Genomic DNA, 144179 nt, shown 5'->3' on the forward strand with positions numbered 1-144179 from the left:
GTGAATCCAGCCCAAACTCGGGGCAGGTGACAGGCTTCTCCCCAGTGTGAATGCGTCGATGGGGTGCCAGGTCAGATGGGTAATTGAACGCCTTGCCACAGTCCCCACATTTCTATGGTTTCTCCCGGCTGTGACTGCGCTTGTGTTTTGACAGGCCAGATAATCGGCTGAAGCTTTGTCCACACACAGAACATGTGTAGTTTCTCTCCACTGTGAACTGTGCTTTTTCCTTCCATGTTCAAAATCTGATGATATTTAGGTTATGATCAGTTACACGACTGTCAGATTTTGAGGTGGTGCTTGGTTGGAGTTTCCCAATTGCACATCCTTCCCTGCTGATATCCTGTGAAATTGATTTGAACCAGAAAAAAGGGAGTGAGAGAGATCCCACAAAACACAAAGGCAGGTTGTGAAATTGAGCTGAATCAATCTGGTAACTTGTGGGGCCGGCACTGGGAAAAAGTGACCACGAAAACTGTTGAACCTTTTGTGAAAAGTGAACTAGTTTGTTAATGTCCTTCAGCGAAGGGAACCTGCCACCCGGCCTGAGCCCACACAAGATTCAGGCCTCTGCAAGAACACAATAAATAGGAGCAGCAGTAGACCATTCGGCCCGTCGAACCTGCTCTGCCATTGAACACGATTGTGGCTGATCTCAGTCTTCAATTCCACTTTCCCGTGAGCTCTCTGCGTCCTTTGACTTCCTGAGAGATCAAAAATCTCACCATCTCAGCCTTATATATATTCACTGATGGTCACAGTAACTTCATTGCAGTGTTAATGTAAGCCTACTTGTGACAATAATGATTATTAACATCCACAACCCTCTGGCCTAGAGAATTTAATATGAGAAACAGAGTGAGAGAGAAAGAGAGCGAGTAGTGGGGGAGAGAGAAAATCAAATAGATTGATAGAAAGGGAGAGAGTGAGAAAGGAGGGTAACAGCAAGCAATGGACCAACAACTGAATCACAATTTGACAGAATCTCCTGAACCCTTAACCTCCACCACCTGGATGGAGCAGGACAGCAGATGTATGTGAACATCACCACCTGCAAGTTCCTTTCCAAGACACACACTGTTGAACTTGTCTGACATCCAGTGCCGGATGAGCAGAACTTTCTCGATTTAAATATTGACAAGACTGAACCCATTCTCTTTCATCCCTGCTACAAACTCCACTCCCTTGCCACCAATTCCATCCCTGTCAAATGTCTGAGGCAGAAGCTGACTGTTCACAACCATAGTGAAATATTTCAACCCTAGATGAGCTCTTGACCACAGATCCACATTGTCACCAAGATTGCCGATTTCCACCTCAGGAACACAGCTCGACTCCACCTTTGTCTCTGTTCATCTGCTGCAGAAACCATCATCCATTCTTCTGTTACCACTTAACCAGATTATTCCAACGCACTCGCAGCCAGACTCCAACATTAAACAACCCCCTCCATCCCATCCCAAACTCTGCTACCCATGTGCTTACTCACATCAGCCCCTGTGCCCACTGATCTGCAAATGCTTCCTTTAAAAAGGCACAAAGAAGTTTAAATTTCTCCTTCTTTTCCTCCATGATAATGATCATCCTGATCTCTGTAATCTCCTCCACACACACCCCTTTGAGATCGCTGCACTCATTTTAATTCCAGCCACTTGAGAATTCCTGATTTTAATCTCTCCACCATTACTGAGTTGCCAAGGCCTCAATTTCAGGAATTTCCTCCTTAAAACTCTCCGACTCTCTGACTCAATTTCCTCCATTAAGATTCTCCTTAAAATCTAATATCTCCTCATGTGGCTCAGTGTCAATTGTTATTTTGTAACGTTTCCCCGAGTTTTATTCTGTTCAAGTCACAATATAAATTCGAATTATTGTCACTGCCCTGGACATATATTCTGCCCCATAAATAGGAATTTGTAACTCAGAGTGAAGCAGTTTGCTGGACATTCTGTCATGAAGACACATTTGAAAAATGTTGCCCCCAACAATGATGGCGACTGAGCCTGCGCTCTGCTGCTCGTGCCCCAATAAAGATGGTGGGTGCGCGTGCGCACTACTGCCAGTGAGCCAAATAACGAGGGCGCATGCGCACCGGTACCAGTACCAAATAAAGATGGCGGGTGCATAGTCTCGTCTGTAACAAAGCTGCAGCCTCCGCTCAGATCCCCAGGTACTGGTGGTTTATTTGGTCAGATGTTCAGTTTATATAACATGTTTACGAAGCGTGCCTAACAACCCGCATGATCCAGCTCTCCCTCCGCCCCGCCATTCCCACCTTCACGGATTGTGGATCCGAGAAAACCTTTTCGCGTCGCCATTAATCACACTGCGCATGCTTCACTCGGCCCAGTCCCGCCCTGATTCACTCCGATTGGCTGGAGGACCAGTCACTTCCAACCCCCCCAGCCGGACACGTCCACTCTTCTCCTATTGGTCGCGCGATGCCGTCAATCATTATCCGGGCATTCTGAGGCGTCAGGTGTGAGGTCAATGTCGAGGGGCGGGGTTTACAAATCCCGAGTGCGGCCCCAGTGCCGAACAATGAACATTCTCCACTTCCGGCTTCTCTCCACAAACAACCTCATGGAGACCAGGGGGGAGACACTGGCCCAGTGACAATGTCACTGCATTAGTCACCCAGAGAGACAGGAGAATGTTCTGGGGACATTATATTAATAAAATCTGGAATTTAAAGTTCGTTTCAGTGATGGTGACTGAGGGTCACTGAGAAAATCTCCAATGTCACTGGATTAGGTCAAAAAGGCAGAAAGTAGGAAACTAGTTAGTTTAAAGCCTGTTATTGGGAAACTGTTGGAATCCATTATTGAGGAAGCAGTATCTGGACATTTGGAAAGTCGAACTGCAATCCATCAGAGTCAGCGTGGTTTTGTGAAGGGTATATCGTGTTTGACTCATTTCTTGCAGTTCTTGGAAGATGTAACAAGCCAAGTGGATAATGGGGTCCTATAGATGTATTTGGACTCCCAGAATACATTTGACAAGGTGTCACACAAAAGGTAATAAGGTAAAATCCCACGGGGTTAAGAGATAATATATTAGCTTGGATAGAGGATTGGCTAACCAACAGACAACAGAGAGTGGGGATTAGATTTATTGACACATATACTGAAGAAAAATGTTTTTACCCAGAGGGTGGTGAGGGTCTGGAATGCACTGCCGAGGAGGGTGGTGGAGACGGCTGTCTCACATCCTCTAAAAAAAGTACCTGGATGAAGACTGGCACGTCATAACATTGAAGGCCATGAGCCAAGTGCTGGCAAATGGGATTAGGTAGGTGGGTCAGGTTTATCATGTGTTCGTGCAAACTCGATGGACCGAAGGGCCTCTCCTGCACTGTGAAATAAATGAAATGAAAATTGCTTATTGTCACAATAATGGGCAGCACGGTAGCATTGTGGATAGCACAATTGCTTCACAGCTCCAGGGTCCCAGGTTCGATTCCAGCTTGGGTCACTGTCTGTGCGGAGTCTGCACATCCTCCCCGTGTGTGCGTGGGTTTCCTCCGGGTGCTCCAGTTTCCTCCCACAGTCCAAAGATGTGCAGGTTATGTGGATTGGCCATTATAAATTGCCCTTAGTGCCCAAAATTGCCCTTAGTGTTGGGTGGGGCTACTGGGTTATGAGGATAGGGTGGGGGTGTTGACCTTGGGTAGATTGCTCTTTCCAAGAGCCGGTGCAGACTCGATGGGCCGAATGGCCACCTTCGGCACTGTAAATTCTATGATAATCTATGAAAAGTAGGCTTCAAATGAAGTTACTGTGAAAAGCCCCTAGTCGCCACATTCTGGCGCTTGTTCGGGGAGGCTGGTACGGGAATTGAACCGTGCTGCTGGCCCGCCCAGTGTGCTGAACCAGTCCCTCTGTGTTGCTGATGATACAAAGTTCGGTGGCATCATAGACAGCAGAGATGATTGCATTAAATTGCAAGAAGATATTGACAGACAAGGTGAATGGGCAAGATTGTGGCAATGTAAACAAGTGTGAGGTTATCTGTTTGGAACCAAAAAAGGTTAGAACTGAGTACTTTCTAAATGGAAAGAGGTTAAGTACAGTGGATGTCCAAAGAGACTTGGGGTTCATAGAATCTATGGTACGGAGACTGGCCCTTCGGCCCAAACTGGTCCATGCCAACCAAAAAGCTCATCTAAGTCAATCCCATTGGCCTGCATTTGGCCCACATCCCTCTGAACCTTTCCTATTCATGTATCTGTCCAAATGCCTTTTCAATGTTGTCAATGTCCCTGCCTCAACTACTTCCTCCAGCAGCTCATTCCATACTATCCTCTGTGTAAAACCGTTGCTCCTTAGGTTCCCATTAATTCTTTCCCCTCTTAACATAAACCTGTGCCCTCTAGTTCTCGATTCCCCAACCCTGTCCATGCCTCTCATGATCTTATACATCTCAATAAGATCACCCCTCAGTCTCCTACGCTCCAAAGATAAAGGTCCTGGCCTGTCGAATCTCTCCCTTTCACTCAGTCTCTTGAGTCCTGGCAACATCCTTGTAAATCCCTTCTGCGCTCTCTCCAGTTTAATAACATCTTTCCCATAGCAAGGCGACCAAAACTGAACACAATACTCCAGGTGCGACCTCACCAACGTCCTGTACAACTGCAACATAACTTCCCAACTTGTATACCAGTGCCCTGACTGATGAAGGCCAGCATGCCAAAAGCCGCCTTCAGAGAATTTATAGTGCAGAAGGAGGGTATTCGGCCCATCGAGTCTGCACCGGCCCTTACAAAGAGCACCCTACTCAAGCCCACTTATCTACCCTATCCCCGTAACCCAGTAACTCCCACTTAACCTTTTTTTTGGACACTATGGGCAATTTAGCAAGGCCAGTCCACCGAACCCGCACATCTTTAGACTGTGGGAGGAAACTAGAGAACACACGCAGACACGGGGAGAACGTGCATACTCTGCACAGACAGTGACCCAGCTGGGAATCGAACGTGGGGCCCTGGAGCTGTGAAGCAACTGTGATAACCACTATGCTACCGTGCTGTCCTATCTACCTGTGACTCCACCTTTAGAGAACCGTGCACCTGAACTCAAGATCCCTCTATTCCATGATACACCCTCGGGTCTTACCATTCACTGTGAAAGTCCTACCTTGATTTGACTTTCTGAAATGCAATTCCTCACACTTATCTGTATTGAACTCCATTTGCCATTTCTCGGCCCACTTTCCCAGCTGATCAAGAGCCTGCTGCAATTTTTGATAACCTTCCTCACTGCCGACAATACCACCTATTTTAGTGTCATCTGCAAACTTACTGATCATGCCTTGTACATTCTCATCCAAATCGTTGATTATAGATATAAACAGCAATCTCCTAGTTACTGATCTCCGAGTTACTCCCTATTTAGTTAATTACTCCAGTTTCTCAAATTTAGAACAGATTCCCAACAAGCCAATCAGCATTACTGTGAGGTAAGTTATTTATATTTACTGTTCAAAGCTCCTCCTCCCCGGATTCGGGCCAAATCCGCTCCCTGCCGAATAGGCCGTGAATCCCTGAGGTAAGTTATTTATATTTACTGTTCAGAAGCTCCTCCTGCCTGAGTTGGCACCAACTCCACTCCCTGCGTTGGCGAGGTTCATAGCTGGGTGTCTGGAAAATCGTTAGGACAATAACTGACCTGTAAGGTAATGAGTCATTTTGCTTCCCAATTGGCCGAGGAAGGCAGTGTGTCACAAGGATGGATGTGTTGACCGATTAATGGCTGGAGGATGGGGCAGGTCATGTGATCAAACCTCCAGGAATACATTTAATCAAAGTTGGCGAGGAGAGAATGTTGTGAATTTCTATCCGAAACTGACAGTGAGGTTTAACAGACGGGAAATGCAAACCAAACGTCACATCGCGATCTGACAGAGTCGCTTGATGCATTAGAAACTGAATTTCAGCAGCATCTGGGTGTGGAAGGTAAAAGGTTTGTCTGTTCTGTCTGTGAGGGAAGATTTCAGGTCTCAGTGTGACTGCAAAAGCCCCGAGATTGACAAACCCTGGTTAGACCAAACCTGGAGAACTGTGTTCAGTTCTGGGCAACAAACCTGAGGAAGGAGAGAATGGCCTCGGAGGGAGTGGAGCACAGATTTACCCGAGTGATATCTGAACCCGCTGGGGTTAAATTACAAAACTAGATTACACAAAGGAGTCAGAGAAATGTTGGCACAAGGAAGGTCATTCGGCCCATTGAGACCATGCTAGCTCTCTGGAGCAATCCAGTCAGTCCCATTCTCCTGCTCTATCCCTGTATCCTCGCAGGTTTATTTCCCTCAAATGTCTATCCAATTTCCTTTTGAAATCAAATCATTCATTGTGTCTATTTTCAAACTCTCTCCAAGGCAGCATGTTTCAGATCATTGCCGCTCGCTGTGTAAAAATATACATCTCATATCACCTCATATCTCCTGTACCTTTTACATAAAAACTAGGAACAGGCCACTCGGCCCCTCGAGCCTGCTCAGCATTCAATAAGATTGCAGCTGATCTCATTCTAACCTTAACTCCCACGTTCCTGCCTACCCCTGATGACCTTTCACCCCCTTGCTCATCAAGAATCTATCCAGCTCTGCCTTAAAAATATTCAAGGTCCCTGCTTCCGCTGCCTTTTAAGGACGTGAGTTCCTAAGTCTTACAGCCCTCAAGAGAATTAAAAATCCTCATCTCCATCTGAAATGGGTGACCCCTTATTTTGAAACAGTGATGCCCTCGTTCCAGATTCGCCCACAAGAGGAAACATCCTCTCCACATCCACCCTGTCAAGACCCCTCGGGATGTTGTGTAGACCAATCCAGGTTTTACCCAAAACTTTAAATCTGTGTCCCTAGTTCTTGGACGATTAGTGAATGGAAACAGTTTCTTTGTCCACCCGATGGAAATCCGGCATAATCTTGAGTTCCTGAATCAAATCTCCCCTCAACTTCCTTTGCTGGACCCATTATGGTAAATCTCCTCTGCACCTTCTCAAGAACCTTCACATCCTTCCTGAAGAGTGGTGACCAGAGCTTTATAAAGATTCATAGAATAGAATTAGAACCATAGAATTCCTACAGTGCAGAAGGGGGCCATTTGGCCCATCAAGTCTGCACTGATTCTCTGAAAGGGCACCCTGCCAGGCCCACACCCCTACCCTGTCCCTGTAACCCCATAGCCCCACCTAACCTGCACATCCCTGGACACTAAGGGGCAATTTATCAAGGCCAATCCACCTAACTTTCTCTTCTTTGGACTGTTGGAGGAAACCTGAGCACCGGGTGGAAACCCACGCAGACACGGGGAGACGGTGCAAACTCCACAGACAGTCATCAAGGCCAGAATTGAACCCGAGTCCCTGGCACTGTGAGGCAGCAGTGCTAATCACCGTGCCACCAGAAGCATAGTTTTGGTATCGGTATTACTGTTTATGAAGCTCAAGGTTGAATTTGCCTTGCCATCTATTCTCTTTAGTATGACTTGTAGATATTCAAAATCCCTCTTCACCTCTTTCTCCCTCTTCCCGAAGAGGCCAGTTGTGTATTTACAGCAATCCAGCAGTTTTCATGGTCACTTTTTCCCAGTGCCGGCCCCACAAATGACCAGATTCATTCAGCTCAATTTCACAACCTGCCTTTGTGTTTTTGTGGGTTCTCTCTCACTCCTTATTTTCTGTTTTCAATCAGTTTCACAGGGTGTTCGAAGGGGAGGCTTCAAAGTCCGGAAACCCAAACCAAGCATCACATCAGGATCTGACAGAGTCCTCAATTTATCATATCCTGAATATCATCGTACTTTAAACATGGAAGGAAAAAGCATCGTCCACAGTGGGGAGAAACCGTACACGTGTTGTGTGTGTGGACGAGGATTCAGTCGATCCCCAGGCGTCACAAACCATAAATGCAGTCACACTGAGGAGAAACCGTGGAAATGTGCGGACTGTGGGAAAGGATTCACTTCCCCATCCAAGCTGGAAACTCACCGACGCAGTCACACTGGGGAGAGACCATTCACCTGCTCCCAAGTGTGGGAAAGGATTTACTATTTCAGGCCACTTGCTGAGTCACCAGCGAATTCACACTGATGAGAGACCGTTTAAATGTCCAGACTGCGGGAAGTGCTATAAAAGTTCTGGGAATCTGATGAGCCATCAACGTATTCACACTGACGAGAGACCGTTCAGGTGCTCTCACTGCGGGACTGGGTTCAGACGATCATGTGACCTCACTGTACATCAGCGAATTCACACTGAGGAGAGGCCATTCACCTGCTCCAAGTGTGGGAAGGGATTCACCACTTCACCCAACCTGCTGTGACACCAACGAGGCCACAAGTAACCACAGTGATTAGATTTTGCTGTTCCTCACATTCAGGACTGAACCATGTTCATTTGGGTCTCTTTCTGCTGATAACAATTCCAGCCCATTTACAGGGGCTAATATTCTGGCTGAAAGTCAAATAAATTGACTTCCGGTGGCGTTCGCGAGCGGAGCGGCCGCGATGAGGAGAAGCTCCTGCTGGTCCACGATATTTTTCGTATATTGGTCCGCGGTCTTTTTCGGGGGGCTCCCCGCTGTTTTTAAAAATAAAAAATTAAACTTCTCCGGGATCGGCCCTGCCTCCCTCGCCCAAGCGTCAAAGCTCCGTTTCAGGGAGCCGGAGGGTTGGAAGGATGAGGAGGGGGGGGGGGGGGGGGGGGGGACTGGTCCCGGTGGGTTCGGTGGAGCGGCTGCACGTGGAGGAGGAGCGGGACAACCTGAAAGCCGGACCTGAAAATTTGAAAGGAGCAGCGGGGGCGGAGCCAAACAGGCCGAGGCGGCAGGCCCAAAGCCAGGGCGTGATGTAGGTGAGATGTCCCACATCGGATGTCCCGCCTAGAATGTGGTAAGAAGACTGAAGCCCGGTCCCAGGGAATTTCTGGAGGAATACAAAAAAGAAGAGAAAGATGTTTTAAAGAAATTTGGTGAAAAAAAATTTTCCCCCCCTTTTTTATTTTTGAAGGAAGAAAATCTTTGTTTTTTCTATTAAAAAAAAAAAGGATTGAAGAAGGAAAGAAGGTGGGGGAAAAAAAAGGAAAAATAATAAGCCGTTAAAGGATGTGAAAAGCAGCGTTGAGAAAGGTTGGAAACACGGGCTCGCCGTTGAATGAGAAGACGAGCAAAAGTGCTGACAAGATGGCGGATGCCGGACCGCATGGTGGGTCAGCACTACTTACGGTGGAGAAGATGACCGAGGTGATGGTGGTGGAGCTGGAAAAGCAGTTTTGTGAGGCACATGGAGGCGTTGAGGAAGGAGACGGCGGATGCATTGAAGTAATTGGTGGAGGAGGCAATCGCCCCGGTGAGGATAGCTGTGGCAAAGACATCGACCGAGGTGAGAGAGCAGGGCGAGAAGATGAAGGAAGTGGAGGAGGCCGTGTCGCAGCACAACAACCAGCTCAGCTCGATGAGGGACGAGCTGCGGAGGGTGGTGGAGGCCAACAGAGCACTCCGAGCAAAGCTCGAGGACTTGGAGAACCGCTCGAGGCGGCGCAATCTGAGAATTGTGGGCTTTCCCGAAGGGACAGAGGGTGCAAGGCCAAAAGAGTACTTCGCTAAGAAGCTGTGGGAGTTGATGGGGGTGGGTGAGAACCCCTCCCGGTACGAGCTGGACCGAGCTCAAAGTGAATGAGCCGCCAAGAGCAGTAATTATCTGCTTTCATAAGTACTGCATGAAGGAGAAGGGGGTAAGCTGGGCGAAGGAGAAGCGCAAGGTGCAGTGGGATGCTGCTGGAGTTTGGATCTACCAGGACGTGACCGTCGAGTTGGCCAAAAGACGAGCGGTGTTCTGGCGAGTGAAAGCGGCACCGTACAAAAAGGGGGGGCGAAGCTGAGGGTGACGTATGATGCCAAAGACTTTTATTTCGAGACAGAGGAGGCGGTTGATGCGTTCGTGAGGGCAGAAGGCTTGGGACAGACGTGAGGAGCGGAGCTGGAAGAGGGACTGGGCTGTGATTGGGGAGCTGGAAAATGTATAAATGCTATAACTTTCTTTTTACTGACGTGTATTGTAATTTATTTCTCTTTACATTGTTGCAAAGTTCCAGTTATTGGTTGAGTTGATTGGCACTCTGTGTTGCGATGGTTATATCTTATTTTAGTGAATTGTATGGGTTTGATTGTTTTTTCTTTCTCTGGGACTGGGTGGGAGGGGACGGTATATCTTGGCGAAGGGAGCCACCTGCGCTAGCTAACTAAAGTCGGATAGTGAACGGAGGTGAGGTGAGAGGAGGGCTGCGGACATTGGAGCCTGGTTAGCAGGTTTCGATGGGCCTACGAGGCGGGGGGGAGGGGGGAGGGATTGATGCTGGGAGATGTTTTTTCGAGAGGAAATGTGGGGGGGGGTGTTGGGGGGGTGGGGGGGTGGGAAGGGGTTCGATGCTAATATTGGATAGGGGCAGGTCAGGCTCATGGGGCAGGGACCGGGTGGTTTGATGATGGTGGATAAGAAGGGTGGGGAGGTGAGAGACCCCCAGTTAGGATAGTCACGTGGAATGTGAGGGGTTAGGAGGTCTGGTCATGGGTGCTTGTGCATCTTAAAAGTTTGAAAGCCGATGTAGCAATGCTGCACGAGACTCACTTGAGGGTGAAGGATCAGGTGAGACTGAAAAAGGACTGGGTGAGTCAGGTTTTTCACTCTGGATTTGACGGAAGGGCTTGAGGGGTAGCGGTAATGGTCAGCAAAAGAGTACGCTTCCAGATGGAGAAGGTGGTGGCAGATCAGGGGGGTAGATATGTGATTCTGACAGGGGCGCTGGAGAGGAGGTTTGTGGTGCTGTTAAGTGTATACGGTCCCAATTGGGAGGATGTGGGATTCGCAAAGAAGATGTTTGGGGCCATCCCCGACTTGGAGACACACAAACTGTTAGTGGGGGGGGGGACTGGAACTTGGTGCAGGAGCCAAGGTGGACAGGTCATGGCCGCGCTCGCTGGTCCCATCAGGGGGGGCGAAGGCGCTGGCTGGGCTAATGGGAGGGGTGGACCCTTGGAGGTTCCTGCACCCAAGGGAACGGGAGTACTTGTTTTTCTCAGCAGTCCATAAGGTATACTCGCGGATCGACTTTTTTGTGGTGGGAAAGGCTTTGCTGGCTGGGGTTAAGGGGTTGGAATACTCGCCAATTGCAGTGTCAGATCATGCTCCGCATTGGGTGGATATGGTACTGGAGAAGGGGGTAGCGCAGAGGCCGGGGTGGAAATTAGATGTGGAAATTTTGGGGGACCAAGTGTTCTGTGACAAAATTGAAAAAAGGTAATTAAGGAATATGTAGGTTTCAACTGTACGGGTGAGGTGTCGAAGGCAGTCGTCTGGGAGGCTCTAAAGGCGGTGGTGAGGGGGGAGGTGATTTTGTTTAAGGCCAGTGTGGACAAAGAGGAGAGGTTGGAGTGGCAGAGGGTTATAGATGAGATGTTGGAGGTAGATAGGAAGTATGCAGAAGATGGGGACCCAGTAAAGCTGGAAAAGAGGAAGGAACTCCAGGCAAGCTTCGACCGACTGTCCACCAGGAAGGCGGTGCACCAACTGAGATGAGCATGGGGTGCAATTTACGAACATGGAGATAAGGATATGTTAGCAGGTCAGCTCCGGAGGGATGCAGCGGCAAGGGAAATTATTCAGGTGAGGGTTAGGGCAGGGAAGTTGGTGGTGGCTCTGGATCTGATTAACAAGGTTTTTGAGGAATTTTATGAGAGGTTGTACAGGTCTGAGCCACCTGGGCGAGACCGTGAGATGCAGTAATTTCTAGATGGGTTGGAGTACCCGAGGTTAGGGGAGGGGGACAGGACTACATTAGAAGGAGCGATAGTGGAGCAGGAGATAAAGGAAGGTGGCAGGGCCGGATGGGTTTCCGGTGGAATATTATAAAAACTTCACTGATAAGCTGGCACCCCTGATGGTGGGGATGTTTGAAGAGGCGACAGGGAAGGGGGTGTTGCCACAAACTTTGGGGCAGGCGTCGATGTCCCTGTTGCTAAAAAAAGAAAAGCATCCAACGGAGTGTGGGTCGTACAGACCCATATCGCTTCTGAATGTGGACGCAAAAGTATTGGCGAAGGTACTGGCCGGTAGGCTGGAGGGGTGCCTCCCGAAGGTGATAGGTGAAGATCAGACGGGGTTCGTGATAGGGAGGCAGCTCTTTTCAAACGTTAGAAGGGTATTGAACGTTGTTATGGTACCGGCAGAGGGGAAGGAAACAGAGGTGGTTGTGGCATTGGACGCTGAGAAGGTGTTGGACCGGGTAGAATGGGGGTACTTGATGGCAGTTCTGGAGCGGTTTGGGATTGGACCAAGATTTGTGAACTGGGTAAAGCTACTGTATAAGGAGCCGAGGACGAGTGTCCGCACAAACAACATCAGCTCGAGATACTTTTCTCTCCACCGTGGGACGAGGCAGGGATGTCCTATGTCCCCCCTGCTGTTCGCACTTGCAATTGAGCCATTGGTCATCGCATTAAGAGGTTTGAGGGTATAGAAAGGAATAGTGCAGGGGGGGGATAGAGCATAGGGTGTCCTTATATGCCGATGGCTTGCTGTTATACGTGTCGGATCCGAGTGTGTCGATCGGGAGAATATTGGAGCTGCTTCGAGTGTTTGGGTCTTTCTCGGGGTACAAACTAAATCTAGACAAGAGTGAGTATTTTGTGGTGTCTGGGGGTGCAGGTTGCCCGGGAGTGGTGGGGAGAGTGAAAGCTGATCTGGGAAGTTGGGATGCTCTCACTCTGTCACTGGCGGGTCAGGTACAGGAGGTTAAAATGAACGTGTTGCCGCGATTTCTGTTTATTTTTCAATGCCTGCCGATTTTCCTGTCAAAGGCTTTTTTCAGAGAGATTGAGGGAAGGATTACCTCATTCATATGGGGAGGGAAGGTGGCCAGAGTTAGAAAGGTGCTGCTACAGAGGGGAAGGCAGGCAGGGGGTTTGGGTCTTCCGAACCTGATGTATTACTACTGGGCGGCGAATGTGGAGAAGGTGCGGAGCTGGGTCAGAGGGTTTGATTCCCAGTGGGTCAGAATGGAGGAAAGTTTGTGCAGGGGGTCGGGATTGAAAGCACTGGCAACAGCGCCACTCCCGATGGCCCCTGGGAAATACTCAAGGTGTCCAGTAATAATAGCTTCATTGAGAATTTGGAGACAGTTTCGCCAACACTTCGGGCTGGGGGCAGGGTCAAGGGAGATGCTGATTTGGGGGAACCTGAGATTTGAGCCAGGTAAGTGGGATGGAAATTTTCGGAAATGGGAGGACAAGGGGATTAAGACACTAAAAGATTTGTTTCTTCGGGGTCGGTTTGCAGGATTGAAGGAGCTGGAAGCGAAGCATGGGTTGGAGCAGGGGGAAATGTTTTGATACATGCAGGTTCGAGATTTTGCCAGAAAGGAGATACAGAGTTTCCCGGTGGAGCCGGCCTCCACATTGCTGGAGGAGGTGCTGATGACAGGGGGACTGGAGAAGGGGGTAGTGTCGGCAGTTTACGGAGCTATTTTGGAAGAGGAAAAGGCAGCACTGGAAGGGATCAAAGCAAAGTGGGAGGAAGAGTTGGGAGAGGATATGGAGGAGGGGTTCTGGTGTGAGGTGCTCCGGAGAGTGAATGCCTCCATTTTGTGTCCAAGGTTGGGGCTGATACAGCTGAAGGTGGTATACAGAGCACACCTCACGACGCTGAGGATGAGCCGATTCTTTGAAGGAGTAGAAGATGTGTGTGAACGTTGGGAGGGGGGGGGGGGGGGCGCTAATGACATTCATATGTTTTGGTCCTGTCCAAAGCTAGAGGATTACTGGAAGGAGGTTTTTAGGATAATTTCTAAAGTGGTGCACGTGAAACTGGACCCGGGCCCCCGGGAGGCCATATTCGGGGTGTCGGACCAGCCAGGGTTGGAAACTGGTGCGGAGGCAGATGTTGTAGCGTTCGCCTCGTTGATCGCCCGAAGGCGGATCCTGATAGGTTGGAGAGCAACCTCTCCACCCTGTGCCCTGGCGTGGTGGGGGGACCTGTTGGAATTCTTGACTCTTGAGAAGGTTAAGTTTGAACTGAGGGGAAGGATGGAAGGGTTCTACAATTCATGGGCATTATTCATTATGCACTTTCAAGAACTGGATAACATCGAATATTAGTTCGGGCGGGTGGGTGGGAAGATTGGGGGAGGGGGGCTGTGTGGGATAATGGCGACTATGGGTGATTCCTGATTCCTTTTTGTCATTTGTGTGAACATGTGGGCTTTGGTGGTTTGGGGTTTGGTGGGAGGATGGGATCGTTGTTATTGATATGGGGATTGACATATTTGTTACTGATTATTGTTTATTGTTGGTGGGTGTAAATTTAGGAGAAAATGTGAAAAAGGAGAATAAAAAAAATATATTTTTTAAAAAACTGCCAGTTACTGTGAAAAGCCCCTAGTTGCCACATTCCGGTGCCTGTTTGGGTACACAGAGGGAGAATTCAGAATGTCCATATGACCTAACAGCACGTTTCAGGACTCGTGGGAGGAAACCGGAGCACCCGGAGGAAACTCACGCAGACACGGGGAGAACGTGCAAACTACACACAGACAGTGACTCAATCTGGGAATTGAACCTGGGACCTGGAGCTGTGAAGCAACAGTGCTATACACTATGTTACCGTGCCACCCATCCCACCCAGCTACAATGCACTGTTTTATCCAGACCCAAGAGTAGATTCAAGATGTCACACTCAGCATAAGGGTACTAGATACTATAGACTGTAAGATCCACAAACTCTGCCAAACTGATTGTAACTTAACAGATTATTATGGACATTAAACTGTGGGTAATATTCAATCCTGTGACCAATATTTAGTTAAACACGGATCTGAATAAGGAAACTTTGAAGCCACCTGTGAAGTTTAAATGTCTCTTTGTGTCAGGATGAACCAGCATTTGAGGAATATGAAATCTCTGGACTGTTGATCTCCAAGTGTCATATTGAACACTGGAGAATGAGCTCGAATTGAGGCAGAGATAAGCATGAGTGAGCATCGTAAACTGCTATTCTATCGGGGTGTTCTGGGTCTCAGAGTTTTAATCCTGCAGTTAATTGTCAGGGATGCAGTATAATAAACCCTGAACAAAGCAAATGTGTGGGAGAGAAGCATCTGAAGCACCAGGAACCAGCTGAACGAGCAGAGCTGAATGTCTCCCAGTGCAGCCACAGTGCTGAACTTATTCCAGCTTCCAAGGCCACCTGAGAACCAACCTCCTGGCTATTCATCTACAAGAAGCTTCAGAGCCTCATGAGAATTATCTGTTTCTAAAAACCCTTCACTCCAACTAAAGGACCAGCTCAGCAAGAAGACAACAGACCTGCAGCGATATAAAGATTGCAGTCTATATTCCATTTTCATCATTACAGCTTCAACTTGATCTGTACCTAATTTCTGTGTATGTGTCAGTGAGTATGAAAGAGACGAGAGACTGAGATGTTCAAACATCCAGGGAAATAGTGTGATAATAAATAAACTTTATTCCTTTAAAAATCACCAGTAAGCCTGCTGCTGAAATGTATTTTAAATAAAGAAAGATCACCCAGAGGTTAAGAAAATATCACACAAACATCCTGATAATGGACTGGAAAGGACCACGAATTGTAATCAAAGCTGTCTCACCCTCTTCAGGTTGCTATATAGAGGCTGCGTAATCAAGAGACACCTCCAGGCCACAAACATCAGCTTCAGCCCAGGCGTGGGTGGAACCTTTTAAAAACCTGTTGCCCAGAAGATGAGCTGACCGGCACTAGGACCCGGCTGGGAACAGAAACCTTCAGGTCCCGCCCACTAGCTGTTGCGTCACCAAGACGCCAGCGCATGCGCTCTGCTTCCCCAAGATGGCGGCTGTGAACCAGGGCCTGGTCCCGGGAGAGAGCTGACCGGCGGTGATGTGACCTGAGGATCACCGCACCTCAGGCAAGGGGCCAGGTTGGGAAGGCGGTGCCTTCAGGAATAACTGGGAAGGTGATGTTTGGTCAGTTGCTGCAGTCTGTGTAGTGAAGGTGCTGTCACAGTGGTGTGAGGTGAGGAAGTACAGGATTATCACCCAGCAATGATCAATTAAGGGGAATGTAAATCCAGCTCAGGCTGCTTTCAGATTGGAAAGGGAGCTAAGGTGTGTCCTCCGAGCTGGTGAATGTTGAGGCTTTGGCAGTTTCTCTATAAATTCATTCCCTCCCTCCCTCTACCACCTCTATCTTTAGAATCATAGGGTTTTACAGCACGGAAAGAGGCCCTTCGGCCCATTCATAATAATCTTTATTATTGTCACAAGTAGGCTGACATAAACACTGCCAGTTATTGTGAAAATCCCGTAGTCGCCACACTCCGGCGCTGTTCGGGTACTCAGGGAGAATTCAGAATGTCCAATTCGCGAACAAGCTCGTCTTTCGGGACTTGTGGGAGGAAACCGGCGCAGCCGGAAGAAACCCATGCAGACACGGGGAGAACGTGCAGACTCCGCACAGACAGTGACCTAAGCTGGGAATCGAACCCAGGTCCTTGCTGCTGTGAAGCAGAAGTGCGAACCACTGTGCTACCGTGCCACCCATAAGATTATTAGATTACTAGGTCTGGATGAATTGTTTCCCAGAATGCTGTGGGAGGTGAGGGAGGAGATTGCAGGGGCTCTGACCCAAAGTTTTAATTCCTCTCTGGCCACGAGGGGAGTTTCCAGGGGACTTGAGAACAGCTAATGTGGTCCCACTGTTTAAGAAGGTTGTAGAGATAAGCCAGGGAACTGCAGACCAGTGAGTCTCACGTCACTGGTAGGGAAACTATTGGAGAAAATTTTGATGGACTCTATCTCCACTTGGAGAGGTTTGATCAGGAATAGTCTGCATGACTTTGTCAGAGGGAGGTCATGCCTAACAAATTTGATTGAATTTTTTGAGCATGTGACCAGGTGTGTCGATGGAGGTAGTGCAGTTGATGTAGTTTACATGGATTTCAGCAAAGCCTTTGACACGATCCCACATGAGACTTGAAATTGATCAGGTGGATTCAAAATTGACTTAAATGTAGGAGACAGAGGGTGACGACTGCTTTAGTGACTGGAAGCCAGTGACCAGTGGCATACCACAGGGATCTGTGCTGGGTCCCCTATTATTCAGCATTGATACAAACAACATGGACGACTATGTGGGGGGTAGGGATCAGTGCTTTGTGGATGACACAAAGATTAGCCGGGTGGTTAACAGTGAGGTTGAGTGTCTTGTGTTACAGGACGATGTTGATGGGTTGGTCAAATGGGCGGATAAGTGGCAAATTAAATTTAACCCTAAAAAGTGTGAGGTGACACATTTTGGAACGGATAATGTGAGAGCAAAATATTCAATGGACAGCGTGACACTGGGATGTTCTGAGGAACATAGGGACCTTGATGTGTTTGTCCAAAGATCTGTGAACGTGGAAGGGTAGGTTAATAGGGTTGAGAAAATTACATATGAGACATTACTGTGAGCAGTTCTGGTCACCACATTAGAGGAAGGATATGATTGAACTGGTGGTGCAGAGGAGATTCACCAGGATGTTGCCTGGGATGGAACATTTGAGTTATGAAGAGAGGTTGGATAGAACAAACAAGGTACAAAGAAATGTACAGCACAGGAACAGGCCCTTCGGCCTTCCCACGCCTGTGCTAGAAATGCTGCCCATCTAACTTAAAACCTTCTACTCTTCCGGGGTCCATATTACTTTATTCCCATCCTATTCATGTATTTATCGAGATGCCCCTTAAACGTCACTATCGTACCTGCTTCCACCACCACCTCCGGCAGTGAGTTCCAGGCACCCACTACCCTCTGTGTCAAAAAGCTTCCCTTGCACATCTCCTCTAAACTTTGCCCCTCACAATTAAAGGTCTGCTTCCTAGTAATTGACTCTTCCACCCCTGGGAAAAAGCTTCTGACTGTCCACTCTGTCTATGCCCCTCATAATTTTGTAGACATCTGTCAGGTCGCCCCTCAACCCCTGTCGTTCCAGTGAGAACAAACTGAGTTTATCCAACCCCTCCTCATAGTTAATGTCCTCCATAAAAGGCTAATAGGCAACATCCTGGTAAACCTCTTCTGTACCCTCTCCACATCCTTTTGGAAGTATGTGTGGCGACCAGAATTGAACACTATATTCCAAGTGTGGCCTAACTAAGGTTCTATGCAGCTACTACATGAATTGGCAATTTTTATACTCAATGCCCCGGCCAATGAAGGCAAGCATGCCGTATGGCTTCTTGACTACCTTCTCCACCTGCGTTGTCACTTTCAATGACCTGTGGACCTGTACACCCAGATCTCTCTGCCTGTCAATACTCAAAAGGGTTCTGCCATTTGTTGTATATTTCTACCTGCATTAGACCTTCCAAAATGCATTACCTCACATTGTCTGGTTTAAACTCAATCTGCCATCTCTCCGCCCAAGTCTCCAACCAATCTATGTCCTGCAGTATCCTCTGACAGTCCTCATCGCTATCCGCAATTCCACCAACAATTGTGTGATCCGCAAACTTGCTAATCAGACCGGTTCCATTTTGCTCCAATAATTTATATATGCTACAAACAGCAATGATCCCAGCACTGATCCCTGCAGAACATCACAAATCACAACCATCCATTCAGAAAAGCACCCTTCCACTGCTACCCTCTGTCTTCAGCCAGTCCTGTATCCATCTTGCCAGCTCATCTCTGATCCTGTACAACTTCACCTTCTCTCCCAGTCTGCCATGATGGATCTTGTCAAAGGCCTCACTGAAGTCCATGTAGACAACATCCACTGCCCTATCTTCATCAATCATCTTCGTCACTTCCTCGGAAAACCCGATCAAGTTAGTGACACACGTCCTCCCCTTCACAAACCATGCTGCCTCTCGCTAATACATCCACTTGCTTCCAAATGGGAGCAAATCCTGTCTCGAAGAATTCTCTCCAATAATTTCCCTACCACTGACGTAAGGCTCACCGGCTTGTAATTTTCTGGATTATCCTTTAGGCTTGGGTTGTTTCCATTGGAGCTGAGAAGATTGGGGGTGGGGGGAGGGAAATGTGATGGAGGTGTACAAGATTATTAGGGGCTTGGACAGGGTGGATAGGGAGCAGCTGTTCCCCTCGGTTGAAGGTCAATCAGAAGGGGAGATGAGCTCATGGTGAAGGGAAGAAGGTTTTGGGGGGGTTCTGAGTTAAAAGCCTTTTTACCCAGAGGGTGGTGATGGTTTGGAACACACTGCCTGGGAGGATGGTAGAAGCGGGTTGCCTCACATTTTTAAAAAAAGTACCTGGATGAACACCTGGCACGTCAAAACATTCAAGGCTGTGGGCAAATGCCGGCAAATGGGATTAGGTAGGTAGGTCAGGTGCTTTTCATGTGTCGGTGGCCATTCAGACTCAATGGGCCGAAGGGCCGATTCACTGTTGCTGTTGATACAAAGTTTGGTGGCATCGCAGACAGACTAGATGATGGCATAAAATTGTAAGAAGATATTGACAGACTCGGTGAATGGGCAAATTTGTGGCAAATGGAATTCAATGTAAGCAAGTGTGAGGTTATACATTTTGGACCAAAAACGAATGGAACAGAGCACTTTCTAAGTGGAAAGAGGTTTGGTACAGTGGATGTCGAAGAGACTGGGGGGTGCAGGTGCATAGATCTGTTGTGGGAAAAATAACCCGTAGAAACTAGACTGTAGACTATTCAGTGAGAGAAAGTCTTTATTAAATGAGAGAGCTCTGGGAGAAGCCCTATACCCTCAGACAGGGAGTCGCCGACTTCTCCTCGATTGTGTTTGGGACTTAGCCTTTATACACATGAGTAAACAAAGTTGACAGTTGATCATGAGTCAGTTCGTTAGGCAGAAGCGTTAGTCATTTTGCAATAAGAAACAGCAAGAAATCGAGGCCAACTTCTGCTAATTTACTTAGCAGATACTATGACAGACACTGCGGTTGCAACATCAGGTTCGGGCAGTTGCCTTTTTGCTGAACATCTGCCTTCATCGTGGTTTGTGGTTGGAACTCTTTGTGTGTGAGCAGTTGAACAATGGAGAAGTGTGATAATAGCTTATAACTGAAAGGTCAGTTTGTTGTGCAAATGTCTTGTGCGTAAGTCAGCACATTTAATGTCTTCAAACAGAATCCATTTTATATCAGGCGGCATCCATTTTGTATCTTCTGAAGTCTTCGGAATTCTACCTCTTCAGATCCTTAAAATGCCACAAACAAGTGCAGAAATTAATCAAAAGAGCTAATGAAGTGCTGGCATTTATATCTGGAGGATTGGAGATTGGACAAGTTATGCTGCAGTTATACAAAACCCTGGGAAGACCCCACTTGGCAGATGTAAACAGTTCTGGGCACCACACCTTTGGAAGGATATTTTGTATTTGGAGGGAATGCAACACCGGTTCAATCAAACAATACCCCACAATACCTGCATTACAGGGGTTAAATTACTAGGAGAGATGACACAAATTAGGCCTGTTTTCGCAAGAATTTAGAAGGTTAAATATCTCTTAAGATATTAACAGGGAAAGACCGGGTCGATGAAGATAAACTATTTCCACTGGTTGGCGATTCTAAAACTAGGGATCATTGTCTAAAAATCAGGACTAGACCGTTCAGGAGAGATGTTGGGAAGAACTTCTTCACACACAGGATGGGAGAGGTTTGGAACTCTCTCCCACAAACAGCAGGTGAAGCTGGATCAGTTGTTAACATAGATACATAGAAGATAGGAGCAGGAGGAGGCCTTTTGGCCCTTCGAGCCTGCTCCGCCATTCATCACAATCATGGCTGATCATCCAACATAAGTTTAAATCTGAGGTAGAGTTTTGTTCAGCGAAGATATTCAGGGATATGGAGTTAGGTCACAGATCAGCCATGCTCTCACTAAATGGCAGGACAGACTCGAGGGGCTGAATGGCCTACTCCTGTCCCTATGTGTATTTCTCTGATTCTGAAATTCAGACAACCGCATCACTGGGAAAGAGTCCGGATTAGAACCTGAGTTAGTCCGAGCTGCAAACCATCCCTCCAGATCCTTGCCCTTCATGGATTTAATGAAGGTCAAGGCAATAGTTGGATTATTGAAAGACTTGACGGAGTTGTTGGAAACCATTTTTCGGGTCTCAGGACAAAGCCTGACGTAATTCACTCCTCACAGGCTTGAGCTGCCGTTGAACTTCATCGAAGTCTCAGCGCTTTGTTTGTGTTGCTGCCGAAAAGTCCTGAAACCTCACTCCCTCCTGGAGCCAGACGCCACCTCCCCGTAACCGTCTCCAGGACCATCTGGCGATCTTTCAAGTTGTGGAAGTGAATGATAACAGGCCTGGAATGAAAACTATCCCTCAGCCTCAGAGACAGGATACGATGCACCCTTTCTAATTTGAAACACCCAGGCTTCACATCCAGCTGAGAAAACGTGGCAGCCAGTCCTTGAAGAACCTACCGGGGGCCTTACCCTCCACACCTTCTGACAGGCCGATGATTCGGATGTTCTTTCTCCGACCCTCGGTCCTCCAAGTCCTCCAGGACCTCCGCCAGCCACTCGGCTGGTTTTCAAAGGATTGAATTCTTGCCTCCATCGAGGAGGCGTCTTGCTGAATGTTCAGGATTCTCTCCTCCGGATCATCGACCCTCTTCATGGTGTTTTGCAGCTGGGCCGTGTGAGCTCACAGATATTGAGTCAGCACACTCAGCCTCTGGTCAGTAACACGGATAATGTCGGCAGTCATAATTTTCCCCGCCTCTTGAGAGAGCCCCAAAGAGGGCGGGATCGAGAGATCTCCTGAGGATCAGGCCGCCATGTTGAAAAGGCGGCTCCATTCCCGCTGAATCCACCTGCACTGTTTTATCAATGATTCCTTCACTTTTTCCAGCATAATCCTACCATACTGAACCCTGATGTCCTCCAGGAACATGATAACAAATATTAATTCAAGGAATAGGGAGACGAGTGGTGGGCTATCAGGATAATCGACAGATTATAGGTGAGCGGCACCAGACCCTGCGGAAAACCAGTTACTCCGACGCCTGTATCACAAACCGCCCCCCCCCCCAGAGTTATGGGGAACTGGCAGGAAAATGAAGAGAAAGCCGAGATGAGGAGGAATTTCTTTACTCGAGGATGTGGTGAAGCTTTGGAATTCTCTACCCCCGAGAATTCTAGCGCCTCAGTCATCAAGTATTTTCAAGATACAGATTGATAGGTTTCTAGATATTGAAATTGTCGAGGGATATGGGGGATAGTGTGGGACATTGGTGCTGTGGTAGATCGGCCAATGATCCCATTGGATGGTTCAGGCTCGATTGGCCGACTGCAGCTCATATTTGTTGTGATCTCCTGGACAGGAAGCTGTGAGCTTGGATCTGTCAATCAGCCTGAATCAGCACCTTCAGGAAAATTGGGAGGGTGAATATTAGATACAGCAGAGTGAGAATGGAGGGAGTGTGTGGGATGGAGATTTACAGCTTTCGGGGAATAAGAGAGGAAATAATGTTCCATAGAAACGAGAATTGTCTGTTCTGGGTTTCTATCCTGTACTGTCAGTGATGAATTTTGTAAAGTGCTTTTACAGGATATTCGACGAGGAGGAATTACAGACAGAAATCTCAAACGTCACAACTCAATCTGACAGTCACCCGATTCCTTGGAACCTGAATATCATCAGCCTTTGAATCAAGAAGGAGAAATGTTTACCCGAACTGTCATCTAAACATTTCAACCATCAGTGTGACTGGAAAAGCACCGAGACCCACACAACACACACCCGAGTGAGAGTGTTCCAGTGAACTGACTGGAAACATCAGTGTGACTGGAAAAGCACCGAGACCCACACAACACACACCTGAGTGAGAGAGTTCCAGTGAACTGACTGTGGAAAGAGCTTTAACCAGTTACACAGCCTGAAAAACATCACAATATTCAGAGCGGGGAGGAACCGTACCTGTGTTGTGGACAAGACTTCAACTGATTGTCCAACCTGGAGAGACGTGAGGAGACCCAAAACATGGAGAAACCGTGGAAATGTGGGGACTGTGGGAAGGGATACTCAGTTCCATCTCAGCTGGAGATTCATCGACGCAGTCACACTGGAGAGAGGCCATTCACCTGCTCTGTGTGAGAAGGGATTTACTCGGTTATCTCACCTGCAGAGACACCAGCGAGTTCACACTGGGCAGAGGCCGTTCACCTGCTCTCTGTGTGGGAAAGGATTTACTCAGTTATCTCACCTGCGGACACACCAGCGAGTTCACACTGGGGAGAGACCGTCCACCTCTCAACGTGAGACAGGATTATCTGTTTCATCGTACCTGCTGTGACACCAACAATTTTACAATTGATTACAGGGTTTGGATTCTGCTGTTATTGTTTCTGCTCTACACCCAGGACTGCATTTTGTTCATTCTGACAGGTGGTCAGTGGGGATGGTCGGAGGGTTTCTTTCTGCTGGACTGGCCGGTCTCACCACTTTGCCTCCAGTGGGCTGATGCTCTTTGAGCCTTGTTGCTAATACCTGGCTTCAAATTGCACAAGGATCACAGAGTGAAAGGGTGTTTGGAAGTTTGAAGATATTTAGTTGCCATTTCTGTTTGGAACCCTGCAAAGCATGCCACACTACCATGGAGATGGGCCCGGGTGGTTACATGGTTCTTTTGTTTAAATAATCTGGGTGTTCCTCACAGAAGAAAACTATCAGGGTGTGAGGGGCAAGTTGTCTGAGGTGGAGTGGGAAACTGATTGGTACAGGGAATACCTAATATTGAAGGAATTATTACATATTTATCAGGTCGGTTTGCTCAGTTGGCCGGACGACTCTTTGTGATGCAGAGCAAGGCCAACAGTGAGGATTCAACTCCCGTACAGGCTGAGTTTATTCATGAAGGCCCCACCTTCTCAACCAGGCCCCTCACCTGAGGTGTGCTGACCTTCGGGTTAAATCACCTCCAGTCAGCTCTCTCTCTGTCAAAGGAGAGAGCAGCCTACGGTCCTCTGGGATTTTTGCAACTTTTATTTCACATATATACAACAAATATAGATTCCTTTAAGAAACAAAAATCCAACAGGAAAAGTGATGTAACCGGGGTGAACAAGAAAAGTTAAAGATTCCACGAGATCCATTCGAATTCAGCAAAGGAGGACCAAGAAACTGATGAGAGCAAACTGGCGAGAAACACAAAAACTGACTAGAAAAGCTTCGACAGGAATGTGAAAAGGAAAAGATTCGCAAAGACCAATGTGGGTCCATTCCAGGCAGAGACAGGAGAGTTTATAATGGGGAGTAAGGAAATGGCAGAGAAACTGAACAATGTGTGTCTGACTTCACAGAGGAAGATCCAGAAATTGTCCCCAAAACACCAGAGAACCAAGGGACTGGCAGAGATTAGTATTGGTAAAAAAGTCGTACTGGAGAAATTAATGGGGCTGAAAGTGAATAAAACTCCAAAAGCTGATGATCTACATCCCAGAGTGTTGAACGAGGTGGCTGTAGAGATCTCTATTCCTCATTCTAAATTCTCCTGACTCTATCTGGAATGGACAAAACTTTTTTTCATTTTGTCCATTTTACACAGCGACAGAAGCTTTAACAGTCCATTTTTATGTATTTTGCCAGTTCGCCTTCTATTCTATTCTCCCTTTTTCTCCTCGGTGTCTTAGTCGAAGAACGGAAGTAAATCCTCGGGAATGAATCATCACTTTGGACAGGTTCTGAGACAATTCAGTTTCAACTTCCAGGACAGAGTAACTATAATCTTGGAGTGTGATTTTAGATTGTGTAACAGGACAAAGTTCTATTTTGTAGTTTACTGTGTAGGTTTCCGAGTTGAAGTAGCTTCTAGTTTGTTTGTTTGTGGCATTAAAAGTCATATAACTTGGGACTTCCGGTTGCGGTGATGCCTTGCTAGCCGCACGTTTCGGCGGCTCCAGCTCCGACGGACCTTCGGGCTCTTTTAATAGCCCCAACGGGAAATTTTTGGGCGACGCAACCCGGTGTGGAGTGAGTGAGAAGGGAGTGTCGTCCCCCCCCCCCCCAACGAAGGAGGAAAAAACCGGCGGCGGCGGCTGCAGCGCGAGGAATCGTCGACCAAAGAGACAGAAAGGGAGAAGCACAAGATGGCGGCGGAGAAAGCGCAGGCGACATGGGGGCCCGAGCAAGACGAATTTCTGAGACGGTGTGTGGAGCTACTAAAGAAGGAGGTGCTGACCCCGATGCTACAGGCAATTGAGGGGCTCAAGGAGACACAAAAGACCCAGGAGACAGAGCTCCGCGTGGTGGAGCAGAAGGTGACGGATAATGAGGACGAGATCCTGGGCCTGGCGGTCAAAACACAGACGCACGAGGCACTTCATAAAAAGTGTACTGAAAGGATCGAGGCCCTAGAAAACGGAGCGCGAAGGAAGAACTTTCGGATACTGGGTCTCCCTGAGGGTGTGGAAGGAGTGGACTGTGGAGCTTATGCAAGTACGATGCTGAGCTCACTGATGGGTGCTGAGGCCCCTACGGGCCCCTTGGAGGTGGAGTGGGCACATCGGATCCCGGCGAGAAGACCAAAAGCGGGAGAACCACCCAGGGCGATAATCGTGCGATTTCACCGCCTTAAGGATAGAGAAGAGGTCCTGAGATGGGCTAAAAAGGTGCGGAGTAGCAGATGGGAGAATGCAGTGGTACGGGTGTACCAGGATTGGAGTGCGGAGGTGGCGAGAAGGAGGGCGAGTTTTAACCGAGCCAAGGAGGTGTTGCATAAAAAGGTGAAGTTCGGGATGCTGCAGCCGGCAAGACTATGGGTCACTTATCAGGAGAGACACCATTATTTTGAGACGGCGGAGGAAGCATGGACCTTTATTAAAGAGGAGAAATTGGATCGGAACTGAGGGACTGATGCTGCAGGAAATGTTATTGTTAATGTTATGGTTGATGTTAATAGAGAAGTAAATTGGGATGGGGGGAGACATTGGGAAATGTGGGCGCCGGTGAGGGGGGAAAGACGGGACATAGATGGAGAATGAGGAAGGGGAGGGGAGGGGAAAGGGAGCTGCGCCACAAGAGGCGGGTCAGGTAAAGGGATGTTCCCGCGCCAGAAAGAATATGGCGGGAAGACCGGCGCAAGGCGGATGGGAGTTCCCCACACGGGGGGGTCAAGGAGTAGCCGGGGTCAGTTGAAGTCAGCTAACTTACGGAAGTAATATGGGGGGAGCAATCACGCTAGAAAGAGATCTAGCGGGGGGAGGGGAAGGACAACTGGGTTGCTGCTGCGGAAATCCAAAAGGAAATGGCTAAAGAGTGGGTGGACGGGGCTGGTATGCGACGCTGGGGGAGCGAGTGGGAGCGCGGAGGCGGGATATGGGACTGGCCTAGAGAAGGTAATGGCTAGTCGACACGGGAGGGGGGCAGGTAGCCCCCTAGTGAGGCTGATCACGCGGAACGTGAGAGGCCTGAACGGACTGATAAAAAGGGCCCGAGTGCTCGCGCATTTGAAAGGACTAAGGGCAGACGTGGTTATGCTCCAAGAGACGTACCTGAAGGTGGCGGACCAAGATAGGTTAAGGAAAGGATGGGTGGGACAGGTGTTCCACTCAGGACTAGACGCAAAGAACAGAGGGGTGGCCATATTGGTGGGGAAACGGGTAGCATTTGAAGCAAAGAACATCGCAGCAGATAGCGGAGGTAGATATGTAATGGTGAGTGGCAGGCTGGAGGGAATGGAGGTAGTGTTGGTTAATGTATATGCCCCGAACTGGGACGATGCGGGATTTATGAGACGGATGCTGGGGCGTATACCGGACCTGGAGGTAGGAAACTTGATTTTAGGAGGTGACTTTAATACTGTGCTGGACCGGGGGCTAAATAGATCCAGCTCAAGGACCGGAAGAAGGCCGGCAGCGGCCAAAGTGCTTAAGGGGTTTATGGACCAAATGGGGGGAGTGGATCCATGGCGATTTCTTAGACCTAGGGCTAGGGAGTTCTCCTTCTCCCATGTCCATAAAGTGTACTCCCGGATAGATTTTTTTTGTTTTGGGAAGGTCGTTGATCTCTAGGGTGGAAGAAGCTGAATATTCAGCCATAGCGGTTTCGGACCATGCCCCACATTGGGTGGACCTGGAATTAAGAGAGGAAAGGGAGCAGAGAACACTCTGGCGATTAGATGTGGGATTGATGGCGGATGAGGGAGTGTGTGCAACAGTGCGGGGGTGTATCGAGAGATACCTGGAGGTCAATGACGACGGCGAGGTCCCTGTGGGAGTGGTATGGGAAGCACTAAAAGCGGTGGTCAGAGGAGAGCTGATCTCCATTGGGGCCCACAAAAGGAAAACAGAGGCCAAGGAAAGGGAAAGATTACTGGGGGAGATTTTAAGGATGGATAGGGAATTTGCAGAGACCCCGGAGGAGGGACTGTACAGGGAGAGGAGACGACTCCAGACGGAGTTTGACCTTCTGACCACCAGAAAGGCGGAGGTGCTGTGGAGGAAGGCACAGGGGAGGAGGTATGAATATGGGGAAAAGGCTAGTCGCCTGCTGGCTCATCAATTGCGAAAGAGGACAGCAGCGAGGGAGATAGGAGGAATTAGAGACGAAAAGGGAGACACGGTGCGAAGAGCAGGAAAGATAAATGAGGTGTTCAAGACCTTTTTATGAGGGACTGTATAGGTCTCAACCCCCAGAGGGAGAGGAGGGGATGCGGCAGTTCCTGGATCAATTGAGGTTCCCGAGGGTGGAGGAGCAGGAGGTGGAAGGCCTGGGGGCACCGATTGGGGTGGACGAGGTTATGAAGGGAGCGGGGAGCATGCAAGCAGGGAAGGCTCCGGGACTGGACGGGTTCCCGGTGGAATTTTACAGAAAATATGTGGACTTGTTGCCCCGTTGATGGTGAGGACGTTCAATGAGGCCAGGGAAGGAGGGACTTTACCCCCGACAATGTCGGAGGCGACGATATCGTTAATTTTGAAGAGGGATAAAGATCCGTTGCAGTGCGGGTCCTATAGACCTATTTCATTATTGAACGTGGACGCCAAATTGCTGGCAAAGGTACTGGCATCGAGGATAGAGGACTGTGTCCCGGGGGTGGTGCACGAAGACCAGACAGGGTTCGTAAAAGGGAGACAACTGAATGTTAACGTGCGACGACTATTAGGGGTGATGATGATGCCCCCAGTGGAGGGGGAGGCAGAGATAGTGGCGGCAATGGATGCAGAGAAGGCATTTGATAGGGTGGAGTGGGAGTATTTATGGGAAGTGTTAAGGATGTTTGGGTTCGGGAACGGGTTTATTAGCTGGGTCAAACTTCTTTATGGGGCCCCAACGGCAAGTGTAGTTACGGGTCGACAAAGATCGGAGTATTTCCGACTATATAGGGGAACAAGACCGGGATGCCCGCTGTCTCCATTGTTGTTCGCGTTGGCAATTGAACCTCTGGCCATGGCGTTGAGAGACTCCAGGAAATGGAGAGGGGTGATTAGAGGGTGAGAGGAACACCGAGTCTCGCTATACGCAGATGACCTATTGTTATACGTGTCGGACCCAGCGGGGGGGATGATGGAGGTTATGCGAATGTTGAGGGAGTTCGGGGATTTCTCGGGGTATAGGCTAAACATGGGGAAGAGTGAATTATTTGTGATACATCCAGGGGACCAGAGTAGAGAGATAGAAGGCCTGCCTCTAAGGAAAGTGGAAAGAAACTTCCGATACCTGGGATTCAGATCGCTAGGAGCTGGGGAACCTTGCACAAACTTAATCTGACACGGCTGGTAGAACAAATGGAGGAGGACTTCAAGAGGTGGGACATGCAGCCTCTGTCGCTGGCGGGCAGGGTGCAGGCAATTAAGATGATGGTCCTCCCGAGGTTCTTATTTGTATTTCAATGTCTCCCTGTACTAATCACCAAGACCTTTTTCAATAAAATAGACAGGAGCATCACGATCTTCGTGTGGGCAGGGAAAGTTCCGAGAGTAAGGAGGGGGTTCCTTCAGCGTAGCAGGGACAGAGGAGGATTGGCACTACCGAACTTGGGCGATTACTATTGGGCCGCCAATGTGGCAATGATACGTAAATGGATGATGGAGGGTGAGGGAGCGGCGTGGAAAAGACTGGAGAGAAAGTCCTGTAAAGTGACGAGTTTAGAGGCGCTGGTGACGGCGCCGCTACAGTTCTCGCCAAAAATGTTTACCACGAACCCGGTGGTGGCGGCAACATTGAATATCTGGGGACAGTGGAGGCGACAGAGAGGGGTGCGGGGAGCCCTGGTGGGGTCCCCAATTAGGAACAACCATAGGTTCGCCCCAGGAAGAATGGATGGAGGATTTCAGAGCTGGCACCAGTTGGGAATTAGGAGGGTGGGAGATTTTTTTATAGATGGGACCTTTGCGAGCTTGGGAGCATTGGAGGAAAAGTGTAAGTTGCCCCGGGGAAACTTCCTGAGATATATGCAGGTGAGGGCGTTTACTAGACAACAGGTGAGGGAATTTCCGCTGCTCCCGACACAGGGGACTCAGGGCAGAGTGCTTTCAGGGGTGTGGGTCGGAGAGGGCAAGGTGTCGGAGATAAACCGAGAGATGAGGGAAGAGGGGGAGGAGTCGGTGGGCGAACTAAAAGGAAAGTGGGAAGAGGAGCTAGGGGAGGAGATTGAGGAAAGTATGTGGGCTGATGCCTTAAGCAGGGTAAACTCCTCTTCCTCATGCGCCAGGCTTAGCCTGATTCAATTCCAGGTGCTACATAGAGCACACATAACGGGAGCAAGATTGAGCAGGTTCTTTGGAGTGGAGGACAAATGTGGGAGGTGTGGCGGAAGCCCGGCAAACCACGCACATATGTTTTGGGCATGCCCGGCACTGGAGGGGTATTGGAAGGGAGTGACGGGAGTGATTTCGAAGGTGGTGAAGGCCCGGGTCAAACCAGGCTGGGGGCTAGCTCTATTTGGAGTTGCGGATGAGCCGGGAGTGCAGGAGGCGAAAGAGGCCGACGTTGTGGCCTTTGCGTCCCTCGTAGCCCTGCGTAGGATCCTACTCGTGTGGAAGGAGGCGAAACCCACCGGACTGGAGGCCTGGGTAAACGATATGGCGGGGTTCATTAAACTGGAGCAGATAAAGTTTGCCCTGAGAGGATCGGCTCAAGGGTTCACCAGGCGGTGGCAGCCATTTCTCGACTACCTAGGGGAACGTTAGAGGGAAGACAGATGACCAGCAGCAGCAACCCAGGGGGGTGGGGGTGGGGTTTAGTTTAGTTTATGTCAAACGATTATGGGGTTTAGTTATTTATGCATTGTTAAAATTTCTTTACTGTTACGTTTGCTTTGTAAGAGGGAAAAAATTGTTGTTTGGGGAAAAAAATTTCAATAAAATATATATTTTTAAAAAAAGTCATAAAACTTGAAGTCCCGTCGTGTGATCCTTTAATTTGTTGACTGGGAATTTGATTTTTTCGAAGAAGTTGCTGACTTTTATGGGGGTCCTAATCCACAAGTTTTGACTTCCTATTTGAGCTCGGGCACCTTCCTGTCTCTATTGCTCATGCCAATGACAGCCAGGTGATGGAGCTGGGGGCTGAATTTAGCTGAGAAGAACGGGGCCTGTTCCCCAGCTGGGAAACTGCCATGGGCGTCGCTAATAGAGACAGGAAGGTGCTGGAAGACTGACTGGGAACTGCACCTCCAACCAATCAGGGTTCAGGGGCGAGGGTGACCAGGGCTGACAGTGATGCAACCCCCAGGGTTCAGTGCCTCCGTCTCCAAAGCGGGGAGTCACTGGAACAGGGTACAGAGGAGCCGAAGGGAAACCATTTGGGACCAGAACATTGTGAACATCCTGTTACTCTGGTTGTCTTTGATTCTCAAGTAATTTTCTGTTAGATTTTTTAACCACGTTCTGTTTCGTTAATAAACTTTTAACAGGAAAATATTTGAATTTGTTGGACTTTTCCTGATTAAATTTGTTCACTTTCGGGAAAGTGGGTGAGAGGGGTTGACAGGCTCTTTAACAGAAAGTGAGTCCCTCTAAGGTAATTGGTAAAGGAGCCAGAGGGGTAGAGGAGATTTCAATTTTCTTTTGACAGTGTTTGAAAATGGGTTCAGGGAATCCGTCTGACTGACTAATTTATCAAGGTTCTCTGAGAAGTAACAAGGGATGTCAATAAAGGGGAACCTGTAGATGTGCTTTATCTGGATTTCCAGAAGGTATTTCCCAAGGTGCCACATCAAAGGTTATTACACAAAATAAGAGCTCATGGTTTGGGGGCAACATATCAGCATGGATAGAGGATTGGTTAGCGAGCAGGAAGCAGCCAGTAGGTATAAATGGGTCATTTCTGGGTGGGTAAGATGTGACAAGTGGAATGTCACCAGGATCAGTGCTGGGCTCCCAACCATTTACAATCTGTATGAATGTGTTGGATGACGGGATTGAATGCCTGGCGGCTAAATTTTCTGATGCCTCAAAGACCGGTAGGAAAGTAATTTGTGAAGTGGATTTAAGGACTCTGCAAAGTACTACAAATAGGTTAAATGAGCAGGCAAAAAACTGATAGATGGAGCATAACTTGGGAAAATGTCCACTTTGTCAGGAAGTGTTAAATAAAACCATATTATTTAAATGGAGAGAGATTGCAGAACTCTGAGCTACAGAGGGATCGGGGTGCCCGATCCCAAGTTAGTCTGCAGGTACAGCAAGTGATCAGGAAGGTCAATGGAATATTATTGTTTATTGCAAAGGAAATCTAACATAAATGTCGGGATGTTTTGCTGCAGTTGTATAGAGTCATAGAGGTTTACAGCATGAAAACAGGTCCTTCGGCCCAACTTGTCCATGCCGCCCAGTTTTTACCACTGAGCTAGTCCCAATTGCCCACATTTGGCCCATAGCCCTCTATTGCCAGCTTTCTCATATAACTGTCTGATACTCGCAACCCTCTGTGTGAAAAAAAAATACCCCTCTGTACCCTTTTGTATCTCTTACCTTAAACCTATGCTCTCTAGTTTTAGACTCCCCTACATTTGGGAAAATATGTTGACTACCTTATCTGCGCCCCTCATTATTTTACAGACCTCTATAAGTTCACCCCTAAGCCTCCTATGCTCCAGGACATTAAGTCCTAGTCTATCCAGCCTCTCATAACTCAAAACCATCAAGTCCTGGACGCATCCGAGTAAATCTTTTCTGCACTCTTTCGAGTTTAATAATATCCTTTCTATAATAGGACCAGAACTATACACAGTGCTCCAAATGGGCCATACCAATGTCTTGTACAAGTTTAGCAAGACGTCCCAACTCCTGTATTCAATGTTCTGACTAATGAAACCAAGTATGCCGAATGCCTTCTTCACCACTCTGTCCACCTGTGACTCCAATTTCAAGGAGCTATGAACCTGTCCTCCTTGATCGCTTTGTTCTATAACTCTCCCCAACTCCCTACCATTAACTGAGTAGGTCCTGCCCCAATTCGATCGACCAAAATGTATCACCTCGCATTTATCTAAATTACACTCCCATCTGCCATTCATCGGCCCACTGGCCCAATTGTCAAGTTCCGCTGCAGTCCTAGATAACCTTCTTCACTGGTTATTATGCCTGGAGAGACACAAGGACCACTGGCACCATGGAGAAAGTATGGACATGTGAGGCCTGCGGTAAACGGTTCAAATGTTCATCTCAGCTGGAAAATCAACGCAGTCACACTGGGGAGAAGCCAATCATCTGCTGTGTGTGGGAAGGGATTCAGTAGGTCAGCCTGCCTCATGTCACACCAGCAAATTCACACTGAGGAAAGCCCATTCAGCTGCACTCACTGTGAAAAGAGGGGACTCTATAGTCAGGGGCACAGATAGGCGCTTCTGTGGACGTGAAAGAGACTCCAGGATGGTATGTTGCCTCCCTGGTGCCAGGGTCCAGGATGTCTCCGAACGGGTAGAGGGCATCCTGAAGGGGGAGGGCAAACAGGCAGAGGTCGTTGTACATATTGGTACTAACGACATAGGCAGGAAGGGGCATGAGGTCCTGCAGCAGGAGTTCAGGGAGCTAGGCAGAAAGTTAAAAGACAGGACCTCTAGGGTTGTAATCTCGGGATTACTCCCTGTGCCACGTGCCAGTGAGACTAGAAATAGGAAGATAGAGCAGCTAAACACGTGGCTAAACAGCTGGTGTAGGAGGGAGGGTTTCCATTATCTGGACCACTGGGGGCTCTTCCGGGGCAGGTGTGACCTGTATAAGAAGGACGGGTTGCATCTAAACCGGAGAGGCATAAATATCCTGGCCGCGAGGTTTGCTAGTGGCACACGGGCGGGTTTAAACTAGTATGGCAGGGGGGTGGGCACGGGAGCAATAGGTCAGAAGGTGAGAGCATTGAGGGAGAACTAGGGAATAGGGACAGTGTGGCTCTGAGGCAGAGCAGACAGGGAGAAGTTGCTGAACACAGCGGGTCTGGTGGCCTGAAGTGCATATGTTTTAATGCAAGAAGTATTACGGGTAAGGCAGATGAATTTAGAGCCTGGATTAGTACTTGGAACTATGATGTTGTTGCCATTACAGAGACCTAGTTGAGGGAAGGGCAGGATTGGCAGCTAAACGTTCCAGGATTTAGATGTTTCAGGCGGGATAGAGGGGGATGTAAAAGGGGAGGCGGAGTTGCGCTACTGGTTTGGGAGAACATCACAGCTGTACTGCGAGAGGACACCTCAGAGGGCAGTAAGGCTATATGGGTAGAGATCAGGAATAAGAAGGGTGCAGCCACAATGTTGGGGGTTTACTACAGGCCTCCCAACAGCCAGCGGGAGATAGAGGAGCAGATAGGTAGACAGATTTTGGAAAAGAGTAAAAACAACAGGGTTGTGGTGATGGGAGACTTCAACTTCCCCAATATTGACTGGGACTCACTTAGTGCCAGGGGCTTAGACGGGGCGGAGTTTGTAAGGAGCATCCAGGAGGGCTTCTTAAAACAATATGTAGACAGCCCAACTAGGGAAGGGGCGGTACTGGACCTGGTATTGGGGAATGAGCCCGGCCAGGTGGTAGATGTTTCAGTAGGGGAGCATTTCGGTAACAGTGACCACAATTCAGTAAGTTTTAAAGTACTGGTGGACAAGGATAAGAGTGATCCTAGGATGAATGTGCTAAGTTGGGGGAAGGCTAATTATAACAATATTAGGCGGGAACTGAAGAACATAGATTGGGGGCGGATGTTTGAGGGCAAATCAACATCTGACATGTGGGAGGCTTTCAAGTGGCAGTTGAAAGGAATACAGGACCGGCATGTTCCTGTGAGGAAGAAAGATAAATATGGCAATTTTCGGGAACCTTGGATGACGAGTGATATTGTAGGCCTCGTCAAAAAGAAAAAGGAGGCATTTGTCAGGGCTAAAAGGCTGGGAACAGACGAAGCCTGCGTGGAATATAAGGAATGTAGGAAGGAACTTAAGCAAGGAGTCAGGAGGGCTAGAAGGGGTCACGAAAAGTCATTGGCAAATAGGGTTAAGGAAAATCTCAAGGCTTTTTACACGTACATAAAAAGCAAGAGGGTAGCCAGGGAAAGGGTTGGCCCACTGAAGGATAGGCAAGGGAATCTATGTGTGGAGCCAGAGGAAATGGGCGAGGTACTAAATGAATACTTTGCATCAGTATTCACCAAAGAGAAGAAATTGGTAAATGTTGAGTCTGGAGAAGGGTGTGTAGATAGCCTGGGTCACATTGAGATCCAAAAAGACGAGGTGTTGGGTGTCTTAAAAAATATTAAGGTAGATAAGTCCCCAGGGCCTGATGGAATCTACCCCAGAATACTGAAGGAGGCTGGAGAGGAAATTGCTGAGGCCTTGACAGAAATCTTTGGATCCTCGCTGTCTTCAGGGGATGTCCCGGAGGACTGGAGAATAGCCAATGTTGTTCCTCTGTTTAAGAAGGGTAGCAAGGATAATCCCGGGAACTACAGGTCGGTGAGCCTTACTTCAGTGGTAGGGAAATTACTGGAGAGAATTCTTCGAGACAGGATCTACTCCCATTTGGAAGCAAATGGACGTGAGAGGCAGCACGGTTTTGTGAAGGGGAGGTCGTGTCTCACTAACTTGATAAGAGTTTTTCGAGGAGGTCACTAAGATGATTGATGCAGGTAGGGCAGTGGATGTTGTCTATATGGACTTCAGTAAGGCCCTTGACAAGGTCCCTCATGGTAGACTAGTACAAAAGGTGAAGTCACACAGGATCAGGGGTGAGCTGGCAAGGTGGATACAGAACTGGCTAGGCCATAGAAGGCAGAGAGTAGCAATGGAAGGATGCTTTTGTCATTGGAGGGCTGTGACCAGTGGTGTTCCACAGGGATCAGTGCTGGGAGCTTTGCTCTTTGTAGTATATATAAATGATTTGGAGGAAAATGTAACTGGTCTGATTAGTAAGTTTGCAGACGACACAAAGGTTGGTGGAATTGCGGATAGCGATGAGGACTGTCGGAGGTTACAGCAGGATTTAGATTGTTTGGAGACTTGGTCTGAGAGATGGCAGGTGGAGTTTAATCCGGACAAATGTGAGGTAATGCATTTTGGAAGGTCTAATGCAGGCAGGGAATATACAGTGAATGGTAGAACCCTCAAGAGTATTGAAAGTCAAAGAGATCTAGGAGTACAGGTCCACAGGTCATTGAAAGGGGCAACACAGGTGGAGAAGGTAGTCAAGAAGGCATACGGCATGCTTGCCTTCATTGGCCGGGGCATTGAGTATAAGAATTGGCAAGTCATGTTGCAGCTGTATAGAACCTTAGTTAGGCCACACTTGGAGTATAGTGTTCAATTCTGGTCGCCACACTACCAGAAGGATGTGGAGGCTTTAGAGAGGGTGCAGAAGAGATTTACCAGAATGTTGCCTGGTATGGAGGGCATTAGCTATGAGGAGCGGTTGAATAAACTCGGTTTGTTCTCACTGGAACGAAGGAGGTTGAGGGGAGACCTGATAGAGGTCTACAAAATTATGAGGGGAATAGACAGAGTGGATAGTCAGAGGCTTTTCCCCAGGGTAGAGGGGTCAATTACTAGGGGGCATAGGTTTAAGGTGAGAGGGGGGGTTTAGAGTAGATGTACGAGGCAAGTTTTTTACGCAGAGGGTAGTGGGTGCCTGGAACTCGCTGCCGGAGGAGGTGGTGGAAGCAGGGACGATAGTGACATTTAAGGGGCATCTTGACAAATACATGAATAGGATGGGAATAGAGGGATACGGACCCAGGAAGTGTAGAAGATTGTAGTTTAGTCGGGCAGCATGGTCGGCACGGGCTTGGAGGGCCGAAGGGCCTGTTCCTGTGCTGTACATTTCTTTGTTCTTTGTTCAGGTGGTCATCTAACCTCAATGTACACCAGCATGTTCATACTGGGGAAAGACCGTTCAGTTGCTCCGTGTGTGGGAAGGGATTCATTTATTCATCCAGTTTTCTGATACACAAGCAAATACACCCGAGGAGAATCCACTTACTTGTACTCTGTGTGGGAAGAATTTCAGGCAGTCATCCACTCTCATTGCACACCAACATATTCTGGGGAAATGACCGTTCAACTCCTCTGTATGTGAGTAGAGATACTCTCAGTCCAGCGGCCTGCTGTTTGTTTCATACACATACTCATACAGGGGGGAAGCCGTTCATCTGCTCTGTGTGTGGAAAGGGATTCACTCAGTCATTTAACCTCTTGACACATCAACAGCTTCATGAATGACTGAAGAGACTGGATTCTGCTATTATTGCTGCTGTTAATCACAGACAAGATCGACAGTCTTACAATATTTGGTTTATTTCTGCTGATGTCAACAACCCCTATAACTGGCTGCAGTTTAATATTCTGGATTTGTCACTGATTTTTGGGGCTGCAGTGTCTCTTTTTAAAAACATCTTTCCTCTTTAATCAAGATCTCTCCCAGGAACACGCTTGCTATAACATTATGAACTTTTACTTTAATCCAACATAGTTTTTGGTGCAAAATCTATAACTCAGTTTCTGAAACATTCTACTGATTTCCAATTGGAAAATGCTGATGAATCCTTGCTGACAATTCTTTCTGACTTACACATTCTTCACTGTGACACCACCATTATGAAATTAAATTATCAACATGAAATAAAACCGTAAAATATTTCACAGGCTCATGAATAGACTGTTTTGAGACTCACTCAGCAGAGATGACATCTGTCGTTAAAACAAAAAGCAAAGCCTACCCGATGCCCAACATAAACTCAAGAGCTGGAACAGTGCATCACTTGGGACTTGAACGTTGCCAAGACCATTGTGTAAAAGATGGAGATGCTGTGCAAATAAACACTGGAGCAGCCTACATCAAGGAATCTGAAACAAAAGATGGTTTCAGATTTCTTTTGGTTTCAGATTCCCACATTCGCAGTAATTTACTTTTATCAAGGAATCTGAAATGCCTTTGATTATGGATTATTATTTTTTTAAATTTAGAGTACCCAATTCATTTTTTCCAATTAAGGGGCAATTCAGCCTAGCCAATCCACCTACCCTGCACATTTTTGGGTTGTGGGAGTGAAACCCACGCAAATACGGGGAGAATGTGCAAACTCCACACGGAGATTGACCTGGGGCCAGGATCGAACCAGGGACCATGGTGCCGTGTGGCAGCAGTGCTAACCACTGTGCCACCATGCCACCCTGATTATGGTAAAGTTCTCACCAACAGATGTAAATATGTCCTGCTGGATTGAACACTACTGTGAGCTGTACCCCTGTGAGACAGACACCTCCCAGTCTCTTTCACTCTCCTGCAGCTTCCTGTCATGGTTGAGTTGGACAAGGAATCCTCATCACTTGAACTGGGAAAGGCGATTGATTGCTGAGTAAGCAGAAAGGTGCCCGGCAAGAATGGGATTCCAGCTGAACTGCTCAAACGCAAAACGTTCCATTGACTGTCACACCTTCATGACCTGTTCCTCCTCTGTTGTTAGGTTGTCAGCTGTTCCTCATTTCGAGGATGAGATCTACTCAGAGTCATGTGTTTTCTCTTGTGGTCTTTCTGCGATTGGAGAAGGTATTTCTCGACCCGCAGATCTTTGGCAGAGATCCCTCTCTGCCACTCTGCCTCTTCATTGAGGTGTTTGAATTCAAAAGTAATAATAATAATCTTTATTATTGTCACAAGTAGGCTTACATTATCACTGCAATGAGGTTACTGTGAATATCCCCTAGTCGCCATACTCCGGCGCCTGTTCGTGTGAATTCTGAATGATCAATTCACCTAACCAGCAAGTCTTTCGGGGAGAATGTGCAGACTATGCACAGACAGTAACCCAAGCGGGAATCGAACAAGGGGCCCTGGCACTGTGAAGCAACAGTGCTAACAATGTGCTACCATGCCGTCCTAATGATGCAGTTTGATGGTGATTGGCAGCAAACTTGCCAGTCATTACGGTCAATGCTTATTACATAAGTGGGGAGTGAACAAGAGTGGAGTAAATTCAGAGACAGAGTAGGCAGCACCCAGTTATTGGCCTTGACCCGAACACCAGCTTTTTCAGCATTGTTTCTCCAGAGTTCTTAAAGCTCTCCATTATCTCACAGGAAAGAAACACAGGTTGAGGTGCTGATGGAGATCCTGGTGCATCCTCAGTCACCAATAGTCATTATATATAAAATCGAGGACTTGAAATATGTGAAGATATGATCGATAAGTTTGCAGATAAGTTTGCAAATGGAAAATTGTTGGCCTGGTAACTAGCGAGGACAAAAGCCTTAAATTACGGGATGATACAGATGGGCTGGTCATGTGGGCAGTACAGTGGCAAATGGAATTTAACCAGGAAAAGTGGTAGCTCCTGTCCAGAGACAGTGCAGACATGATGGGCCGAGTGACTTCCATTTGTGCTGGATCATTCTAGAAAACACTGAACATTCAGTATCACGAGCAAGAGGGGAGAAGGTGGACGAATTACTGATTCTGGCATTGAACCCAGCAAGTGTTTGCAGCTTCTGGGGAGGAGAGAGGAAGGACCCATTGGGGGAAAAAAAACTTAAGTTCTGCATTGTTCCACGGGAGAGCAGCATTGAATCATCTTGAGAAATGGAGAATAGCAGAATACCCATTGACAATAATTTGCTTGATTGTTTTTATTAATTGGTAACCAAGTTATTTTGTATTTACTGTTTGCAGTTTCAATGGTGCGGACATTACCCACCATTCCATGCGGCTGTGAATGTGCCCGATTCATTCCACAGGAGCCCAGTGCGCAGACGCAATGTTGGGATGTATCTGGAGCATGCGCAAGTGTCACTTTACTCGGAGGTCTGCGAGTGCGAGAGCGGCTGTTTCGGGCGGTGAGAGTCGGTGAGGCAGAGGGAGGACTGGAGCCGGGAGTCGGGGTGGGGAGGGAGTGAAAGCTTCATAAACACCCCCTGCTGGTCACAAGGCCGGAATAAGACCCTGCAAATCCCGCGTTTGTAGCTGCGGAGCTTTTATCCGGCATTAGGCCCAGTTCCACGGCCGCCATCTTTGTTTAGCGGCGCGGCTGAGGGGCCATCTTGATGACGTAACAGAGGCGGTGCTTCAGGATCCCGGTGACCAGGAGAGAAAATCATTGTCTCGATGATTGACAGGCCCCTCCAGAGGGGGGAGGTGCTACTTCCATGTGTGGCAATCCGAAGTACAGAAGAATAATAATATCAGAATTAGCAGCAGGAGTAATAGAGAGAGAGAGACATTGACCCTGCTCTGCCATTCATTAAAGGCATAGCTGATCCGAATGAAATATGAAAATCGCTTATTGTCACAAGTAGGCTTCAAATGAAGTTATTGTGAAAAGCCCCTGGTCACCACATTCCGGCATCTGTTCGGGGAGGCTGGTACGGGAATTGAACTGTGCTGCTGGCCTGCCTTGGTCTGCTTTCAAAGCCAGCGATTTAGCCCTGTGCTAAACAGCCTCGGTGTGTGCCCTTAATTACATTTTTCTGCCTTCCCCAAAAAACTTTTGACTCCCCAGTGGATTAAAAAAAGACGAACTCAGCTTTGAGTATATTCAGTGACCCAGTGCCACTGCTCTCTGGGAAAGAGAATTCCACAAACTCAACTTTCACAAAGCGTCATCCAGACTCAAAACGTTAGCTCCCTTTTCTCTCCACAGATACTGTCAAACCTGCTGAGATTGTCCAGTATTTTCTGTTTTTGTTTCAGATTCTAGCAGCTGCAGTAATTTGCTTTTATCCACAGACTGATGACCCTCTGAGGGGGAGACATTTCTCCTCATCTCAGTGTCAAATTGGAGAACTTTTATCTTTAAACTGCCCCCCTTAGTTCTTGAATCCCCATGTGGGAAAATATTCTTTCATCAAAACCCCTCAGAATCTTAGATGTTTCAATAAGATCACCTCTCATTCTTCTAAACTCCATCGGGTACAGACCAATCAGGCTCAATCTTGCTCCATAAAGCAAACTCTCCCATCCCAGAAATCAGACTAGTGAAACTTCACTGAACTGCCTCCAAAGCAAGTATAACCCACATTAAATAATCCTGGAACTGGCAACAAGGGGGGAGAATGTTTGGAACTTCTATCCTGGACTCGAAGAGTGATGGATTTTGGAAACTCCTTTTACCGGGGGTTAGAAGGGGAGGATTTACACCCAGCAAACTCAAACCAAGATAAATGTTTGTCTGACCTTAATTTCTAATCTCGACTAACATTTCTGACCATTGTAATTTCCTTTTACAGCTGCTTCCAAAGCTTCTGATATCTTTCCAGCCGAAGGTTGCAGCAGGAGATTGTAAACTTGAAAACACCAAAATTGTGACAGAGGGGAGTATTATTATTATTATTTTTATGATAAATTTAGAGTACCCAATTATTTGTTTCCAATTAAGGGGCAGTTTAGCATGGCCAATCCGAAGCCGGCACTCCCAGTGCAGACTTTGGTGTTGTGAGGTTGTTGCTGTGGTGGAGAGTTGCTGCTGCTGTTGCTGCTCTCTCTCTCTCTCTCTATTGCTGCTGCTGTTGCTGCTCTCTCTCTGTTGCTGCTCTCTCTCTCTATTGCTGCTGCTGTTGCTCAGTTTGCTACCTCTTTCCAGTGCTGGTTGCTGCTGAGCTGTCTGGAGGAAGGAGAGGTGAGAGAAGGAAGGAGAGGTGAGAGAAGAAAGGAGAGATGAGGGAAGGAAGGAGAAAAGGAGAGGAGAGAAGGACAACAACAAGGAGGCGACTTCAACAACAAGAGAGTAAAGCCCTTTGGACTGATGTTTTCTGGACCCTCCCGGGCTCGAGTCCCGGTCCAGTCCTGCCAACTGACAACATCTGCCTTCCCTTCTCTTCCTTATTCGATCCGGTGTGCTTGTTCCGGGACAGGGGGATCGAGTGGGCAGTGTGTTTGCTGAGGCTCCTCCAGCAGAGAGGAGCTGGATTCCATTGGGTGGTCATTCCAGGGTGGGAGCACGGACTGTGTTTTTGCTGAGCCCTACTTGGGCCGAAGACCTCGCAAACCAGAGCCAAGTACATCGGTGTGGTCGACCTAGGGTGGGTGCAAGGACTGTGTTTTTTGCTGGGCCCCCTCCTGGGCTGAAGGTCCGCCTTTACTCCGCAATCCAGTCGCCCTCCAGCTTCACCGGGTTCTCAGGAGACCCCCATCTCAGGCATCCTTCAAACTCCGGTGCCCCATCCTCCTGTGTTGCTAACCTCTTCAGTGTGCCCCTTGCTCTCTCTTCCCTTCCTTGACTCATTCCTTCCGTATCACTTCCTCGGGTGAGAGTACATTGTTCCACCTCACGCTCCCCCTCCCCTCCCCTCCTCCACTGTCTATTTCTCCTCAAATTCTATACGGAAAAGCCCACATTGGGGTGAGCGTGGCACTTGCTCCGATAACCACTCCACCTACGCCAGTGGCGGGGCCGTTCAGACCCATCTCTGCGGGGATGGTGGCCTCTGCAGCCTCCACTGCTCCCACAGCCCCGCCACCTTTCCGGTTGCTGAACCAAATACTGGGTGTGAAGTGCTCCTCTCACATCACCATCACCATAGAGGTGTGCGCACGCGCAATGGCTGGGCCGTCGGCCATTATGTCCGCCTCTCGTATGTACGGGAAGATCATGTTCTCCCTGAGGGCCGAGAGGGCGCTCCACCTCGCTGTTGAAAAGAGGCTCACGGTGGGCAGGACCTACGTGGTGGTGGACCCTCTTGAGGCCACGGCCGAGAGGGTCATAGTCTCCAATGTCCCGCCCTACCTCCCTACAGAGCTCCTCCTCCCCCACCTCCAACTACTGGGAGAGGTTCGTTCCGAGGTGGCGCCGCTCCCTCTCGGCCTGAAGTACGCCCCCCTCAGGCACGTCTACTCCTTCAGTTGCCAGGCTTTAGTCCGCCTGACCCAGATGAGGGGGATTTGAAGTCTCCCATTAAGGGAAGAATGTGGAGCGTGTGAGGAAGATCTATTCCACCTCCAAGGCCATCACGGACACCAAGGCGGCCGCGACTGGCACTGCCGCCCCTCTCCCTCCACTGATGTTAACCCCCCCCCCCCCCCCGAGGGGACACCATGCCGGCACTGACCAACCAATCGGCAGCCATTATGGAGGAGAGAGGACATCCGCAAGGCCTATAAGAAGACGAGGGGAGGGATCGGCCCCCGACACCCCCAACCCAGTGGCCGAGAGAACTCTGTGCCCCGGAACCCCGGCTCTGGGGCTATGAAAAATCTTGCTCCGCGGACACTCCATCTCATCCGGGGCCCATTGATGCCTCCGCATCGGGCACTGGGTCTGGCGTCGCTACAGAGCGGGTCAATAAGGCGGGTGGCACGTGAGCCCAAGATGGCATGCAGGACAGAGGAGTCGCGGGGCGATGAGAGGATGGGGGTTTCTTCGGCGCAGGCCATCCCCCCGTAAGCGACGTCACGCCTTGGGGCGGGGGAGAGAAGCATCATGACACCCCCCCGCCTCCCCGAGAGTTGCATCCCGACCTCTGGCCCTCGAAATTACATCACGCCCCTGGGAGAAAACAGAGATATCAAAGCATATTTCAACCTGAGCAGTCACAGCCCCCCCGAGCAGTCACAGCCCCCCGAGCAGTCACAGCCCCCCGAGCAGTCACAGCCCTCCCGAGCAGTCACAGCCCCCCGAGCAGTCACAGCCCCCCCGAGCAGTCACAGCCCCCCGAGCAGTCACAGCCCCCCCGAGCTGTCACAGCCCTCCGAGCAGTCACAGCCCCCCCGAGCAGTCACAGCCCCCCCGAGCAGTCACAGCCCACCGAGCAGTCACAGCCCCCCCGAGCAGTCACAGCCCCCCGAGCAGTCACAGCCCCCCGAGCAGTCACAGCCCCCCGAGCAGTCACAGCCCTCCGAGCAGTCACAGCGTTCCGAGCAGTCACAGCGTTCCGAGCAGTCACAGCCTTCCGAGCAGTCACAGCCTTCCGAGCAGTCACAGCCTTCCGGCAGTCACAGCCTTCCGAGCAGTCACAGCACCCTGAGCAGTCACAGCCCCCCCGAGCAGTCACAGCCCCCCCGAGCAGTCACAGCCCCCCCCGAGCAGTCACAGCCCCCCCCCGAGCAGTCACAGCCCCCCGAGCAGTCACAGCCACCCCCGAGCAGTCACAGCCTCCCGAGCAGTCACAGCCCCCCGAGCAGTCACAGCCCCCCGAGCAGTCACAGCCCCCCGAGCAGTCACAGCCCCCCGAGCAGTCACAGCCCCCCGAGCAGTCACAGCCCCCCGAGCAGTCACAGCCCCCCGAGCAGTCACAGCCCCCCGAGCAGTCACAGCCCCCCGAGCAGTCACAGTCCCCCGAGCAGTCACAGCCTTCCGAACAGTCACAGCCCCCCGAGCAGTCACAGCCCTTCGAGCAGTCACAGCCCCCCCGAGCAGCCACAGCCCTCCGAGCAGTCACAGCCCCCCCGAGCAGTCACAGCCTTCCGAGCAGTCACAGCCCTCCGAGCAGTCACAGCCCCCCGAGCAGTCACAGCCTCCCGAGCAGTCTTAGCTCCCCGAGCAGTCACCAGCCCCCCGAGCAGTCACAGCCCCCCCGAGCAGTCACAGCCCCCCCGAGCAGTCACAGCCCCCCCGAGCAGTCACAGCCCCCCCGAGCAGTCACAGCCCCCCCGAGCAGTCACAGCCCCCCCGAGCAGTCACAGCCCCCCCGAGCAGTCACAGCCCCCCCGAGCAGTCACAGCCCCCCCGAGCAGTCACAGCCCCCCCGAGCAGTCACAGCCCACCGAGCAGTCACAGTCCCCCCGAGCAGTCACAGCCCCCCGAGCAGTCACAGCCCCCGAGCAGTCACAGCCCCCCGAGCAGTCACAGCCCCCCGAGCAGTCACAGCCCCCCGAGCAGTCACAGCCCCCCGAGCAGTCACAGCCTTCCGAGCAGTCACAGCCCCCCGAGCAATCACAGCCTCCCGAGCAGTCTTAGTTCCCCGAGCATCACAAGAGGAGCGGGGTCTGAACCACTGCCTTCCTCTGGCCCAGTTTCCTGAGAGGAGCCCGGGAGGAACCTGTCTGTCGACGTTCCGGGGGTTGGGATCGAGGCAGACCCAGGGCTGGTTGATAGGACCCAGCCATCCATCACACTCAATGTGGCGGAGGACTCGGTCCCAGACAGCGACTGCCCGGTGGGGGCACGGGGTTGATTTTGAGTCCAATTGTAGCGAGGCGGTGGAATCCCTCGTGCCCGACACCGAGTCGCCCCATATCCCCCAAGGGGAGCTCCGGGTATTTTATATGTCTCAACCATAGTCACCTAAACCGAATGCAGCTTGCCCTCGACCGATGGTCGGACGTGGGGCTGCTCATTAAGTCTTCCCGCATCTACGTTAAAGAGGCGGGAGACGCGGACGTGACTGAGCAGCGCTGGCTGGAATCTTTCCTCACCGGACTCCAGAGGAAGCGGTAGGGCCCGCGCTCCTCTGCTCCCTCCAAACACTCAAAAGGTGACAGTGCAGGTGGCACTTTACTGCTGATATGGAGGTGACCACAGCCCGCCACAACATTCCGCAGCATGGACACGCTCCGCCGGTTTCAGAACTTCTCGGTCCTCCAGGACGGGAAGTATGTGGCGTGCTGCCTGAAAGAAACCCACACCGCTCTGGGAGATGAACCCCATGGCTCCTGGAGTGGTGAGGGGTGGGTCTACATGAGTCACCTAACTTCACGTTTAGGTAGGTTGGCTATCTTGTTGGCCCCACATTTTCAGCCGGAGATCTTGGGGGTCAAGGAGCCAGTGCCAGGCCGGTTGCTGCACCTGACGGTCCGCGAGGGGGTCAAGGTACTTCACTTTGTAAATGTCTACGCTCCCCAGGCTGGCCAGCAGCAGACGACTGTCTTCAAGCAAGTGTGCACTCATCTTGGCACCATCGCCGCGGGCGAGTGCATCGTCCCGGGGGAGGTGGGAGGGATTTTACTTGCACCCTTGGGACAAAGGACCGCCTCGGTACCCAGTGCAGCTCTTGTGCGGTTGTGAAGTTAAGGAACCTGGTCGGGTTCTTTGACTTGGTGGACGTTTGGCGGACTCGCCACCCTGATTTCAGAATCTTCACCTTTGTGAGGCCTGGGGTTCGAGTGTCCAGAATCGACCGCCTCTACATTTCATTGCCCTGTGTCCCGACGGCTTCTGCGCAGCAGATGCCCTCTGGTGTGGGCGGGGCTCGCCCTGTCTCACGCTCAGTCACGTTCCGCATACTGGCATTTTCACAACCTGCTGCTGGAGGACGAGCTGTTCCTGGGCTCATTTCATCACGCTTGGACCGGCTGGAGTAGGAAGCAGGAGGCTTCCCCTCTTTGAGGCTATGCTGGGACGTCGGCAAGACTCATGTGCGTACCTTCTGTCAGGAGTATGCAAGGGGGTTGGCAAAGAGGCTAAAATCCAGGGTCAAGGAGTTGGAGAAAGAGCTGCTCGACCTGGAGTCACGTATAGGTCAGCCCGATGAGGATCTGGCCCTGCAGCTGGTGTACAGGGAGAAGAAGGGTGAGCTGCGGGAACTGCAACTTGTCAGGTCCGTGAGGTCGTAGGTCCAGATTCTCACGGACATGGACTGTGACTGCCTCTTCTTCTACTTCTGTAAAAAAGGTATGGGATCCGATAGCAGCTCCTTATGCTGCTGGCCAACGATGGGTCCCTCATCTCGGATCCGGAGGAGGTCAGGGCTCAAATTCAAAACTTCTACAGTGCCCTTTTCTCCCTGGATCTGTCCAGCGAAGATTTGCAGAGTTTTGTTGGAGGGCCTGCCGCAGGTTGGCCCGGAGGGCGCCGAGAGGCTTGATGTCCCTCTCAGCCTGGGGGAGCTGACTGGCACGCTCGAAATCCTGCCCAGGGGCAAAACCCTAGGGCTGGATGGGCTGATTGTGGAGTTCTTCAAGATGTTGAGGGACATCCTAGGGAGCAACTACGCGGGGGTCCTGGGGGAAAGTTTCGCGACCGGGGAGATGCCCCTCTCATGGCGCAGGGCTATCTGCTGCCAAAGAGTGGGGATCTCCACCAGCTTAAAAAACGGTCTCCAACCTCAGCACGGATTACAAGATCTTCGCCAAGGCGATGTGTTTGTGCCTTGGCACCGTGCTGGACCATATGATCCAACTTGACCAGTTCTACACGGTCCCAGGCCGCACAATCCACAACATCATCCATCTCGTCTGGGATATGGGTCATCATTCCCAGAGATCTCTGTAATCTCTCCTAGCCACACACTCCCTCAAGACCTCTGCACTCATTTAATTCCAGCTACTTCAGCATTCCTGATTTTAATTTCTCTACCATGACTGAGTTCCCAAGGCCTCAATCTCTGAAATTTCAGAAATCCTCTTTGACTCACTTTCCTCCGTTAAGATTCTCCTTAAAATCTAATATCTCCTCATGTGGCTCAGTGTCAATTGTTATTTTGTAACGTTTCTCTGAAAAGTTTTAAAGTATTATTTTGTTCAAAGCACAATATAAATACAAATTATTGTTGCTGCTCTGGACATATATTCATAAATAAAAATTTGTAACTCAGAGTGAAACAGTTTGATGGACATTCTGTCATAAAGAAATACTTCACAAATTTTGCCCCCAACAATAATGGCGACTGAGCCTGCGCTCCGCTGCTAGTTCCCCAATCAAGATGGTGGGAGAACCTGCGCTCTGCTGCTACTGCCCAATAACGATGGTGGATGCGCATACGCACCACCGCTCGTACCCAATGAAGATGGCGGCTGCTTAGTCCCGTCTGTGAGAAAGCTGCCGCCCCCGCTCAGGTCCCGGGTACTGGTAGGTTATTTTTCCGCGTTTTCGGTTTATATAACATTTGGTTTAACAATCCTCCTGATCCATCTTTCCCTCCATACCGCCATTTCCTTCACGGATTGTGGATCCGAGAAAGAACCTTCTCTGCGACGCCATTAATCACACTGCGCATGCTTCTTTCAGCCCAGTCGCGCCCCCTCATTCACTCCGATTGGCTGTAGGACCAGTCGCTCCTGCTTGGTCCTCCGGACCCGTCGCTCCTGCTTGGTCCTCCGGACCCGTCCACTCTTCTCCTATTGGTGCAGAGCTGCCGTCAATCATTGCCCGGGCATTGTGAGGTGGCAGGTGAGAGGTCAGTGTCGGAGGACGGGGTTTACAAATCCCCAGTGCGGCCCCAGAGCCGAATGTGAAGCAATGAACATTCTCCACTCTCACTATCCGCCGCTTCCAGTTTCTCTCCCCAAACAACCTCATAGAGACCATGGGGGAGACACTGACCCAGTGACAATGTCACTGCATTAGTCACCCAGAGAGACAGGAGAATGTTCTGGGGACATGGGCTCCAATCCATTAAATCAATAAAATCTGGAATTTAAGGTTAGTCTCTGATGGTGACAAAGGTTATGCTTCAGTTGTACAAAACCCTGGTAAGACCCTACTTGGAGAACTGTGAGGAAATCTGGGCGCCACACCTTCGGGAGGATATTTTGGCCTTGGAGGGTGTGCAATATAGATTTACTAAAACGACACCTGGACTACGACCTTAAATTATGAGGAGAGATTATACAAATTATGCCTGTTTGCACGAGAATTTAGATGTTTAAGGTGTGATCTGTTTGAAGTATTTAAGATATTAACAGGGAAATAGATAAAGATAAACAATTTCCACTGGTTGGAGATTCTAAAACTAGGGATCATTGTCTAAAAATCAGGGCTGCACCATTCAGGAGCGATGTTAGGAAGAACTTCTTCACACAGGGTGGTGGAGATTTGGAACTCTCTCCCACAAACGGCAAATAAATCTGAGCGAGATAGATTTTGTTCAGCAAAGGTATTAAAGCATATGGAGTTAGGCCACAGATGAGCCATGATCTCATTAAATGATGGGAAAGGCTCAAGCGGCTGAATGGCCTACTCCAGTTCCTATGTTGCTATGTTTCTATTTGTATTGGATTCTGTGAAATTCAGACAGCAACGCCATGACAGGGAAACAGTCCAGATTAGAACCTGAGTTAGTCCGAGCTGCAAACCATCCCTCCAGATCCTTGCCCTTCGTGGATTTAATGAAGGCCAAGGCAATAGTTGGAATATTGAAAGACTTGACGGAGTTGTTGGATACCATTTTTCGGGTCTCAGGATAAAGCCTGACGTAATTCACTCCCCACAGGCTTGAGCTGCCTTTGAACTTCATCGAAGTCTTGACGCTTCATTTGTGTTGCTGCCGAAAAGTCCTGAATCCTCACTCCCGCCTGGAGCCGGACGCCACCTCACCGTAACCGTCTCCAGGACCTTCTGGCGATCTTTCAAGTTGTGGAAGTGAATGATTACAGGCCTGGGATGAAAACTATCCCTCAGCCTCAGAGACAGGATACGATGCACCCTTTCTAATTTGAAACACCCAGGCTTCACATCCAGCTGAGAAAACGTGGCAGTCGGTCCTCGAAGAACCTAACGGGAGCCTTACCCTCCACACCTTCTGACAGGCCGACGACTCGGATGTTCTTTCTCTGACCCTCGGTTCTCCAGGACCTCCGCCAGCCACTCGGCTGGTTTTCAAAGGGTTGAATTCTTGCCTCTGTCGAGGAGGCATCTTGCTGAATGTTCAGGATTCTCTCCTCCGGATCATCGAGCCTCTTCATGGAGTTTTGCAGCTGGTCCTCAGGAGCTCACAGATATTGAGTCAGCACACTCCGCCTTTGGTTGATAACACCGACATTGTCGGCATCATTTTCGCTGCCCCCAGAGCCGAGAGCGCGGGGTCGAGAGACCTCCTGAGGGTCAGGCCGCCATGTTGAAAAGGCGGCTCCATTCCCGCTGAATCCACCTGCGCTGTTTTATCGACCGATTTCTTGACTTTTTTTGGCATAATCCTACCAATCTGAATCCTGAAGTCTTCCAGGGACATGATAAATATTAATTCAAGGATTAGGTAGATGAGTGGCGGGCAATCAGGATAAGTGACAGATTATAGGTGAGTGGCACCGGAACCTGCGGAAAAGCAGCTCCCGCACCCATATCAAATATCAGACAGCTCAGCCACAGGCAGATTTCTGATTGATGAGGGTGTCGAGGGTTATGGGGAACTGGCAGGTAAATGGAGAGAAAGGAGGGATTTATTTACTCAAAGATGTGGTGAAGCTTTGGAATTCTCTATCCTAGAGGATTCTAGAGATTCAGTCATCAAGTAGTTTCAAGACACAGATTGATAGGTTTCTAGATATTGAAGATGTCGAGGGATATGGGGGATAGTGTGGGAAAACGGTGCTGAGGTAGATCGGCCAATGATCCCATTGAATGGTTCAGGCTCAATGGGTCGAATGGCCAATTGCAGCTCATATTTGTTGTGATCTCCTGGACAGGAAGCTGTCAATCAACCTGAATCAGCACCTTCAGGAGAATAGAGAGGGTGAATATTAGACACAGCAGAGTGAGAATGGAGGGAGAGTGTTTACAACTTTTGGGGAATGAGAGAGGAAAAAATGTGCCACCAAAACGAGAATTGTCTGTTCTGAGTTTCTATCCTGTACTGACAGCGATGAATTTTGTAAATTGTTTTTACAGGATATTAGATGAAGAGGAATTACAGACAGAAATCTCGATCTGACAAAGTCACTCGATTCCTTGGAACCTGAATATAATTGACCTTTGAATCTAGAAGAAGAAACATTTACCCGAACTGTCTTCTTAAGATTTGGAACATCAGTTTCACTGGAAAAGCACCGAGACCCACACAACCCGAGTGAGTGTGTTCCGGTGAACTAACTGTGGAAAGAGCTTCAACCAGACACACAGCCTGAGAAATATAACAACATTCACAGCGGGTAGAGACTGTACACGTGTTGTCTGTGTAGACAAGGGTTCAACTGAGCATCCGACCTGAGAGACAAGAGGAGACCCAAAACATGGAGAAACCGTGGAAATGTGGAGACTGTGCGAAGGGATTCAGAGCCCCATCTGAGCTGGAGACTCATCGACGCATTCACACTGGGGAGAGGCCGTTCACCTGCTCTCAGTGTGGGAACGGATTCACTCAGTTATCTCACCTGCAGACACACCAGCGAGTTCACACTGGGGAGAAGCCATTCACCTGCCCTCAGTGTGGTAAAAGATTCAGTGATTCATCCACCCTGCGGAACCACCAGCGAGTTCACACTGGGGAGAAGCCATTCACCTGCCCTCAGTGTGGTAAAAGATTCAGTGATTCATCCACCCTGCGGAACCACCAGCGAGTTCACACAGGGGAGAGGCCATTCACCTGCCCTCAGTGTGGTAAAAGATTCAGTGATTCATCCACCCTGCGGAAACACCAGCGAATTCACACTGGGGAGAGGCCATTCACCTGCTCAAAGTGTGGGAAAGGATTCAGTGATTCTTCCCGCCTATTGAGACACGTGCAAATTCACACTGGAGAAAGGCCATTCACCTGCTCTCAGTGTGGGAATGGATTCACTCAGTTATCTCACCTGCGGACACACCAGCGAGTTCACACTGGAGAGAGGCCGTCCACCTCTCGATGTGAGACGGGATTGCATGTTTCATCACACCTGCTGTGACCAACAATTTCACAATTGATTACAGGGGTTGGATTCTGCTGTTATTGTTTCTGCTCTACATCCAGGACTGCATTTTGTTCATTCTGACAGGTGGTCAGTGGGGATGGTCGGAGGGTTTCTTTCTGCTGGATTGACCGGTCTCAGTGGGCTGATGCTCTTTGAGCCTTGTTGCTCATACCTGGCTTCAAATTGCACAAGGATCACAGAGTGAAGGGATGTTTGGAAGTTTGAAGATATTTAGTTTCTGTTTCTGTTTGAAACCCCCCTCCCCCCCCCCCAAAAAAAAGATATGCCACATTGCCATGGAGATGGGCCCTGGTGGTTACAAGGTTATTTTGTTTAATTTATCTGGGTGTTCCTCACAGTAGAAAACTATGAGGGGCAAGTTGTCTAAGGTGGACTGGGAAACTGATTGGTACAGGGAATACCTAATATTTAAGGAATTATTACATATTTACCAGAGGGTCGGTTAGCTCAGTTGGCCGGATGACTGGTTCGTGATGCAGAGCAAGGCCAACAGTGAGGATTCAACTCCCGTACAGGCTGAGTTTATTCATGAAGGCCCCGCCTTCTCAACTAGGCCCCTCGCCTGAGGTGTGCTGACCCTCAGGTTAAATCACCACCAGTCAGCTCTCTCTCTGTCAAAGGGGAGAGCAGCCTATGGTCCTCTGGGATTTTAAGACTTTTATTTCACATATATACAACAAATATAGATTCCTTTAAGGAACAAAATTCATTCCAACCGGAAAAGTAATGTAACCGTGACTAACAAGAAAAGTTAAAGATCCCATTAGATCAATGGAAGAGGCCATTACATGTCACAATAGTGGTAAACCTGCTGATTAGGAACTTACATAGATACATAGAAGATAGGAGTAGGAGGAGGCCTATTGGCCCTTCGAGCCTGCTCCGCCATTCATCATGATCATGGCTGATCATCCAACTCAATAGCCTAATCCTGCTTTCTCCCCATAGCCTTTGATCCCATTCTCCCCATAGCGCTGTATCCAGCCGCCTCTTGAATGTATTCAAAGTTTTAGCATCAACTACTTCCTGTGGTAGTGAATTCCACAAGCTCATCACTCTTTGTGTGAAAAAATGTGCATAAATTTTTATGTATTTTGCTGGTTCACATTCATATTCTGTTCTTCCTCGCTTTCTCAATGTCTTGGTCCTTTGCTGTATTATAAAATCCTCCCAATCCTCAGGTTTATTCCTACTTCTGATAACTTTATCGGCCTTTTCTTTCAATCTTATCCAATACTTCACTTCCTCTGGTAGTCACGGTTCTCTGACCTTTTGGGGTTCTTGTGCCTTGAAGGAATGTAAACTGTAATAATTATTGAAAGTCTATCCGTTGCCTGTGGACTGTCACACCTTTTAATGTATTTACCCCAATCCACCTCAGCTAATTTGTCCCTTCTACCTTCAAAATTTCCTTCAAACTTAATACCCTGGCTTCAGATTGGAATACCTCGTATTCAATATTCTGGTCACTCATCCCTAAAGGTTGTTTTCAGCGTGATTATCAATTAGCCCTTTATTGTTGCAAAATATTAGATCTACAAGAGCCTGTTCTCTAGTCGGTTCCTCAACTTACTGCTGTAGATAACTGTCCCTAACACACTCCAGAAACTTGTCCTCCACAGCATCAGTGCCCATTAGGTTTACCCAGTCTATATGCAGATTGAAGTCACCCGTTACTGTTTTACCCATGCTGCATGCTTCTCTAATCTCCTGCTTAATACCATGTCCCACACAACCCCTGCTGTTTGGTGACCTGTAACAACTCTTACCAATGTTTCCTGCCCCATGCTGTTTCTTGGCTCCACCCAAACATATTCCACATTTTGTATTCCTGATCTGAGATCCACTGTTACTAATGTTCTGATGCCGTCCCTTATTATCCGAGCAACATCACCTCCTTTTCCGTTTCGCCTGCATCATCAGCAAACTAAGTGACCATACCTTTGGTCCCATCATCAAAGTCATTGATATGAATTGTGAAACGTTGATGCTCCAGCACTGATCCCTGTGACACACCGCTCATTACATCTTGCCAACCAGAAAATGGCCTATTTGTGCCTACACTCGGTTTTCTGGCAGCTGGCTAATCTTTCCCTGTGAAAGACAGTTCCGGGATTAAAGGCTGCCAGACGGCGAAATGAAAAGAACGGAAGTAAATCCTCGGGAATGAATCATCACTTTGGACTGGTTCTGAGATAATTCAGTATCGACTTCCAGGGCAGAGTAACTATAATCGTGGAGTGCAACTTTAGATTGTGTAACTTTGGTACGGTTTCCTCTGGGTGTTCCGGTTGCCTCCCATAAAGGTGTGCTCGTTAGGTGAATTAGACATCCTGAATTCTCCCTCCGGGTACCCGAATAGGCGCCGGAGTGTGGCGATTAGGGGATTTTCACAGTAACTTCATTGCAATGTTAATGCCAGCCCAGTTGTGACAATAATAAAGATTATTATTATAAAAGAGCAAAGTTCTATGTGTAGGTTAAAGTAGCTTCTAGTTTGTTTGTTTGTTTGTTGCATTCAAAGTCATAAAACTTGAAGTCCCGCCATGTGATTCTTTAATTTGTTGACTGGGAATTTGATTTGTTTTCTAAGAAGTTGCTGATCTTTATGGGGATCCTAATCCACAAATTTTGACTTCCCATTTGAGCCTCGGGCACCTTTCTGTCTCTATTGCTCGTGTCAATGACAGCCAGGTGATGGAGCGGAGGGTTGAATTTAGCTGAGAATCAAGGAGCCTGTGCACGAATAGAGACAGGAAGGTGCTGGAAGCCTGCCTGGTAAATTGACCTCCAACTAATCAGGGGTGGGGGTGTGACCGGGGCTGATGGTGGTGCGACCCCAGGGTTCAGTGCCCCTGTGTCCAAAGTGGGGAGTCATGGGAACAGGGTACAGAGGAGCCAAGGGAAACTATTTGGGACCAGAACATTGTGAACATCCTGTTACTCTGGTTATCTTTGATCCTCAAGTAATTTTCTGTTAGTTTTTTTAACCATGTTCTGTTTCGTCAATAAACTTTTAACCAGAAAATATTTTAATTTGGTGGACTTTTCCTGATTAAATTTGTTCACTTTCCGGAAAGTGGGTGAGAGGGGTTAACGAGCTCTTTCACAGAAAGTGAGTCCCTCTAAGGTAACTGGTAAAGGAGCCAGAGGGGTAGAGGAGATTTAATTTTTCTTTTGATACATTGTTTAAAAATGAAAATTAGGTTCAGGGAATCAATCATGATTAATTTATCAAGATTCTTTGAGGAAGTAACAAGGGGTGTCAATAAAGGGGAACCTGTGGATGTGCTTTATCTGGATTTCCAGAATGTATTTCCCAAGGTGTCACATCAAAGGTTATTACACAAAATAAGTGCTCATGGTTTGGGGGCAACATATCAGCATGGATAGAGGATTGGTTAGCGAGCAGGAAGCAGCCAGTAGGTATATATGGGTCATTTCTGGGTGGGTTAGATGTGACAAGTGGAATGTCACCAGGATCAGTGCTCGGAACCATTTACAATCTATATGAATGTGTTGGATGACGGGATTGAATGTATGGCGGCTACATTTTCTGATGACTCCGATAGGTAGGAAAGTAATTTGTGAAGTGGATTTAAGGACTCTGCAAAGTGAGTGGCAAAAACCTGACAGATGGAGCATAACTTTAGAAAATGTGAATTGTCCACTTTGTCAGGAAGTATTAAATAAAACAATATTTTTTAAATGGAGAGAGATTGCAGAACAGGGATCGGCGTGCCCTGGAATCGCAAGTTAGTCTGCAGGTACAGCAAGTGATTAGGAAGGTCCATGGAATATTGTTGTTTATTGCAAAGGAAATGGAATATAAAAGTAGGGATGTTTTGCTGCAGTTTTACAGGGCCTTCGTGAGACCATATTTAGAGCACTGTGTATAGTTTGGGTCTCCTTATTTCAGAAATGAGATAAGTGCATTAGAAGCAGTAGAAATGAAAATCGCTTATTGTCACAAGTAGGTTTCAATGAAGTTACTGTGAAAAGCCCCTAGTCGCCACATTCCGGCGCCTGTTCGGGGAGGCTGGTATGGGAATTGAACCCGTGCTGCTGGCCTGCCTTGGTCTGCTTTAAAAGCCAGCGATTTAGCCGTGTGCTAAACCAGCCCCTGGTTTGGAGAGAAGGTTGACTGCCCGGATTCCTGGAATGAGGGGGGTTAGCCTTTGAGGAAAGGTTTCACAGGTTGGGCCTGGATCCATTGCAATTTAGAAGAATGAGTGATGGTCTTATTTAAACACATGAGACCCTGGAAGGAATTGATAGAGAGAATGCTGAGAGGATGTTTCCCCTTGTGGCAGAGATTAGAACTAGGGAGACACCATTTACAAATAAGGGGTCTCCCATTTAAGATGCTGATAATTTTGCCCCCTGATGGCTGTGGGTCTGTGAATCTTTCTTCCCCACAGAGGGCGGGAGGCAGGGCATTGAATCTGCTTTGAGGCTGAATTTGATAGATTTTTGATTGACAAGGGAGTGAAAGGGTGGAGGAAGGAAAGGAGTTGAGACCACAATCCGATTAGCCCTGATTTAATTGAATGGAGGAGCAGGATCGAGGGGCCGAATGGCCGACTCCTGCTCCTAATTTGTATTGACCATTAACACCCCCACTTTCCCAAACTCTGAACTGATTCACCGTTAGAACCCTTATTGGTGGCAGTGGTTAGATTTTATTCAGTCTAAATACGAGCTGACACAGTCTAATGTCTGAGCAGTAGTATCAAAGTGCAGCAGCATTACCATTGCATTCTGGGTAGAAGCACCATCTCCATTGATTGTTTTAAAGTCAGTTTCTCTCTGGAGTGTGTGTCACTGCCTTGATGATGTCACAATGTTGTCTCAATCCCTTGGACACATTCACCATTTCATCTCCTGCTGGGTCTCAAGTAGCTGTGCGTTTGGGACCCGGTCTTCAGTCCGTTTCAACATGAATTTACACTTGCTGTTCTTCACGTGTAACAAATCACATCTGCACTCACACCGGTATCCCAAAATCATGTCACACATTCTTAACTCTCAGATGTGCTGATGAAAAGACCAAAGTGAGTCTGTCTTTCTGATCTCCCCCTGTTAAGGTGCTGATATTTTATGTAGTGGCTGGACTTCTTTAAAACAAAGTTCATGGGCAAGGATGTAAACATTTCCAAGAGAAAGTGATCAACTCATTCATCCCATCTACACATTCCAGACTTTCACTGGAATTTAGGTGGATACCAAATTCAAATATCCCATTCAGACACACCCAAGGGAAAGTATTCCAATTCATTTATTGTCCAGGACAATATATTCACAAGATCTTTAAAACAGAAATTAAACATTCCCAATTGATTTCAGATATTAACATATTCTGTTTGTTCTTTATCGTCGATGTCAGGCTGGGGTTGTTCACCTTGTAGCAAAGGAGGTTGAGGGAGAGTTGATAGAGGTGGACAAGATTACAACAGGTTTCGATAAGGTGGATAAAGAAAAGCTGTTCCCATTTGCTGAAGGGACGAGGACGAGGGGGGACACAGATTTTAGGTTTTGGGTAAGAGATGCAGGGGGAATGTGAGGGAGAATATTTTGGTGCAGCGAATGGTAATGACTTGGAACTCACTGCCTGTGAGGAGGGTGGAAATTAAGACAATGTGAGATTTCAAACAGAAACTGAATGGGCATTTAGGGATCTGAACTTGCAGGGCTACACGGATAGAACAGGGCAATGGGACTGACTGATTTGCAACAGGGAATCGATGCGCTGAATAGCCTCCTTCTCTGACCTCATGACCATAAGACATAGGAGCAGAATTAGGCCGCTCGGCCCATCGAGTCTGCTCTGCCATTCAATCATGGCTGATATTTTTCTCAACCTCATTCTCCTGCCTTTTCCCCATAACCCTTGATCCCCTTATTAATCAAGGACCTATCTATCTCTGCCTTAAAGGTATTCAGTGACTTGACCTCCACAGCCTTCTGCAGCAGAGTTCTGCAGATTCACCACCTTAGGAAATTCCTCCTCATCTCTGTTTTGAAGGATCGTCCCTTTAGTCTGACGCTGTGCCCTTGGGTTCTAGTTATTCCTCCCAGTGGAACCATCCTCTCCACGTACTCTGATCTAAAAAGTACAATTTCAGCAGCTCCTGTCTCTCCAATTCACTGAAGTCTCATCCCTGCTCCCATTCTCGGAAATCTCCTCTGCACCCTCTCCGAGAACTTCACATCTTTCCTAACATGTGGGGCCTTTTATAGGGTTCCTTTCTAGAGGGATAGAATCGAAAAGCAGGGAGCTTATGTTCAACTTGTTTGGAATCAGGGTTCGACTACACTGGGAGCAGTCAACATTCTGATCTCCATTTAGAAAAAGGAAATAGGGGCACTGGAGAAGGAGCAACAAAGATTCACAAAAATACCAGGCCCGAGATCATTTAAACCTCAGAAAAAGCTGGGACTGCTTTTCTCTAGAAAAGAGAAGACTGAAGGGTGACCTGGTGGGAGTCTTTAAGATTGTGCAGTGGTTCAATAATCCAGTAGGAATTTCAATGGGAAACCTCTTACCGAGCGAGTGGTGAGTATGTGGAACTCACGACCACAGCGAGTGGTTGAGGTGAACAGCATGAATACATTGAAGGGGAAACTAGATACAGACATGAGGGAGAAAGGAATAGAAGGAAATGCTGATGGCAGAGATGTAGAGGAGCGGGTGGAACATAAATACTGACACAGACCAATTGATCCGACTGGCCTGGCCCTGTGCTGTAGGCTAAATGGAACAGATACAAATATATTTATGAGAGATTTACCTGTAGTGGTAGAAATAACAGTATTTACTACTCAGGATAAAATAAGTGTCCTTCATCAGTTTGTGGATCATTCCAGTGGAAATGTGCTCTGGAAGCAAAGTCAGGAGACCGGCTAGTCCAGCAGAAAGAAACCCTCCGACCCTCCCACTTCACTAACTGTCAGAATGTCAGTCCTGGACGTGATGAACAGCAGCAACAACAGCAGAATCCAACCCTTGTAATCGCTTGTGAACTCACTGATGTGTCTGCAGGTTGGCTGACTGTGTGAATCCCTTCCCACAAACAGAACAGGTGAATGGCCTCTCCCCGGTGTGAACTCTCTGATGTGTCAGCAGGCTAGATGACCGAGTGAATCCTTTCCCACACTGAGAGCAGAGGTGAATTCACTGTTGAGAGAGCAGGGTGGAGGACTGAGTGAATCCCTTCCCACATTCGGAGCAAGTGAACGGCCTCTCCCCAGTGTGAAAACGCTGGTGTATCAGCAGCTTGGACAACGGAATGAATCCCCTCCCACACTGAGAGCAGGTGAATGGCCTCTCACCCGTGTGAACCCGTTGGTGTTTCTGTAGATTGGATGAATTAGTAAATCCTTTGTCACACTGGGAGCAGGTGAATGGCTTCTCCCCAGTGTGAACTCTGTGGTGTGCCTGCAAATGGGATAACAGAGTGATCGCCTTCCACATTCAGAGCAGGTGAATGGCCTCTCACCAGTGTGAACTCGCTGGTGGGACTGCATTGTTGGATGATCGACTGAATCCCTTCCCACAATCACAGCAGGTGTATGGCCTCTCCCCGGTGTGAACTCGCTGGTGCATCAGAAGGTTGGATGAATCATGAACCCCTTCCCACACTCCGAGCAGGTGAACGGCCTCTCTCCAGTGTGGGTGCATCGATGGATTTCCACCTCAGACGGAGCTTTGAATTCCTTCCCACAGTCCTCACATTTCCGCGGTTTCTCCATTGTGCGGGTCACCTTGTGTCTCTCCAGGTTCGTTGATCAGTTGAAGCCTCGTCCACACAGAGCACGGGTGCAGTCTCTCCTCGCTGTGTAACTGGTGAAAGATCTTTCCACAGTCAGTTCACTGGAACACTCTCACTCGGGTGTGTGTTGTGTGGGTCTCGGTGCTTTTCCAGTCACACTGATGTTTGAAACCTGTAGCTGACAATTCGGGCAAACATTTCTCCTAGATTCAAAGCCCGATGATATTCAGGCTCCAGGGAATCGAGTGACTGTCAGATTGAGACGTGACATTTGAGATTTCTGTCTGTCATTCCTCCTCATCTAATAACCTGTAAAAACAATTTACAAAAGTCATCAGTCAGTACAGGATAGAAACTCAGAACAGACAATTCTAGTTCCTATGGAACATTTTTTTTCCTCTCTTATTCCCCGAAAGCTGCAAATCTCCATCCCACACACTCCCTCCATTCTCACTCTGCTGGATCCTTGTGGTACGCCACTGGACACTGGCTTCCAGTCACTAAAGCAGCTGTCCGTCATCACCCTCTGTCTCCTACAGCTGAGCTGATTTTGAATCCACCTTGTGTTACCTCAATCCCATGTGCTTTTGCCTTCTTTGTAAAGTCTCCTGTGTGGGATCTTGTCAAAGGCTTTGCTGAAATCCATGTAAATCACATCAACTGCACTACCCTCATCTACACAGCTGGTCACATAAAAAAATCAATTCAAATTTGTTAGGCATAACCTCCCTCTAACAATGCCATCCGGACTACACCTGATCAAATATTGCCTGTTCAAGTGAAGATAAGTCTTGCTCCTGAATTTTCTCCAATATTTTCCCTACCACTGACATGAAATTAAAATGAGACTCATTAGTCTGTAGTTCTCTAATTTATCTCTACCTTTCTTAAATAGTGGGACCACATTAGGTGTTCTCCAGTCCTCTGGTGCCTCTCCGTGTGCAGAGAAGAATTAGAAATTTGGGTCAGAGCTCCTGTAATCTCCTCCCTCGTCTCTCTCAGCATCCTGGTACACAGTTCATCCAGACTTGGAGATTCGTCCACTTTTAAGCCAGCCAATAACTCCAATACCATGTCACTCCCTATCTCAATTTTCTCGGAAACGTCAGTCTCTCTGTCTCAGTTCCATATCTACCTCCTCATTCTCTTGGGTGAAGACAGATGTGAAGTATTTGTTCAACATCCAACCAATGCCCTCTGCCTCCACCCACAGATTGCCCCTTTGTCCCTAATGGGAACACTGTTCTGGATCTGATGAAAGATCATGCTGACCTGAAACATTAACTCTGTTTCTCTCCACAGACGCTGCCCGATATGCTGAAGATTTCCAGCTTTTGTGGGGTTTTTTTTTTGAAATCACAGCAGTCCAGATGGTGTCTAACCAGGGTTTTATATATCTCAGTTCTTCTCCAGTCACACAGATACTGGAAATCTTTACCTACAAACAGAACAGACCAGAAGAAATAGGAACAGGAGTCACTCATTCAGCCCTTTGAGCTGCTCCACCATTTAATAAGATCATGGCTGATCTCACACTCACTAAGTCCACTTTCCGACCTTCCCGCAGTAATCCTCAATTCCCCTACTGATTAAAAACAGATCGATCTCAGCCTTGCAACTGATCACGGACTCGGCCTCCACATTTCCTGGGGTAAATAATTCCAAGATTTACCATTTTGGGAGAAGAAATTCTTTCCTCATTTGGCAGTCCCTCATCTTTCCTTAAAGAAGGTGATCAAAAGACTGTGCAGTTCTAAATGTGGCCTCACTGGCTGCTTGTGCAGTTGCAGCAACACCACTTTGCTATTAGACTCCACCCTCCTTGAAATAAACATAATAATAATCTTTATTAGTGGCAGAAGTAGGTTTTACACTGCAATAATAATAATCGCTTATTGTCACAAGTAGGCTTCAATGAAGTTACTGTGAAAAGCCCCTAGTCGCCACATTCTGGCGCCTGTTCAGGGAGGCCGGTATGGGAATTGAACCCGCACTGCTGGCCTTGTTCTGTATTACAAGCCAGCTGTTTAGCCCACTGTGCTAAACCAGCCCCTATGAAGTTACTGTGAAAATCCCCTAGTCGCCACATTCTGGTGCCTGTTCGGAGAATTCAGAATGTTCAATTCACCTAACAAGCACGTCTTTCGGGACTTGTGGGAGGAAAACCGGAACACCTGAAAGAAACCCACGCAGACACGGGGACAACGTGCAGACACTGCACAGACAGTGACCCAAGCTGGGAATCGAACCCAGGTCCCTGGCGCCGTGAAGCAACATTGCTAACCATTGTGTTACTGTGCCACCCGATAACTCGGGTGGGAGGGGGCTTTGAATATTCTGCCCACTTTCCCAAGGCAGCAGGAGGTGAATATAGAGTCAGTGGATGGAAGGGGGTTGGGAAGTGGAGGAGAAGAATGGATGGGATGACACCAAGATCCCGCTGTACAAAAGCATTTTGAAGTTTCTCTTCATTTAGATAATATGTTGCCTTTTTATTCAATTTTGGCCCACTCCCAACCTATGCATATCATTAGTTTATTTCATATTTCCCCACTGCAACTTGTTTTCCCACCCATTTCAGTGTTATCTACAAATTTGGATATTGTATGTTCCATCTGTCCCATAATAATTAATATAGGTTGTAAATAACTGGGCCCCGAGGGCCAAACCCCGAGGCACACCACTGGTTACAGCTTGCCGACCAGAAAAAGACAGATTAATCCTCACTCTACTGTCGGTTGGTTAGCCAATCCTCTATCCAAGCGATATCACTATTGGTTAAAGCGCCTGACTAGTAAACAGGAGATCCTGGGTTCGAAATCCCTAGTTTAAGGACGGCACAATAGCACAGTGGTTAGCACTGTTGCTTCTCAGCACGAGGGACCCGGGTTCGATTCCCGGCTTGGGTCACTGTGGGAGTCCGTACGTTCTCACCGTGTCTGTGTGGGTTTCCTCTGGGCGCTCTGGCTTCCTCCTACAAGTCCCAAAAGACGTACTGTTAGGCGAATTGGACATTCTGAATTCTCCCTCTGTGTACCCAAACAGGCGCCGGAATGTGGCGACTAGGGGGTTTTCACAGTAACTTCATTGCAGTGTTAATGTCAGCCTACTTGTGACACTAAAAAAAATTATATATTACATTACCTGTCAACCCCATGGGATCTTACCTTGTTTATTACCTTTTGTACGGCACCTTATCAAATGTACTCTGGAAGTCCAAATACATCTACAGGACCCCATTATCCACTTGGCTTGTTACATCTTCGAAGAACTTCTACAAATGATTCAAACACGATTTACCCTTCGCAAAACCATGCTGACTCTGATGGACCTCTCACCTGATACCTCACAATGCCGGGGAATGATTAACGGCATCTGCGAACCAATCGAAGCAGACGGTCGGGACCGGAGGCCCGAGCGGGAGCAGCTGGTCCTCCAACCAATCACAGTGAATGGGGGGGGGGGCGGGACTGGGCTGAGTGAAGCATCCGCAGTGTGATTAATGGCGACCTGAAGAAGATTCGTCAATTCACAATCCGGAAAGGTGGGAATGGCAGGTCAGTGAGATCAGCCCGGTCGTTAAGCACACTTCGTAAACATATTATAGAAACAGGAAACCCAGAAAAAGAACCTACCGGTACCCGGTGACCTGAGCGGAGTCTGCAGCCATGGCTAAGCAGTCGCCATCTTTGTTGCTCAGTAGCAGCAATGCGCATGCGCACACCTTTTTAATTGCGTACCCACAGCAGTGCGCACGTGCACTCAATATATCTTTATTGGAGCAGAGCGCAGGCTCAGTCGGCATCATTGTTGGGGGCAACATTTTAAAAAATGTTTCTTCATGTCAGAATGTCCATCAAATTTTTTCACTGAGTTACAAATTGTTATTTATGGGGAAGAACAATGATACGTATCCAGAGCTGTGACAATAATTTGTATTTATATTGTGCCTTGAACAGAATAAAACATTAAGACTTTTCAGAGAAATGTTACAAAATAGGTGATCTTGATGATGATGTGTTATGTGTTTGGGAGCTCATCTGGGGTGCAATATTTCACCATTGTTGTGAACAGTTTGCTTCAGCCTCAGACATTCGGCAGGGACAGACAGGGATGCAGTTTGTCGAGGGGAGGGAAGAGAATGGCTTTAATCTTCTCAATATTTAAATAGAGGAAATTTCTGCTCCTCCAGTACTGGATGTCAGACAAGATCGGACATGTGTGTCTTGGAAAGGAACTTGCAGGTGGTGATGTTCACATACATCTGCTGTCCTGCTCCATCCAGGTGGTGGAGGTTAAGGGTTTAGGAGATTCTGTCAAATTGTGATTCCGATGTAGGTTGAGAAAATGCCTCTCCATTGCTCCTGTCACTCCCACTCCCTTCTCTCTCCCTTTCCCTCATCATTTCTGTCTCTGCACCACGACTCACTCTCTTTTTCTCTCCCTCTCTGTCTTTCTTGTCACATGTATTCCCTAGCACAGAGGATTGTGGATACTCCATCACTGAATATATTTAAGGTTAAGATGGTGAGATTTTTGGTCTCTCCGGAAGTCAAGGAGATGGGGAGCTGGCGGGAAAGGGGAATGGAAGACCAAGATCAGCCACAATCGTGTTCAATGGCAGAACAGGTTCAACGGGCCGAATGGTCTACTTCTGCTCCTATTTCTTGTATTCTTGCAGAGGTCCAAGTTTGTGTGGGTTAAAGCCAGGTGGCAGGTTGTCTTTTCTGAATGACATTAGTGAACCAGTTGGGTTTTTAATGACAATCCAGCAGTTTTCATGGTCACATTTCCCTGGTGTCGGCTCCACAAATGACCAGATTCATTCAGCTCAATTTCACAACCTGCCTTTGTGTTTTTGTGGGTTCTCTCTCACTCCCTTTTTTTTGTTTTAAATCAATTTGACAGAGTGTTACAAGGGGGAGATTTGCAGTCAGGAAACTCAAACCAAACGTTACATCAGGATCTGAGGATCGCCCAATTTGTTGCAACCTGAATATCGGTGAATTTTGAACATGGAAGGAAAAAGCTCCGTTAACAGTGAGGAGAAACCGTGGGAATGTGAGGAGGGATTCAGACCCACATCTCAACTGGAAATTCATCATCCCAGGCAGACTGGGGAGAGATCATTCACTTGCTCTGATTGTGGGAAGAGATTCTCTCGATCACACAGCCTGCTGCAACACCAGCGAGTGCAAACCGGGGAGAAACCATTCAACTGCTCCCTGTGTGGGAAGGGATTCGCTCAGTCGTCCAACCTGCTAAGATACCAGCGAGTTCAAACTGGGAAGAGACCATTCACCTGCTCAGAGTGTGGGAAGGGATTCACTCGGTCATCTGACTTGATGCACCAGCAAGTTCACATGGACGAGACGCCATTTAAATGTCCAGACTCTGTGGGAAGTGCTATAAATGTTCCTGGGACCTGATACTCCATCAACGTGCTCACACCAATGAGCGACCGTTCAGATGCTCTCACTGTGGGATTGGCTTCAAGCAGTCATCTCAACTCAGTGAACACCAGCGCACTCACACTGGGGAGAGGCCGTTCACCTGCTCCGTGTGTGGCAGTGGGTTCAGTAGGTCATCAAACCTGCGGACACACCAACGGGTTCACACTGGGGAGAGACCTTACACCTGCTCCGTGTGTGGGAAGGGATTCACTCAGTTATCCACTCTGCTGAATCACCAGAGTGTTCACAATGAGAAGAGACCATTTAAATGCCCAGACTGCAGGAAGTGCTACAAACGTTCCCAGGAACTGCTCCACTATCAACGTGTTCACACTGATGAGAAACCTTTTTAATGCCCAGACAGTGAGAAGTGCTTTAAAAGTTTCGGGGAACTGATGCGTCATCAACGTATTCACACTGATGAGAAACCGTTCAGGTGCTCCTACCGCGGAACTGGGTTCAAGACATCATCTGATCTCACTGTACACCAGCGAACTCACACTGGGGAGAGACCGTTCACCTGCTCCCAGTGTGGGAAGACATTCACTCAGTCATGCTGAGACACCAGCGAATTCACAAGTAATTACAGTGAGTGGACAATCTGATCAGCTGTTCTGCTGCTTCCCTCCCTTCCACTAGCTCCACCGGGCCAAACTGTCTCTAAAAATCCCCCTCGTCGGAGTGTGAACTCGGATCTATCTCCGGTCTCCTGTCATGTTCTGTTCAATCTCATCTTGATTACGAGACCTGCCTTCTGCTCCCTTGACCCAATTCTCACTAAACCGCTGACCATCCAACTTCCCCACATTAATTGATATCGTTAACAGTTCTCTCTCGCTTCTGGCTTTGCCCCTCTCACTTTTAAATACACTATCTTCACCTTTCCTGAGAAAACAATCTTTGGCCCCCAACTTCTTTGCAAAGTACCACCCTATCTGCAAATCCCTTTCCTCTTCAACATGGTGTCCCTCAAGGATCTATCCTTGGCCCCTCCTATTTCCCATCGACATGATGACACTAGTATCCATAGAATCCCTACAGTGTGGAAGGAGGCCATTCAGCCCATCAGGATTGCACTATACGTCACCCTATCCCCATAACACCACATAACGTGCACATCTTTGTACTGTGGCAGCACCCGGAGGAAACCCACACAGATTTGGGGAGAATGCACAAATTCCATACTGACTGTCATCCAAGGCCAGATTCAAACCCGGGTTCCTGCTGCTGCGAGGTACCAATGCTATCCCGCTGTCCAAAAACAGTTAGTTTTTACATGTACACTGGCAACACCCAGCTCTACATCACCACCATCCCTCTCCAATCCTCCACTGTTACTAAATTATCAAACTGCTTATCCCACATTCACTGGATGAGCAGAAATTTCCTCCAATTAAAAATTGGGAAGACCACAGCCACCACCACCTCAAATCCCATTCCCTAACTCCCGAGTCCATCCCTCTCCCTGGGAACTGTCTGAGGCTGAACCACAGTCTGCACAATCTCCGGGTCAGATTTAAATCCGAGACGGGTTTCTGATCACATATCCACACCATCACAAACACCACGGAATTCCACCCCTGTAACGTTACCTGTCTCCAGCCTACCCCAGCTTGTCTGCTGCAAAATCCTCATTCATACCCACGTCAACTTGAGGTTTGACTATTCCAATGCATTCCTGACCAGCCTCTCACATTGACCCTGCTTCCCAGCATCTGGAAACCTGAAATCATCCAAAACTCTGCTGCTCATATGTTTTCTCACCCCAAATTTATTTCATTTTATTAATTTTTCCACTTAAGGGGCAATTTAACGTGGCCAATCCACCTAACCTGCACATCTTTTGGGTTGAGGGGATGAGACCCACACAGACACAGGCAGAATGTGCAAACTCCACACGGACAATGACCCAGGCCGGAATCGAACCCGTCCCCAACACTGTGTGGCAGCAGTGCTAACCACTGTGCCACCGTGCCAACCTTTCCTCACCCCAAGTTGAGTGGAGAATATGGTGTAGCGATCATGTCATCTGGACTAGTTATCCAGAGGCTCAGGTGAATGATCTGGGGGCACGGGTTCAAATCTCAGCACGCTGACAGGATGTGGGAGTGAGTAGAACATATTCCAGAGCTTAGAATCGAGGCAACTGAAGGAGCAGGGCCACCGATGGTGCACAATTGAAATGGGGGGCAAGAGGGGCCACAATTAGAGGAGGGGGGTTGTGTAAATAGATGGACTGTCTGCAAGTTAAGACATGGGGCAGCAGAATTTTGAATGACCTCAATTTTATAGATGGGAGAATGTGGCAGAGCCGTCAGGAGTACATTAGAATTGTCAACTCTGGAGGTAATCCATAGTTTGTACTATGTTTTCATGTATGGAACGATCTGTCTGGACTCTACGCAGAATAATATTTTTCACTGTACCTCGGTACCCGTGACAAATCCAAATCCAAGAATCATAACAGAATGCAGCAACCTGCACACAGGGGAACTTGGACAGCCAGCACGAGGATCAACCCTGTAATCCTGGTGTTATTAGCACCACACTCTAATCATTCTTGATTCACTGAACCGTCGACCCTGCGGAATGGCCACCATCAGTGTTAGAAATCTTTCTATATTCCCGATTACCATCTCATATAGCCTTGCATCCCTTTCACCATTTAATCTCTCCTGCATTTCATAGACCTCTCAGAGCCTACCTGTGACAATAGTAATCATTATTATTATTATTACACAATCGAGTTCTGGTCAGATTCCTACCTCAGCAGCATTAAAAGACCCCTGGATAGAGAGAACCACTGGCTTATGCACAATTACAATAATCATTATTATTGTCACGAGTAGGCTTACTGCTCAAGGCAGTTATGAATGGCAATAAATACTGGCCTAGCCAGCCACTCCAGTATAAAATTAATCAATTTTTAAAAAGCAAAAACATTGCAGATGTTGGAATATCAAAATATGACACACTAATGAGGTTAGACCGCATCTGTGGAGAGAAAGGAACCGAATTATAGGTTCAGGTCTGATCTGTGGTCAGTCGCCAGTAAAACACTTACTTCCTGCAGCTGATGAGTGGTGGCGAGGGTTCCCACAATCCTCCGCGGCCCAGCTGTGGAGAGGAGAGTTTCTCAACTCCCGAGTTGAGTTGAGGCTACCGAGTGAGGCTAGAAATAGGAAGATAGAGCAGCTAAATACGTGGCTAAACAGCTGGTGTAGGAGGGAGGGTTTCCATTATCTGGACCACTGGGAGCTCTTCTGGGGCAGGTGTGACCTATATAAGAAGGACGGGTTGCATCTAAACCGGAGAGGCATAAATATCCTGGCCGCGAGGTTTGCTAGTGTCACACGGGAGGGTTTAAACTAGTATGGCAGGGGGGTGGGCACGGGAGCAATAGGTCAGAAGGTGAGAGCATTGAGGGAGAACTAGGGAATAGGGACAGTGTGGCTCTGAGGCAGAGCAGACAGGGAGAAGTTGCTGAACACAGCGGGTCTGGTGGCCTGAAGTGCATATGTTTTAATGCAAGAAGTATTACGGGTAAGGCAGATGAATTTAGAGCTTGGATTAGTACTTGGAACTATGATGTTGTTGCCATTACAGAGACCTGGTTGAGGGAAGGGCAGGATTGGCAGCTAAACGTTCCAGGATTTAGATGTTTCAGGCGGGATAGAGGGGGATGTAAAAGGGGAGGTGGAGTTGCGCTACTTGTTCGGGAGAATATCACAGCTGTACTGCGAGAGGACACCTCAGAGGGCAGTGAGGCTATATGGGTAGAGATCAGGAATAAGAAGGGTGCAGTCACAATGTTGGGGGTATACTACAGGCCTCCCAACAGCCAGCGGGAGATAGAGGAGCAGATAGGTAGACAGATTTTGGAAAAGAGTAAAAACAACAGGGTTGTGGTGATGGGAGACTTCAACTTCCCCAATATTGACTGGGACTCACTTAGTGCCAGGGGCTTAGACGGGACGGAGTTTGTAAGGAGCATCCAGGAGGGCTTCTTAAAACAATATGTAGACAGTCCAACTAGGGAAGGGGCGGTACTGGACCTGGTATTGGGGAATGAGCCCGGCCAGGTGGTAGATGTTTCAGTAGGGGAGCATTTTGGTAACAGTGACCACAATTCAGTAAGTTTTAAAGTACTGGTGGACAAGTATAAGAGTGGTCTGAGGATGAATGTGCTAAATTGGGGGAAGGCTAATTATAACAATATTAGGCGGGAACTGAAGAACATAGATTGGGGGCGGATGTTTGAGGGCAAATCAACAACTGACATGTGGGAGGCTTTCAAGTGTCAGTTGAAAGGAATACAGGACCGGCATGTTCCTGTGAGGAAGAAAGATTAATACGGCAATTTTCGGGAACCTTGGATGACGAGTGATATTGTAGGCCTCGTCAAAAAGAAAAAGGAGGCATTTGTCAGGGCTAAAAGGCTGGGAACAGACGAAGCCTGTGTGGAATATAAGGAAAGTAGGAAGGAACTTAAGCAAGGAGTCAGGAGGGCTAGAAGGGGTCACGAAAAGTCATTGGCAAATAGGGTTAGGGAAAATCCCAAGGCTTTTTACACGTACATAAAAAGCAAGAGGGTAGCCAGGGAAAGGGTTGGCCCACTGAAGGATAGGCAAGGGAATCTATGTGTGGAGCCAGAGGAAATGGGCGAGGTACTAAATGAATACTTTGCATCAGTATTCACCAAAGAGAAGGAATTGGTAGATGTTGAGTCTGGAGAAGGGGGTGTAGATAGCCTGGGTCGCATTGTGATCCAAAAAGACGAGGTGTTGGGTGTCTTAAAAAATATTAAGGTAGATAAGTCCCCAGGGCCTGATGGGATCTACCCCAGAATACTGAAGGAGGCTGGAGAGGAAATTGCTGAGGCGTTGACAGAAATCTTTGGATCCTCGCTGTCTTCAGGGGATGTCCCGGAGGACTGGAGAATAGCCAATGTTGTTCCTCTGTTTAAGAAGGGTAGCAAGGATAATCCCGGGAACTACAGGCCGGTGAGCCTTACTTCAGTGGTCGGGAAATTACTGGAGAGAATTCTTCGAGACAGGATCTACTCCCATTTGGAAGCAAATGGACGTATTAGTGAGAGGCAGCACGGTTTTGTGAAGGGGAGGTCGTGTCTCACTAACTTGATAGAGTTTTTCGAGGAGGTCACTAAGATGATTGATGCAGGTAGGGCAGTAGATGTTCTATATGGACTTCAGTAAGGCCTTTGACAAGGTCCCTCATGGTAGACTAGTACAAAAGGTGAAGTCACACGGGATCAGGGGTGAGCTGGCAAGGTGGATACAGAACTGGCTAGGCCATAGAAGGCAGAGAGTAGCAATGGAGGGATGCTTTTCTAATTGGAGGGCTGTGACCAGTGGTGTTCCACAGGGATCAGTGCTGGGACCTTTGCTCTTTGTAGTATATATAAATGATTTGGAGGAAAATGTAACTGGTCTGATTAGTAAGTTTGCAGACGACACAAAGGTTGGTGGAATTGCGGATAGCGATGAGGACTGTCGGAGGACACAGGATTTAGATTGTCTGGAGACTTGGGCGGAGAGATGGCAGATGGAGTTTAATCTGGACAAATGTGAGGTAATGCATTTTGGAAGGTCTAATGCAGGTAGGGAATATACAGTGAATGGTAGAACCCTCAAGAGTATTGAAAGTCAAAGAGATCTAGGAGTACAGGTCCACAGGTCATTGAAAGGGGCAACACAGGTGGAGAAGGTAGTCAAGAAGGCATACGGCATGCTTGCCTTCATTGGCCGGGGCATTGAGTATAAGAATTGGCAAGTCATGTTGCAGCTGTATAGAACCTTAGTTAGGCAACACTTGGAGTATAGTGTTCAATTCTGGTCGCCACACTACCAGAAGGATGTGGAGGCTTTAGAGAGGGTGCAGAAGAGATTTACCAGAATGTTGCTGGTATGGAGGGCATTAGCTATGAGGAGTGGTTGAATAAACTTGGTTTGTTCTCACTGGAACGAAGGAGGTTGAGGGGAGACCCGATAGAGGTCTACAAAATTATGAGGGGAATAGACAGAGTGGATAGTCAGAGGCTTTTCCCCAGGGTAGAGGGGTCAATTACTAGGGGGCATAGGTTTAAGGTGAGAGGGGCCAGGTTTAGAGTAGATGTACGAGGCAAGTTTTTTACGCAGAGGGTAGTGGGTGCCTGGAACTCGCTACCGGAGGAGGTAGTGGAAGCAGGGACGATAGGGACATTTAAGGGGCATCTTGACAAATATATGAATAGGATGGGAATAGAAGGATACGGACCCAGGAAGTGTAGAAGATTGTAGTTTAGTCGGGCAGCATGGTCGGCACGGGCTTGGAGGGCCGAAGGGCCTGTTCCTGTGCTGTACATTTCTTTGTTCTTTGTTCTTGTTTGAGTGAAGGCCGCAAACACTTAATAAGACCCTGAGGTAGTGAGGTTTTGGTCTGGGTCCTCCTATTTTATTGTCCAACAGTTACAAAAGAGACAATTACAAGGCCAAGGCCTCAATACACTTCAACTGAACAATCTGACAATCACATAACACAAACAGCCGCGATGCATAAGGCCTCGATACAATACGACCGTTTCGGAGCAAATAAGACCCACGAGGAACAGGGCCTAAATACATTCCGAGGTAGCAATCTCCCACACATAACACAAACAGCCGCGAGGCATAAGGCCTCGATACAATACGACCGTTTCGGAGCAAATAAGACCCACATGGCACTAGGTCTAAATACATGTTTTAACAGTGGCGTAGCAAAACCAATCACCAGGCACCAGGCCTCAATAAACCTTTAAAAGATTGACAGTTCCAACGCGCCACAGCGAAAAACCGCACCGACCTCCTCAGAAGACAAACTTGGGACACAACCGACAGAATACCCTTCGTCGTCCAGTACTTCCCCGGAGCGGAGAAACTAGGTCATCTTCTTCACAGCCTTCAACACATCATTGATGACGATGAACATCTTGCCAAGGTCATCCCCACACCCCCACTACTTGCCTTCAAACAACCGCACAACCTCAAACGAACCATTGTTTGCAGCAAACTACCCAGTCTTCAGAACAGTGACCACAACACCACACAACCCTGCCATGGCAATCTCTGCAAGACGTGCCAGATCATCGACATGGATACCACTATTACACGTGAGAACACCACCCACCAGGTACGCGGTACATATTCGTGCGACTCGGCCAACGTTGTCTACCTCATACGCTGCAGGAAAGGATGTCCCGAAGCGTGGTACATTGGTGAGACCATGCAGACGCTGCGACAACTAATGAATGGACATCGTGCGACAATTACCAGACAGGAATGTTCCCTTCCAGTCGGGGAACACTTCAGCAGTCAAGGGCATTCAGCCTCTGATCTCCGGGTAAGCGTTCTCCAAGGCGGCCTTCAGGACCCGCGACAACGCATAATCGCCGAGCAGAAACTTATAGCCAAGTTCCGCACACGAGTGCGGCCTCAACCGGGACCTGGGATTCATGTCGCATTACATTCATCCCCCACCATCTGGCCTGCGAAATCCTACCAACTGTCCTGGCTTGACACAATTCACACCTCTTTAACCTGGGGTTACCCCATCTCTGGATCTGTAAAGATTTAATCACCTGCTAATGGTCGCATTCCTAGCATTGTTTGGCATCTTTGAATTTGTCTATATATGTGTTTCTGGAACATACCTCTTCATTCACCTGAGGAAGGAGCAGCGCTCCGAAAGCTAGTGATATCGAAACAAACCTGTTGGACTTTAACCTGGTGTTGTAAGACTTCGTACTTTAAAAGATTAACAGGATAAAGTCACTCACAGAACACAAAGTTGTGACACATTTCAACAATGATATAACAAAAACCGTTACAGGATACGAAAACACCGCCAGAAGTCCAGCCACACACACAGGCAGTATGAACAGAAACAACAGAAAAGAAACAACATATCGAAAAGAAACATTTACTGATTGCGGAGAACCGCCCATGTCCTTACTCAACCACCCCCTGGTCATCGCCCCCCAAAGAAGGGGTCCCCAGTTCAACGCAATCGACGGCCCCAAGCCGCCTGCCAGAAAGGTCCAGCAAGTGGCTGCTTCGTGCAACCCCTACCTCTGCCCACCCCTCGCCCGGCAGTCTACACATCGGAGGAAAGGCTCCCTCCGCAAGGAGCACAGACCGCCGGAAGAGTCACATCCGGGCGTGGTAGAGGAGAGAGGCGCTCTCAATCATGGGACCGTGGAAACCCACTCAACCGGCAAGGGGCCGTTGTTAGGCTCGGCGGTCCAACGACGCAATCAGAGCAAACGAGAATAACCCAGCCGAATCTTACAACACAAACAATTCGACAACAGTGCAGTCATACAACAATAACCAGTATCATGTCAAAAACTCCCACTAAACACAAGAAACCACCCAGAAAGGTGTGTAATCACCCCCTGTTGCCCAAGGGGTTCGCAGTCAAAACTTGTAACAACCGTGCTAAGCCGCTTGCCAGAAAGCAGCTAGTCCATTCCTCGCTCACCCACCCCCCTCCACCCCGCCCAGCAGCCGACACACCGGAGGAAAGGCCCCTCATCGCTAAGAGCACAGACCACCGGAGAGAGTCACATCCAGGCGCGGCAGAGGAGAGAGGGTCCCCCTTCATGGACCCCGCCCAAAGGCACGAAACCATTCAGAAGCAGAGCAGTTTAACATTATAGATAACAGTAATAAACCGACACTCCAGGGAAAAAGAAAATAAAAAGTTTGTCCTAGACTTGAAAAAAAAAATCCAACACAGAAGCTTGTTGTTATTACACCGTGCAATGCCCAATAAAGTTCACCCAATTACTCGTTCCACGTCGTGACCTCCGGCCCTCGAGACCTTCCAGCCGAAACTCACGAAAAGCAACAATTCCACAAAGTCCTCCAAGGGCAACGGCCAGGGTCGCTCCAAAGTAGGCAACAGTCAGTAAAGGGCAGGAAAATCCCAGAGTCTATCCCAACCGTCCAAGGGACCAACCCCCGGAGCCTCCAGGAACAACAGCAAGCCACCACCAACCCACCCCGGGCTGCAGGTCTTCCGTTAGAATTCCAACCCTGGCCCGAATCCGACCTGCCGCTTCCAGTAACATATCCAGCTCCCCTCCTTCCTCCATTCCACAAACTCCGACCAGCGACCTTGCCTCCCGAGAGCCTGCGTTTGATGTAGACGGCGCAGAGGGAGCTCCAGTCCTGCCACCTTTAATACGGCGTCTGTGAAGCTTTGCCGCGGTCTCTTCCACGAAATTTTGCCCGAGCTGCAGCTTCCGCCAACTCCGAACCTTTGTCAACAAGGCGCTGCGGCCAGGGCCGGACTGCCGTGGGTGTGAGAGCCGGGGTCCAGCAGAGAGACAGAGAGAGACAGACAGGGGGTGGAGGGATAGAGAGAGAAACAGAGAGAGGCTTTCTCTCTGCCTCCTGTCTCCCTCTCACACCCTCCCTCTCTCTCTCTCTCTCTGTTGCTGCTGTTCTCTCTCTTCTCTATTGCTGTTGCTCAGTTTGCTGCCTGTTTCCAGTGCTGGTTGCTGCTTAGCTGCCTGGAGGAAGGAGAGGTGAGAGAAGGAAGGCGAGAGGGACAACAGCAAGATGGGAGTAAAGCCCTTTGGACTGCTTGTTTGCTGGGCCTCTCCCAGGCTGAGAGCCGGGAGAGGCCTTATTCGATCTGGTGTGCTTGTTCCGGGACAGGGGGATCGGGTGGACAGTGTGTTATGTTAGCCCCCTCCAGCAGGGAGGAGGTTGGTTCCATTGGGTGGTCGTTCCAGGGTGGACTGTGTTTTTGCTGAGCCCTACTTAAGCCGAAGACCTCGCGAACCAGCGGCAAGTACATCGGTGTGGTCGACCTAGGGTGGGTGCAAGGACTGTGTTTTTTGCTGGGCCCCCTCCTGGGCTGAAGGTCCGCCTTTACTCCGCAATCCAGTCGCCCTCCAGCTTCACCGGAGTCTCAGGAGACCCCCATCTCAGGCATCCTTCAAACTCCGGTGCCCCACCTTCCTGTGTCGCTATCCTCCTCCAAGGGTGCCCCTTGCTCTCTCTTGCTCCCTTGCCTCGTTCCTTCCGTATCACTTCCTAGGATGAGAGTACATCATTCCACCTTGCTCTTCCCCTAAACCCCCCCCCCCCCCTGTATAGTTCTCCTCAAATTCGAACATGAAAAAGCCCACTTTGGAGTGGGTGTGGCACTTGTCCTAATGGCCACTCTACCTACACCAGTGGCAGGGCCGTAAGCGGCGCCACTCCTTGGGGGCGGGGGAGAGAAGCATCATGACATGCCTCCCTCGGTGTGGAGAGAGTGGCGTCCCGACCTCTGGCCCCCGAAATTGCATCACGCTCCCGGGAGAAAACAGAGAAACCAAAGTATATTTCGACCACCGAGCAGTCACAGCCTCCCCGAGCTCGACACCTTGGGGACGGGTGTGAGCGAGACCACCGAGGGCTTGTTCCACCCGGTGCAATTTTCACCCCAGAGGCGCCCCTTTCCACAACGGCGGAGGGTTCCGGCTGCTCCCTGACCTCAGGATCATTGGGCGGTGGTGGCGAGGATGGTCCCTCCCCCTCTTCGCCCCAGTTACCGACGCCGGGCTTCCCCATCTCCATCCCGGAGCATTTCCCAGAGTTATTCCCGGATCTGTCCAGTGACCCAGCGTCACAAGAGGAGTGGGAGTCTGAGCCACTGCCTTCCTCTGGCCCAGTTTCCAGAGAGGAGCCCGGAAGGAACCTGTCTGTCGACGTTCCGGGGGTTGGGATCGAGGCAGACCCAGGGCTGGTTGATGGGACCCAGCCATCCATCACACTCAATGTGGCGGAGGACTCGGTCCCAGACAGCGACTGCCCGGTGGGGGCACGGGGTTGATTTTGAGTCCAATTGTAGCGAGGGGGTGGACTCCCACGTGCCTGACACCGAGTCGTCCCTCATCTCCTGCGTATTTTATATGTTCCAACCGTAGTCGCTGAAACTGAGTGCAGCTAGTCCTCGACCGGTGGTCGGACATGGTGCTGCTCATCCAGTCTTCCCGCATCTACGTTAAAGAGGCGGGAGAGGGGACTGGAGGGTGCGGGAGGCGCGGGCACGTGGCTGGCCTTAAAAAGGAGATGGCTAGTTGGGGGGGGGGGGGGAGGAGGAGGAGGAGGAGGAGGAGCCTCCCGATCTGGCTGATCACGTGGAACGTGAGAGGTCTGAATGGGCCGGTCAAGAGGGCCCGGGTGTTCTCGCACTTAAAGGGGAAAAAGGCAGACGTAGCCATGCTACAACCTGAAGATCGCGGATCAAACCAGGCTGAGGAAGGGATGGGTGGGGCAGGTTTTTCTCTCGGGGCTGGATGCGAAGAACAGGGGGGTCGCAATCTTGGCGAGTAAGCGGGTGGCATTTGAGGCGGTGGGTATTGTGTCAGATAAGGGGGGTCGTTATGTTATGGTGAGTGGCAGGGGGCTCGGGTGGTGCTAGTGAATGTGTATGCTCATGAAGCGGATGCTGAGTTGGATTCCGGATCTGGAGTCATGTAGTTTGGTAATGGGGGTGGGGGGGGAGGGATCTTCAATACGGTCCTGGTCCCGACTCTGGACCGGTCTAGGTCGAGGTTGGGTAAGCGGCCGGCAGCGGCCAAGGTCCTGAGGGGGTTCATGGACCAGATGGGGGGAGTGGATCCGTGGAGATTTGCCAGGCCAAGGGCGAGGGAGTTTTCCTCCTTCTCCCATGTACACAAGGCTTACTCGCGGATAGATTTTTTTGTGCTAAGCGGGGCGCTGATCTCGAGGGTGAAGGGGATGGAGTATTCGGCCCTGGCGATCTTGGACCATGCCCGCACTAGGTGGAGCTGGGGGTGGGGAATGAGAGAGGCCAACGCCCGCTGTGGCGAATGGGCGCGGAGAAGGCCTTCGATCGGGTGGAGTGGGAGTACCTCTGGGAGGTGTTAGGCAGATTTGATTTGGGGAGGAATTCATAGGGTGGGTCAAATTGTTGCACCAGGCCCCGGTAGTGAGTGTGTCGACGAACCGGCTGCGGTCAGTGTACTTTAGGTTATATCGTTGAACGAGGCAGGGGTGCCCTTTGTCTCCCCTGCTGTTTGTCTTGGCAATTGAACCTCTGGCCATGGCTTTGAGGGAGTCCAGAAATCGGAGGGGGTTGGGTGTGTGTGTGTGTGGGGGGGGGAGCACCGTGTTTCGCTGTTTGCAGATGACCTCCTTCTGTATATTGCGGATCCGGTGGAGGGGGTGGAGGTCATGCAGGTTCTTAGGGATTTTGGAGACATTTTGGGATACAAGCTAAACGTGGGAAGAAGCAAGCTTTTTGTGGTGCATGCGAGGGGCCAGGAGAAGAGGTTGGGGGAGCTGCCGCTCAAGGTGGTGGAGAGGAGCTTTCGGTACTTGGGCATCCAGGTGGCCAAGAGCTCGGGGGTCCTGCAAAACTCAACTTAGTGCGGCTGCTGGGTCAGATGGAGGAGGACTTTAGGAGGTGGGAAATGTTGCCACTCTCCCTGGCGGGCAGGGTGCAGTCCGTAAAGATGACGGTCCTCCCTCGGTTCTTGTTCATGTTCCAGTGCCTGCCCATTCTCATCCCCAAGTCCTTTTTCAAGCGGGTAAATAGGAGTATCATGGGATTTGTGTGGACAAATAAGACCCTGCGGGTTAAGGGACTGTTTTTGGAGCGCAGTCGGGGCGGGGGGGGGGGGGGGGCGGGGTGGTTGGCGCTGCCGAGCCTGTGCAGCTATTACTGGGCAGCGAATGTGTCGATGATTCGGGAATGGAGGGCGGCGGGGAAATGGTTGGAGGCGGTGTCCTGTAGAGATACTAGTTTGGGAGCACTGGTGATGGCACCGTTGTCGCTTCCGCCGACGCGGTATACCACGAGCCCGGTGGTGGCGGCGACACTGAGGATTTGGGGGCAGTGGAGACGGCATAGGGGGGAGGTAGGGGCCTCAGTTTGGACCCCAATACGGAACAACCACAGGTTTGTTCCAGGTAGGATAGACGGTGGGTTCCTAGGCTGGCACAGGGCGGGAATCAGAAGGATGAGAGATTTGTTTATTGATGGGACTTCTGCCCGTCTGAGGGCACTGGAGGAGAAATTTGGGCTACCTCCAGGGAATACATTTAGGTATATGCAGGTTTGGGCATTTGTGAATAAACAGGTGGGGGAATTTCCGCTGCTACTTGCCCGGAGGATAGACAGGGTGGTCTCGGGCGTGTGGGTGGGGGATGGCAAAGTGTCGGACATATACCAGGAGCTGCAGGAGGCCTCGGAGGAAGAACTGAAGGGCAAGTGGGAGGAGGAGCTGGGGGAGGGCCTGTGGGCTGACGCCCTGGGCAGGATCGATTCCTCCTCACCTTGCGCCAGGTTTAGCCTGATTCAGTTTAAAGTGGTGCACCGGGCGCATATGACAGGGGCGAGAATGAGTAGGTTTTTTGGAGGAGAGGACAGGTGTGTGAGGTGTTCAGGGAGCCCAGCAAACCATGCCCATATGTTCTGGACATGCCCGGCGCCTACGGAAGTTTGGAAGGGCTTTGCGTGGAGGCTTGGGTCAATGACATGGCGGGGTTTCTCAGGTTGGAGAAGATAAAGTTTGCCAGGGGTTCTCCAGGCGGTGGCAACCATTCCTTGACTTTCTCGTGGAGCGTCAGGTGGAGGTCAGCAGCAGCAACCCGGGGGGGGGGGGGGGGGGGGGGCGGATATTATTTTATTTGTAAGGGGCGGATGCTTTGTTTTTGTTTATTAAATTCTGAGTTGGTTAGGGGGGTAAGTTGTTTTGTTGGCACAGTGTTTTGCCATCTTTGCATTATATTTCCTATTGTAGTGTTGTAAAAAAATTATGGAAAAATCTTGAATAAAAACATTTTTTAGAAAAAGGGTTAATCCAGATCATACACTTTAATTTTCTTTCATTAAACCTAGATTTTAACATTTGTAAATTGCTTGTGGCAAGCAAGGTCTGTGACGCCAATTTGCTAAAAGACCCCATTGTCTCCTGCTGCTTTTCCAGCACAGGCAGTCCCGTTTCCATGGTAATAGACAGTGTGAGGTCATAATGTCCTGAAGGCTGTGTTTTTTCTAATTACTGTTGAGATGCAGGTGTCGATATTTGGAAAATTGACAAGCGATGGAATGGGAAAATTACATAAACATATTCAAATACCTATATCTCTTAAATTGATGGACAGACACTTTGGGCGAATTGATAAATTATAACTTAGTTAAAGCCAATCAGCAGTAAAAAGGAGGCCAGACTTTGAGACAACAATTCTCTTAAGAATCACTTACCGGAACGGAAAAGTGCTTCTGTTGCTCTGTTCTGTTTCTCTTCTTGCTCACTCCATCTATATTTCTGAAACCTTTGCTGCTCGCTTTGCTAATCGCAATTACCCAGTTATTTTATCTGGTGTATTATTATTGGAATGAAAACTCAACTTCTGTATTCGCTAAAGACAATTAATCTGACTAGCTTACTGCAGGGCTAGTTGTTGATTCTTTCTAAATTTTGTATTAAAAATAAGTTTTCCAGTGCCACAGCTGACAAATAAAGTTCAACTGGACTTTGCCAAAAAGCACAGACTTGACCTCTGTTATTTAGGAACTGGAAAGGGATAACGCATATCCAGGGTTCCAAATAGACACAGAGATCCATTAACCCCCTTCCAGTCTCAATCCTCTGCTCATTACTTTAAATTTAAACCCCTTGGTTATTGATCTATTCATGAAATAGATCCTTCTTATCCATTCTATCCGGGCCCCTCATAATGTTAAACACCTCAGTTAATCTCTCCTCAGCGTTCTCTGTTCCATAGAAAACCACCTCAGCCTCTCCAATCTTTCCTCATTGTTAAAATTCTCCATTTGTGTCAACATCCTCATCAATCTCCTCTGCATCCTCTCTGGTATGAACACATCCTTCCTGTAATGTGGTGACCAGAACTGTACTCAGTAATGCAGCTGTGGTTTAACTAGTGTTTTGGACAGTTCCAGGATAACCTTCCTGATCTTATAATAAAAACAGAAAATGCTGGAAATACTCAGCAGCTCTGGCAGCATCTGTGGAGAGAGGGGTTTCAGGTCTTTCCTCCAATAAAAATTGCTGGGAATATTCCCTGCTCTAGTACTCTTTGTCCCAGTGAATAACAAAGTATCCTCTCTGCCTTTACAGCACCGTATCTACCTCTCCTGTCACCTTCAGGGATCTGTGGCCATGCACTCTAACGCCCCTCTGTCCCTCACTATCATACCATTCATATTCTTTCCCTTTGCCGTGTTGTCCTCCCCAAATGTATTTATTACCCCACGCTTCTCTGGATTGACCTCAGTTTGCTACTTTTCTGGCCCGCTGATCAGTCTATTGATGTCTTCCTGCAGTCATTACAGCCTTGGTTCAAACATGCACAAAAGCGCTGAATGCCAGAGGTGAGGTGAGAGTGTCTGCCCTTGACAGCAAGGCAGCAGTTGACCAAGTACGGCATCAAGGAGCCCTAGCTAATCTGGAGTCAATGGGAATCAGGGTGAAAACTCTCTGCTGGTTGGAGTCGCACCTGGCACAAAGGAAGATGGTTGGAGGCCAACCATTTCAGCTCCAGGCCATCACTGTAGGCGTTCCTCAGGGTAGTGTCCACGGCCCAACCATCTTCAGCTGCTTCATCAATGATCTGCCTTCACCCAAGGTCAGAAGTGGGGATGTTTGCGGATGACTGCACAATGTTCAGCACCATTTGTGACTCCTGAGATAATGAAGCAGCCTTTGTCCAAATGCAGCAAGAAATGGACAATATCCAGGCTTGGGCTGACAAGTGGCAAGTTACATTCGTGCCACACAAGTGTCAGGCAATGACCATCACCTCCAAGAGAGGATCTAACCATCGCCCCTTGACATTCAATGACATTACCATCGCTGAATCCCCCACAATCAACATCCTGGGGGGTGCCATTGATCAAAAACTGAACTGGACGAGCCATATTCGCACTGCGGCTACTAGGGGAGGTCAAAGACAAGGAATCCTACGAAGGGTAACTCATGTCCTTACCAACCCCCCAGCCCCCTGCCCCAAAGCCTGTCCAGCATCTGCAATGCACAAGTCAGGAGTGTAATGGAATACTCTCCACTTGCCTGGATGAGTGCAGCTCCAACAACACTCAAGAAGCTCAATGGCATCCAGGACAAAGCAGCCCGCTTGATTGCTCTCCCTTCCACAAACTTGAAACCATCCATCCCCAACGAACAGTGGCAGCCGTGTGTACCATCTACAAGATGCACTGCAGTAACGCACCAAGGTTCCTTAGACAGCACCGTCCAAATCCTCGACCACTACCATCTAGAAGGACAAGAGCAGCAGATAGCTGGGAACGCCACCACCTGGAGGTTCCCCTCCAAGTGACTCACCACCCTGACTTGGAAATCTCTCGGCCATTGCTTCACTAACGCTGGGGCAACATCCTTGAACTCCCTCCCTAACAGCACAGTGGGTGTACGTACACTGCAAGGACTGCAGCAGTTCAGGAAAGCCACTCACCACCACCTTCTGAAGGGCAACCAGGGATTGGTAATAAATGCTGGCCCAACCAGTGACACCCGCATTCCGTAAATGAATTAAAAAAGCTTTAAAAGCCTGTTCCCATTTTAGAATCTCAGTGAAAGTCAGGGCTTCCCAAACTGAGGGTCATGACACCAATGGGGTTGGCGAGATGGGATTTTGGCCTTGGGAGCTCTCAAACAGCAATGGCTGCCATGAGGTTCCTTTAAAGCCTCTCAGTTTTTTTGTCTTGGTGGGTGTGGCCAATTGGTGGACTCTCTGGGGACCAATTGCTGCAAAAAAAGAAGCTTCTGAAAAGGTCAGTGTTCGTTTTTATCTGGAAAGTCGATTTCTTCAATAATCAGGATCTTCCTGTATTCAGAATCTGGATCATAATGCATTTATTATAAGAATGATACAGTATTAATAATCAGGATCATAATGTACAAATAATTAAGATACTATCACATTAATCAGAATCTTACTTCATCAACAATGAGGATCCTGCTACATTAATAATCAGACGCCTATCTCTTTAAGATTCAGGATACCTACACATTAACAATCAAGATACCATTGCATTAACAGTCTCAAGCCTATTGCATCATCAGGATCTTATTGTGTAAATAATCAATGATGGTGGGGGGTCCAGAACGCTGGGTCGCAGTTTGACGATAAGGGTAAACCTTTCAGGACTGAGGTGAGGAGAAGTTTCTTCACCCAGAGAGAGACCAACACGTTGTGTAATTTCAGGAAGCAATTAGATACAGCTCTTGGGGGCAACGGGATCCAGGGATATGAGGGGAAGGCGGGATCAGGGTATTGATCAGCCATGGTCATAATGAATGACTCGAAGGGCCGAATGGCCTCCACCTGCTTCTATTTTCTATGTTTGTTTCTCTGTAAGATCATGTTCACTGTAGATCCGCCAGCACAGAAACTGCACTGTGCTTCTGGATACAGTCTGCAAATAGATGGAGCCTTTTAAACGTGACCCCAGCAAATGCCTTCCCTGTGACACTATGGAATGTGATACTCTTGTAATTTTTACGGTCTTCTCTATTGCCTTTATATATATATATTTAAAAATAAATAAATTTAGAGTACCCAATTATATATATTTCCAATTAAGAGTCAATTTAGCGTGGCCAATCCACCTAACCTGCACATCTTTAGGTTGTGGGGGTGAAACCCACAGACACGCGGAGAATGTGCAAACTCCACACAGACAATGACTCAGGGCTGGGATCGAACCCCAGCGCTGTGAATGCCTTTGTATATTGTTGGATTTGGATTGAGTGTCACGTGTTTTGAGGTACAATGAAAAGTATTATTCTGCGTACAGTCCAGACAGATCATTCCATACATGAAAAACATAGGACATACAATAAATACACCAAGTAAATATATAGACATAGACATCGGGTGAGCATGCGGAGTGGAGTGCTACTCAGTACAGAAGATGCGTGAAGAGATCAGTTCAGTCCATAAGAGTCATTCAGGCCTTTCCCCAGTGTGTATTCGCTGGTGTTTCAGCAGGTCAGAGGATACGGTGAATCGCTTCCCACAATCTGAACAGGTGAACAGTCTCTCTCCTGTGTGAACACGTTGGTGTTTACTGAGGTGGGATGAATGCCTGAACCTCTGTCCACAGTCAGTGCAGCTGAAGGGCCTCTCCTCCGTGAAATCGCTGGTGTGACATGAGACAGGCTGACTGGGTAAATCCCTTCCCACACAGAGAACAGGTGAATGGCCTTTCCTCAATGTGACTGCGTTGATGGTTTGCCAGCTGGTATTGAGAATTGAATCGTTTACCACAATCCCCACAATTCCACGGCTTCTCCCCAATGTGAGTGCGTCGATGGTTTCCAGCCGGGATGGATAATTGTATCCCTTACCACAGTCGCCACATTTCCACGGTTTCTCCATGGTGCCTGTATCTTTGTGTCTTTCCAGGTTGGATGATCAATTGAAGTCTTATCAACAGAGAACACATGTACAGCTTCTCCTCACTGAATGGTGTGATTTTTTAATAGCCTGTACCTACTGGTTAAAGCTCTTTCCACAGTCAGTTCACTGGTACACTCTCACCCAGTGTGCCTGTGTCCTGGTTCTTTTCCAGTCACACTTATGTTTGAAATATTTTCCCACAGACAGAACAGACAAACATTTCTCCTTCCACATTCAAAGGCTGATGATATTCAGATCCTGATGAATCTTGTCAGACTTTGCAATGATATCCCTTTCTGTCCTCTTCTATTCATCTTCCCTTTCTAATAGCCTGGAAAGGAGATTACAAAACTTTTCATTACAAGAGCAGAGGATAGAAACACAGAACAACCAAGTCTAGTTTCTATGGAACATTTTTCCCCAAAGCTGTAACTCCCTGTCGCGCGCACACTCTCCTCCCTGGGCTGAAATTCAAGCCCATCTCACCATTTCTTTCCTCCATTCCAATATTTCCCCCCCTTCCTCCCCTCTGCCTGAATGTAGTTCTGGGCAGCGCGAGAACAAAATCAGCGACACAATCATTTTCTCTCCTGGTCACTGGGGCCCAGAAGCCCCGCCCACTCTCTGTGTCACCACGATGGTCCCTCAGGTGCCATATTCGCCAAGGAATCAAGATGGGGGCCTTTAACCTGGGCCTATTTCCGGGCAAAAGTCTTGAGCTGGAACCGCTGGTCCTGCAGGTTGTTATTCTGGGTTTGTGACCCACACGGGATGTTAATGAACCCGCTCCACCCACCCGCCGCTTCCCCTCCGCCCACCCGCCACTTCCCCTCCGCCGGCTACCGAGCAACAAACAAACCTCTGTTCAGCGTCATCCCTCACTCTGCGCATGCTCCAAACTGTGTGAGACTGCGCACGCGTCCCAGTCCCCTGTATTGTAGATCGGGAGCTGTCTCCACTCCAGGAATGCTGGGTAAATGTTCTGCCATTGATATATGCAAACAGTTAATAGTTGCTCACCGTAACCCTGACACCCAATCATCGCCAATTCTTCCCAAATCCCAAACTGTAACAGGCCTACACACTCAATGCGAATTTCATAGAATTATCGAACTTACAGTGCAGAAGTATGCCATATGGCTCATCGAGTCTGCAGTTGCCCTTGGAAAGAGCACCCTACTTAAGCCCACACCGCCACCCTATCCCCGTAACCCAGTTACCCTACCTAACCTTTTGGGTACTAAGGGGCAATTTAGCATGGACAATCACCAAAGTGAAGGACTTGGTATATGATGAGTTTGGGAAGGGTGTGTAGATCGTTTGGGATCAAAAAGGAGGAGGTATTGGGGATCTTGAAAATGATTAAGATGCACAAGTCTCCAGGGACTGATGGGATATACCCCAGAATACTGAGAGAGGCAAGGGTGGAAATTGCTGGGGCCTTGGGAGAAATCTTTGTATCCTCACTGCCGACAGGGGAGGTCCCAAAGAATTGGAGAATAGCCAATGTTGTTTCTTTGTTTAAGAAGGGGAGCAAGGATAATTCAAGTAATTACAGGGCAGTGAGCCTTACTTCATTGGCAGGTAATTATGGGAGAGGATTCTTCGAGAAAAGATTTATTCCCACTTGGAAATAAGTGGACGTATTAGTGAGAGGCAACATGGTTTTATGAAGGGGAGGTCATGTCTCACTAACTTGATCGAGTTTTTTGAGGAAGTGACAAAGATAATTGATGAGGGGAGGGCAGTGGATGTTGTCTGCAAGGACTACATGGGCAGCACGGTAGTACAAGTGACTAGCACTGTGGCTTCACAGCGCCAAGGTCCCAGGTTCGATTCCCCACTGGATTACTGTCTGTGCGGAGCCTGCACATTCTCCCCGTGTCTGCGTGGGTTTCCTTCGCGTGCTCCAGTTTCCTCCCACAGTCCAAAGGCATGCAGGGTAGGTGGATTGGCCATGCTAAATTGCCCTTAGTGTCCAAAAAAAAAAGGTTAGGAGGGCTTATTTGGTTACGGGGATAGGGTGGAAGTGGGGGCTTAAGTGGGTCTGTGCAGACTCAATGGTCAGAATGGCCTCCTTCTGCACTGTATGTTCTATGTTTAGTAAGGACTTTGTAAGGTCTCTCATGACAGACTGGTATAAGAGGTGAAGTCACACTGGATCAGAGGTGAGCTGGCAAGATGGATACAGAACTGGCTCAGTCATAGAAGACCGAGGGTAGCAGTGCAAGGGTACGTTTCCGATGGAGAGCTGTGACTAGTGGCATGCCTCAGGGATCAGTGCTGGGACCTTTGCTGTTTGTAATATACTCAATCTTTTGGAGGAAAATGAAACTGGTTTGATTAGTAAGTTTGCAGACGACACAAAGGTTGGTGGAATTGCGGATAGCGATGAGGATCGTTAGAGGATACAGCAGGATATAGATTGGTTGGAGAGTTGCGCAGAAAAATGGCAGATGAAGTTTAATCCGGACAAATGTGAGGTAATTCATTTTGAAAGGTCTAATAAAGATGGGAAATATACAGTAATTGGCAGAACCCTCAAGAGTATTGATAAGCAGAGGGATCTGGGTATACAGGTACACAGGTAACTGAAAGTGGCAGCACAGCTGGAGAAGGTAGTCAAGAAGGCATACGGCATGCTTGCCTTCATTGGCCGACACATTAAAAATTGGCAAATCATGTTGCAGCTGTATAGAGCCTTAGTTAGGCCGCACTTAGAATATAGTGTTCAATTCTGGTCGCCAGAATACCAGAAGGATGTGAAGGATTTGGAGAGGGTGCAGAAGAGATTTACCAGAATGTTGCCTGGTATGGAGGGATTAGCTATAAGGATAGGTTGGAGAAACTTGCTTTGCTCTCGCTGGAACAACGGAGGTTGAGGGGCGATCTGATCGAAGTCTACAAGATTGAGGGGCATGGACAGAGTGGATAGTCAGAAGTTTTTTCTCAGAGTGAAAGAGTCAATTACTAGGGAGCATAGGTTTAAGGTGTGTAGGGCAAGCTTTAAAGATGTACGAGGCATGTTTGTTTGCACAGGGGGCGGTGGGAGCCTGGAACTCGCTGCCGGGGGCATCTTGAAAAATACATGAATAGGATGGCAATAGAGGAATATGGCCCCCGGAAGCATAGGGGTTTTTAGTTCAGACGGGCAGCATGATCGGTGCAAGCTTGGAGGGCCAAAGGGCCTGTTCCTGTGCTGTACTTTTCTTTGTTCTTTGTGACCATCAAACTGCATTACCTTTGACCTGGGTAATTTGACATCCATGACCCTGGTTTGTAGAGACCCAGGTGCCTGATTAATGAAGCAGAACAGCAGCAGAGGAAAGAATATAAAGCAAATTCTGCTCTCTGGATCCCACTGTCTGATGGGATGTCCTGTCCCATGTGTCCAAAAATCTGCAGCTCTGTTCAGTCTCATGAAGACCCAGGGAAGAAACACACAAACCTGAGTAGACGCCATCCTCGAATCGAGCGACTGCTGATGGCAACAAGAGTCAATGTGCAGCAGGGAGCAGGAGCGGCCATCCTGGAGCAGGAGCGGCCATCCTGGATCAGGGAGCAGGAGTGGTCATCCTGGACCAGTGGGCAGGAGTGGTCATCCTTGCCCAGTGAGCAGGAGTGGTCATCCTGGACTAGTGAGCAGGAGCGGTCATCCTGGACCAGGGAGCAGGAGCGGTCATCCTGGACCAGGGAGCAGGAGCGGTCATCCTGGACCAGGGCGCAGGAGCGGTCATCCTGGACCAGGGAGCAGGAGCGGTCATCCTGGACCAGGGAGCAGGAGCGGTCATCCTGGACCAGGGAGCAGGAGCGGTCATCCTGGACCAGGGAGCAGGAGCGGTCATCCTGGACCAGGGAGCAGGAGCGGTCATCCTGGACCAGGCAGCAGGAACGGCCATCCTGGACTAGGCAGCAGGAACGGCCATCCTGGACCAGGCAGCAGGAGCGGCCATTCTGGATCAGGGAGCAGGAGCGGTCATCCTGGACCAGGGAGCAGCAGCGGTCATCCTGGACCAGGGAGCATGAGCGGTCATCCTGGACCAGGGAGCAAGGGCGGTATTCCTGGACCAGGGAGCACGAGGGATCATTCTGGAGCAGCGAGCAGGAGCGGTCATCCTGGACCAGGGAGCACGAGTGGTCATCTTGGACCAGGGAGCACGTGCGGTCATTCTGGACCAGGGAGCATGAGCGGTCATCCTGGACCAGGGAGCAGGAGCGGTCATCCTGGACCAGGGAGCAGGAGCGGTCATCCTGGACCAGGGAGCAGGAGCGGTCATCCTGGACCAGGGAGCAGACGCGGTCATCCTGGACCAGGGAGCAGGAGCGGTCATCCTGGACCAGGGAGCACGAGCGGTCATCCTGGACCAGGGAGCACGAGTGGTCATCCTGGACCAGGGAGCAGGAGCGGTCATCCTGGACGAGGGAGCAGGAGCGCTCATCCTGGACCAGGCAGCAGGAGCGGTCATCCTGGACCAGGGAGCAGGAGCGGTCATCCTGGACCAGGGAGCAGGAGCGGTCATCCTGGACCAGGGAGCAGGAGCAGTCATCGTGGACCAGGGAGCAGGGGTGGTCATCCTGGACCAGGGAGCACGAGTGGTCATCCTGGACCAGGGAGCAGCAGTGGTCATCCTGGACCAGGGAGCATGAGGGGTCATCCTCTAGCAGGGAGCAGGAGCGGTCATCCTGGACCAGGGAGCACGAGTGGTCATCCTGGACCAGGGAGCAGGAGCGGTCATTCTGGACCAGTGAGCAGGAGCGGTCATCCTGGACCAGGGTGCAGGAGCGGTCATCCTGGACCAGTGAGCAGGTGGAGAGAATGCTGTGGATGTCTATCCTGCACTGTGTAAAGGGGAAATAAATAGTACATGTTAATGAATGAAATGAAATGAAAATCGCTTATTGTCACGAGTAGGCTTCAATGAAGTTACTGTGAAAAGCCCCTAGTCGCCACATTCCGGCGCCTGTTCGGGGAGGCTGGTACGGGAATTGAATCGTGCTGCTGGCTTGCCTTGGTCTGCTTTAAAAGCCAGCGATTTAGCCCAGTGAGCTAAACCAGTTATAATATGATTTAAGAATGAGGTTTCAGTCTGAATAAAACAACAGAAACGGGGTTACAGATTGTTATTAAAATTCTAATTGACCTTTGTAAAACTGAACGCACAAGTCAGCAGAATTTGCAGCTGTGTTCTCGCAAGGACAGCGAGCTCCAATAGCAAGGAACAGGAGGTAACGGCTGTCTCAGTAACAGATAGGGACAGTGGACAGTAACAAGATAAGCGGTGCCTGCAAGGGTAGGTGAGAGTGCGTGTTTATATATACCAGATTGAAACTTTAAACAATGACTGTGCATGTGTTCAAAAAGTTAGAACTGTGCCACTTTGTGTAAACAGTAAAGTTAGTTCAGCGAGAATGTTTGTTGAGCTATCTCTCGTAAATCTGCTCTGATGCTCCTGTGAATCATTTGTTCGGAGAAGTTAACTGTGACTGTGAGGCAACACGGTGGCGCAGTGGGTTAGCACTGCAGTCTCACGGCGCTGAGGTCCCAGGTTCGATCCCGGCTCTGGGTCACTGTCCGTGTGGAGTTTGCACATTCTCCCCGTGTTTGCGTGGGTTTTGCCCCCACAACCCAAAGATGTGCAGGCTAGGTGGATTAATTGGAAAAAATTAATTGGGTACTCTAAATGTATTAAAAAAAAAGAAGAAAAAAACAGTGACTGTGAGGTTTCTGTACATTTACAGGATACTGGAAGTGGAGGATTGACAGACGGGAAACTCAAACCAGACATCGTATCGTGATCTGACAGAGTCAATTCATCAGAACCTGAATTTAGCAGCATCTGGGTGTGGAAGGTAAAAGGTTTTTCTGTTCTGTCTGTGAGGGAAGATTTCAGGTCTCAGTGTGACTGCAAAAGCCCCGAGATTCACAAATCCTCGTTCGGCCAAACCTGGAGAACTGTGTTCAGTTCTGGGCAACAAACCTGAGGACGGATAGAATGGCCTCGAAGGGAGTGTAGCACAGATTTACCTGAATGATATCTGAACACCCCGGGGTTAAATTACAAAACTAGATTACACAACAGAGTCAGAGACATGATGACACAGAGAATGGCATTCGGCCCATTGAGTCCATGCTAGCTCTCTGGAGCAATCCAGTCAGTGCCATTCTCCTGCTCCCTGTATCCTCGCAGGATTATTTCCCTCAAATGTCTATCCGATTTCCTTTTGAAATCAAATCATTCATTGTGTCTATTTTCAAACTCCCTCATAGGCAGCAAGTTTCAGGTCATTGCCGCTCGCTGTGTAAAAACATATCGAACATAGAACAGTACAGCACAGTACAGGCCCTTCGGCCCACGATGTTGTGCCGACTATTTATCCTAATCTAAGATCAACCAAACCTACACCCCTTCAATTTACTGCAGTCCATGTGCCTGTCCAAGAGTCGCTTAAGTGTCCCTAATGACTCAGACTCCACCACCTCTGCTGGCAGTGTATTCCACGCAGCCACCACTCTGTGTAAAGAACTTACCACTGACATCTCCCCATACCTTCCTCCAGTCACCCTAAATTTATGTCCCCTCGTGACAGCCATTTCCGCCCTGGGGAAAGTCTCTGTCTCTCCACTCTATCCATGCCTCTCATCACCTTGTACACCTCTATGAAGTTGTCTCTCTTCCTTCTTCGCTTCAGTGAGAAAAGCCCTAGCTCCCTCAACCTTTCTTCATAAGACATGCCCTCCAGTCCAGGCAGCATCTTTGTAAATCTCCTCTGTACCCTCTCCAAAGCATCCACATCCTTCCTATAATGAGGCGACCAGAACTGGACACAATATTCCAAGTTTGGTCTAACCAGGGTTTTATAAAGCTTCAGCAAAACCTCACGGCTCTGAAACTCAATCCCCCTGTTAATGAAAGCCAACGCACCATACGCCTTCTTAACAACCCTATCAACCTGGGTGGCAACTTTGCGGGATCTATGTACGTAGACCCCAAGATCGCTCTGTTCCTCCACACTTCCAAGAATCCTGCCTTTAACCCTGTATTCAGCATTCAAATTCGACTTTCCAAAATGAATCACTTCACATTTATCTAGGTTGAACTCCATCTGCCACTTCTCAGCCCAGCTCTGCGTCCTGTCAATGTCCTGTTGTAACCTGCAATAGCCCTCAACACTAGCTAAAACGCCACCAACCTTCGTGTCTTCGGCAAACTTATTAACTCACCCTTCCACTTCCTCATCCAAGTCATTTATAAAAACCACAAAGAGCAGAGGTTCCAGAACGGATCCCTGCGGGACACCACTGGTCACCGACCTCCAGGCGGAATACTTTCCATCCACTACCACTCGCTGTCTTCTTTCGGCCAGCCAATACGGTATCCAGACAGCCAAATTTCCCTGTATCCCATGTCGCCTAACTTTGTGAATGAGCCTACCATGGGGAACCTTATCAAATGCCTTACTGAAATCCATATACACTACATCCACTGCCCGACCTTCATCAATGTGTCTCGTCACATCCTCAAATAATTCAATGAGGCTTGTGAGGCATGACCTACCTCTCACAAAGCCATGCTGACTATCTTTAATCAAACTATGTTTTTCTAAATAATCATCAAATCCTATTTCTCAGAATCCTTTCCAACATTTTGCTCACCACAGACGTAAGACTGATGGGTCTGTAATTCCCAGGGATTACCCTATTCTCTTTCTTGAACAGGGTAACAACATTCGCCTCCCTACAATCATCCGGTACTACTCCAGTGGAGAGTGAGGACACAAAGATCATCACCAACGGCACAGCAATCTCCTCCCTCGCTTCCCGTAGTAACCTTGGGTATATCCCGTCAGGCCCAGGGGACTTATCTATCCTGATGCTTTTCAAAATTTCCAGCACATCCTCCTTCTTAATATCAACCTGTTTGAGTCTATTAACCTGGTTCACATTGTTCTCATGAGCAACAAGGTTCCTCTTGTGAATATTGAAGCAAAGTATTCATTTAGTGCCTCCCCCATCTCCTCAGACTCTAGGCACAAGTTCCCTCCACTATCCCTGATTGGCCCAACTCTCACTCTGATCATCCTCTTATTTCTCAAATAAGCATAGAACGCCTTGGGGATTTCACTAATCCTTCCCGCCAGGGCTTTTTCATGCCCCCTTCTAGCTCTCCTAAGTCCATTTTTGAGTTCCTTCCTGGCTACCTTTTAACCCTCTAGAGCTGTGCCAGATCCTTGCTTCCTCAACCTTACATAAGCTTCCTTCTTCCTCTTGACTAGAAACTCCACTTCACTTCTCTTGTCATGCAAGGCTCCTTCACCTTACCATTCCTTCCTCGTCTCACTGGGACAAAAAAATTCAGCACTCGCAGCAAGTGCTCCTTAAACATCCCCCACATTACTGTTGTGCATTTCCCCAAGGACAATTGTTCCCACTTTATGCTCCTCAGCTCCTGTCTAATAGCAGTATAATTTCCCCTCCCCCAATTAAATACCTTCCCATATTGTCTGTTCCTATCTCTCGCCATGACTATGGTAAAGGTCAAGGAGTTGTGGCCACTGTCACCGAAATGCTGTCCCACCGAGACATCGGACACCTGGCCTGGTTCGTTGCCAAGCACCAAGTCCAATATGGCCCCCCCCCCCCCACTAGTCGGCCTATCGACATATTGAGTCAGGAATCCTTCCTGTACATACCTGACAAAATCTGTCCCATCCAAACCATTTGCACTAAGGAGGTTCCAGTCAATATTAGGGAAGTTGAAGTCACCCATGACAACTCTGTTACTTCTGCACCTTTCCAAGATCTGCTGCAGTAATGTTTCCGTAATGGCCACAACATCGCCGTTCAACGTACTGATCCATGCTCTAAGTTCATCTCCCTTATTCCTGACACTCCTTACATTGAAACAGACGCACTTTGGCCCATTCCGCTGAGTGCAACTTTGCCCTATCAACTGTCTATCCTTCCTCACCGACTCGCTGCATACGATTTCTGCCTGTTCAACAGCTACCCTGTCCTCTGATCCATAGCTCTGGTTCCCATCCCCCTGCCAAACTAGTTTAAACCCTCCTGAACAGCTCCAGAAAACCACCCACCCAAGACAGTTTATGTGCAATCCGTCCTTCATGCACAAGTCCCACCTTCCCCAGAAGCTATCCCAGTGATCCACATATCTGAAGCCTTCCCTCCTGCACCAGCCTTGTAGCCACGTGTTCAGCTGCACTCGCTCTCTGTACCTTGCCTCACTTGCACGTGCACCAGTAGCAATCCTGAGATCACTACTCTGCTTGTCCTGCTCTTTAGCTGTCAACCTAACTCCCTAAAATCACTTTTTAAATCCTCATCCCTTTTCTCAGCTATGTCATTGGTGCCTATGTGCACCACGACTTCTGGTTGCTCCCCCTCCCCCTTAAGAATCCTGTAGACTCGATCCAAGACATCCCTGGCCCCCGGGAGGCAACATACCTTCCGGGAGTCTCGTTCATGACCACAGAATCTCCTATCAGTTCCCCTAACCATTGAGTCTCCTACCACTATTGCTTTTCTATTCTCCCCCTTCCCTTCTGAGCCACAGAGGCGGGCTCAGAGGCAGAGACCTGGCTGCTAGGGCCTCCCCTGGTAGCATCCAAAACGTTATACTTGTTTTGAACGCACGAGGGATCCCTGCATTGTCTGCCCGTTCCTTTTCCTTCACCTGACTGTAACCCAGCTACTCTTGTCCTGCACCTTGGGTGTGGCTACCTCCCTGTAACTCCTCTCTATCACCCACTCTGCCTCCCGGACGATCCGAAGTTCATCCAGCTCCAGTTCCCTAATGCAGTCTCTGAGGAGCTGGAGTTGGGTGCACTTCCCGCAGGTGTAGTCAGCAGGGACACCGGTGGTGTCCCTCACCACCCACATCCTACAGGAGGAGCAAACAACTGCCCTAGCTTCCATCCCCTCTGATCTGAATTCCCAAAGAGATTTAAAGGGGAAAAAAAAGATTAAACATGCGTTAGGCCCTTAAAAAAAAACATATATACTGCTGCTACTCTCTCAAGTGATGCCTCTAAAATTGGTGATTCTGCTAAACGATACAAAGATAGCTTGCTGCCCCCAAAAAACAAAACAAACACAAAAATAAAATAATTAAAAAAAATTAAAATCCCAAAATCAAACAACTGTTATCTTCTGGAATGTCGCTGCCCTGTGAACCAACTGGAACTCTGCCCTCCGACGCTGCTCCCAGGCAGCTGCTCTCTCTGTAAACTCCCAGCTCCCTTCACACATTTTGAGGAAATGTAGGAAATTAAATGAAAGGAGCACCTTGCTCCCTCCTCACCGAACTCCCTCACTCACCAAACTCTCACTTTAACTCCACATTCCTGCCTACCCCTGATGACCTTTCACCCCCTTGCTCATCAAGAATTTATCCAGCTCTGCCTTAAAAATATTCAAGGTCTCTGCTTCCGCTGCCTTTTAAGGACGCGAGTTCCAAAGTCTTACAGCCCTCAAGAGAATAAAAAATACTCATCTCCATCTGAAATGGGCGACTCCTTATTTTCCACAGTGATGCCCCCGTTCTAGATTCTCCCACAAGAGGAAACATCCTCTCCACATCCACCCTGTCAAGACCCCTCAGGATCTTATATCGTTCAATCCAGGTTTTACCCAAAACTTTAAATCTGTGTCCCGGCTGCTTGTACGATCAGTGAATGGAAACAGAGTTTCTTTGTCCACCCGATGGAAACCTGGCATAATCTTGTGTCCCTGAATCAAATCTTCCTCAACCTCCTTTGCTGGAACCATTCTGGTAAATCTCCTCTGCACCTTCTCCAAGAACCTTCACATTCTTCCTGAAGAGTGGTGACCAGAGCTTTATAAAGATTCATATAATAGAATTAGAACCATAGAATTCCTACAGTGTAGAAGGAGGCCATTCGGCCCATCAAGTCTGCACTGATTCTCTGAAAGGGCACCCTGCCTAGGCCCACACCCCTACCCTGTCCCTGTAACCCCATAGCCCCACCTAACCTGCACATCCCTGGACACTAAGGGGCAATTTATCAAGGCCAATCCACCAAACGTGCCCTTCTTTGGACTGATGGAGGAAACCTGAGCACCGGGTGGAAACCCACGCAGAGATGGGGAGACAGTGCAAACTCCACACAGACAGTCACCAAGGCCGGAATTGAACCCGGGTCCCTCGCGCTGTGAGGTAGCAGTGCTAACCACCGTGTCACCAGAAGCAACGTTTTGGTATCACGATTACTGTTTATGAATAAATGCAAATTACTGCGGATGCTGGAATCTGAAACCAAGAGAAAATGCTGGAAAATCTCAGCAGGTCTGGCAGCATCTGTTGGGAGAGAAAAGAGCTAACAAAGGGTCATCGGACTCGAAACGTGAGGTCTTTTCTCTCCCAACAGATGCTGCCAGACCTGCTGAGGTTTTCCAGCATTTTCTCTTTGGTTACTGTTTATGAAGCTCAAGATCGAATTTGCATTGCCAACTGCTCTCTTAATATGACCTGTAGATATACAAAATCCCTCTTCACCTCTTTCTCTCTCCTCCCAAAGAGGCCAGTTGGGTTTTTATGACAATCCAGCAGTTTTCATGGTCACTTTTTCCCAGTGCCGGCCCCACAAATTACCAGATTCATTCAGCTCAATTTCACAACCTGACTTTGTGTTTTGTGGGTTCTCTCTCATTCCCTATTTTCTGTTTTGAATCAGTTTCACAGGGTGTTCGAAGGGGAAGATTCAAAGTCCGGAAACTCAAACCAAGCATCACATCAGGATCTGACAGAGTCCTCAATTTATCATATCCTGAATATCATCGTACTTTGAACATGGAAGGAAAAAGCATCGTTCACAGTGCGGGGAAACCGTACACGTGTTGTGTGTGTGGACGAGGATTCAGTCGATCATCAGGCCTCACAAGCCACAAATGCAGTTACACTGAGGAGAAACCGTGGAAATGTGGGGACTGTGGGAAAGGATTCACTTCCCCATCCAAGCTGGAAATTCATCGACGCAGTCACACTGGGGAGAGACCATTCACCTGCTCCAAGTGTGGGAAGGGATTCACTCAGTCATCCACTCTGTCCGCACACCAGCGAGTTCACACTGGGGAGAGACCATTCACCTGCTCCAAGTGTGGGAAGGGATTCACTAAGTCATCCCACCTGCTGAGTCACCAGCGAATTCACACTGGGGAGAGGCCGTTCACCTGCGCCAAGTGTGGGAAGGCATTCACTCAGTCATCCAACCTGCAGAAGCACCAGCGGGTTCACACTGATGAGAGACCGTTTCAATGTCCAGACTGCGGGAAGTACTATAAAAGTTCTGGGGAACTGATGAGCCATCAACGTGTTCACACTGACGAGAAACCGTTCAGGTGCTCTCACTGCGGGACTGGGTTCAGACACTCATCTCAGCTCATTGTACATCAGCGAATTCACACTGGGGAGAGGCCGTTCACCTGCTCCGAGTGCGGGAAGGGATTCACCACTTCATCCCACCTGCTAAGACACCAACGAGGCCACAAGTAACCACGGTGATTGGATTTTGCTGTTACTCACATTCAGGACTGAACCATGTTCATTTGGGTCTCTTTCTGCTGATGACAAACTCCAGCCCATTTACAGGGGCTAATATTCTGGCTAAAAGTCAAATAAATTAGATTTGTGTTAAATACGCAGAGTGCTGAAACTTTTTAATATCTCTGACACAAGTTAGTTCCTTCTGAAGTACTCCCGCTCTCCCCTGTCTCTTCCATCCATACCTCCAACAAGAAGTGTGAGGAGCTTGTGTTCCTTCTTTGTGACTGAGATTGAGTAAATCCGATCAGCTGCCTCTGCTGCTTCCCTCCCTCCCACGAGCCTTTAATTTTCCTGATGTTGAGTGGAGATCCGTTAGGGCGAGGGGTCTGGATGGTGAGGAATTTGTTAAGTGTGTCCAAGATGGTTTTTTGGAGCAATATGTGGATAGTCCGACTGGAGAGGGGGCTGTATTGGACCTAGTACTAGGGATCGAGCCTGGCCAAGTCATCAAAGTTGTAGTGGGAGAACATGTGGTGAACAGTGACCACAATTCCGTAAGCTTTTGGATAGTCATGGAAAAGGACGAGTGTTGTCCTTGGGTTAAGGTGCTAAATTGGGATCAGCCGAACTACAACCAGATTAGGCAGGATTTGGATGCTGTTGTTTGGGAGAGGCTGTTTGAGGGTAAATCAACATTTGACATGTGGGAGTCTCTTAAGGAGCAGCAGATGGGAGTGCAGGACAGGCATGTGCCGGTAAAAATGAAGGACAGGAAAGGCAGGGGGCGCGATTCTCCACTCCCGCGCCGGTTGGGAGAATCGCCTGGGCCGCCCTCCCGCGATTCTCCCAAGCGGCGGGAACGGCCCTGTCAAGTTCCGCGGGCCGCAGGCCGGAGAATCGCCCGAGACACCCAAAATGGCGATTCTCCGGCACCCCTGCTATTCTCAGGCCCGGATGGGCCAAGCGGCCAGGCCAAAACGGCGGGTTCTCCCCGGCGCCATCCACACCTGGTCGCTGCCGTCGGGAACAGCGCTGGGGGTGGGGGGGGTGGGGATGGATCCTGCACCGAGGGGTTCCTCAAATGTGGGGTGGCCCGCGATCGGTGCCCACCGATCGTCGGGCCATTCTCCCTGAAGGAGGACCTCCTTCCTTCCGCAGCCCCGCAAGATCCGTCCGCCATCTTCTTGCAGGGCGGACTCAGGGAGGACGGCAACCACGCATGCGCGGGTGAGGCCAGTTATGCGGCGCCGGCCGCTTCATGTATGCGGCGCCGCCTTTACGCCATGACAAGGCCTGGCGCGTGTAGATGACGCGGCCCCGCTCCTAGCCCATTATCGGGCCCTGAATCGGTCGGGATAGGGGCCGTTTCATGCCGTCGTGAACCTCAACGCCATTCACGACGGCGTGGGCACTTCGGCGCGGGAGTGGAGAATCCCGCCCAGAATTCGGGACCCATGGATGACCAGGAAAATTGAGAATCTTGTCAAAATGAAAAAAATGCGTATGTGAGGTAAAGGCAACTAAAAACAGATGAAGCACTTGAGGAATACAAGGAAAGTAGAAAAGAGCTCAAGCAGGGAGTTAGGAGGGGAAAAGGGGTCACGAAATGTCCTTGGCAGCTAGGATTAAGGAGAATCCCAAGGCATTTATACATATATTAGGAACAAGAGGGTAGGTAGAGAAAGAGTTGGTCCACTCAAGGACAAAGGAGGGAAATTATGTGTAGAATCAGAGGAAGTAGGTGTGGTCCTTAATGAGTATTTTGCATCGGTATTCACAAAGGAGAGGGACATGCTGATTGGTGGTGTCTCAGAGATGTGTAAACACTTTCGAACAGGTTGTTATTATGATTGAGGAAGTGTTACGTATGTTAAAAAGCATTAAGGTAGACAAATCCGCATGGCCAGATGGCATCTATCCCAGATTACTGAGGGAGACAAGAGATGAAATCTCTGGATCTCGAACATAAATCTTTGTGTCCTCATTGGTCACAGTGAGATCCCAGAGGATTGGAGGATAGCCAATGTTGTACCGTTATTTAAGAAGGGTTGCAAGGATAATCCGGGTAATTATGGGCCAGTGAGCTTGACTTCAGTGATAGTGAAATTGTTGGAAAAGATTCTCAGAGATAGGATCAATGCACATTTGGATGTGAATGGTTTTATTAGCGACAGACAGCATGGTTTTGTGCGAGGGAGATCATGTCTCACTAATTTAATTGGGTTTTTTGAGGAGGTGACAAAAATGATTGACGAGGGAAGTCTATATGGACTTTAGTAAAACATTTGATAAGGTCCTTCATGACAGGCTGGTGCAAAAACATAGATCACATGGGGTCGGGGTGAACTAGCTGGATGGATCCAGAACTGGTTTGGCCATAGAGGGTAGCAGCAGAAGGGTGTTTTTCCGAATGGAGGTCTGTAACTAGTGGTGTTCCACAGGGATCAGTACTGGGACCTCTGCTCTTTGTAATATATATAAACGACTTGGAAGAAAACATAGCGGGTCTGATTAGCAAGTTTGCGGATGATACTAAGATTGCAGGAGTTGCGGATGGTGATGAAGATTGTCAGGGAATAGAACTGCCGAGATAGGCTGCAAAATTAGCTAGATAAATGGCAGATGAAATTTAACCCGGACAAATGCAAGGTGATGCAGTTTGGTAGATCCAATTCAGGTGGGACCTATAAAATAAATGGCAGAACCATCAGGAGCAGAAACACCGAGAGATCTGGGCATGTAGGTCCACAGATTCTTAAAAGTGGCAGGACAGGTGGAAATGGTGGTAAAGAAAGCATATGGCATGCTTGCCTTCATAGGACGGGTATAGAGTAAAAGCTCGAAAATTATGTTACAGTTATATAGAACTCTCGCCCACACACAGAACACGTGTAGGGTTTCTCTCCGCTGTAAATGGTGTGATGGTTTTTCTGTCTGTGTAACTGCTTAAAGCTCTTTCCACACTCAGTTTACTGGAACACTCACTGTGTATGTGCGTCTCGGTGCTTTTCCAGTTACACTGATGTTTGAAATCTTTTCCCACAAACAGAACAGACAAACATTACTCCTTCCACATTCAAAGACCGATGATATTCAGGTTCAAAAAATTGAGTGACTCTGTCAGAACTTGATGTTTGGTTTGAGTTTTCTGTCAGCCAATCCTCCACTTCTAATATCCTGTAAAAGGTGTTTATAAAAGCCATCACTGTCAGTCTAGGATAGAAATCCAGAACAGACGATTCTAGTTTCTCTGGAACATTTTTTCCTCTCTTGTTCCCCCAAAGCTGTAAATCCCCGTCCCACACACTCTCCCTCCTCCCTGGGTTGAAATCCAAACCCATCTCACCATCTGCACCATTTCCTTCCTCCACTCCCAGTTTTCTGCCTGGGTTCAGTTCTCCAGCTCCTGGCTGCAGACTGACAACAAATCAATGGGTCTTATTGGGGGGTTTGGGGCCTCTACTCACCCGTCTGAGTCCAGCTTCACACCCGCACTGTGTCTGCTCCAACTCATAATGGCTGGGAAGTGATTGACGCCGATAGGAAGAAAGTAATCCGGGTCTGGATTTTCCCTGCAACCGGTCGCCATCTTGGGAAAGGACGTCGGGTCTTTTGTTCTTGGAGCGGAGCGCTGGGGCGGCCATCTTAGTATGGGAAGAGGGAGTCGGCAGGGCTTCCTCCACTGTGACAGGCGCGGGTCAACCGGCGACCACCACCATCTTGGGAATGGAAGTCGGGTCTTTTGTTCCTGGCGCAGAGCGTTGGGACAGCCATCTTGGTTCGGGAAGACGGGGTGGGCGGGACTTCCTCCCCGGTGACAGGCCCCGGATCAACCGGCGAACGCCGCCATCTTGAGAATGGAAGTCGGGTCTTTTGTTCTTGGAGCAGTCCGCTTGGGCGGCCATCTTAGTATGGGAAGAGGGAGTGGGCGGGACTTCCTCCCCGGTGACATCACCCAGCAGCCGCCGCCATCTTGTGGCGGGGATTCTCTATCCGGGTCTTTAGTGAAGGACAATGAGCTGGAGCTGAGGTTGGAAAGTGTTCAGAGGAAGGTTTGAAATCAGATTTACAGCCAGATATCTGTAAGAACCACAAAGTTCACATTCAGTATGTTTGGAAAATACAATCACAATGCTGCAAACACTCAGTTCTGAAGAAGAATCAAGTTGCATTGGAAATGTTAACTCTCTTTCTCTCTCTTCACAGAAGCTGCCAAACCTGCTGAGGATTTCCACAACTTTGTGTTTTCACTTCACATTTCCAGCTTCTGCAGAGTTTTACTCAAATTATTATTATGGTTTTGAAATTGTGTTACATTACCAGTTCAGAGTAATATAATTGTCACCATTTAAATGTCCAAATCAATAATTATTTGTTTAACTGAGACTGGGCTGTTCAGCAGCAATGTCAGAAATCACTTCACAAAATATAGTGAAATCTGGAATTCTTAAAAACTGAGATTGATAGAAGTTTGTGAGATGAGAGTATTAATGGTTATAGAATCAAGGGAGATGGATGGATTTAACAAACAGATCAGGCATCTGCAAACTGGAGCTTCATGTCTGAGGTTGAACCGATTCTGGTTTTGTTTTGAAGGTGGTGTTAGTTTCCTGTCCTGTCGATTATCTCCACACCCATGGGTAATTTGCTGGAGGTGGGATAATAACCTTTATTGGTGTCACAAGTAGGCTTTCATCAAGTAACCTTGCAGACCAAGGCAGGCCAGCAGCACGGGTCAAATCCCTTACCAGCCACCCCAAACAGGCGCCGGAATGTGGCGACTAGGGGCTTTCACAGTAACTTCATTTGAAGCCTACTTGTGACAATAAGCGATTTTCATTTTCATTCACTTCATTTCAAGTAACTTGCAAGCTCAAAGGGCCTCCTCCTGCTGCTATCTTCTATGTATCTTCTATGTAACACTGCAATGAAGTTACTGTGAAAATCCCCCAATTGCCACACTCCAGCGCCTGTTCGGGTAAATTGAGGGAAAATTCAGAATAATAATGAATGTCCAATTCAATTTACAATTCACCTCACGTCTTTTGGGACTTGTGGGAGACCCAGACAGACACGGGGAGAACGTGCAGACTCCGCACAGACAGTGACCCAAGGTCCCTGGTGCTGTGAAGCAACAATGCTAACCACTGTGCTACCGTGAAGGGGGAGAGGGATGGTGCAGTGACACAGTCTTGTCTGATCCCAGTCTTCACTGAGGTAGTGTCTGGGGTGTTTCCATTGATGAGAATCATGGCTTGTGTGTCATCGTGGTGGAGGATGGTGGACAAGTTCTGAGGACAGCCACATTTGAGGAACATACTGAATGAAAGATCACTTTGACAGTGTGAAGTGTTTTTGTGATGTCAGAAAAGACCTGTGAGGGACAGCATGTGGCACAGCGGTTAGCACTGGGACTGCTGCGCTGAGGACCCAGGTTCGCATCCCGGCCCTGGGTCACTGTCCGTGTGGAGTTTGCACATTCTCCCCATGTCTGCGTGGGTTTCACCCCCACAACCCAAAGATATGCAGGGTAGGTGGATTGGCCACGCTAAATTGCCCCTCAATTGGAAAACAAAAAATTGGGTACTCTAAATTTATTTTAAAAAAAAGAAAAGACCTGTGATTGGTGCTGTTCCTTGTATTTTGCTTGAGTTTGTCACATAGTGTAGAATGTGTTTGGTGCCTCACGAAGTGAGAAAACCTAACTGTGACTCTTTGCCGCTAAGATGAGATCATTGAGGAGGATCCTGGCAATGATCTCTTTTTAAAAAAAATACATTTTGTGTACACAATTCATTTTTTCCAATTTAAGGGGCAATTTAGCGTGGCCAATCCACCTAACCGGCACTTCTTTGTGTTTGTGGGGGCGAAACCCACGTAAACACAGGGAGAATGTCCAAACTCCACATGGACAGTGACCCAGAGCCTGGATCGAACCTGGGACCTCGGCGCTATGAGGCAGGAATGCTAACCAATGCGCCACTGTGCTGCCCTGGCAATGATCTTCTCTGGCAGACAGCAGCGAGTCCCCTGTGTAATTACCACAATCTGACCTGACTTGTCTGACTTCAATACAGTCACAGTGTCTCTGAGATCCCCGGCATGCATCCTTCTTCCCAGGTGAGGAATATGAGATTGTATCGCTATGCCAGAGTGTAACCCCGCCATGCTTCAGAATTTCAGCAGGGATTCATTCTGCTCCAGAGGCCCTGTTGTTTTCCAGCTGTTGAATGGCTTTTTCAGTCCGCCCCAGATCGGGGTACCACGGGGACAGGATACTGAGGAATTGACTTGAGGACGTTGAAGTCAAAGACAGAGTCTCGGTCGAGGGATTCTTCAGAACGTTCCCTCCAGTGAGCACTGACTGACTCTCTGTCCTTGATGAGTTCCCCTCCACACTTTGCTCTCAGTGGGATGGGCCATTGACTGCTTAGGTCATCAATTGTATTGGCAGCGCTGATGAAACCATGCATGCCATTGCTTTCCATGAGCTGTTGGCTGTCCCTCACTCTACCCTCTAAAGGCTTTAGAAACATGAAACACCTGGAGCAGGCACCTCAAAAGCACTAGATCGGAACTTCTAGCAGTGCCTTCACAAGATGCTCCAAATCCACGGGCAAGGAGGGCAGTTCAACAGAGGAAAGGGAAAGGGAAAACTGGGAGTGGAGGCAAGAAAGTCAGGGGCAGAGGTGAGTGTAGTGGCCATCACTAAGGAGAAGGTGCTGGGGAAGCTGAAAGGTCTGAAGATGGATAAATCACCCAGACTGGATTGAGTACACTGCAGGGTACCGAAGGCGATAACTGCAGAGGTTGTGGGCCATTAGTGATGATCCTTCAGAGATTACTGTAGTGAAGGGCCTCACAGAGGACAAGGAAATGACTAATGTAACACCCCAATTTAAGAAGGGAAGGAGGTAGAAGATGGGAAATTATAGGGTTGCGGACAGATGAGGGATTCCCCTTTTTTTTTGCACCCAATGAGGGATACAGTGCCGGAGCGTCTGCCACTTTAACTGGCGCACATTCAACTTTCTTTTCCGCATAGGATTTTACGTCATCTCTTTTCGCGAAACTAAACACGTATTTTGGAAATTTGAGACAAATAGAAAGTTGGAAAGTAGAATGTTCAAAGCAAAGATTAGATTGTAGTTGTATTCAGGAGAAGGTTGGGAGGATGGTGCATTTAAAAAATGTAGAAGTTGTTGGGTTAGGGTTTTAAATTTTTTAAAATTTATTAACTAACATCCCAAGTGAAAAAACATATATAGTTCATTCAATTAAAATATTTATTAAGTTATATGATTTTTTGAACAGATTCAATGTCCGAACCTGTAGCTGGGAAGGTTTTGCAGCGAGGAGACCACCCTTTATGGGGTTAAGTAGCACCAAGTAAGCGTTCCTTGCACCAGTTCACGCCACACATTGCCGTTCATACAGATATATCTGTTAATTTATTCACTTCAGAGAATGTTTTTTCTAATATGGGATAGTAGTGAGATAGGGTTAAGTTGTAGTGTTGTGGGTTTCTGAGGGTGAGATAGTGGTTAATATTTAGGGGTATGGTCCGGGAAAATGTTTTGATGCGCGATCAATTACACTCAAGACGAAGTGATTTCATAACCGAAGGCTTTAATCTACTAGAACTTGTTCCCCAGCAGCTTCGATACAGAAAGTGAAGGCTGCTGGGACGGCACCGTTTCTTATACTCCGCCTGTCAGGGCGGAGCTACGTACAACAGCCAATGGTAGACTCCTGGGTCTAACCAATGGTCATCAGCCTCTTAGGTACCGCAATACCTGGTACTACCACATTCACCCCCGTTAAAAAAAGTCCGGCGGGGGTGGTGGCCAGTGGTAACAGTCGCCTTTAGCATGGTATGACCAGGTATGGAGGTACTGTGGTGTCGAGGATATGGCGTGGATGGCCATCGGGAGGACATCTTGCCAGCGGGAGACTGGGAGATTCCTGGACTGTAGGGCCAGTAGGACAGTCTTCCAGACCGTTCCGTTCTCCCTCTCTACCTGTCCGTTTCCCCGGAGGTTGTAACTGGTCGTCCTGCTCGAGGCGATGCCCTTGCTGACCAGGAATTGACGCAGTTCGTCGCTCATAAAGGAGGACCCCCTATCACTGTGTATGTACGCGGGGAAACCGAACAGTGTAAAGATATCCTGGAGGGTCTTGATGACGGTGGTTGTGGTCATGTCTGGGCAGGTGATGGCGAATGGGTTTGCAATCCGGGGTGAAGTTTGCAAACAGGGAAGGCGGGTCGACCTTAAGGGTCGCGAGGCTGCAGACACTAAGGGGAGGTATAAGGCCGCCGAATTTAAAGGTCAGGCTTTGCAAATGGCATTGGAAGTCCAGCCCCAGGAGGGTAGCCGCGCAGAGGTGCGGCAGGACATACAGGCGGAAATTGTCGAATTTCCTGCCTTGGACAGTGAGGTTTGCGAGGCAAAACTCCTTTATCTCCACCTAGTGTGACCCGGAGGCCAGGGAGATCCTTTGGTTTACAGGGTGGGTTACAAGTGAACAGCGCCGTGTCGGGGTGAACAAAGCTTTCCGTGTTCCCAGAGTCAATCAGGCAAGACGTCTCGTGGCCGTTGATGAAGATCATCGTTGTAGCTGTTGCACGTGTCCAGGGTCGACTTTGGTCCAGTGTCACCGAGGCCAGATGAAGCAGTTGCGAGTTCTGATCGGGCAGCGTGTAGTCGGCCGTGCTGGGGGCCTGGGGCCCCATCCAAGATGGCGTCGCACATGGTGTCCGGGGATGAACAAGATGGCGGCGGCGATGGACAAAATGGTGGCGCCCACCAGTCCAGCGTGGTGTCCGGGAGCAAGATGGCTGTGCCCGTGGGTCGCACGTGGCCCTAGGATAGGGGGGTGGCGGTGAGTGCTGGCCGGTCGGGGCCTGAAGCGGGGTTGCCGCGGCACTCCGGAGTCGCTGGAGACCGCGACCACGGCGCGAGCCAGGCAGACCCCCACAAAGTGGCCCTTCTTGCCGCACCCTTTGCAGGTGGCGGTGTGGGCCGGGGAGCGCGGGCGGGGATGATTCGCCTGCCCGCAGAAGAAACAGCAGGGCCCGGCGGCGTTAGCGGGCCGTCTCGCAGCGCAGGCCTGCGGGGTCAGGGAGAAGGTCTGCGGGGTGCCACGCAGCTCGGGGCCACCGCGCGGTCGGGCGCATAGGACTGCGCGTTTTTGTAGGCAACGTCCATGGATCCTGCCAGGGCCCGTGCCTCTCTAAGTCCCAGGGTGTCCCTTTCTAGAAGTCTTTGGCGGATATCTGAGGAGCTCACACCTGCTACGAAAGCACCTCTGATTTAAAGTTCCGTGTGCTCGCCCCCCAAAACGTGCGGGCAGCCACAGTTTCGGCCCAGCACCAGTAGCGCCCGGTAGAAATCTTCCAACGATTCCCCGGGGCATTGCCGTCTAGTTGCCAGCAGGTGACGTGCTTAGACCTGATTTACAGGGCGGATATAATGTCCTTCTAGCAGTTCGATCGCGGCATCATAGTTCTCCGCCTCCTCGATAAGTGGGTAGATACCAGGGCTGACCTTTGAGCGCAGGAGATGCATTTTCTGTCCTGTGGGGGTGCCTCCGGCCGCCTCGAGGTAGCCTTTAAAGCACGCCAGCCAGTGTTTAAATATTGCAGCCGAGTTCTCCGCGTGGGGGCTGAGTTGAAGGCACTCCGGTTTGATTCGGAGATCCATCCTGCCAGCTTAAGTCTAGTAGATTAAATTGATGCGCGATCAATTACACTCAAGACGAAGTGATTTCATAACTGAAGGCTTTAATCTACTAGACCTTGTTCCCCAGCAGCTTCGATACAGAAAGTGAAGGCTGCTGGGACAGCACTCCACCCCCCCCCCCCCCCCCGTAACAAAATAGCATAACAAGAAATCGCACTGAGCAAGATATATACATGGCAAAATGGTGTATTTACATAGCTTTGTACACTGGCTTTCTCCCGCGCGATCCAGTTTCCCCAACCCTTCATGTTATCTCTTGCCCCCCCATTCCCATCCGCCCCCCCAGGCAATCCCCCATTCCCCCCCCCTCCCAGAAAGTCCCCCCCCCCCCCCGGGTTGCTGCTGCTGACCGACCTTCCTGTAACACTCCGCAAGGTAGTCTAGGAACGGTTGCCACCGCCTGTAGAACCCCTGCGGTGACCCTCTCAAGGCAAACTTAATCCTCTCCAGTTTTATGAACCCAGCCATGTCATTTATCCAGGCCTCCACGCAAGGGGTCTTCGCCTCCTTCCACATTAGCAAGATCCGTCGCCGGGCTACGAGGGACGCAAAGGCCAGAATGCCGGCCTCTTTCGCCTCCTGCACTCCCGGCTCGTCTACTACTCCAAATATTGTTAGCCCCCAGCTTGGCTTGACCCGGACTTTCACCACCTGAGATATTGCTCCCGCCACTCCTCTCCAGAACCCCTCCAGTGCCGGGCATGACCAAAACATATGGACTTGGTTTGCCGGGCTCCCTGAGCACCTTCCACATCTGTCCTCTACCCCAAAGAACCTACTCAACCTCGCCCCCGTCAAGTGTGCTCTGTGGACCACCTTAAATTGTATCAGGCTGAGCCTGGCACACGAGGAGGAGGAATTAACCCTACCTAGGGCATCAGCCCACAGACCTTCCTCAATCTCCTCCCCCAGCTCCTCCTCCCATTTACCCTTCAGCTCCTCTACCAACGCTTCCCCCTCTTTCATCTCCTGGTATATTGCCGACACCATGCCCGCCCCGACCCATACACCCGAGATCACCCTGTCTTTAATTTCTTGTACCGGGAGCAACGCAAGTTCCCTCACCTGTCTCCTCACAAACGCCCTCACCTGCATATATCTAAAAGCATTTCCCGGGGGTATCTCAAACTTCTCCTCCAGTGCCCCTAGACTCACAAACGTCCTGTCAATGAACAGGTCCCCCATTCTTCTAATCCCTGCCCGATGCCAGCTCTGGAACCCCCCGTCCATCCTCCCCGGGACAAACCGGTGGTTACCCCTGATCGGGGACCACACCGAGGCTCCCATTGCACCCCTGTGCCGTCTCCACTGGCCCCAGATCCTTAGCGTTGCCGCCACCACCGGACTCGAGGTGTACCTTGTCGGCAAGAGCGGCAGCGGTGCCGTCACCAACGCCCCTAGGCTCGTTCCTTTACAGGACGCCATCTCCATCCTCTTCCATGCCGCCCCCTCTCCCTCCATCACCCACTTGTGGATCATCGCCACATTTGCTGCCCAGTAGTAGCTCCCTAGGTTTGGCAGCGCCAACCCTCTTCGGTCCCTACTTCGTTCCAGGAACCCTCTCCTTACCCTCAGGGTCCTATTCGCTCACATGAACCCCATTATACTCCTACATATTCTCTTGAAAAAGGCCTTGGTGATCACGATGGGAAGGCACTGAAACACAAACAGAAACCTCGGGAGGACCACCATTTTGACCGACTGCACTCTACCCGCCAGCGAGAGCGGTAACATCTCCCATCTTTTGAAGTCCTTCTCCATTTGCTCCACCAACCTCGTCAGATTCAGTTTATGTAGGGCCCCCCAACTCCTGGCTATCTGGATCCCCAGATACCGAAAGCTCCCCTCCGCCCTCCTCAGCGGTAGGCCTCCTATCCCTCTTTCTTGGTCCCCTGCCTGTAATACAAAGAGCTCACTCTTCCCTACATTGAGCTTCTAGCCCGAAAACTCCCCAAACTCCCTTAGAGTCTGCATGACCTCCACCATCCCCTCCACTGGATCCGCCACGTACAACAACAGGTCATCCGCATATAGCGACACCCGATGCTCTTCTCCCCCTCGGACCACCCCCCTCCATTTATTAGACTCCCTCAATGACATGGCCAAGGGTTCGATCGCCAATGCAAACAACAGGGGGGACAGGGGGCACCCCTGCCTCGTCCCTCGGTACAGCCGAAAGTACTCCGACCTCCGCCGGTTCGTCACTACACTCGCCACCGGGGCTCTGTAAAGGAGCTTAACCCAACTGATAAACCCTCCCCTGAACCCAAACCTACGCCGCATCTCCCAGCGGTGCTCCCACTCTACTCGGTCAAAGGCCTTCTCCGCGTCCATAGCTGCCACTGTCTCCGCCTCTCCCTCCTCCGATGGCACCATTATCACGTTTAAGAGCCGCCGCACATTAGTGTTTAATTGCCTGCCCTTTACAAATCCCGCCTGGTCCTCATGAATCACCCCCGGGACACAGTCCTCGATCCTCGTGGCCAGCACTTTTGCCAACAACTTAGCATCCACATTGAGGAGTGAGATCGGCCTGTACGATCCACATTGCAGTGGGTCCTTGTCCCGCGATGGCACCGTTTCTTATACTCCGCCTGTGAGGGCGGAGCTACGTACAACGGCCAATGGTAGACTCCTGGGTCTAACCAATGGTCATCAGCCTCTTAGGTACCGCAATACCTGGTACTACCACAGTTCCCATTAAGGGACTTGGGGTTAGGGTGTAGGGTGTGGATTGATGGTCTAAAAGTTGTAATTGAAGCACCAGGTTAGGATCCGAATAAATATACCCCTCAAGGGACTTAGGGTTAGGTTTTAGGGTGTGGATAGGTGATGTAAAAGTTGTTGTTGTAATTTTAGGGCGAGGGAAGAAATTACGGTTAGGGTTAGCCAAGAATTGGGGGTCAGGTTAGGTTAGGGTGATTATGGTCAGGTTCGGGTGGGTTAGGGTTGGGATTAGGGTCAGGTCTTAGGGTGTGGATAGGTAATGTAAAGGTTGTTGTAATCCAGGGTTAGGCTCAGTGTCTGGATAACTGTATCCCTCAAGGGGCTTCGGGTTAGATTTTAGGGTGTGGATAGGTGATGTAAAGGTTGTTTTAATTTAGGGTTCGAGTCTGGATAAATGTACCCCTCAAGGGACTTAGGGTTGTGTTTTAGGGTATTGGATAGGTGATGTATAAATTGGTGTTGTATTAGGGTTAGGGTTAGTGTATGTCATATAACATACATATGAACATATATTCTGGTGTTATGAAAAGATCATAATTTATCTTGTTTTTGTTCCCTGTCGCCGACCTGGGGCTACAACTTCAAGCGACCAGGTTTTTTTTTTTGGTGGGGGGGGGTGGTTTAGGGATAGATTTGTGTTTACTATACCCTAGTTAGGGTTAAGATTAGGGATAGAGTTAGGGTTAAGATTAGGGTGAGGTCCAAGGTACAAAGCTCAAGGCCCAAGGTGTTCGGGTGGGGATCAAGGGCCGGGGTCAGGGTTTAAGGTTAAGGTCGAGACTCGGGGTCAGGGTATGATGAAAGACTGAATAAACGTTGTTATCAAGGGAATATGTATTCATGTTTGAAAATTCTGTTCAATTTTCATTTAGACCGTTCGGGGACTTTGTTCTAAGATTTAGAATCCAATGTCTTTCACGTCTTTTTCTTTGTGGAGTTGACCATTTGCTATTTGCTTCTTAGCCTATAATTTATTTTTTTTATAAATATTTTATTGAAAATTTTTGGTCAACCAACACAGTACATTGTGCATCCTTTACACAATATTATAACAACACAAATAACAATGACCTATTTTATAAACAAAAAATGAATAAATAATAAATAATAAAAATGAAAACTAACCCTAATTGGCAACTGCCTTATCACAAGTAACACTCTCCAAAAATATAATTTAACAGTCCAATATATAATTATCTGTCGCAACGACCTATTTAGCCTATAATTTGTAATGCATCAAGGCCAAGCTCTATAAAATGTATGTTGATTAATTTATGTATTTTCTAAGTACGGATCTCACTGCAATGTCCCGTCAGTCTGTTTTGCCGATGTACAAAATGTCACACCTTTTACCGTATAGCATAGACCAAATTTTTATGTTGGCATGCTATTTTTTGTTTTATTGAGGTACTTTTCCTACTCTGGGATTGTGAATTATAGATGTGATTTTTAAACATTTACAGCTTGTGCAGTTGGTATGTCTGCAATTGTAGGTCTTTTCCAAGGGTAGTTTGCTCTTGACCTAAAGGTCTTTTAGGTTCTTGCTTCTCTTGTCGGCAGAGACTGTATCCCAATGGGCTAATGGAACAATGTCCTGTTTAAATTTCTCAAAATATTTTTTGATGAGTTTATTTATTTGTGTGGTTTTACTGTTGTACTGTATTACAAAAGGTATTTTTGAGGACAAAGTTTTATTGCTGCAGGGGTTATGTAATTCTGCTAGAAAGTTTGATTTAATATATCTAAGCAATCTTTTTGTGTATCCGCTATGTTGTAAAGCGTAAATAAAGTATGTACTGCAGTCTCAAAATCTGAGTTTTCTGAGCGAATGCGGTGGAACCTTGTCAATGGCGATTTAATGAGGCCCCTAAAGACGTGTTTCGGGTGATGGTTGTTCGTGTGCAGAAGTGCGTGAGTGTCTGTCGGTTTAAAGAAAACTTTAGGAGCTAATTTGTATTCACCATTTGCCTTTATATACAGTGGTGTCCAAAACATCGATTGTGTGTTCATGTGTAATGACTTTGATTTTAATAGATGGGTGATGATTGTTCAGGATATGTACAAATTGGTCAAATTCCAATTGTGTGTGTGTCCAAATGCCCCACATATCATCTAGATATCTGCAGCAGCATCATGGTGTCTTGGGGCACTTTTTGAAGACAGTTTCTTCCCATTCGGCCATGTAGATATTGGCATAAACCAGTGCAAATTTTTTGCCCATTGCTGTACCCTTAATCTGTAGATAATGTTTGTTATTAAATTGAAAGTCATTTGTTGTCAGTCCTAAGTGTAATAGTTGAACAAGGATTGCATCCGGTCTATCAGGTTGCCAATATTTCTTGAAAATATTTCTCACCGCCTCAATTCCTCTATCCGTCTCAATGTTGGTGTAGAGGTTATCGACGTCCATGGTGAATAGCATTGTGTTAGAGGTGATAGTTAGGGATCTAACAATTTCAATGAAATGATATGTGTCTTTAATGTAACTCGGATGTTTTGGGGCTAAGGGGTTTAAAAATGAGTCTATGTATTCCGCGATCCAATAGGACTCGCTCCCACAGTCTGAAACTGTGGGTCTACCTGGGGGAATTTTATGTGGTACAGTCCATGTTTCCGGATTTTTATGTATTTCTGGGAGGAGGTAAAATATTCGTGGTAAAGGTTGAAATTGTTTAAAATAGTCCATTTGTTTCTCAGTAATACAGTGTAAATTGTATAATTGTACTAACAGGTCTGTGATCTGCTCATATGTTTGGTGGTATATTGGTGCTGGTAATTTAGTATAATATTCAGTGTTGTTGAGTTGCCGATAAGCTTCAAAAAGGTATTGTTGCCGATTCATAATAACTATTATTCCCTTTGTCTGCTAGTATTATAATGATATCTTGAGATAGATTTAAGCTGCATGATTGCTTGCCTCTATTCTTGTTAAGTTTTGTTTATCGTTTACTTGTTTGATCTTTGTAATGTCTGAGTTAATGTTTTGGATAAAACTTTGCATTTTCGGGTCAATTTTCTGTTCCGGTGGGTTCCAATCTGATTGGGGTAGGAAGGGTTGTTCATCCTCTGATGTTGAGTATTCAAAGAAACTCAGAATTTTAATTCTTCTGTAAAATCTTTCAAGATCTATTTGAATTTGTGTATTGTCTGGCTTTTGTACTGGGACGAAGGTTAAACCTTTATTTAAAATCTTTTCTTGTATGGTGGTGAGTTTGAATGTGTTTGATATGTTAACTATTGTATTGTCGAGATTAAATGGTTCTTTTTGCAGGCTTGTTTTGTTATCATGTAAATAGAACAAAGAAAAGTACAGCACAGGAACAGGCCCTTCGGCCCTACAAGCCCATGCCGACCATGCTGCCTGACTAAACTACAATCTTCTACACTTCCTGGGTCCATATCCCTCTATTCCCATCCTATTCATGTATTTGTCAAGATGCCCCTTAAATGTCACTATCGTCCCTGCTTCCACCACCTTCTCCGCCAGCGAGTTCCAGGCACCCACTACCCTCTGTGTTAAAAAAAACTTGCCTCGTACATCTCCTCTAAACCTTGCCCCTCGCACCTTAAACCTATGCCCCCCAGTAATGATCTACGAGGTGGCTAATTTTACCGTGTCCTGTAGATCAGTGGCCCCGTTTTCCAGCAGTCGCTGCCGAACGTAGTTCGACCGGACCCCAGCCACGTAGGTGTCCCGGATCATCAGCTTCATGTGCCCATCGGCCTTCACATCCCTGTAGTTGCAGTTGCAGGCGAGTAGTGTCAGGTTTTCTAGATACTCGTCCAGCGATTCCCCGGCGCATTGACGGCGGGCAGTGAGGAGGTGCCGCGCGAACACTTCGTTCACGGGCTTCATAAAATGTCTCTAGGATCGCGACCGCCGCTTCGTGTGTGACTGCGTCCTCAATCATACCCGAGATTCAGTGGCTCACCCGGGCGTGGGGGAGGCGCAGCTTGAGGGCGTCGGACGGAGGCGTTTCAGAGGAGTCGAGGTAGGCCTCAAAACAGTGGAGCCAGTGGGTGAAGATTTCTTTAGCTTCTGCTGCTCGTGCGACGAGTTCATCAGGCTTCAGAGCGGCTTCCATCGTGATGTCTTCGGATAATAAATTGAGGTACCATCAATTCACTACAAGACGATGAGAACGAGTGAACATAGGCTTTATTAGCCAAGAACTTTCCTGCCTGTGACTGCTGTAACAATGAGCACCGCCCACAGGTGGCAGGTCTATATACCTCCCGGGGGGGGGGGGGGGGGCGGCGGAGCCAGAGGCAGAGCCCACCAGGGTTCCATAACAATACGTGGAAGGAGATCATATTACCATTCCCTGGCCAGAGGCCACAGTACAATACAGACAATTTATATTATGGTGAATACATTCACCACATTTGATATACGTGGGATAAAACATTTTTTTCTAATAAATTCATTTAGGGTGATAATTGTCTGTATTTGACTTTTTGGAAGACTCTGGCTATAATTAATTTCCGTGATAAAGATTTTAGTTTTGGGGAATTTTTGTGTGGCTACTTTTAAAATAATTTGTAATTGTTTGATTGCAGTGGTAGCTCTGCGTACAGTTAAAATGCCAATTGAAAATATAATTGTGCTTACTATGGGATGGAATTTTAATTTATTTAGAATGGAAGTAATGTGGATGAATTTAGCTCGGGGAAAACTGTCAAATTGAATGTTAGGGATTGGACAACTCTTAATTGTGGACAGATTGGAGTCTCCTATGATTAGAATGGATTTTTTTGGGACTAAGCCATTTTTAATATGTATGGGATATGTGTGGTTGTGTTGTTTGTGGTAGTGGGTAAAGTCCTTTTTTGGTGTTTGTATAGCATTGGTTTTCTTTTCAATTGGGCTATCAATTGTGTCGATCCATGATTGTGCCTGGACCGGAGCTGTTAATGGGTTGAGATATGCAAGTTGGAACTACTGGTGAGGGTGAAATCCTGTTGTTGTGACTAGGCATTGTATGCTGGAAATCTGAATCCATGTCCTGTGTCTTAGGTGAATCAATGATGTCAGTATCCTTGGGTGATACGTTTATTTTTGAGTTGATAATGAAGTTTTGTTTTTTTAAAATTATATCGAATTTAGCATTTTCCTTAAAAGTTTTTTTTGTACCATCTTTTTGCTGTGCAGAATGCTTCTTGTGATCGCTCCTTATTATCAATTTTTTCTAAATTTATTAAGTAGTATTTTTAAATTTGTCATATAATGGTCCATTAGAATTATTTGAGTATTTGGGGCCCAATTGTTTGCATTAGTCATCAATTTTGTACTTATTTCAGGGGTGACTCCTGTGGGTCGGATTGAATTAATTAATGTTTTTGACAATTTTTTGATACTTTTGGGGATATCTCCTATTATTGTCAGATGATGCATAGATTGTAGCATTTTATAAATAATTTTGGTTGTTGAACCAATATTTTCTTCAGTAGGAAGAGTGGTGGTATTCATCCTTAGAAGAAAACAGAAAAAATTAAATTCTTATATAATTTTAAACGTTTTATATGTGAGTAATAATTACCTATAATTTTTTTTGATAAAACCGAGAATGAATGCAATCTAAAATCAGAATAATTTTAAAAAACATAAATGAAAAATGATTTTACACTTTAAACTATTTTAATGTGATAAAGATAGAGAGCCTGAGATCAATCAGATGTGAGACTGTAAAGGAACTTTAAGAAACAAATTAATAAATATAAGATGATCAAAGAGGAGTTTTTCTCTAACAAATTGTGACATACCTGGAAAGTGGTCCTGTTGAAATTTTGGATCAGATAGTAGTCTAATACTCGACTGTCTAGCGGAAGGAATCGTTTTTTGTTTTAGACTTTATTTTTATTTTTATTAAAAATATTTGAATTGAAAAATGCTACCTGAAGAGTTGTCCTGTTGAAATTTCGAATCGGATGGTAGACTAACCCTCGATTGTTTAGCGATGGGAATCGTCCTTTGTAAATGTTCAAGTTTTTTTTATATTAAAAAAACAACAGAATTTAAAAATGTGCTATCTGCATCAAACTAGAGAGTACAGTTCTTTATGTGGGCTACTAAAACTTGTTTTTTAGGCAAACATTGGTCCCTACATGTTTCGCAGACAATATTGCTCTTCAGCGGACTGTTTTTCGTTCACTAAGAGCCTTCCTCTCACTAAGTGTGCAGCACCAATTTCCAAATTCCCCCACCCGCCCAAATAACCCCCCCCCCCCCCCCCCCCAAAAGAGACACCCCCTCCCCTCCCTCCCTGGGTTGCTGCTGCTGCTAACCAACCTCATTCTAACGCTCCACGAGATAGTCTAAGAACGGTTGCCACCGCCTGAAGAACCCCTGCGCAGACCCTCTCTAGGCAAACTTTATCCTCTCCAGCTTAATGAACCCTGCCATGTCATTTATCCAGGCTTCCACACTGGGGGGCTTCACGTCCTTCCACATGAGCAAGATCCTCCGCCGGGCTACCAGGGACGCAAAGGCCAGAATACCGGCCTCTTTCGCCTCCGGCACTCCCGGCTCGTCCGCCACCCCAAATAATGCCCGCCCCCAACTTGGCTTGACCTGGACTTTCACCACCTTGGACATAGTCTTCGCGAAACTCCTCCAGAACCCATCCAGTGCCGGGCACGACCAGAACATGTGAGCGTGATTCGCCGGGCTTCCTGAGCACCTCCCGCATCTGTCCTCCATCCCAAAGAACCTACTCAGCCTCGCCCCTGTCATATGCGCTCTGTGAATAACCTTAAACTGTATCAGGCTGAGCCTGGCACATGAGGAAGAGGAATTAACCTTACTCAGGGCATCAGCCCACAGACCCTCTTCAATCTCCTCCCCCAACTCCTCCTCCCACTTGCCCTTCAGCTCCTCTAGCGAAGCCTCCTCCTCTTCTTTCATCTCCTGATATATCGCTGAAACCTTGCCTTCTCCGACCCATACACCCGAAATCACCCTGTCCTGAATCCCCTGTGCCGGGAGCAGCGGGAATTCCCTCACCTGTCGCCTCACAAATGCCCTCGCTTGCCTATACCTGAACGCATTTCCCGGGATTAACCCAAACTTCTCCTCCAGCGCCCCTAGGCTCGCAAACATCCCGTCTATAAACAGATCCCCCATCCTTCTGATCCCTGCCCGATGCCAGCTCCGAAACCCCCCATCCATCCTTCCTGGGACGAACCGATGGTTACCCCTGATCGGCGACCACACCGAGGCTCCCATCTCACCCCTATGTCGTCTCCACTGCCCCCAGATCTTTAGCGTTGCTGCCACCACCGGACTCGTGGTGTACCTTGTCGGCGAGAGTGACAGCAGTGCCGTCACCAGCGCCCTCAGGCTCGTTCCTTTGCAGGACGCCATCTCCAACCTCTTCCATGCCGCCCCCTCTCCCTCTATTACGCACTTTCGGATCATCGCCACGTTGGCTGCCCAATAATAGCCACCCAGATCCGGCAACGCCAGCCCTCCTCTGTCCCTACTACGCTCCAGAAACCCCCTCCTTACCCTCGGGGTCTTGTTTGCCCACAGAAAACCCATGATGCTCCTACCTACCCGCTTAAAAAAGGCCTTGGTACTCATAATAGGAAGGCACTGGAACACAAAAAGAAACCTCGGGAGGACCATCATTTTAATCGACTGTACCCTGCCCGCTAGCGAGAGTGGCAACACATCCCATCTTTTGAAGTCCTCCTCTATCTGCTCCACCAGCCGCGTCAAATTAAGTTTGTGCAGGGCCCCCCAGCTCCTAGCTACCTGGATCCCCAAGTACCGAAAGCTCCTTTCCGCCCTCCTCAATGGTAGGTCGTCTACCACTGGGAGACCACTGGGAGCTCTTCCGGGGCAGATGTGACCTGTATAAGAAGGACGGGTTGCATCTAAACCGGAGAGGCATAAATATCCTGGCCGCGAGGTTTGCTAGTGTCACACGGGAGGGTTTAAACTAGTATGGCAGGGGGGTGGGCACGGGAGCAATAGGTCAGAAGGTGAGAGCATTGAGGGAGAACTAGGGAATAGGGACAGTGTGGCTCTGAGGCAGAGCAGACGGGGAGAAGTTGCTGAACACAGCGGGTCTGGTGGCCTGAAGTGCATATGTTTTAATGCAAGGAGCATTACGGGTAAGGCAGATGAACTTAGAGCTTGGATTAGTACTTGGAACTATGATGTTGTTGCCATTACAGAGACCTGGTTGAGGGAAGGGCAGGATTGGCAGCTAAACGTTCCAGGATTTAGATGTTTCAGGCGGGATAGAGGGGGATGTAAAAGGGGAGGTGGAGTTGCGCTACTTGTTCGGGAGAATATCACAGCTGCACTGCGAGAGGACACCTCAGAGGGCAGTGAGGCTATATGGGTAGAGATCAGGAATAAGAAGGGTGCAGTCACAATGTTGGGGGTATACTACAGGCCTCCCAACAGCCAGCGGGAGATAGAGGAGCAGATAGGTAGACAGATTTTGGAAAAGAGTAAAAACAACAGGGTTGTGGTGATGGGAGACTTCAACTTCCCCAATATTGACTGGGACTCACTTAGTGCCAGGGGCTTAGACGGGGCGGAGTTTGTAAGGAGCATCCGGGTGGGCTTCTTAAAACAATATGTAGACAGTCCAACTAGGGAAGGGGCGGTACTGGACCTGGTATTGGGGAATGAGCCCGGCCAGGTGGTAGATGTTTCAGTAGGGGAGCATTTCGGTAACAGTGACCACAATTCAGTAAGTTTTAAAGTACTGGTGGACAAGGATAAGAGTGGTCCGAGGATGAATGTGCTAAATTGGGGGAAGGCTATTTATAACAATATTAGGCGGGAACTGAAGAACATAGATTGGGGGCGGATGTTTGAGGGCAAATCAACATCTGACATGTGGGAGGCTTTCAAGTGGCAGTTGAAAGGAATACAGGACCGGCATGTTCCTGTGAGGAAGAAAGATAAATATGGCAATTTTCGGGAACCTTGGATGCCGAGTGATATTGTAGGCCTCGTCAAAAAGAAAAAGGAGGCATTTGTCAGGGCTAAAAGGCTGGGAACAGACGAAGCCTGCGTGGAATATAAGGAAAGTAGGAAGGAACTTAAGCAAGGAGTCAGGAGGGCTAGAAGGGGTCACGAAAAGTCATTGGCAAATAGGGTTAAGGAAAATCCCAAGGCTTTTTACATGTACATAAAAAGCAAGAGGGTAGCCAGGGAAAGGGTTGGCCCACTGAAGGATAGGCAAGGGAATCTATGTGTGGAGCCAGAGGAAATGGGCGAGGTACTAAATGAATACTTTGCATCAGTATTCACCAAAGAGAAGGAATTGGTAGATGTTGAGTCTGGAGAAGGGTGTGTAGATAGCCTGGGTCACATTGAGATCCAAAAAGACGAGGTGTTGGGTGTCTTAAAAAATATTAAGGTAGATAAGTCCCCAGGGCCTGATGGGATCTACCCCAGAATACTGAAGGAGGCTGGAGAGGAAATTGCTGAGGCCTTGACAGAAATCTTTGGATCCTCGCTGTCTTCAGGGGATGTCCCGGAGGACTGGAGAATAGCCAATGTTGTTCCTCTGTTTAAGAAGGGTAGCAAGGATAATCCCGGGAACTACAGGCCGGTGAGCCTTACTTCAGTGGTAGGGAAATTACTGGAGAGAATTCTTAGAGACAGGATCTACTCCCATTTGGAAGCAAATGGACGTATTAGTGAGAGGCAGCACGGTTTTGTGAAGGGGAGGTCGTGTCTCACTAACTTGATAGAGTTTTTCGAGGAGGTCACTAAGATGATTGATGCAGGTAGGGCAGTAGATGTTCTATATGGACTTCAGTAAGGCCTTTGACAAGGTCCCTCATGGTAGACTAGTACAAAAGGTGAAGTCACACGGGATCAAGGGTGAGCTGGCAAGGTGGATACAGAACTGGCTAGGCCATAGAAGGCAGAGAGTAGCAATGGAGGGATGCTTTTCTAATTGGAGGGCTGTGACCAGTGGTGTTCCACAGGGATCAGTGCTGGGACCTTTGCTCTTTGTAGTATATATAAATGATTTGGAGGAAAATGTAACTGGTCTGATTAGTAAGTTTGCAGACGACACAAAGGTTGGTGGAATTGCGGATAGCGATGAGGACTGTCGGAGGATACAGCAGGATTTAGATTGTCTGGAGACTTGGGCGGAGAGATGGCAGATGGAGTTTAATCCGGACAAATGTGAGGTAATGCATTTTGGAAGGTCTAATGCAGGTAGGGAATATACAGTGAATGGTAGAACCCTCAAGAGTATTGAAAGTCAAAGAGATCTAGGAGTACAGGTCCACAGGTCATTGAAAGGGGCAACACAGGTGGAGAAGGTAGTCAAGAAGGCATACGGCATGCTTGCCTTCATTGGCCGGGGCATTGAGTATAAGAATTGGCAAGTCATGTTGCAGCTGTATAGAACCTTAGTTAGGCCACACTTGGAGTATAGTGTTCCATTCTGGTCGCCACACTACCAGAAGGATGTGGAGGCTTTAGAGAGGGTACAGAAGAGATTTACCAGAATGTTGCCTGGTATGGAGGGCATTAGCTATGAGGAGCGGTTGAATAAACTCGGTTTGTTCTCACTGGAACGAAGGAGGTTGAGGGGAGACCTGATAGAGGTCTACAAAATTATGAGGGGCATAGACAGAGTGGATAGTCAGAGGCTTTTCCCCAGGGTAGAGGGGTCAATTACAAGGGCCATAGGTTTAAGGTGAGAGGGGCAAGGTTTAGAGTAGATGTACGAGGCAGGTTTTTTACGCAGAGGGTAGTGGGTGCCTGGAACTCGCTACCGGAGGAGGTAGTGGAAGCAGGGACGATAGGGACATTTAAGGGGCATCTTGACAAATATATAAATAGGATGGGAGTAGAAGGATACGGACCCAGGAAGTGTAGAAGATTGTAGTTTAGTCGGGCAGCATGGTCGGCACGGGCTTGGAGGGCCGAAGGGCCTGTTCCTGTGCTGTACATTTCTTTGTTATTTGTCTATCCCTCTTCCCTGGTCCCCTGGATGCACCAAAAAGAGCTCACTTTTCCCTACATTGAGCTCATAGCCCGAGAAGTCCCCAAACTCCCTTAGGATCCGCATGACCTCCACCATCCCCTCCACTGGATCTGCCACATACAGCAACAGGTCGTCCGCATACAGCGATACCCGATGCTCCTCTCCCCCTCGAATCACCCCCCCCGCCATTTCCTGGACTCCCTGAATGCCATGGCCAAAGGCTCAATTGCTAATGCAAACAACAGGGGGGACAGGGGGCACCCCTGCCTTGTCCCTCGATACAGATGAAAATACTCTGACCTCCGCTGATTCGTAGCCACACTCGCCACCGGGGCTCTATAAAGGAGCTTAACCCAACTGATAAATTCGTCCCCAAACCCAAACCTCCGGAACACTTCCCAGAGATACTCCCACTCCACCCGGTCAAAGGCCTTCTCCGCGTCCATAGCTGCCACTATCTCCGCCTCTCCCTCCACCGCTGGCATCATAATCACGTTTAGGAGCCTCCGCACATTGGTGTTTAGCTGCCTGCCCTTTACAAATCCCGGCTGGTCCTCATGAATCACCCCCGGGACACAATCCTCAATTCTCGTAGCCAGCACTTTTGCCAGCAACTTAGCATCCACATTGAGGAGCGAAATCGGCCTATACCACCCACAATCCAGTGGGTCCTTGTCCCGCTTCAGGATCAGAGAAATCAGCGCCCCGGACATTGTCAGGGGCAGGGTCCCCCCCTCCCTTGCCTCATTGAAAGTCCTCACTAGCAACGGGGCTAACAGGTCCGCATACTTCCTGTAAATCTCAACCGGGAACCCATCTGGCCCCAAGGCCTTCCCCGCCTGCATGCTCCCCAGTCCTTTAACCAGCTCCTCCAACCCAATTGGAACCCCCAAACCAGCCACCTCCTGCTCCTCCACCCTCGGGAACCTCAGTTGATCTAGAAATCCCCTCTTCCCCCGCTGGGGGCTGAGATCTGTACAGCTCCTCATAAAAGTCCTTAAATGCATCTCCTACTTTCACCGCACTCCGCACCGTAGTTCCCCTGCTATCCTTGACTCCACCTATCTCACTCTCTGCCATCCTCTTACGAAGCTGATGTGCCAGCATCCGGCTCGCCTTCTCCCCATACTCGTACGTCGCCCCCTATGCTTTCCTACACTGTGCCTCTGCCTTCCCCGTGGTCAACAGGTCGAATTCCGTCTGGAGACTTCGCCGCTCCCTAAGTAGTCCCTCCTCGGGGGCCTCTGCATATCTCCTGTCCACCCTTAGGATCTCCCCCACTAACCTCTCCCCTTCCGTGCCCTCTCTCTTCTCCCTGTGAGCCCTGATGGAGATTAACTCTCCCCTGACCACCGCCTTTAGCACCTCCCATACTACCCCCACCTGCACCTCCCCGTTGTCGTTGGCCTCCAAATATCTTTCAATGCACCCCCGCACCCTCCCGCACACCTCCTCATCAGCCAGTAATCCCACATCCAGATGCCCTAGAGGGCGTTGGTCCCTCTCCTAACTCTAGCTCCACCCAGTGCGGGGCGTGGTCTGAGATGGCTATGGCCGAGTACTCTGTTCCCTCCACTTTCGGGATCAGCGCCCTACTCAAAACAAAAAAATCTATCCGGGAGTAGGCTCTGTGTACGTGAGAATAAAAAGAAAATTCCATGGCCAAGGGCCTAGCAAATCTCCACGTATCTACAACCCCCATCTGGTCCATGAACCCCCTAAGCACCTTGGCCGCAGCTGGCCTCTTCCCCGTCTTGGATCTGGAGCGATCTAATGCTGGGTCCAACACCGTGTTGAAATCCCCCCCCATTATCAAGCTTCCTGCCTCCAGATCCGGAATCCGCCCCAACATGCGCCTCATAAATCCAGCATCATCCCAGTTCGGGGCGTATATGTTTACCAATACCACCCATGCCCCCTGCAACCTACCGCTCACCATCACGTATCGACCTCCATTGTCCACTACAATCTTCTTGGCCTCAAACGACACCCGCTTCCCCACCAGTATTGCCACACTTCTGTTCTTTGCATCTAGCCCCGAATGGAATACCTGTCCTACCCATCCCTTTCTTAACCTGACCTGGTCTGCCACCTGAAGCATGACCACGTCTGCCTTCAGTCCCTTTAAGTGCGGGAACACTCGGGCCCTCTTAACCGGCCCATTCAGGCCCCTCACATTCCAAGTTATCAGCCGGATTGGGGGGCTTCCCACCCCCACCCCCCCTGCCGACTAGCCATCTCCTTTTCTAGGCCGCAGACTGTGTCTGCGCCTCCCGCACTCTCCAGTCCCCCAGACGGGGGACCCCTGTCCTGACCACCTCTTCTGTTTCCAGTTCCCCATCGGCCAATGCAGCAGCAACCCGATACCCCCCTCTCCCCGCTAGATCCGTATCAAGCTCTTTTGCTCTCCCCATAACACTCCCGTAAGTCAGCTGACTCCTGCTGACCCCGCCCTTCCCCGCCGTCCCATTGGCCCCCCGCGTGTGTGAATCCCTCCTCCCCAGCAATCTGTGCGCTCCTTCACCCCCCCCCCCCCCCCCCGTCCTTCTCTAGCATGGGAAAAAGCCCGCGCTTTCCTGAGCCGGCCCCGCCCCCTCTGGCGCCGCTCGTGTTGCGGCCTTATCCCAATTCCCCCATCCCCGGGCCTCCACTCCCTCCAGCACCGGCGCCCACACACTCTCTCAGTCTCCCCATCAGATCTCTTCCCCCATCCCCATCCATCACCCAACCCGTGGAACATTCCCTACGCATAGTTAAAACCCTGTGTACAACCGACATCCCCCCAACCACAAACCCTCAGTTTGAGTCCAACTTTTCAGTTTGTATAAAGGTCCAAGCCTCCTCAGGCGTTTCGAAGTAGTGGTGCCGATCCTTAAATGTGACCTACAATCGCGCTGGCTGCAGCATTCCGAACCTCACCCCCTTCCGATGGAGCACCGCCTTGGCCCGATTAAAACCAGCTCTCTTCTTTGCCACCTCCGCACTCCAGTCCTGATAGATTTGAATCTCCGTGTTCTCCCACCTGCTGCTCCGCTCTTGGCCCATCTCAAGACACACTCTATCCACGAAACGGTGAAACCTCACCACTACCGCCCTTGGCGGCTCGTTGGCCTTGGGTCTCCTGGCCAGGACACGATGAGCCCCATCTAGCTCCAGGGGGCCCCGCCCCCATCAGCAAGTTGAGCATCGTGCTCACATATGCCCCGGTATCGGGCCCCTCCACTCCTTCAGGGAGACCCAGAATCCGAAGATTCTTCCTCCTCGACCTGTTCTCCAGGTCCTCGAGTCTTTCCGCCCACCTCTTGTGCAGCGCCTCGTGTGCCTCCATCTTCACCAACAGGCCCAAGATCTCATCCTCGTTCTCGGAGGCTTTTTCCCGCACCTCCTGGATCGCCGCCTCTTGGGCCTTCTGGGTCTCCACTAACCCCTCGATCGCCGTCAGCATTGGCGCCAGCACCTCTTTCTTCAGCTCCTCAAAGCAGCGCCTGAGAAACTCCAGCTGCTCCTGCACCCATGCCGCTTGATCTCCGCCCGCCGCCATCTTGTTTTTTCTCCCTCGCACGTTTCGCTGCTCCAAAAACGCTTTTTTGACCGCTCCGCTCCTGGTCCAATCCATATACTATGGAGGGGGGACCTTGCTCACCTTCCCACACTTGAAGTCGTCGAAAAAATTGCCGTTGGGGCTCCTCTGGAGAGCCCAAAAGTCAGTTTTAGCAGGAGCCGCCGAATGTGCGGCTTAGCTCCGCATAGCCGCAACCGCAAGTCTTTAACCAATTATTAAGGATAGCTGTGGCCGTGTCATCTGTCCAGGTTACCTTGTGTGATACATTAAAAACTTTGATATACATGGGATAAAACATTTTTTTCTAATAAATTCTTTGAGGGTGATAATTGTTTGTATTTGTTTTTTTGGAAGACTCTGGCTATAATTAATTTCCGTAATAAAGATTTTAGTTTTGGGGGAATTTTTGTGTGGCTACTTTTAAAAGAATTTGTAATTATTTAAATGCAGTGGTAGCTCTCTGCGTACGGTTAAAAATGCCAATTGAAAATATAATTGTGTTTACTATGGGATGGAATTTAAATTTATTTAGAATGGAAGTAATGTGGGTGAATTTAGATCGGGGAAAACTGTCAACTTGAATGTTCGGGATTGGACAACTCTTAATTGTGGACAGATTGGAGTCTCCTATGATTGGAATGGATTTTTTTGGGACTAAGCCATTTTTTATTTTTGTAATATGTATGGGGGTGTTGCGATATATGTGTGGTTGTGTTCTTTGTGGTAGTGGGTAAGTCCTTTTTTGGTGTTTGTATAGCATTGATTTTCTTTTCAATTGGGCTATCAATTGTGTCGATCCATGATTGTGCCTGGACCGGAGCTGTTAATGGGTTGAGGTATGCGGGGTTGAGATATGCGGTACAAGTTGGAACTACTGGTGAGGGTGAAATCCTGTTGTTGTGACGAGGCATTGTATGCTGGAAATCTGAATCAATGTCCTGTGTCTTAGGTGAATCAATGATGTCCTTGGGTGATACGTTTATTTTTGAGTTGATAATGTAAGTTTTAGGTTTTTTGAATTATATCTAATGCATTTTCCTTCAAGTTTTTTTTGTACCATCTTTTTGCTGTGCAGAATGCTTCTTGTGGTCTCTCCTTATTATCAATTTTTTCTAATTTATTAAGTAGTATTTTTAAATTTGTTATATAATGGTCCATTAGATTTATTTGAGTATTTTGGGCCCAATTGTTTGCATTAGTAATCAATTTTGTACTTATTTCAGGGGTGACTCCTGTGGGTCGGATTGAATTAATGTTTTTGACAATTTTTTGATACTTTTGGGGATATCTCCTATTATTGTAAGATGATGCATAGATTGTAGCATTTTATATATAATTTTGGTTGTTGAACCAATATTTTCTTCAGTAGGAAGAGTGGTGGTATTCATCCTTAGAAGAAAACAGAAAAAATTAAATTTTTACATAATTTTAAACGTTTTATATGTGAGTAATAATTACCTATAATTTTTTTTGATCAAACCGAGAATGAATGCAATCTAAAATCAGAATAATTTTTAAAAAACATAAATGAAAAATGATTTGTCTTAAAAAATATATCAAAATATTAGTGCAATTATTATTACACTTTAAACTATTTTAATGTGATAAAGATAGAGAGCCTGAGATCAATCAGATGTGAGACTGTAAAGGAACTTTAAGAAACAAATTAATAAATATAAGATGATCAAAGAGGAGTTTTTCTCTAACAAATTGTGACATACCTGGAAAGTGGTCCTGTTGAAATTTTGGATCAGATGGTAGTCTAATACTCGACTGTCTAGCGGAAGGAATCATTTTTTGTTTTAGACTTTATTTTTATTAAAAATATATGAATTGAAAAATGCTACCTGAAGAGTTGTCCTGTTGAAATTTTGAATCGGATGGTAGACTAACCCTCGATTGTTTAGCGATGGGAATCGTCCTTTGTAAATGTTCAAGTTTTTTTTATGTTAAAAAAACGACAGAATTTAAAAATGTGCTATCTGCATCAAACTAGAGAGTACAGTTCTTTATGTGGGCTACTAAAACCTGTTTTTTAGGCAAATATTGGTCCCTACATGTTTCGCAGATAATACTGCTCAGGGGACTGTTTTTCGTCCACTAAGAGCCTTCCGCTCACTAAGTGTGTAGCACCAATTTCCAAATTTAAAAAATCCTTATAAAAAATCAAATTAGGTGGATAAATCTTCAACTATGAAAAAATATTAAATTATTGAAATGGCTTTACCTCAAAAAAATCAAAAATAGCAAAGCTGTTCTGAGAAATGTCTCAAATTGTGGACAACTTGACAAAGTAAGTGGCTCCTGATTGTGTCTGGCACCTGCTGGCTAACTGCCAATCAGCAGCTGCAGAAAACCGCTTGTTTAGCATTAAGCCAACTAAACCGTAGAGATATATTAAATAAGGGGTTAAACTAAATTAGGACAAAGGTAGGAGTCACTGAGGTTTGGGATAGGGTGGGAACCACTGATACCATCAGGGGACTGAGGGCTAGTCCCTGGGTCAGGTTAGGGTTAAAAATAATTTAATTGTTGTTTGTTTTCGGGTTGTATGTTATTTTATCCAGTTGTTTAAGATTGCAATGGCAGTGTCACTTGTCCAATGTATGTTGTTATGTGACACTCTGAAAAGCTCATTTGGTATACTTGGGATGAACATTTTCCTCCTGATGAATTGATTTGGACGACAATTGTCTCCATTTGTTTTTTGGGGAGACTCTGGCTGTAATTTAGTTCAGTGATGACGAGTTTTGTTTTTGGGAATTTCTGTTTTGCTACTTTTAATAGTATTTGGAGTTGTTTAATCGCAGTAGTAGCTCTCTGTGTCCGGTTAAAATACCAATTGAAAATATTATCCTGTGTATTTTGGGATAATGTTTTAGTTTATTTAAAATGGATTTAAAATGGATGTAATATGGATAAATTTGGCTCTAGGGAAACAGTCGAATTGGATGTTGGGGACTGGGCAACTGTTAATTTTGGAGAGATTGGAGTCCCCTATGGCCAGTGTGGGTTTCTTTGGAACCAATAACCATTTTTTATTTTTGTAGTATGTATGAGGGTGCTGAGACATCATCAATGTGGTTTTCTTCTGTGTGGTAGAAGATACGTCCATTTTGGGTGTTTGTAGAGGACTGATTTTATTTTCAACTGGGCTGTCAGCTGTGTGGAGCCATGGGCGGAATTCCCCCCCCCCCCCCCCCCCAACGCCGGGTGGGAGAATCGCCGGGGCGCCGCGCGAGTCCCGCCACACCGCCCCGACACCTGCACGCGATTCTCCCACCCCCCCACCCCCAAACCAGCGGCGCGGGAATCACGCCTGGCCGCTCGGAGAATCGCCGCTCGCCTATTGCAAAAGGCGAGCGTTGATTCTCCGGCCCGGATGGGCTGAGCGGCCGGCCCAACACGACAGGTTCCCGCTGGCGCTGGCCACACCTGGTCGCTGCCAGCGGGAACTGCGCGGGAACGCTGGGGGAGGGGGCCTGTGGCGGGGGAGGGGGGTTCCTGCACCGGGGGAGGCCTCCGATGGCGCCGGCCAACCCGCGCATGTGCGGGTGATGTCGTTTGCACAGCGCCAAGGCCCAGCGCGCGTAACATACGCGACGCCTCTCCTAGCCCCCCGGGGGTGGGCTGGGAGCGGGCGCTGACGCCGGAGTGAAACACTCCGGTTTTCACTCCGGCGTCGGCACTTAGACTCCCGTTGGGAGAATCGCGCCCCATGTTTGTGCCTGGACCGGGGCTGCCAGTCGGGTCATATCTGCGGTACAGGTTGGTGCACCTGATGGTGGTGAAACTATGTGACTGTGACCAGTAATTGAATTCAAAGAATTAAATGAGGCCATCACATTCGGTATTAAATGTATTGGTGTTTTGTTCGCCATTTTCAATGATGTTGCTGAATTCTTAGGAATTATGTTTTTTGAGGAATTGTTGTGAAATCCTCAAATTCTGAGCTACTGTAGAACACAGAACATAGAACATTACAGCGCAGTACAGGCCCTTCGATCCTCGATATTGTGCTGACCTGTGAAACCACTCTAAAGCTCTTCTACACTATTCCCTTATTGTCCATATGTCTATCCAATGACCATTTGAATGCCCTTCGTGTTGGCGAGTCCACTACTGTTGCAGGCAGGGCATTCCACGCCCTTACTACTCTCTGAGTAAAGAACCTACCTCTGACATCTGTCTTATATCTATCTCCCCTCAATTTAAAGCTGTGTCCCCTCGTGCTAGACATTACCATCCAAGGAAAAAGGCTCTCGCTGTCCACCCTATCCAATCCTCTGATCATCTTGTATGCCTCAATTAAGTCACCTCTTAACCTTCTTCTCTCCAACGAAAACAGCCTCCAGTCCCTCAGCCTTTCCTCATAAGATCTTCCCTCCATACCAGGCAACATTCTGGTAAATCTCCTCTGCACCCTTTCCAATGCTTCCACATCCTTCCTATAATGCGGCGACCAGAACTGCACGCAATACTCCAAATGCGGCCGCACCAGAGTTTTGTACAGCTGTAACATGACCTCATGGCTCCGAAACTCAATCCCTCTACCAATAAAAGCTAACACACCGTACGCCTTCTTAACAACCCTCTCAACCTGGGTGGCAACTTTCAGGGATCTATGTACATGGACACCGAGATCTCTCTGCTCATCCACACTGCCAAGAATCTTACCATTAGCCCAGTACTCTGTCTTCCTGTTATTCCTTCCAAAATGAATCACCTCACACTTTTCTGCATTAAACTCCATTTGCCACCTCTCAGCCCAGCGCTGCAGCTTATCTATGTCCCTCTGTACCTTGTAACGTCCTTCCGCACTGTCCACAACTCCACCGACTTTAGTGTCATCCGCAAATTTGCTCACCCATCCTTCTACACCCTCCTCCAGGTCATTTATAAAAATGACAAACAGCAGTGGCCCCAAAACAGATCCTTGTGGTACACCACTAGTAACTGGACGCCAGTCTGAACACTTCCCATCAACCACCACCCTTTGTCTTCTTCCAGCTAGCCAATTTCTGATCCAAACTGCTAAATCTCCCTGAATCCCATGCCTCGTATTTTCTGCAGTAGCCTACCGTGGGGAACCTGTTGGAATCTTTAATTAAAGGATCTTAACCTGCCGAACTACGCCAAGTTGGGGGAAGCTTAGTTGATGAATTAAAGTCCTGGCGCACTACGACAAGTTGAAAGATCTGTATTATTTCTGGACTACGCCAAGTTGATGGATTCCTAGTATTATTTGACTGTAAAGTTGAAGGAATTTATATTATTTCTATTATTCGGTTACCAGTCGCACTTTGCGATTACTGGGACTCAGCAGAAATTTGCAGTTAAAACTTGTCAGGTGCCAAAAGGAATTCTTTTATTTTGTCTTCTATTGATTACAATTTGAAAGTCATTTAAAAGGCAATTCGTAGACAATTTGAAGCTTTCAGAGAATTACAGACATTATCTTTTTGCTTTGGCAGACAGCTCGAAAGTAACTTTTAAAAGGTCAAAGTCTGGAAATGAAACATGAAGAGAGAGAGAGAGCTAATCTTCAGCTAAACTCAAACTCAAAGTACTAAACAGACTAACAGACTGACAGAATCAAAGACTGAACCCCCAAAATTAAAGAAAACTAAAGACAAACTATTAAGGACAGACTGTAAAGGACAGACAATTAAGGACAGACAGACAGACTAACACTCTGACAGACTACATCACTGACACAGACTAACACCCCGAAAAAAGACTAAAATGGCGGGCGGAAACCTTTTAGTGATACACTTTCATATCTGTCTTAAGTCATCTAATAGCACCCCAATATAATCCTAATTGGTTTGAGTTAGACACAAACACATTTGATTTGATGGCAAACCGTCCATCTTCAATGTGCAACATTAGCTTTTAATTGTTTCATGTCTGCATGTTATGGAATGTGATATTCTGCTAATCTTTACCAGGGGTAAACTGGTTTTAAGCTAGTTTGGCTAATGTAACAATGGAGACTTCATATCGAGAAAGATTGAGTAAAATATATATTTGATTCAATGCTCTACAAGCTGCACTGGACACCTGCCACCTCGTTGCCATGGAACTCATCCCTTGTCCTTGACAATTAGCACAAGCAGTGTCAAATCATCTTGCAACTGTGCTGTTTTAATCTATGATGGAATTTTACGCTGTTTCATGTATCTATTGAAGACCTGAATTTATGGGTGCTGAAATTCCCATTTTTAAATGAGTATTTAAAACTGGGGCTTAATATTTATGCTTAAACAGCTATCTTTTACCTATACGAGTTGTATTCGAAATACCTGGCTTCTACAGTCGGCCCTTTGATAAATAGAAAAATTAAGTGAGATATATCACCATAAGATAAAATACATCATTAATGCGATAGGATAGGTAAAAGCGCAAAGAATAACTCATTCATATTGTCATTGCAGTTTTAAACAATAGAATGGACACTGAGCATTGCAACAGGCATTTTCAAAATAATTATTATAATTAATAAATTAATCAAATTTGATCACATTGGTATGTTATGTAAATGATGAATACAGCTACACAGGAGAATAGGATTATTCTTATTGTGGACATTCCAGTGTGTCCAAGCCACCTGCAATTTTATCCCAGAGAGAGATAAATTGGGGTGGATCAAGTTTTTTGATTTCTTTTTGGATATGTAATGCCAAATCTTTAACTTCTTTAGAGTTATCGGGAATGAAAGTGCAACATTCTGCACCAATCAGGGCGCAGGTGCCACCTTTTTCGGCTAGCACATAGTCAAGTGCCATTCGATTTTGTAATACTACGGTTAATCATTTTACAGATCTTAACATTGATATACTGATTGAAAATTGATATCATGATTACATAATTCAGCAATAAACAATTAATAATAACTTCATGTATACAAATAAAATGATTATACAATAAAAAGTTGAACATATGATCTAGTAATAAATGGTAAAATGATTATCAAAATTGATGTCAAGTCTTTGACATCTTCTGGATTATACACAAAAGCTTGTTGAAAGGGTTAATTTTCTTGCAGAGACAAAAAGAGGTGTATAGTTTGGAATGATGCCACTCGCATCTCTAAACTTTTTTAAAAAAAATATTTGTCACTCAAATGGACTGGGAATAAAAGTTGGATTGCTGCCAAATTCCCGTTATCGAATGTCAGTGAACGATCTGTTCTTTTGGAATATAGATTTGCTTTTAATCAAAGTTGTTGTTTTTTTTTTTTAAAACCAGCTTCCACATTGTTTGAAGTTTTAATTTCCAGGCTAATTTTAAACATTTATTTTAAAATATCAAATACAATAACTTATTAAATATATAACTGAACCAATCTTGTGCTGTATCTTGATTTTCTGTAGATGAATTTGTCGATTCTGTTAAAGGAAACACAGCTGACAAGATATGTTAATTTCTTTAAATTAATAAAGCAACGTTCAGAATAATGACAGTTTTCTTAAGTTGACAGTTCTTGGCAATTTTTTAGCGATACTTTGAGGGTTCTTTAGCTGCTTTGATGGCAGCCATTCTGTTCTGAGTAAGTTCCCTTTTTCGTTTGGAAATTTTCTGTCCCAAGTAAACATCTTTCTGGGCAATTTGTGCTTTGTGAAAGCTAGCTTTGTGACTATTAGTACTGAGGTGGTTCAAGACCACCCGTAAGTCTTTGTCATGGTCATCTTTATTGATGGAGGTTATCAGAACATCATCTTCATATTGGATAATTTGTAAGGCCGAACAGGCAGTTGCCTGAGATGATTCTGTAGCGCCATGTGGTAAACAGTTGGGCTATTATGATACTGTTGTTGATTAACTGTAAAAGCAAACCATGGTTGTAGTTGCTTAGCCAGTGTTGCTGACCAGAAGCCATACTGGGTGTGTCTTGTTGGTACGTGTTACATGGTTGACCACGAAGTGGAAATTTATTGTAGTGAACATTGTCTACTTCATTATCATCTCTCGAATCCATCCGTTGTTTTTGATAGCATTTTGCCATCCAGTGTCCTACTCTACCACAGAAAAGACATTGTGGTATTTTCTTACATGATTTTAATGGAGCAAGGGTACATGTTTGCCCTGGCGCTGGTGGTGAAATTGTAGTTACTGCTGATATTCCTGCAGGTGCTGCAACAGCCGCCGCTGGAGCATCAGGTAACATGGGCTGGATTTGAGCAATAGGCTGCATTTGAGCAGCTGCAGTGTTAAAAGTTGCTTGATTGTGCAAACCACGATCTATCTGAATGCATCGGTCAACTATGTCTCGGTATGTGCCAGCTGTGGCCCAAGCTGGTAAAACCAAATTCAAGGCAGCAGAAACTTCAGGTTTAACGTTTTTAATGCACTTAAAGTGCTTGCATCCCATGTGTCATTTTCCTGGTCGAGTGTCATCCCTGAATATTCCATCCAAGTATGTAAAAAATCTTTCCTCAAAATCCTGAATACCTTCATTATTATTTTGAATGCAAGATGTGATCTTAGACCAATTGGTCCTCAGGGGGCGAAATTTTAATAGCCAATTCTTGACTGCTAGCCAACCAGCTTCTAAATTTTGCAAATCGTCTCCAAGGGCAACTTCTACTTCATTTCTAAGGGTTGAAATTACACGAGTACCTAGCATGATCGTCAGAATTTGTACTCCATCAAATGGGTGGAGACTGTAAATGGCTTGTAATCTGTGAATTCCATCCCATGTGGTCATACCACCCTTTTTAGGGTGTGGAAGATCTTTGGACCATTCGTCAATTTTTGAAGGATCAATTTGTTCATGAACCCATTGGTGGTCAAATATTTTTCTAGTGATAGTTTCACCATCTTCTTCTATTTTTTTGCTTCCAACTCTAACCCGTTTGCGTTTTAAAGGGGCTAGTCGAATTACTTTAGTATTTTGCATTGTCGGAACACTATCTTCGTCTGATTCATCTGACAAAGGAACTGATTTATTCTTGACAATTGATTTTGGCTGTGTAATTGCTGATTGTGCCACTAGGTGGGGTGCTTGGGCTGCTTTCTGAGTTTGTTCAAATTTCTGCACAGAAAGCCTGTTTGTCAAAAAATTGCAGTGTTCAGTTACGTTGTTTATATCTCTTTCTAAAACACATCTTTCTTCCATTAACTTGCAATTTTCAAGTTCAATTCACTCAGTTTTTAATTGCAATTGTCGGTATTTTGACTCCACTTCAAAAACTTGATTTTGGAATTCTGTTATTTGAAAAGATAACTGCTGAAGTTCAGAGGTTTTGTTTTGCAAGTCTGTTTTAATTTCCTCATAATGCTCAAGTTTGGATTTTGCAACTCGCAATTCTGTTTTAATTTCATCATAATGCTCGAGTTTGGATTTTGCAACTCGCAATTCTGTTTTAATTTCCTCATAATGCTCAAGTTTGGATTTTGCAACTCGCAATTCTGTTTTAATTTCATCATAATGCTCGAGTTTGGATTTTGTATCTTGCAATTCTTCAACAACTGCAATTAGTTGATTTTTAGTTGACCTATACTCATCATCACTTCGCTCAGTATTTAATTGCAACTGTTGGTATTTTGACTCCACTTTAAAAACTTGAATTTGGAATTCTGCGATTTGAACAGATAACTGCTGGAGTTCAGAGGGTTTATTTTGCAAATCTGTTTTAATTTCATCATAATGCTCAAGTTTGGATTTTGCAACTTGCAAATCTGTTTTAATTTCATCATAATGCTCAAGTTTGGATTTTGCATCTTGCAAATCTTCAACAACTGCAATTAGTTGGTCTTTAGTGGACTGAAGCTGATGATCACTTTTATTTTTAATAATGATCTCTTGCTGACTGTGTATCTGTCCCGTAATTACCAGGGACCATTTTACACGTTCTGCACCGTGTAATCGTGTGCATTTTCCCCATGCTCTCTTGATATTATTGAAGGACCACTGTCCTCTGGGGATATCATACTTTGATTCAATTTTTTTTGAGGTTTCACATAGGTCAAATTGTCTACGAGTGAAAGATCTACAATCCCCCAACATATCTTCAACAGAAACATCTGGTATTCCAGCACCCCCCTTGGATGTAGTGGGGAGTAATTTTCTGCCTGCTAAAGGCTCTGAATCTACACTTTGATTTGGATCAGCCATAAATTTTCTTGATCACTGACTGCCGTGACTATTTTTTTTCAGTCCCGTTTTATTTTAGTTTCAACGACCGGCACCTGATTGATTTAACAGAGTCTATAAAAATGTTCTTTTCAAGGGTCCAAGTACTGATTGATGCGGCTTTAAGACTTTTAATGGGTGAAAAGGATATTTCTTACCCTAGTCTAGCCGTGGGTTCCGGCTGTCTTCTGGGCCTCCTCCGATTATTTCCAAAGCTTCCTGGAGGTTCCGGACCTCCTCCGATTATCTTCGAAGCTTTCCGTCGTCACCTGGGCCTCCGAAGGTCGTTCTCAGTACTCCCCCCAGCTGCCAACTACGCCAAGTGTTGGAATTTTTAATTTGAAAGGATCTTAACCTGCCAAACTACACCAAGTTGGGGGAAGCTTAGTTGATGAATTAAAGTCCTGGCGCACTACGACAAGTTGAAAGATCTGTAATATTTCTGGACTACGCCAAGTTGATGGATTCCTAGTATTATTTGACTGTGTAAAGTTGAAGGAATTTATATTATTTTTACTATTCGGTTACCAGTAGCACTTTGCGATTACTGGGACTCAGCAGAAAGTTGCAGTTAAAACTTCTCAGGTGCCAAAAGGAATTATTTTATTTGTCTTCTATTGATTACAATTTGAAAGTCATTTAAAAGGCAATTCGTAGACAATTTGAAGCTTTCAGAGAATTACAGACATTATCTTTTTGCTTAGGCAGACAGCTCAAAAGTAACTTTTAAAAGATCAAAGTCTGCAAATGAAACATGGAGAGAGAGAGAGAGCTAATCTTCAGCTAAACTCAAACTCAAAGTACTAAACAGACTAACAGACTGACAGAATCAAAGACAGAACCCCCAAAATTAACGAAAACTAAAGACAAACTATTAAGGACAGACTGTTATGGACAGACTGTTAAGGACAGACAATTAAGATCAGACAGACAGACTAACACTCTGACAGACTACATCACTGACACAGACTAACACCCGAAAAAGGACTAAAATGGCGGGCGGACACTTTTCAGTTATACACTTTCATATCTGTCTTAAGTCATCTAATCACACCCCAATATAATCCTAATTGGTTTGAGTTAGACTCAAACATTTGATTTGATGGCAAGCCGTCCATCTTCAATGTGCAACATTAGCTTTTAATTGTTTCATGTCTGCATGTTATGGAATGTGATATTCTGCTAATCTTTACCAGCAATAAACTGGTTTTAAGCTAGCTTGGCTAATGGAACAATGGAGACTTCATATCGAGAAAGATTGAGTAAAATATATATTTGATTCAATGCTCTACAAGCTGCACTGGACTCCTGCCACCTCGTTGCCATGGAACTCAGCCCTTGTCCTTGACAATTAGCACAAGCAGTGTCAAATCATCTTGCAACTGTGCTGTTTTAATCTATGATGGAATTTTATGCTGTTTCATGTATCTATTGACCTGAATTTATGGGTGCTGAAATTCTCATTTTTAAATGAGTATTTAAAACTGGGGCTTAATATTTATGCTTAAACAGCTATCATTTACCTATACGAGTTGTATTCGAAATACCTGGCTTCTACAGAACCTTATCAAACGCTTTACTGAAAACCATATACACCACATCATCCCCCTGTTTGGTCACCTTCTCAAAGAACTCAATAAGGTTTGTGAGGCACGACCTACCCTTCACAAAACCGTGTTGACTATCTCTAATCAAATTATTCCTTTCCAGATGATTATACACTCTATCACTTATAAACCGTTCCAAGATTTTTCCCACAACAGAAGTAAGGCTCACTGGTCTATAGTTACCGGGTTTGTCTCTACTCTCCTTGAACAAGGGGACAACATTTGCTATCCTCCACTCTTCTGGCACTATTCCTGTAGACAAAGATGACTTAAAGATCAAAGCCAAAGGCTCAGCTATCTCCTCTCTAGCTTCCCAGAGAATCCTAGGATAAATTCCATCCAGCCCAGGTGACTTATCTATTTTCACACTATCCAGAATTGCTAACACCTCCTACTTGTGAACCTCAAGCCCTTCTAGTCTAGTAGCCTGAATCTCAGTATTCTCCTCGACAACATTGTCTTTTTCCTGTGTGAATACTGACGAAAAATATTCATTTAGCACCTCTCCTATCTCCTCGGACTCCAAGCACAACTTCCCACTACTGTCCTTGACTGGCCCTACTCTTACCCTAGTCATTCTTCTATTCCTGACATATCTATAGAAAGCTTTAAGGTTATCCTTGATCCTACCTGCCAAAGACTTCTCATGTCCCCTCCTGGCTCTTCTTAGCTCTCTCTTTAGGTCCTTCCTAGCTAACTTCCTAGCTACTGTGTTGTGTCACAGGAGAAGTCATGGTTTGTGTTTGTCTACTGAGGTGGTAGGTCCAATTTTGAATTGAAAATGTATTTTTTGTTTTTTTAAATTATTTTGAATTTGGAATTCTCTTTAAAGTTTATTTTATACCAGTTTTTTGCTCTGGAGAATGCTTCTTGTAATTTGTCCCTATTGTCAATTTTTTCTAATTTATCGAGCAATATTTTTAAATTTGTTGTGTCATGATCAATTAGAATCATTTTAGTGTTTTGGGCCCAATTGTTTGCGTTAATAATTCGAACATAGAACAGGACAGGCCCTTCAGCCCACGATGTCGTGCCGACCATTTATCGTAATCTCAGATCAACCTAACCTACACCCCTTCAATTTACTGCTGTCCATGTGCCTGTCGAAGAGTCGCTTAAATGTCCCTAATGACTCTGACTCCACACACCCATCACTCTCTGTGTAAAGAACTTACCTCTGACATCTCCCCTATACCTTCCTCCTGTTGCCTTAAAATTATGTCCCCTCGTGACCGTCATTTCCACCCTGGGGAAAAGTCTCTGGCTATCCACTCTATCCATGCCTCTCATCACCTTATACACCTTCACCAAGTAACCTTTATGCCTTCTTCGCTCAAGTGAGAAAAGTCCTAGCTCTCTCTGCCTTTCTTCATAAGACATGCCCTCCAGTCCAGGCAGCATCCTGGGTAAATCTCCTCTGTACCCTCTCCAAAGCATCCACATCCTTCCTATAATGAGGCGACCAGAACTGGACACAATATTCCAAGTGTGGTCTAACTAGGGTTTTATAAAGCTGCAGCAAAACCTCGCGGCTCTTAAACTCAATCCCCCTGTTAATGAAAGCTAACACACCATACGCCTTCTTAACAAACCTATCAACCTGGGTGGCAACTTTGAGGGATCTATGTACGTGGACCCCATGATCCCTCTGTTCCTCCACACCTCCAAGAATCCTGCCTTTTAATCTTGTATTCAGCATTCAAATTCGACCTTCCAAAATGAATACTTCACATTTATCAAGGTTGAACTCCATCCGCCACTTCTCAGCCCAGCTCTGCATCCTGTCAATGTCCTGTTGTAACCTGTAACAACCCTCAACACTATCTACAACTTCACCAACCTTTGTGTCATTGGCAAACGTACTAACTCACCCTTCCACTTCCTCATCCAAGTCATTTATAAAAACCACGAAGAGCAGAGGTCCCAGAACAGATCCTTGCGGGACACCACTGGTCACCGACCTCCAGGCGGAATACTTTCCATCCACTACCACTCGCTGTCTTCTTTCGGCCAGCCAATTCTATATCCAGATAGCCAAGTTTCCCTGTATCCCATGCCCCCAAACTTTCTGAATGAGCCTACCATGGGGAACCTTATCAAATGCCTTACTGAAAACCATATCAACCACATCCACTGCCCGACCTTCATCAATGTGTCTCGTCACATCCTCAAAGAATTCAATGAGGCTTGTGAGGCATGACCTGCCCCTCACAAAGCCATGCTGACTATCTTTAATCAAACTATGTTTTTCTAAATAATCATAAATCCTATCTCTCAGGATCCTTTCCACTATTTTGCGCACCACAGATGTAAGACTGATGGGTCTGTAATTCCCAGGGATTTTTCTATTCCCTTTCTTGAATAGGGGAACAACATTCGCCTCCCTCCAATCATCCGGTACTACTCCAGTGGAGAGTGAGGAAGCAAAAATCATCGCCAACGGCACAGCAGTCTTCCTCGCTTCCCGTAGTAACCTTGGGTATATCCAGTCAGGCCCAGGGGACTTATCTATTCTGATGCTTTTCAAAATTTCCAGCACATCCTCCTTCTTAATATCAACATGTTCGAGTCTATTAACCTGGTTCATGCTGTTCTCATGGGCAACAAGGTCCCTCTCGCCAGTGAATACTGAAGCAAAATATTCATTTAGGGCCTCCCCTACTTCCTCAGACTCTGGGCACAAGTTCCCTCCACTATCCCTGATTGGCCCTACTCTCACTCTGATCATCCTCTTATTTCTCACGTAAGTGTAGAACGCCTTGGAGTTTTCCCTAATCCTTCCCGCCAGGGCTTTTTCATGCCCCCTTCTCGCTCTCCTCAGTCCATTTTTGAGTTCTTTCCTAGAGTTCCTTCCTTGTAACCCTCAAGAGCCGAGTCAGATCCTTGCTTCCTCAACCTTATGTAAGCTTCCTTCTTCCTCTTGACTAGAAGCTCCACTACTCTTGTCATCCAAGGCTCCTTCACCTTACCATTCCTTCCTCACCTCAGTGGGACAAAACTATCCAGCACTCGCAGCAAGTGCTCCTTAAACAATCCCCACATTACTGTTGTGCATTTCCCCAAGAACAATTGTTCCCACTTTATGCTCCTCAGCTCCTGTCTAATAGCAGTATAATTTCCCCTCCCCCAATTAAATACCTTCTCATTCTGTGTGTTCCTATCCCTCTCCATGACTATGGTAAAGGTCAAGGAGTTGTGGTCACTGTCACCAAAATGCTCTCCCACCGAGACATCTAACACCTGGCCTGGTTCGTTGCCGAGCACCAAGTCCAATATGCCCCCCCCCCCCCCCCCCCCTCCCAGTCGGCCTATCTACATATTGAGTCAGGAATCCTTCCTGTACACACCTGACAAAATCTGCTCCATCCAAACCATTTGCACGAAGGGGGTTCCAGTCAATATTCGGGAAGTTGAAGTCACCCATGACAACAACTCTGTTACTTCTGCACTTTTCCAAGATCTGACACCCAATCTGTTCCACTATCTCTCTGCTGCTTTTGCGGGTCTATAGAAAACACCCAATACAGTGACTGCTCCTTTCTTGTTTCTGACTTCCAGCCATACTGACTCAGTAGACAACCCTCCTCAACTACCTCCTTTTCTGCAGCTGTGATGCACTCCCTAATTAACAGTTTTGTAATTATTTCAATGGTCACCCCTATAGGTCGAATTGAATCAATTGATATCTTTGATAATTTTAAAAATGCTTTTGGGTGTATCCACTTTGAGTGTTGTTCGGTGATGCATGGCTTATATCATTTCAGAGATAATTTTGACTGTTGAGGAGAAAATGTTTTTTCGAGTTGAAAGTGGATTAATGGTGATATTCATCCTGTTGAGAAAACAGAAATTCTTATATACGGTTAAAAGCTTCATATATTGGGGGGGGCGATTCACCGATATGGAGGCCAAGTGTTCGCGCCGTCGTGAATGCCCGGGCACGACCTGGGCCAGCACAGCACTGGAGCAGTACACGTCACTCCAGCGTCCTTACGCAACGCCAAATGGGCGCCGCGCCAACCCGCGCATGCGCAGTTGGGGCAGCCCTATCCTGCGCATGCACAGTTGGGCCGCGCCATTCTGCGCATGCGCGGGGAACGTCTTACGCACGCCGGCCCCTCACCAACATGGCGCCGGTATTCTGGGGCTGCGCGCGGAAGGAGGTAGGCCCGGGGGGGGGGGGGGGGGGAGAGGCCCGCCCGCCGATCTGTGGGCCCCGATTGCGGACCAGACCCCATCGGAGGCCACCCCGGTGAAGGAGCTCCCCTCCCTCCCCCACAGGCCGCCCCCCCCCCCAAGCACTCCCGCAGAGTTCCCGCCGGCCGCAACCAGGGGTGGCCGGCGCCGGCGGGAACCTGTCGTGTCGTAGCGGCCGCTCGGCCCGGAGAATCGCCGCTCGCCGGTTCTCCGAGCGGCCCGGTGCGAATCCCGCGCCGCTGGTTTCCGGGGGGTGGGAGAATCGCGTACAGGGGTCGGGGCGGCGTGGCACGATTCGCGCGGTGCCCTGGCGATTCTCCCACCCGGCGTGGGGGGAGAATAGCGCCCAAGTTGTTTGTTTTTTAAATATGAAGAAACAAGGAATGAATACCACATAAAAAATCAAAGAATTAATCAATACAAGAGAAAAAAAGATTTTTAACAATATATTAACCCAATTACTGTTAAAATTTGAACTATTTTAATCAGACAAAAATAGAGAGCCCGAGATCATAAGACCATAAGACATATGAGCGGATGTAAGGCCATTCGGCCCATCGAGTCCACTCCACCATTCAATCATGACTGATTTCAACTCCATTTACCCGCTCTCTCTCCATAGCCCTCAATTCCTCGAGAAATCAAGAATTTATCAACTTCTGTCTTAAAGACACTCAACGTCCCGGCCTCCACCGCCCTCTGTGGCTATGAATTCCACAGACCCACCACTCTCTGGCTGAAGAAATTTCTCCTCATCTCTGTTCTAAAGTGACTCCCTTTTATTCTAAGGCTGTGCCCCCGGGTCCTAGCCTCCCCTGCTAATGGAAACAACTTCCCTACATCCACCCTATCTAAGCCATTCATTATCTTGTAAGTTTCTATTAGATCTCCCCTCAACCTCCTAAACTCCAATGAATATAATCCCAGGATCCTCAGACGTTCATCGTATGTTAGGCCTACCATTCCTGGGATCATCCGTGTGAATCTCCGCTGGACCCGCTCCAGTGCCAGTATGTCCTTCCTGAGGTGTGGGGCCCAAAATTGCTCACAGTATTCTAAATGGGGCCTAACTAATGCTTTATAAAGCTTCAGAAGTACATTCCTGCTTTTATATTCCAAGCCTCTTGAGATGAATGACAACATTGCATTTGCTTTCTTAATTACGGACTCAACCTGCAAGTTTACCTTTAGAGAATCCTGGACTAGGACTCCCAAGTCCCTTTGCACTTCAGCATTATGAATTTTGTCACCGTTTAGAAAATAATCCACGCCTCTATTCTTTTTTCCAAAGTGCAAGACCTCGCACTTGCCCATGTTGAATTTCATCAGCCATTTCTTAGACCACCCTCCTAAACTGTCTAAATCTTTCTGCAGCCTCCCCACCTCCTCCATACTACCTGCCCCTCCACCTATCTTTGTATCATCGGCAAACCTAGCCAGATTGCCCTCTGTCCCGTCATCTAGATCGTTAATAATCAATCAGATACGAGACTGCAAAGGAACTTTTAAAATTGAATGAATAAATATAAGATAATCGAATAGGATCGACATCAGGGGTCTTAGGGTTTGGTTTAGGGTCGGGAGTCTTAAGGTTCTTGTTAAAGTTAAGTTAGAATTAGGGTTGGAGTCATTAGGGTCAGGCTCAGGGTCGGGGTCAGCGTCGCCATCAGGGGACCGAGGTTTAGGGTCGGGGTCAGGGGTATTAGGGTTCTTTATAAAGTTATGTTAGGATTAGGGTCGGAGTCATTCGGGTCAGGTTTAGGGTCAGTGTTTCCATCAGGAGACTTGGGGTTAGGTTTAGGGTTGGGTGAGGGTCAGGGGTCTGAGGTTTTTTTTAAAGTTTAAGTTAGGATTAGGGTTTGACGAATGTGATATAAAATAGTTACTTTAGAGATACTAGTTAATGTAATGTAGAAATAAGCCACTTTGATTCTGGCAGTTAGGGACAAAGGGATGTTAGACCGCATGGAAAAAGCAGGAAGAGGTGTGTCTATGAGAGTGATGCTGCATTGATAGGGGCCAGAGAAAGGGATTGGAAGTGAGCCAATCAGAATAGATCAAACAGGTCAGGAGGGATATAGGCTGACCTATGGGCGTCGAGTATGTGAAACTTGATACCATTTGAATTGATTTGCAGAGATCCCTTTGTTTCTTTGTTCATTCGCTTTCTGGGATATAGGAAACTGGATGTCTCTTATGTTTCTATGAAATGAATCAAGCTTGCAAGCTAAATAAAAAACTTCTTTTTACGTGCGAATCCATCTCAACTTTTATTGAGGCCAGACTGACAGAGAAAGAAATTTGGGAATCAACATTTGGTGCCGAAAACCGGGATTTCTCAGGGCGGTCCTGATCCAACTGCGAAATCAGAATTAGACTGATTATGAACAGGAGGATGGGGAACAAAGGGCCCTCAATGTAGAACTGGAAAACGACCGCGCATTGATTGTTCCCCTCTTCTTATTGTCTGATTAGTCTGGTCACTCGCGGTTGGCACAGAAAGACCGCCTCGACGAAATCACAGGTCAGTCTGGGGATTAGCAATTTAATTGATGGGATTTCATATTGTTGTTTCGGCTTGGGTTAGGGTTTTGGGTTGATGGGACATCTCAAATGATGATTCAATTCCAAGTATAAGGGTTCAGAGGCTGATGTGACTTCAGTAATGAAGGTTCAGTCTATTATATGGGTTCAGGGGCTGATGGGACTTCAGTAGATGAAGGTTCAGTCCAGTATAACTGTTTTTAAATCTGAAGATGGTTCAACTCTATGTGTGAGTGTTTTAAATATATAGTTGATTAAGCTAAAATTGTCTCCTTGGACTGTATTAGCGAAAAACGCAGTTCCGAGGTCTAGTTGAGATTGTGAGGAATGCTGCATATTGGTTGAAGCAGAAGTCTCTCAAAGGGTTAACAGCAGCAGGCGAAGTTGAAAACAGACAGTGCTTCTCACTCAGGCTTTGAGATAACAGCAGCAGCCTGTAGTGTAATTGGATACCTTTCCTTTGAGTCAGTGAACACCAGCAAAGTTACGTTTTGAATTAATTAAAGGAAACCAGTGGGTTTCTCCACCTCTTTGATAAAAGTTATTATTTTCGAAAGCAATTGATTGAAATTGCCAGAATCTTAAGTTTTACTTACTTGAAATAAGGTTTATCTCATTTTATCTGGAGATTAATAGAAACTTAAAGAAGATCATGGACACCATTTTAAAAAGTGTCAATCTGGAGATGATAGTTGATTTTGCTAATACTTATGTGTATGTAAAAGAAAAAAAAACTTGTTAAAAGAAAAATTGTTAAGATAAAGAAATAATTAAGTTGTAAATGTTATACAAGTTTGTGTTAAGCAAATTGTAAATTTAGTTCTGAGTTGAGATCAGAGCTAAGCTTGCAAGTTGCAGTAATTCAATTTGAATTTTCAAACATTTTTAAGTTTCAAAAAAAAAAGAGCAAATAGAGAAAAGAAGGACACAGATCTTGAATGCGTTGAATAGCACATTTCAAAGGCCCATAAATCTTTCTGTTATCTTAGACCTAAAACCTAGGAAGACTGAAGAGCCAGAGGAATTTCTGGAGCGTTTTAATGAAATCTACCGGGGGCAGTCAGGAGATTTGCTGTATCAAAATGGTCAGAATTCCCCTCAATACTGTGCTATGTTAATGCATTGCCTACCACCTTCTGTGGTTACTGCTGTGAAATGTAATAACATGAATTGGACAGAGAACGACCCTTCCCAGATGGCAAGGGCAGTCAGATTTTACTGGAAGGAGGGTGTAGGCCAAGAAGGAGGCTCAGTTACAAAGGTTAAGACTGAGTATGTAATGAAAAAGGATGATCTGCGACCCCAACAAGCGGCAGAAATGGTAGTTTACCAGCAGGAACCCCAATATAGTGACTTTGGGTGGGTGGATCAGCGAAGAGGAGGATGAGACAACAGTGCTATATTTCTATCACCCCCCCAGTGGTGGACGTTAGACATTGAACAGTCACTGCATCACGTTACCCTGGCCTATGACAGAACTGGACGAAACAGGGAGTTGGAGGACAAATACCGGCCATTACTTGAGACCGAATGGCCAGTCAAGGTTACAGCCACAGTCACGGGAAAAGAAGGTACAGCCGATTTTGTTACAATATCACCACATTTATGGCCACAGTCAGCTTCGGCAAGCCCTCATATTACACGTCAGGTCCATGACCAGTACCATGCCAGGGATATGGGGCGAATGGTCAGCATCTTACCGCAGCTCGTCAGAATAGGTATGAGATATACCTTTTGAACAATCCACGTCTGACATTTAAATACTGTACCACTATCAATCCAGCCTGTTTTCTTAGCGGTCCCCCTGTCCATGAGGACGCGCCTGGTCAAGAATGTTTAGCCTTGATTCAGGAAACTACCACAATAAGGGGCGATTTGAGTGACATTTCGTCAGAACAACCTGACATGATTATGTGTGGTCAAATATCCCACCGGGGTTTAGTTAATGACCTACTGCAGGCCCTCCTTATGCCAGCGCAGATTTCCGTTATTAAATGCGCTGCCCACACGAATGGTACAACCCCAGTTGACGTTGGTAATGAACGAGCAGATCGTGCAGCGCGAACAGCCGCGCAAATTCAGCAAGTGATGGTGCCTAAGATGTTAAGTCAGACTAAACGATCTACTATAAATATGTCTGCTTCTGACAAGTCAATGCCAACCATCCAAGACGTCATAAGGTTACAGAAGGACGCTCCTGAGAGTGATAAACAAATGTGGAAACGGTTAGGTTGTACATATGATTCTGTTTCCTCTTTATGGACCACGCCTGCACATCAGACTTGTATGTCTGATGTGCTGGCTTTATGGGTCATCGAATGTGTACACTTTGCAACTCATTGTGGGGCTCGAGGGACTAGTGATTTGTTGCTGGACACTTGGTGGCACCCTAAAATGCAGGGGTTGGCCCAAAGTATCAGTAATCGGTGTTTGATTTGTCAGCAATTTAACACCGGAAAACGTATCCCTTGTGGGAAGGGGCAAACCCCGTTGCCCAGTGGTCCCTTTGAGACGCTCCAAATGGATTACATTGAGTTGGAAAGGTGTCAATGTTACAAATATGTTTTGGTCATTGTGGATGTGTTCAGCAGATGGGTCGAGGCGTATCCGACTATCGATAATAAAGCTGCTACTGTGGTTAAAGTCTTGATGAGGGAAATCATTCCCCGGTACGGTATACCAGCTCAGTTAAGTTCTGATAATGGGCCTCATTTTATTGGACAAATTAACAAGGAGTTTTGCTCCCAGTTGGGCATACGCCAGCAGTTACACTGTGCTTACAGACCGCAGGCGGCCGGGTTGGTTGAGAGACACAATCAGACCCTCAAAACTAAATTGGCTAAATTAAGAGCAGACACGGGACTGACCTGGCTTAAGTTGCTCCCCGTTGCCCTCTTCCAGCTGCGGGTTACACCTGCGGGACCGGCCCTGCTCTCTCCCGCCGAGATTCTTTATGGCAGGCATCTTAGAACTCCCTGGAGCCTGCAGGTTCCCAGACTGGTTCACTTTCATCAGATGACTGAAGAAATGACCGCCTATGTTCTAGCCCTCACGCAAGTGCTCAAGGAACTCCATGGCCAGGTCTGCGCGGCTCACCAGCCATTGCCCCCAGTACCTAGCTCACTTTCAGTCCAGCCCGGTAGTTATGTCATGGTCAAAAATTGGACTAGGAAGGGGTCGGAGCCGCGATGGGACGGGCCCTTCCAAGTTCTCCTTACCACCCCCACAGCAGTTAAAGTGGAGGGGCGAAGTGCTTGGGTCCACCTACATCACTGTAAATTGAGTCCATCTCCACTACTGTAAAAGGTCGGATACTAACCTGCCTCCCTTCTCCAGTGCTATTTTACAGGTGTGGAGCATGATGGAGTGGCTACGCATCGTCTGTCTGATATTTGGCCTCACTTCGCTTGGCGTGTTATTGGCGATGGACATGGAAAAGGGGAATATTATGTATCTGTGTAGCCCCAACCAATCTACAAGGATACATCACCTATGCAAAGGTGATGTTCTTCGCTGCCCCCATATAC

At 47.8% G+C, this 144179-nt stretch overlaps 1 protein-coding gene and 5 long non-coding RNA genes across 10 annotated transcripts; 4 read left to right on the forward strand and 2 right to left on the reverse strand.

Annotated features, from left to right (window-relative positions):
• Nucleotides 1-2093: 2093 nt before the first annotated feature.
• LOC140419625 (uncharacterized) lies at nt 2094-8608 on the forward strand. The gene is made up of 2 exons (XR_011945912.1): nt 2094-2170; nt 7693-8608. It is a non-coding gene; the product is annotated as an uncharacterized lncRNA (long non-coding RNA).
• A 5604-nt stretch (nt 8609-14212) lies between these two features.
• On the forward strand, nt 14213-60926 carry LOC140419628 (uncharacterized). 5 transcript variants are annotated; one of them, XR_011945924.1, is made up of 2 exons: nt 14213-16060; nt 60035-60926. XR_011945924.1 is itself a non-coding variant. In XM_072503554.1 (2 exons), the coding sequence occupies exon 2, from the start codon at nt 25140-25142 to the stop codon at nt 25896-25898; it is 759 nt and encodes a 252-aa protein (XP_072359655.1). In that variant the 5' UTR covers nt 14213-16060; nt 24684-25139; the 3' UTR covers nt 25899-25960. The 5 variants fall into 5 exon arrangements, 1 of the variants encoding a protein (XP_072359655.1); XR_011945925.1 differs by lacking the exon at nt 60035-60926 and adding an exon at nt 30628-30720; XR_011945923.1 differs by lacking the exon at nt 60035-60926 and adding an exon at nt 19952-20075.
• On the reverse strand, nt 56223-60101 carry LOC140419632 (uncharacterized). The gene is made up of 2 exons (XR_011945930.1): nt 60005-60101; nt 56223-59041 (listed from the first exon to the last, which is right to left on the reverse strand). It is a non-coding gene; the product is annotated as an uncharacterized lncRNA (long non-coding RNA).
• A 20147-nt stretch (nt 60927-81073) lies between the features above and the next one.
• LOC140419630 (uncharacterized) lies at nt 81074-98883 on the reverse strand. The gene is made up of 3 exons (XR_011945928.1): nt 98626-98883; nt 83497-83619; nt 81074-82968 (listed from the first exon to the last, which is right to left on the reverse strand). It is a non-coding gene; the product is annotated as an uncharacterized lncRNA (long non-coding RNA).
• On the forward strand, nt 88381-95310 carry LOC140419631 (uncharacterized). Its single transcript, XR_011945929.1, has 2 exons — nt 88381-88487; nt 94350-95310. It is a non-coding gene; the product is annotated as an uncharacterized lncRNA (long non-coding RNA).
• A 249-nt stretch (nt 98884-99132) lies between the features above and the next one.
• On the forward strand, nt 99133-99511 carry LOC140422684 (uncharacterized). The gene is made up of 2 exons (XR_011947551.1): nt 99133-99240; nt 99365-99511. It is a non-coding gene; the product is annotated as an uncharacterized lncRNA (long non-coding RNA).
• Nucleotides 99512-144179: the final 44668 nt, after the last annotated feature.

The sequence above is a fragment of the Scyliorhinus torazame genome, chromosome 5 (genome assembly GCF_047496885.1).
Source record: "Scyliorhinus torazame isolate Kashiwa2021f chromosome 5, sScyTor2.1, whole genome shotgun sequence".
Taxonomy (NCBI): Eukaryota; Metazoa; Chordata; class Chondrichthyes; order Carcharhiniformes; family Scyliorhinidae; genus Scyliorhinus; species Scyliorhinus torazame.

Bases quoted from the DNA above. Each gene is read 5' to 3' on its own strand.
- LOC140419628 (XM_072503554.1), top strand. From the start codon at position 25,140: ATGGCGGCGGAGAAAGCGCAGGCGACATGGGGGCCCGAGCAAGACGAA.